Source organism: Trichosurus vulpecula, chromosome 2 (genome assembly GCF_011100635.1).
Source record: "Trichosurus vulpecula isolate mTriVul1 chromosome 2, mTriVul1.pri, whole genome shotgun sequence".
NCBI classification, from domain to species: Eukaryota; Metazoa; Chordata; class Mammalia; order Diprotodontia; family Phalangeridae; genus Trichosurus; species Trichosurus vulpecula.
In genome coordinates, this window is record NC_050574.1 from 25,357,616 (window position 1) to 25,501,794 (window position 144,179).

The following is a 144,179-nucleotide window of genomic DNA, read 5'->3' on the forward strand; positions in this document are numbered from 1 at the left end:
GAAAACCAAAAAGAATATCCCTATTTGACACTGGATTCTGGGTCCATGCTCTGTATTTGAGTCCTGGGTCCCATGTTCTTGAGTCTCCATGGAAAGGCTAGCCTCAGTGAACAGATGACTCAGACATGAATTGCAAACTGTGCTAGTTGACTGATTATAGGAGTCATGGGGATTTAAGTAAAGAAAATGTGGCTAAGGAAACCCTTGGGTTTTGATCCATCTTTGTGCTTTCTGGAACACTGCCTGGGTTTACAAGAGGCTTTGGGATTACAGCCATGGTGTAGATGCTTTATTATATATTGTTTTATTGTCTTTATTGATTCTATGACAGGAGTAAAATATTTCAGATGGTATCCAAGTATGCTTATCTATTCTTGTTGGGAGTCAACTCCATCTTATCAAGGTCATGTGATTGTGGCTTGGTGAGATATGGCTTGGTGAGGAGAAAGAATTCAGATAGGATGGGAGCTCAGAGCTGATTCTGATTGGGTAAATTCTCACTAACCACACCCATTAGACTTATATTAATGAAGACAATTCAGTGTAGTTACTCCAAAGTAAGCAGATCTGGGAGAAAGAAGGTTATCTATTATCTGAATGTTGTAGAGAGCCTAGCACCCTTAAAATACTTATATTCAGTGGATTAGAATACCATAATCACCATGGTAAGCTAGGGACTCCCAATTCCTTTTTGCTCCTGTTGCTCCTGTTTGCTCCTGTTCAGGTGAGTGGCTAACAATATCGATGTTGGTTAAAGTAGGTCATTACTCGATTAAGAGGCAAGATACGTGGTATATTTGTAAGTACTGACTGTTTAATTCAGCTTGTCTTCCCAAAACATTTTTTTTTCTTTTAGGACGTCTGCTTTTCTACGGTCTTCCTGCCCTTTGTCCTTCACTGGTATGGCAACAAACCAGGCCCAGCATGACTCCTCCTGACTCAGCAGCACCCACAAGATTATGGACTCATGCAACATCTATTAAAATAGACCTGAAGTTACAGATTCTGTCCTTTTCAAAACCGTGCTGATGGACCTGGAAACAGGGCCGGGCTCAGAGTGATGGGTTAAATTCTATCCTCCAGTAATTTCATCTAACTTTTTCAGCCTGAGTGATAGATGTCTCAGCCCAGACCAAATATAGCCAAACACTCCCTCGTAGATACAGCTGCAAAGAACATTATAAAAATCCAGGACTTTTCTTCCTTATGACAAGCAGTCAGACAAACTAGTTGACTTAAATATGGAACATTATATCAAATCAAACAATTTTAAGTTTGGCTGTGGTTAGAGAGAATATGAAACTTGGGTTTAATCTTCCATGTTGGGGGCTGAAGGCAGTCTTCCAAGGGGTAGGGAGGGGGGAGGGAGTAGAAAGGAGAGACTCTTCCACTTAATTCCAGGCTAACTCAGCAGTCAGGCTAAAAAGAATTGAGGATAATGACAGGCCTAAAACCAGTTGTGAGTTGGGTGGGTGTCTACTCCATGTATGGAAAGATTTCTGTGGCAGAATGGGTGGATGAGAACAGTTTCTTACAACAACCATGAAGGTGGCTGAAGCAGGTAATGTGGAGCATAAAAGATGCCAAGGTCATCCCCTGCATCCTGGGCCATTGCCAACTGTCTTGACTTTTGTCTCAACACTGGACTTCAATGACTCTGGAAGAGACATTTAAATCCAAGTCAAGACACCACCCCATGATGCCACTGGTTCTCTCTGAAAACAAAGGATGAGCAACAATAAGATATATGGAGACATCAAGGCATCCCTTGGGATCTAGCTTGTAGCCCCTTCAAAACCCATCAGTATTGCCCGCCTCATCCTTCTCCATGTAGAAAAGAAGATTGAGGGCTAGGGCAGGACAAAGGAAACCAGATTAAGGAAATAAGCCTGCCACTCTGTCCACTGTGTCGCCTAGCTCACCTACAGGGTAAGGAACATCTGAGTTCAAATTTGGCCTCAGATGTGTAATAGCTGAATGACCCTGCATAGGTAACTTAACCTCTATTTGCCTGGGTTCCCTCATCTGTAAAAGAGAGCTAATAATATCATCCACCTTGCAGGGTTGTTGTAAAGATCAAAGTAGATAATATTTGTAAAGCGCTTAGCATAATGACTGACATACAGTAGGTGACATGTAAGTGCTAGCCATGATGATGAAGATGATGACCACCCTAGACTAAGCTTTCAGTGTCCTAGGAAAGTCTCCAAGGCAGGGGTGGGGACCTGCAGCCTTGAGGCCACATGTGACCTTAGGACCTCAGGTTTCCCACCTCTGAATTGAAGAGAAGCTGACTTGTGCTGGTTGAGGAGTTCACTGAGATCAGTTCTTATCTGTCTCTATGTAAAGGAATATTCTGTGCTAGCCTGGGGGAATATGAAAACCGGGAAATAAAAGGTCCTGCCCTCAAGACTCTTAAGATTTACATTCCATTGGAGGAATGCAACATTTAAATAGATAGATACAGTCTTATCTGATGAAGGAGAAAGTAATTCTCAAGGGGGAACAGCAAAAACTTCTCTTAGAAGGTTACATTTGAACTGAACTTCAAGAAAGCTAAGGATGCCAACAGGTGGAGATCAGGAGAGGGTGAATTAGAGATGTGGTGGGAAGGGCCTGAGCAAAATCACAGAGGTGGGAGATGAAATGTGGAATTGAACCAATGCCAATGAGGATTGATTTGATGGAACACAGAGTACACAAAGAAGAGCCAAATTAAATATCTGGAAATACAAGCTGGGGTCAGACTGTGAAACAGCTTTCAAAAAGAAGCGGGAGAGTTTTTATTTTATCTTAGAGGTATTTGGGAGCCACTCAAGAGTCACGAGTCAGAGACGGACAAAGTATGCCGTTACTGCCTTGTACAGTTAAGACTCAAAGGTGATTGGTAACTTCCTAGTAAGTCCCAGGAAAACAAAACCAAACAAAACACGCAGAACCCATTCTTGGAATTTGTTGTGAGGTCTCAGGTACATTCACAGAAAACAAACAAAAGAGGCTTTAAAATATTATTCATGTTATGGCTTTTGGTACCTTATGATTTCTCAAATGTCTCCATTAAGTAAGCATCCGGAATGTCCTGATCGCTAAGTGTCACAGCTACACAATAGAGCACCCCATGGTTTTTTTTTTTTTTTATTTACAGGGCTGTGAACTAATATAACTCAATTGATGTGCTTGGTTGGTTGTCCTCTAAGCACCCTGAGTCAATTCCAGGTGCTTGTTTACTAAATGAACTGTTCTGCTAAGGTGGCTGAGGTCACTGGAAAAATCCCATGTGGTGGGTTGTTTCTTTCCACTCTCCTTCAGTCTCAGGCTGTTTCAGAGATTACAGCTCTCCTTGTTTTTCTCTGGCACCACTATCTCCCCTCCTCATATTTGTTAAGACAGTAAAGAGCAAAGCTAGCCCATCCCCCACCCTTTCCCTCTCTACTGCCACACACAATTCCCCATCATTCTCTGTCCCGTTCTTCCTCCCCCCTGTTTATTGGCTCTTCCGTCCAAGCTTGAGCAGATGCAATTGTCATTGTATCCATTGAAAAAGAAAAAGTGTCTCGATTTCAAACACAGCCATTTCCTAGAACTTAATGGTGTAGGCTCGTAAGCTCGGCACTTTGTAGATGAGGAGTAAGACTATTTGAAAGAAATATTTTGCCTCCACTATAAATTCCATTTTATCCCAATCATAAAAAAACAGCCCTGTTCCCAGGCAGATGCATATAAAGTCAGTTCATTTATCTGTAATATCAAGATTTCACAGACCACAAGCTGAGCAGAATATGTCTAATGTAGATGTTGGAAAGTTTAAAAAAATGGAGATGAATCTGTGGACATGATAGATAGAGTTATATGTCAGGCCCTATTCATTACTGAAATGTCGATTTCTGGAATTGTGGCATTATACCAAATAGCATGTTTTAAAAGCAACTGAATCTATTCCAGAATGTGTAACATCCTTTCCCATGAACAGAGCCCGATTTTTGGCCACTAAGGGGTGCCTGCTGCACCTTAGGCACGGAAGTGTGCTCCAGTGTTCCATCCTCATTTTGAGATTATAAACCTGATTTGCACAAATATTTATCCTCACACAGTCATTATGAGCTGTGTGTCCCAAATTGTTCCTGGGAACAAAAACCTCATCTTTTTTGTACACCTCTTCTCCCACTGATTAACAGCCATTCTCAGGATGCCACAGTCTTTGAAGAATCAATGTTGTTGGTGTCCCAAAGGCCAAAGGAGAGCTGCATTGTGGGAATAAGTAGGGTGCAGGATATTTACCATGATGAGCTACTGGACAAGAACTGACACACAGGAGAATGAATCAGGAATGATTCAAATGCTCAACAAAGCTTTTGAGGGGCACTAGTAACTTATCAGGACTGTGCCAGGCATCGGGAATACGAGACAGAAAGGAAGTAATCCCTGCTTTCAAGGACCTTATGTTCTAATGGGGAAAGTACATGGATATTGTGAAATTGGGGTATAACAGACAACCAAGAAATAAATGCAAAAAAACACAAGGATACAAGCATTTATTAAGCACCCACTACATACCAGACACTGTGATAAGCACTTTATAAATAGTATGTCATTTGATACTCACAACAACCCTTCCACTCCCAGAAATCCACTTAGCTGCCAGGGGGAAGTTTACAGGATTTTGTACAGACATTCTATTGAGGACTTAAGAGAGGAGAGAGAAAGTGGAGATAGTGAGAGACTGAGGCATCAAATCCTGTCTCTATAATTTACTACCTGAGTGACCTGAGTGGGAAGGTCACTTAAATCTCAAGGTCTCAGTTTCCTCATCGGTAAAATGAGGGTTTTAGACTTGATGGCTTCTGAGAGTTCTTTCAAATTCGATCTTAGAGTTCTGGGACATGGACAAGAATTGCAAATGATGAGAATGTGTGGAAGGGTTGTCTTCTGAACAGAGCAGATGCACTGAACTAGCATTCATTGTTCTGTCTTCTCATATCCTCTCATTTTATCTCATCTCATCTAGGTCTATTAATCATCTACCTTTGTTACTATCTGTCTGTCTTTTTATTATTCTCATTCTATCTCATTCTATCCCCTCCTCTCCTCTCCTTTCCTCCTCTTTTCTCGCCTCTTCCCTCCTCTCTCTCTCCCCTCCCCTCCCTTTCTTTCGACTCCCTTTCCTCTCCTCCCCTCTCCTTTCCCCCCATCCTCCTCTCTCCCCTCCCCTCCCCTCGTCTCGTTTCCTCTTTCCTCCCCTCCCCTCCCCTCCTCTCCTCCTTAATTTGCTTCACGAATATAAATGCACTGTTACATTGGAAAGACTGTATTATGGGCAAATTTTAAAATGTGACTTGATAAAAGAATGAACAAATAAAAATTATTGAGCACTTAGTGTGTCTACATGTGCAAAGCTCTCAGGATAGAATTAGAAAAGTAAGACAGTCTTTGTGCTCAGTGAGCTCATATCCTAGTGGTGGAGAAAGATAATACATATGGAAACTTTTCGCTACAAGTGAAATGGAAAGACCCTGGTGTCCTCAGGGTGTGTTGGCAAAGCAGATTCTAGTGCTTCCTCCATAATATTATTTTCACTGATAAAATCCTAACATTTTTTCTGACAACAAATCATGTGGTAATGCCAAAGACTTTGGTGGCAAGAACCTTTTTTCTGCGCCTTTCATAGCCATGGCTCCATCTCATTGCAGGAGCAGCACTGGCCATCTGCAACTTCTTCCCTGGGGGTTACTTACTGGGATGTTTGCCGTGGGTATTCTGGTGGAAGCACCTGTAATCCTAAGGCTCTTAGGTCCAAGGTCATCTTTGTCTTTCCCTGTCCTATCCTCCAACAAGACTCATCTGGTCACTTCAGTCCATAATCATCTCTTCCACCACTGAAGTCATAGTAATTATTGTTTGGGTGACATATGGGACAAGTACAAAACTGAACCATTTCTCTAGCCCATTGAGGTCTTGAAAGAACTTTTGCTCCCAACAATCCTGAGAGCTTATAATTATTACTACTACCCCTTTTATCACCCCCCCCCATTGAAACCTCTTACTTTATAGATGAGGAAACTGAGGCTCAGAGCAGTAAATGATTTCCTCAAAGTCATAGGTAATGAGGAAAGAAAGATGAAATTTGGATTGCAATTTCTTGGATTGCAATATTTTTGCATTGCAATATTCCAGCACTCCTTATACCACACTCTCGCATCTGCTGGGGAGAATCAAATTTCCATTTAGTCTACCATTTTTCCATTTATTCAAGTGAAAGACTTGAGAGTTATTGGTAACTTCCAGGTAAGTCAGAGAAAAACCTTCTCCCATTCCCAGAACTTCTTGTGAGGTCCTTTGCACATTTATGGGAAATCATCAAAAGAGGCTTTAATCATTATACATGTAGTGATATTTTCTTTCCTAAAATCTTTCAAAACCTTCCATCAATAAAACCTTTGTTAATTATAATCTTAATAATCAGATTAGGACAGGGGCCATATCTGTTGTTTAATTGAGGTCGAGACCTTCTAGTACTGACTTACATTATTGGAGAAATAATAAGAACCGTAGATAATAAGTATTTATTAAGCATCTGCAGTATACAAAGTGCTGGGGGTGGGGTGAGGGTACAAGTGCAAAAAATGACGCCATCCCTATAATTCTCTAGGAACTTACAGTGTAATGGAAGGGACAGAAAGGAGATGTTAGTGACACAAACAGATAGCATTTAGCCGGCATTTTCAGTTTTGCAAAGATCTTTATACATATAATCTCCTTGTATCTTCATAACAACAATTTGAGGTAGGTGGCATTATTATCCTCAACTTATGAACTTTTAAGTGACTTGCCCAGGGTCACAAACCTAATAAGTGTTTGAAGCAGTATTTAAACTCGAGATCTTTCTGACTGCAGGTCTAAATACAAGTAATTATGATGCTGATCACAATAACAACCACCAGTATTTATAAGTCATCTACTATCCGCCAGGCATCATGCTAGGTGCTTTACAAATATTGTCTCATTTGATCTCACAAACACAAGAGGTATGTGCTATTGCTTTTCCATTTTGCAATTGAGGAAACTGAGGCAAATAGAGGCTAAGTGACTTGCCCAGCTCTCTATCCACTGTACCACCTGACTGCCACTAGATGTATGTACTATATAAATATATTATTATACATAATTATAATATACATATATATGTGCACATACACATGCGTATATACACACACATAGCACTACCATTCTGCTAATTCTAGGCTTGATTGATGCCACCTCCCTCAGTCTCCTCTCCCCTGTGGTAAGAGGGCTGGAAGGCAGAGTGTCAAACTCCTCCCAAAGCCTTCCTTTATAGATGGCATAACTTGAACTCTCAGCTCCCTCTGCTTTGCATCTGCTGCTCTATCTGGTTTCAACTTCACAGAAAAAGATCCTTCCTAGCCCCACAGCCTACCCAAGGCTTTCCTGTCTCTTTTTGTGTGTTATCTCTCCCTTTCCATTTTAAGCTCCTTGAGGGCAGGTTTTTTTAAATTAATTGTATCTTTGGTGCTTTGCACAGTGCTTGGCACTGTTTATTGAATTTAGAAATACAAATAAATATAGTTATCTACCAGGTAGTCTGGAGGAAGGAAGGGCATTAGGATTTAGAAGGATCAGGAAATGTTTCATGGAGAAGGTAGTGCTTGGGCTGCTTCATGAAGGAAGAGAGTGATTTTATAAGGTACATGAAGAAGGTGGCAACATCATCATCATCATGATCCCAAGGAGGGAGGGGGAGCACTGATAATAGCAATAATATTAATATTGCACTTTAAGCTGTGAAGAGCTTTGCCTACATTAATTGGTCAGATCCCCGTGAAGCTAGGTATCACAGTGGGTAGAGCTCCGGGCCTAGAGTTAGGAAGACCTGAGTTTAAATCTGACCTCAGAGATTTCTGAGCTGTGTGACCCTGGGCAAGTCACTTCACCCTGCTGGCCTTGGCTTCCTCATCTATAAAATGAGCTGGAGAAGGACATGGCAAACCACTGCAGTATCTCTCTAAGAAAGCCCCAAAAGGGTCACGAGGAGTCAGACGTGACGGCGACAACTGAACAACGATGACAAAAGTAACTGCTATGATTGGCGTCATCCTCATCTGATAGACGAGGACACAGAGTCAAAGGTTAAGTGACTTCTCTAGAGTCACTACTTATGTGTGCTCAAGGCAGGATTAATTTAAGCCTAAGACTTCCAGACTTCAAATCCATTTCCCCAGGATCTGCTCTGGCTTACTGTCTCTCAGTAGTATCAATATTAGATCCTCATTTGACAGAAGAGGAAACTGAGGCTCAGATAGTTAAGATGATGCATGCTCAAGGAACGATAAGGACGCTCATATCCTACGGGCATAGGATATGACCCTAGCTCACCTTACTACAGAGGCCAGGATTTACTCAGGACACCACATTGTCTCTCTACTTGCAGCCATCTTTGTCTCATGCGTGATATCACTTACTTTTTGTCATGTTCTTCTATTTAACTTTTGACATGAATGCTGGCATCTTGTCTCTGTAACTAGATATGAGCCTCTTGAAGATAGAGTCAAATCTTATTCATCTCTACATCTCTGACTCCCAAAGGCCTATACAGTTATACTCATGAAAGAGGACTAAAAAAATATTACTAGCATAAATGAAAGACTGAATAAACTGAATAGAAACATGTAAGCTTCCCAGCAGAAGTTGAGCTCCTTGAGGGCAGGAATATATGTTAGATTTTATTCCTCTAGGTTTTATTATTCCAGGTATCTCCAGGTTGAGTAGAGTTCATTGCTCAAAATGGGGATTTCATAAATATTGGTTGAATTTCTTGATAAGACCAAACTTTAAAAAACGACGGATATGACTCTTTCTCATTTATTTTCATGATTCATTTTGGTTGCAAATTTCCCCAGTGCCTCGATCTTTATCCAAGAAGTAAGTTGGGTATTCAGGGAAATGAATTCATTATAGCCTGTCTGTGATTGGATAAATGGGGCTTGCCCAAGTACATTTCAAAGCTAGACCAGCAAAATTCTCAAAGCCTGAAGGTCTTATAAGGAACTTTTAATAGACTCATTTTTATTCTACTTTGTTCAAGTCAGAGGCAATTAGACATTTGTACTACTATGAACCCACTTTCAAAGTGTGTTGGGTTGAATAGTTCTGAATGCCTCTCCATCCTTATTTTTATAGACAGAGGGGGAGTTAGTGGGCATTGGGGTGTAGCCCTAAATACGTTGCTGCCACAGGACATGATACTGGTCCTCTCTTACCCTGAAAAGGAGAGTGTCTTCCTAATTTGCTACTGGAGAGGGAGCCAGATCTTTGAAAAGAACGGGACTTAAATAAACTCAAAGCTTTCTTGACATTTCCTAAAAACATTTTAAAACAAGGAAGATGCTCAGTCTGTCTTTTTCAGTAAAAGGTTGTCTGCATAGCATCAATTCAATGAATCCAAGCCAGTAAGCTTACAGCAAGCTTCCACTACATGCCAGGCACTGAGCCAGGCTTTGGGTATGCAAACACAAAAATGTAACTGTCCTTGTTTTCAACAAGCATACATTCTACTGGGGAAAATAACACATACCCAGAACTACCAATCAATTAAAACAATCAGCAAGCATTTATTCATATGCCAGATATTGTACTAAGCACTATAGATACAAACACAGAAATTAAATCATCCTTGCCCTCAAGAAGCTTATGTTTCTAATGGAGGAACTTACATGTCTCATTCGTGGAAGTATATGCATTGTCTTGAGGTATTTGCATTTGTCAGTGATGCATGTACACACACAATGTATTAACAGCCTTTTTTGTGATTGTTTCTAAGTTGACTCTATTCCCACTTTTCTTCCCTTTGAGTGAAATTAGGGCTTAAGAAGTTTTCAGTGGAAAAACATTCAAAATTCTCCAAGAACTATTCATCATCATTGTTACTATTATCACAATTTCATTAGTATAGGGACCTCTTGGCAGGGAAATTTTCTCCACTGGTGAAGACTGAGGAAACTGACAGATGAACTGAGTGCCCAGGGACCATAGTCAGTATGTGTCAGAGGCTCCCAATCCCATATGCCAAGTTGTCTTCTTTTTTCTCATCCCGATGATGTTCTTACTGCTACTATTTTAAATAAGGACTCAGAGAAATCTGAGGCTTCAGGAGGTAATGGCTACAGGGCTGATCTTGAAGTCCCACATGACCCTGAGCAAATTACTTCACCTGTCTGGGTGTTGGTTTTCTCATCTGTAAAATGAGAGGACTGGAGACGGTTACTGCTAAAGTCTCATTCAGCTCTTCATCTATGACCCTGCCATGGGGAGCACAAAGAAACTTGGGGGCAGAATGGCCTTTGCTTCTAGGCACGTAGAGACTAGAAAGCCAAGCCTCTGAAGAACTTAAATTCTACTGAAAAGATTATGTTGTTCTATCCAATTTACTCAGTTTTTCATTTATTCAATTAACACTTTCAGTCCTTCATTCATGAATATAGCTATTTAGGCCCCTTTGGAGATCAGAGACATAGAGATGAACAAGATTTGTCTGTACCCTCAAGGGGCTCATGATCTAGTTATAGAGAGGGATTGACAATGGCAAGGTCATGATCAGATTTCTGAGAGAGAAACCGTCGGAGAGCCTAGCAGAAAGTCTGGACTGACCCTTCACAGACCATACTATAATTCTATTTGACCCTATGATCAAATCATGACTCAGGACCTTGTGGTTCATGATTGCTTTCTTTTTGATTGTATTTCCATCCCTGGCTCTTAGCACCATGCCTGACATATCACTTAATAAAGGCTTATTGACTTGACCTGAATCAATTAGCTGGACAAGTCAGTTAACCTCTGAAAGTCTCAGTTTCCTTATCTTTGAAATAATTACACCTACCTCACAGATCTGGAATGAGTCATTGGATGAAAAGTGCTTTTGAAATTTTAAAGTGGGGGCAGCTAGGTGGCACAGTGAGTAGAGCACTGACCCTGGAGTCAGGAGGACCTGAGTTCAAATCTGGCCCTAAAGACTTGACACATGTAATAGCTGTGTGACCTTGGGCAAGTTACTTAACCCCAATTTGCCCTCCCTCCCTCAAAAAAAGAAATTTTAAAGTGCTATAAACAACAGTTGTTGGTGTTGGTGGTGTTGTCTGTGGTGGTGCATAGAACACCTGAATTAGTAGTCAGGAAGGCCTGGGTCAAGGTCCCACTTAAGGCGTGCAACTAGCCAGGTGATGAGGTAAATGAAGGAGTCAGCATTGATGGCTTTTGTCACCTTTTAATACATAAATCTATGATCCCAGAATCCTCTGACCCCACATTATTATTATATTATCTCATGGAAGGATATACTAATATACAATATAATACATAATAATCCAAATTTTGGGAGAGCAAAGAGCCAAGTAGCTATATTAATTATCAAGGAATCACCTCCTCCAGCATTCCTCCATCACCAGACAACCCAGCTAAAGATGAAGCTAGTGACCGATTGGCAGCCAGGAGGCACCTCTGGCTTTTATAGATTTCAGAGGAAGAATTCCATAATGTTTTTCATGGCTGCTTCCCCAATCTTCTTTTCCACGCAGGGACACTGAAGGGGAACGACCAATCAACATCCAGACCAATAGACTTGGCAAAGCAGAGAACAGCTACAGGAGAGTGAGTGCAAACATGTTTTGGTTCAGTGAGTTATCTAATGGGTGATAGATACTGGGCATCCAGTGCCCCGTTGCTTCTATATTTGTCTTTCTTTTTTTTTCTTTTTAAGTCTCAGGCTGCTGCTCACTTATGGAGCTCTCTCTCTCTCTCCCTCCCTCCTCCCCTCTCTCTTCTCCTTTTTTCTCCATTTCTGTCTCACTATCTCTGTTTCTGCAGCTGTCTCTGTCTTTGTCTGTATCATTATATCTCTGTTTCTCTTTTGCACTGTATCCTAGATTGTATATTATTAAAAAGAATTCAGCCTAAAGGTCTCCTCTCATTTTCTTAGCCTGAATACAAGGTGCTTTGGATGGAGGCATAGGGGTTCTGTGGAACTAGTGGGTGACAAAATTCCTGAGGACGTATTCCAACTCTGCCTCTTACTACCTGTGTGAATTCGGACAAATTGCTTCCCCTTTGGACTCACTACTTGTACAATCATGGGTCAGTAAAAAGCAACATGACAGAGAGGAAAGAAAATTTGTTCAGGGTTCAAATCTTACCTCCAATGTTTGTGTGACTTTAGTCAAATATAGCCCATATAAGCTCTGGGTCTCAGGTCCCAGAGTAAGGCTGCATCTGTCCCTCAGGATTCTGGGGGTGTCCTTGAGAAGTCAGAGTGAATTTCCAATGGCTCTGTTGTCTTCTCACTGTGCATCCCCTCCCAAGATCATCAACTGAGAATCAGCCAACCTTAAGTAATTTGTTAGAAATGCATACATAAATAGTACAGGAAAGGTGGGATAGTAAGAAAAGTTGGTACGAAACACTCCCCCTCCCCCAAAAAGAAAGAAGAAACACATCTGGGACACTCTCCCACAAGTATGCATATAGTCCAAGGGAAAGAGAGTTCAAGCTTAGAAAGCACATGGGACAAAGGGATAACTCAGTAATCTTGGTTATTGGAAGTGTTTTTCCAATTTGTGAAAGGAAGGAGGAAAAGAAGGAAGGAAGGGAAGAAGGAAGAAAGGATGGAAGAATGGAAGGAAGGAAAGAAAGTAAAGGCAGGACAGAAGGAAGGAAGGAAAGAAGGAAGGAAAGAAGGAAGGAAGGAAAAGAGAGGAAGGAAAGAAGGAAGAAAAAATAAGGAAAGAAAAGGAAGGAAGGAAAAAGGGGATGAAAGGAGAAAAGAGGGAAGGAGAGGAAAGGGGAAAGGAAAGGAAAGGGGAAAGGAAAGCAAAAGAAAGGGAAGGAAGGAAAGAAGGAAGAAAAAAGAAGGAAAGGGAGGGGAAGGGAAGGGAAGGAAGAAAAGGACATATTAAGCACTTATTAGGTGCAAAACATTATGCTAAGTGCTGGAGATACAAACAGGAAAGCAAGATAGTCTTTTCGTTCCAGGACCTCCAATTCTAATGGGGTTGACTGCACATATAGAAGCTATATCAGGTTCTCAAGTATCCCCTTTAAACATGGTGAGTCTGTGTCTAGTCTGTCCTTGGCTCCTCATGAAGACACTGTCTTCAGATGTTGCAGTCCCAGGGAGACAACTCTATTACACTAATGGAAAGATGGGAGTTCCAGCTGTTTCACAACCCTCAGAGCTTGCCAGACCCTCCTTTGGCCATAGTGTAGGTAAGCAGAGGGGAAGAAGGAGACCTAGGCCAAAGCTGAAATCAAAGCTTCTCCTTTATCTCCATTCCTCCTCACACATTTGCCAGAACGTTCTTTCTCCTGCTCACCACTTGCTAGAACTCCCTGATTCCATCTAACCAATGCTTTTATACTGGACCCTGGAGGATATGATGAAATCTCTCTGCTGATTTGAAGCAAGCTTTCTGTCTGCTCATGTTTGTCTTCATCAAGTGGCTTTCAAAATTATTTTTACACTTAATCCAAAACCCCACGATCGAGATGGATGGAACTGAATATCTTATCCATTCCTTTAACTGAGGTTGGGTAGAGTGGCTTGATTGAGCAATTATCAGTCACCCCTATCCCTACACAGTCTGTGGAACCTCCCTGGGCCTCAGAATGAAGGGTGTCAGACTGGATGACCTCTCAGGTTCTGGACACCTCTGGATCTACGAGTTTCTCTTTTTTGCCACCTACCTGTTCAAGCTACTTCCCATCTCTGGGCCTCAGTTTCCTCTGCTGCAAAAGGAGGGAACAGTTCAGACTGCTTGATCTCGAAGGTTCCCACTAAGTCTTGCTACGATCTGCTTTTATCAGATGCTTCTGGTTCTCATACGCCAAGGTTCACGTCTTATGAACACATTCAGGCCAACAAGGCTTTGGGAAGAGTAAAACAACAAAAAACAATCAAAACAATCTTTGACACTGAAAAGCTTACAGTCTTCTGAGTCTGTTGTAATAACGTATTTTGAAGAGGGAAAGAACACTAAGAGTGAAGAGAAATCAGGGAAGGTTCCCTGTAGGAGGTGGCCTCCAAGACAAATCTTGAAGGAAGATAGAGATTCCCAGAGATAGAGAGAAGAGAGAGTTTGTGCCATGCAGGAGGCAAAACATAGGCAAATAAATAGCTGTTGGAAATGGAAAGTCCTGAATAGGATAAAATAAGGCAGTTCATTTTGCTAGGTGGCACAGTAGATAGAGCACCAGGTCAGGTGTGTGACTCTGGACAAGACACTTAACCCTGTTTGTGTCGGTTTCCTCATTTGTCAAATGAGCTGGAGTAGGAAATGGCAAATCACTGCAGTATCTTTACCAAGAAAACCCCAAATGGGACGACAAAGAATTGGATAAGACTGAAATACCTGAACAACAACAAAGCTTGTGAAACCTCATTCTCATCACTGTGAGACGTCCAGTCCTTTGCTCACCAGGGGCAGCTTGCCTAAGTTTGGACTTTGATTCTTTGTGGACCCTCATGAGAGTTTCTGTTCCTGCCCACCCCATCAGACAGGCACATTCACCTCCGATCAGCTCCCTAGACAACGAGGATGGCTGGGCAGAGGACCTTCTACCAGTAGGAACCTCCTCCCAGTCATCCATGACACCTGTCCTGGGAGCTCAGGGAGCCTGCTCCCTCCCCTCCCCCTGAAACGGTTATCTGCATTTTAATATGGCCCACACAATGGATGCCACTTCATTGCCCAGTGTGCTCTTTCTATACAGAAAGTGGGCCTTTTATCTTTGTGACAACACAAAGCCTTTCTTTCATCTCTCAGTGTCCTGTTCTGCAGAAGCACTGTTTATCCCGTGGTAATGAGAGACAGCTTCTGCTCTTCTGCATACCAAATGCCTCGTAAACAGACAGTGAGGTTTTATCTTCTTTAGAGGGGCCAAAAACACCCTCTGGAACCTGGGAAAGAGACAAGGGCTTAGCCGAGAAACAATGGACAGCCCTGTCAGGGTTCAGCGTTTTCTAAAGGCCTCAAACCCGACCCAGTCTTTTGCAGGATAGGCAAACATTGTTTCAGGGGGGCATGGAGATGGGGGCATTTTGGAAACTGACCTCAGTAGCTGGAAGAGCCATTGGCCAATTTGTAAAGTTGTGGTTTGGAACTGAATTGGATATATTTATTAAAATATCATGCTGTGTGATATATTAATAAATAAATGTATATATTGCTATATCAGTAATGTAGAAACATAAATTATATATACACATATATTTATATATATTTAAATAGAGAATTTTTAGACTGAAACTATGTGGTACAGTAGATGGAGCTTCAGGCCTAGAGTCAGGAAGACCTGAGTTCAAATCCAGACTCAGACCCTCATTAGCTATGCGACCCTGGACAAGTCACTTAATCCCATTTGCCTTGGTTTCCTCATCTGTAAAATGATCTGGATAAGGAAATGGTAAACCACTCCAGTATCTTTGTCAAGAGAACCCCAGATAGGGTCATGAAGAGTCAGACATGACTGAAAAATAACAGACTAGTATGGTGATTTCATTAACATGGGGGACTCTCAGTGAAGGGGAGTCAGTGTGGTATATTCATTTGAGTTCTGAATTTTGTGTCAAAGGATTTGTGTTTCGATCCTGTCTCTGTCATTCACTGACTTTGTGACCTTGGGTAAATCACTTAACCTCTCAAGGTCTCAGTCTTCTTACCCGTAACATGGGAAGATTGGACTAACCTCTGAAGTCCTTTCCAACTTTAAATCTATGATCTGCTGAAATCCCTTCTCCCAATGCCAACTGGTAACTATTCTCTCATTTCTAGTCTTAGACAGCTGCTTGGGGAGAGACAGGGTAAGTGCCTTCCCATGGTCACACAGACATTATGAGTAAGAGGTAGGTCTTCCTGATTCTGAGACCACTTCTTTATCCACCATCCCAGGTTGCCTCTCTATTAGTCAGTCAGGGCACTAAGCATCCTGGCATAGATATTAATAGTGAAATGATATGATATCACCTCTTCTGCTGCTACCTCTATGTAGAACTCCATTGATCCTGGTCCTAACGAACCCTGTGTGCCTGGTGAAAGTCAGCTTCTTCCTGTTCTGCAGGCCTCTTTTGTCCCAGTTTCAGGGCCCTGCAGACTTTGCCACAGTTACCTCAACCTTTCTGACTTTGGCTGGACTATTTTTTACGCCGATACAATCTGACTCCTCATTATCAAGTAGCCAATAGGAAATTCTCCCTCTCTCCTGCTCCTGTGCAAGGGAATCATTGTTCTCCTGTTATCTTTTGGTTTACAAAATCATTCAACTCCCTCACTGGGCCCTGCATTATTTTTCTTTTCCATTGCAGATAGGAAGCAGGTTAATAAAGACACCCTCTGGCCCTCACCAAGATGGGTGGGTTTGTTTAATCTCTCGGTGGGAGACTCTAATTGGCCTGACTGAGATAGCATAAATGGCTGATGGACGGAAGGGGCATCTCTAACCTGGTGTGACAGGGAATTGGTCTTGATATGTTCACACCAGCTCCTGCACCTGCCATACTCCTGTAGTCTCCAGCTGCTCAGAGGTCAGATCTGAGCCACCACTCCAAGGGGATGGAAGTCACCTGGCTTCACCCACTGGCACAATTAATCTCAATTCAAGAAGCATCTATTAAGCATCTACTGCACAAAACAGAGTGGAGTGATATAATCAGAGGACCTGAGTTCAGAGTCTGCCTCTGATTCTTACTACTTATGTGAATGTGGGCAAGTCATCTAACCTTGATGGGCTTTAGTTATCTCATCTGTACAATCTGTACAACTGTGGATAAGTTCACTTACCTTGGTAGTGTACTTTCCAGGGATGTACACGTTGATAATGAAGCTGACATATGCATTGCCAAAGATAGCTCAGTGTTTGGGAGGCTCCGAAGGAAAGTATGGGAGAGAAGAGGTATTAGATTGATAACCAATCTGAAGGTCTACAGAGCTGTGTTGCTGACCTCATTGTTGCATGCCTGTGAAACCTGGAGAGTCTACCAGCCCCATGCCAGGAAACTGACTCACTTCCATTTGAATTGTCTTAGGAAGATTCTAAAGATCACCTGGCAAGATAAGGTACCAGACACTGGGGTCCTTACTCAAATCAAACTGCCAAGCATTCATACTCTGTTTCAGAGAGCACAGATCTGATGGGCTGGCCACGTTGTTTGAATGCAAAATGTCCATTTGCCAAAAAGAATATTTTATGGAGAACTCACACAGGGCAAGCATTCACATGGTGGTCAGAAAAAGCGACACAAGGACACTCTCAAGGTCTCTCTTGAGAACTTTGGAATTGATTGTGTAACATGGGAGACATTGGCACAGGACTGCTCAGTGTGGCGTGCCCACATCAGAGTAGGTGCTGTGCTCTATAAGCAAAGTATAATTGAAACAGCTCAAAGGAAATGCAGGATGCACAAGTTTGGAGTATCCACCCCAAATGTTCACATGGACTATTTGTGCCTGACCTGTGGTAGAGCATTCTGAGCTCATATTGGCCTAATCAGCCATAGGCAGACACATTGAATCTTGACTCAAGCATAGTGATGTCATTTTGGTCCTCTTCAAGAATGAAGGACAACAACCAACCAACCAACAGTTGGGGGAGTTGTACTAGATGATCTCTGATGGTCCTTCTAGCTCCAAAGCTCTTAACCATTTTTGTGCATCAGTCTGGTGAAGCCTATGAATCTCTTCTCAGATAACTGACTTTAAATGCATGAAATAAAATTCATGGGTTTAAAAAGGAAGCCAATTATACTGAAATATAGTTACCAACATGTTAAAAGTTTTTAGTTCACTGATCTCCTGAAATTTTTCTCCAGACCCCTTTTAAGTGGTGCATGGACACCAGATTAAGGACCCAGCATTACACCTTATGGTCACCTTCCATATCTTAAAGTTATACATAAATGATTGTCTTCTTTTCCACCTGTATTGACATTCCATCTCTTGCCCCCATGTCTTTGCAAATCCATTCCCATTGACTGGAAGACATTACCACTTTATTTTTACCTTTGAGTATTCCTAGCTTCCTACAAGATATAGTGAGGATGTCACCTCCTACGGTAGATCTGTCCCACTATCCATCATTGTTTATTCTGTCTCTATCTTTGTGTCTCTATCTCTGCAACTCTCTCTGTTTCTCCCTCTATCTTCCTCCTCTTCCTCCTCCTCCTCCTCCTCCTCCTTCTCCTTCCCCTCTTCCTCCTCCTCCTCCTCTTCCTCTTCCTCTCTCTCTCTCTCTCTCTCTCTCTCTCTCTCTCTCTCTCTCTCTCCTTATCTATGTGCATGCTCTGCCTCCCGTACACCCTGTAGAATGTAAGCTTTTTGAGGGCAGAGGAAATTTCATTTTTATTTCTTGTATTCCTAGCTCCCAGCAGTGCCTGTCACATAGTGAATACTCACACACTGCTTGTTGAGATGAATTAAATGACTGGACCATTCTCATGATTATTATTAGCATCATCTGTAAAAAAAAAAGAGGGTTGGATGAGATGAAGACAAAGGTCCTTTATATCTATAAAATTCTAGAATCCTTGGATTCCACTTACTAATAGACTTTCTGAATTAAGAAGACATGCTTATAAGCTGTCATCACATTCTTCCCTAAGCCTGCAGGAGAGATCAATGAGCTGGTAATGAGAGATGCACCAGAATGAAGCTTCATTCTTCCTGTGAATCAGATCTGCACAGGAAAAATGCCACAAAAGTAGTGGAAAGCAGTCTAGATTTCAAGGTAGGACACAGCCAATGACAGGAGCCTCCTCTGTGTTTCTCAGTAGATATTCTGTCATCCAATCAGCCTTTGTAATAAAGAAAGAGTGGACCATGTTTTTATTTTTAATGAGGCAGTTTGGCTTAGCAGAGAACATGCTGGCCTCGGAATCAGGAAACCTAGTTCAAAAACATTTGCTGGTTGTTTGACTGGGACTGGAGCAGTCAGGGACCAACAATACAGATTTTGAATAAGCAGCTAAAGAGGGAGCTAATGTTGTTTGCAAAGCCTGTCAGCTTTAATTTTGAATTTTTAGAAACTAGGAGAGGTAGCTAGGCTTTCTAAGGTTCGTTTTCATAACTTGTGTTCTACCTACCTCACAATATAGTTGAGAGGAAAGCACTAGGCAATAACAGCTACTATTATTGTTTTTCAATTGACAACTTGGTCCATTCTGCCATTTTTTCTTCTGGGTCTCAAGTTTCTTATTTTGCTTCTCTAAGGAGTAGGGAGGGGGCAGATATATTTTCCAATCCATTTTCCTGACTGCTGTCCTTGCAATCTTCCTAGCATATTTATATTACATAATAAAATATCTGGGCCTTCTTGAACAAGGGTTCTTTACCTGGGAATCAACAGGCTGTTTTTTTTGAGGCAATTGTGGTCAAGTGAATTGCCCAGGGCCACACAGCTAGTAAGTGTCTGAGGCCTGCTTTGAGCTCAGGTCTTCCTGACTCCACAACTGGCGCTCTATCCACTGCACCACCTAGTTGGTCCCCACAGATCATACATATATATGTATATACACACACATACATATATATACATATGTACATACACACATACATATTTAAAGATATTATTCCAAAAAGAGGTTCCTAGACTTCCCCAGACTTCCACAAGTTTGTGTAAAGAGTGCGCGCATGCACGTGGACGTGTGTGCACACACACACACACACATACACATACATGCACACATGTTAAGAAATCCTACTCTCAAGATATCTGACCCTCCTCTCTGAGTTAGAAGGTAGTGATGGAGACTCTGTAGGAGAAGTAGTTTAAACTCATGCTGAGAATTCTGGGACATGCATATTATTCACCTTCCTAGCCAAGAAACAATTAAGAGACTTGGACCGAAGTGTCTGCGATTGGCTAAACCTATGAAAAACTTAAATATGAAGAGAGCTGGAGGTAAGGTCAGTGTCTACTAAAGTGGCATCATGGCAGCACTAATAGGGACAGCGTTCTGAGCACCCTGGGCAAAGGCAGCTTCTGGTTTTGTCTTTAGCACCTGGAGAGCAGAACTATGGATCAGAATAATGACTTAAGAGTCAAAAAGATGCCAATGCTCTTAGGATTTGGACTAAAGGTAGACATATACTCTAGCCTTATGTTTGAGGACAAGCAACACTATTGCTGGAAGGTGTCTGGGCAGCTAGGTGGTGCCATAGTGCAGACAGCAATAGGCCCGGAGTCAAGAGGACTCCTCTTTCTGAGTTCAAATCTGGCCTCAAACACTCACTTGCTGTATGACCCTGGGCAAGTCAGTTAACCCTGTTTGCTTCAATTTTCTCATCTGTAAAATGAGTTAGAGAAGTAAATGGCAAACCACTCTGGGATATCTTTGCCAAGAAAACCCCAAATGGGGTCACAGCGAGTCATACTTGACTGAAATGACCAAACAACAAAGACCTCTCCTCTATGTGAATCATGAGGAAAATCTACAAAGGGTTATCTCTCAAATGTCCTTTCTCTTTGTGTGTTGGTTAAAATGTGCCTGTTATGATTTGTTCTTTTTAACATCTTAAGTCTTAATTTTTTAATTATTTGGATCCTGTTTTACATAAGAACAATCACTGTTAGCATTTATATAGCCCTTTGGGGTCTACAAAGTGCTTTACACATCTCATCTCACATGATCCTTAGAGCAAACCTAACCTTAATTCCTAGGCAAATGGTATTATCATTCCTATTTTACAGATGACAAAACTGAGGCATACGGTGGCTTAGTGACATCCTCAGGTTGATGTAGCTAGTAGGCTTCTGAGGTCAGATTTGAACCATGGTCTAGCTGACTCCAGGCCAGCACACTCTAACCACAACTCCACCTAGTTGCTTAAAACCAAGAAACCGAGAAAAAAAATTTTTCTGGTGGTATAGATTTTGCTCATAGTTTGAGGGTAGGAAAGAAGAGAAAACTCTTTTTGTTCTAACTATGAAGGAAACCAACTGTTCAAATTATCTTTGTAGTTTAGGGCAGAAATGCCAGCCTCTGATCAATGGTTAAAAGGAAGAAACCTCTTCTCTAACCTGGAGGTGAATGAGTCATGTCAGTATATTTTGTGCATTATGTTTAATACTCTAAGCTCCCCAAAGAGCAAAGAAAGATTTCTATGTGGATTTGGAGCCAATGCCCCTGAGAACAAATGATCAGTGATGGATATGACTGAAAATGACCAATGAAAATCTCTAATCCTCACTTACTCTCAGGAGAGAGTGGAAGGGATTGGGGAGGAGAGAAACAGGGATCCATCCTTAACTGGAGATGGGAGCTAGGAATCAGAGGAGTGAGAGCTAGCCAGAAAGGAAGGCTTCATTCAGAGTGAGTCTCTTGTGGACAGAGATAGATGTGATCTGAATGGATTCTATTTCTTCTCCTTGCCTTCACTGGGAAGAGTGAGAAGTGAGTTGCTTGCCAAGCAGCCAACCATAATCTCCCCAGGGACAAATAAAGGTTACATAATCATGCTGCTCTTCTATCTTAGAACTTTCACTGGCTTCTCATTCTTGACTCTGGCTTTAAAGTCCCTTCATAACCTGGCTCCATCCCAGTGGTGTCAAACTGAAATAGAAATAGATCCCTGAAGCCAAATATTGACTTAGATGATTACAAATTAGACTTATCTATGTTGTCTTTTTTAATATATCCTGTTAAACATTTCCCAGTTATGGAGAATCTGACACCTCAGCTCCAACCTCCTACACTAGCTTTTTCTCATGCTCTTACTTCCCATCTTATAGCCTATGCTTTCAGAAACTTGGATGGTTTTTTTGGAAGGACCATGGTTGTCCCCTGTAGAAATAGTCATGGATAATGGCTTTTGTGAAATGCCAAACTCAGTAGGTACATTCTTCTGCCGGGCTCATCCAGCCTTCGTTTGTCTTAGGAGCTTTCTCTATGTGGCTTATAAAGCAACAGAAAAGAATAAGAAACAGCCAGGAGACAAAGGAAATGAAACACCAATAGCTCAGATTTCAAAATGATAACCACCTGACAGGGACTTCCATAATGAGTCAGAAATGGGATCAATAAGTGATGGAATAACATACACAAATTTTCTCCTATTTTCCTGAGTTTCTTATATAGGTTGGTGGTGTTAATGTGATTAAAGAGCTTCCTTGTCCATTAGTCCCTTTAATAGGCCTCAGGTGGAGCTAGTTAAGGGAAGCTTGATTAGAGTAGGTTTGTTTGTAGGAAGACCCACACCCTTTTGCTAATTAGGTCAGGAGAGGTGTGAAGCCCTTGGGCCCTGAAAAAGTGTATATATACTGTTAGGGTAGCCATAAAGCTCAGAACTCCAAGGGTGCTGAGAACTGCAAGGGCTCTCAGAACTGCAAGCTCTCAGGAAGAGTGAACTCAGACAACTAGGATTTGTGAGTGAGTGTTTAAGGGAAGACACCAGCAGAGAGGAAGGTTACAGGATGGTTTGGCTCTCTGCTGCAATATTGTGTTTTAATTTCCTTGCTGATATAAGGAAGTGGACTTACTGGTTTTGGGATACAGTTGGTGCTATGTTGAACTGGAGTTATTGGTTTTGGGATTTGATCCTCTGGTGTCTGAAGAAATGTTTTACTTCTTCTGCCTTCTATATGGATAGTCTCTTATATTCTGTGATACAGAACTATATAGGCATACTCATGGTCATCATCTATATTGTAACACTTGCCTAACAGATACAAGGCTTGGTGTTGTTTCCTGGCTTCCTGGAGGTTGGTCTTTGCAGTGCCACATGCCAGGCTGCCCCATCCCCATCTATTAACTCATTGTCAGGTTGTTGCTCCTGATTGACTACGGAATTTTGATAATCCCCAGTGACTTTGGACTCATGGACAATGTGATAAGGCAAAATTCCTCATCTTTTATGTTTCTTTTCTCTGTCAGACAGAATCCTTTTTGGACTGGAAAGGGTGGGGAGGGAATTGATACTGGAAAGAAGATAGAAAACAATTAATTGCCCTTTATGAGTACAAATTACAAGACACAGATGAAATACATATGCATGTATAAAGGGATCAGTCAATGAGATTGTTGAGCCTCTTTCGGTAAGATTTGAAAGATCCTGGAGACCAAGAGAAATGTCTCAGAATTAGACAAAGAGCAAATATTATCTCAATTAAAAATAAATGGTAAAGAATAGAATCCGAAAATGATAGGTCAGCTAGTTTGATTTAATAATCATTAAAATTCAAGAACACAGCATTAAAGGGAGAGCTTGAACACCTGAAAAGGAAGCAACGATCACAGCATCAGTGTGGTCCTATGAGAACAGGACATGCCTATCTAGTCTTCTTTCCTTTTCTGACAGAGTTACTAGACGGGCACATTAGGAGGTGTTGGAGGTATAGTTTAACTAGATTTTAGAAAAGCATTTGACAGAGTCTCTGATGTTATTCTTGTGGGGAAATGGAAAGAAGTGAGATAGCTAGATCTGGAAAAAAACTGAATGAAGGTTGAAGCATACTTTTAAAACTTCATTGTAATTTAACATAATATAATATAATTATTGTTTATTTGGCTTGTTTTTTTCTTCTTCTTTTGCAACATGTCTAATAAGGAAAATACTTTAAATTACTGCAGACCTGTAATCTACATCAAATTGCTTGCCTTCTCAGGGAGGGGTAAGGAAGGGAGAGAGTTTAAAACTCAAAATTTCAAAAAAAAGTTAATTTTTTGTTTTAAATATATTTGAGGGAAAAAAAAAACTACATGTGATCATATATGCTTTGGCTTTATGCTGTTGAACACTTTTATCAGTGAGTTGGTTAAAAACATACATGGTATGTCCATCTCAAAGTTTATTATGACTCAAAGATGAGTGAGAAACTAGGAGAGTAAAGAATTTTGATGCCATACATATGGGGAAATGTTAAAAGGACTCATGGTTTAGATTGGAGAATGGATTTGTGTATGGAAGAAAGAATGGGCTACTTCTGCTCTGCACCAGAAAGTAGAACAAAGAACAAGGAGTGAAGCTGACAGAAGACAATTTTGATTTCATGGGATGGATGCCTTCATAGTGAAAAACTGTCCCTGAGTGGAATGGCCTACCTTGAGAGGTTGTGAAATTTTTCTCCTTAGAGATCTTCAAGCAAAGACTGAATGACCATTTCTCAAATGTGTGGTAGTAAGGATTCTTTTTCAAGTACAGGATGGACCAGACGGCTGCTGAGATCCTTTCCAATGCCAAAATTCTGTGATTCTGTAATTGGATGTCTTTCTGAAATGTTGAGTTTGAGAACCAGATGAAACTTCCATGTGAAACTGTCCAGAAAGCAGTTGATAACATGAGAATGGAGCAACAGCCTTCTGGTAAATGTTTAACAAACAGTTCTCCAGAGAATAATAATAAAAATTACCTGCGATTCACTTTTAGGTGTAATTTGTATTATTAACATTTCGATCATCACTTTCATAAGTCCAGGGTAGCAAGAACACAAAATTTGTAGGGTTTGTCAATTTCCCAGGTCTAAAAGCTTGCACTGAAAATTTAACAGTCAGCTCTGGCCAGCCACTTTGAGCCGCTTCCACCACACCTCTGAATTGGAGTATTGGGAGTTATCTGCAAACCAGCAGGTAGTATAATGGTTAGAGCTTAACGTCAGAAAGACTAGCATTTGAATCCTATTTTAAACACATACTAGCTATGTGACTCTAGGCAAATCATTTAGACTTTCTGAATCTTGATTTCCTCATCTGTAAAATGGGGATCATAATAAAGGGATTTTTGTGAGGAATAAATGAGATAAGATCTGTACAGTGCTTCTAAAATCTACATAAATGCCTGCTATTAATATTTGCAATAATTTGGAAAAAAAGTGATAAATGAATGGGATTAGGCAGCATCACTTAGGGGCTGAGTTTCAAGATGGAAGAAAAAAGAGATAAGGATAGATCCTTGCAGGGCACAGATGGTTAAGAAAACAGAATGCTGGACCAGCACCAGAGACTGAAGACAGACAGGGCATATAAACCTATACTATCTTGTGTTTCTTATTGCAAAATGGAATGATAGAAATGAGTGAGAAGAGAACTTAGAGATCACTCTGTCCCATGCTGTAATTTTATTTATGGGGAAACTGAGGCTCAGGGATGAGAATATTTTCTCTAGCTCACAGAGATCCTTCATAAGATCAAATCAGATAAAATATGTGAAGTGCATTGAGAAATGAAAAAAAACTTAAATTAATTGGTTATTTCTTTAGTTGCTAACCACTGTATCATAGAGTAAGAGCTAGAACAGACTTTAAAGGTCATCTTGCATTTATCAGATCAGGAGACTGAGGCTCAAAGAGGGATAGGGTCCTGGATAGTAAGAAACAGAATTGCGCTGATGACTTGGCTGAATATGTTTATGGCCTGCCTACCTTGAGTAATTGTATCAGGAGGGCAGAGTTTATAATCTCAAAGAGGATCATAAACATGTCTGAAAGGTTCGGAACCGCCGGATATAAGAAACTCTCAAAGTAGAAGGCAGAAGAATCAAAACATTTATTTAGGCTCCACAGTAACCAACCCATGAACCAGAAGCCCCATTTTGATATGTTGATCATAATCTTCCAGGCCCAATAAGTACGCCTTGAAAGAGTAACCAGGAGGCTACAGAGAAGCATGATTGCGTAAAGCAAAATCATGCTTCCCCCTCGATGGTAATAAGATTACCCACTGGCCTGAAGTCTTTGTTCAGCTTCCTCCCGTAGATCAGCTCTGCTACTGGCAGCTCCTGCCTCAGCTGTGTCTGTGTCTGTTACTGAAGCTGCAACTGAAACTGACGATGTAACTGTCGTAACTGCCTCTGTAACGGTCGTTGTAACTGTCGCTGGCTTCAACCGGAAAAGGAAAGAGAATCTTCAAGCTGTCCTCTCCCCTCTTATAGGGTTTTTGACATCATCAAGCTCCGCCCGAATGACCAGGGCCGATTGGTTCCTGAGTTGGCCCCTCCCCCTAGCATAGACATTAACACCTCCCCTCAGCCAGCCCCATGACTCATCACACAGGAAGTTGTCTGCTTCCCGGCATGCTCCCCGGGCCTCCTGCCCCGGAAGAGCAAGCCACAGTGTCCAGAGGCTCAATGAGGCAAGCTGAGCCATTCAAAGAAAACAAAAGCCATTATGGCTACAGTAATGACCCACCTTCCCCACTCCCCCTGCAAAAAAAGAGTACTTTCTCAGACTCATTCCTCCTTTCTCATCTTCTTATGCTGTTAGGGCCTAAACAATCCATACAATATGGTATACAAGTATGATTTCAGGGATGAAAGGCAGCCATCTGACCCTTTCCTTTCTAATTATCTCTCTTGGTGGTTGGCTGCTAGTATCCGAAATTCCTTTGAGTTGAGGTATTGAAGGGAATGACTAAAACAATGCAAATATTTGATATGGAAAGGGAAGGGAATAAGTATTTATATAGCATCTACTACGTGCCAGGCACTGTGCCACATGCTTTTAAAATACCTCATTTGATACTCAAAACAAGCCTGTGAGGTAGGTTCTGTTATTATCTTTACTTTTGGAGTGGAGGAAACTGAGGCAAACAGAAGTTAAGTGTCTTGCTCACAGTCACACAGCTAGTAAGTGGTTGAGATTGGACTTGACCTCAGGTCTTCCTAATTCCAGGGTCAGCACTGCATATCGATGCCATCCTTTGCGGTAGCAAAGAACTGGATATAAAGAAGGTAGATATCAATCGATTGGGGAAGGGATGAACAAATTGTACCATGGAATTATGATTAATTAATGGTAAAGGAAAATTTACAATTTATACAGTGAAATTAATACAATGGAAATTTAACATGTATAAGAAACACCAAATGAAGAGTCCAAAGAAGGATAAGAAAAACACATAGACTGATGCAGAGTGAAGGAAGCAGCAACAGGAAAATGATGCACGATGGCTACAAGAATAATAAATGGAAAGAACACCACCAACCGAGAAACTAAAAGCTGTCTAATTGTAACAATTGGACTTGGCACTAGAGAACAGGTGGGAAAATATACCTTGCTGCCATTCTTGCAGAGGTGGGGGGCATGGAGGGGAGAGATGGCAATGAATGTTAATGTAAAATCGCCAGGCTTAGGGGATGTATTGGCTAGTATTGTATTCTTTCCCATCTTTTTTCTTTTTATTCTTTGCTACAAGGAGCAGCCCACTAGGTAGGGAAGGAGAGAGGGAGATACTTTAAAAACAAAAGATATCAGATTTTTTAAAAGTACAACACTGGAGTTTAGCCATCCAAATCCCAATGCTCTGAAAGAATGGGATGAAAAACAGTTGAGTTTTGATTGAAATGGAGCCGTGGTGAAGAGAAAAGTCTGGTATTGTAGGGAGATCTATCCAAGGAGGAATGAGGAAGAGATTCTGCAAGAAAAGAGACTTGGGAAAGTCAGAGCAAAGCACAAGGCAATTGAATGCCTAGTCAGAGGTAGGGAGGACTCTGAGAAGAAGAGGGTTCCAGAACAGGCCCAGCAGAGATGCCACGGTCAGCACTTCCAATTTCTTATGGCAGAGTGAAAAGATTTAGGGCCAGAATTTTTTTGTTGTTGTTGAGTTGGTCTGACTCTTCATGACACCATTTGGGGTTTTCTTGGCTAAGGTACTAGGGTGGTATTGTTTTATTTTACAGCTTATTTTACAGATGAGGAAACTGAGGCAAACTGGGATAATTGACTTGTCCAGGATCACACAGCTAGTAAGCATCTGAGGCTGTATTTGAACCCAGGTCTTCCTAACTTCAGGCCTGGTGTTCTATTCACTGCACCACCCTAGAACCAGAGGACCTGAGTTCAAATCTACTTATTGTGAGGAATTTACTTAATTTCTCCAGGTCTCTGTTTCCTCATCGATAAATTGAGAGGGTTGGGTTAGATAGCCTCTTTTATCCCTTCCAGCTCTATACGTATGAACCCTTAGTCTTATGACCGAGGATTGAACCTCCTTAAGGCCTTCCTAGTCCTCAAGTATTTCCTGGGCCAGGTCCCAATGATGAGGATGGCAGCAGAGGCTGATTGAAATTCCAGTCACTGAGGTGTATCAGCTGCTCTGGTCATGAGTGCATAAATCTAATGTCCCCTTTTAGTATGCCTTTCATTTTCTAGCCTTTCCCTCCTATTGAACCATTCATCTCTAACATTTGTAGTCCTATTAAGAGGGAAATACAATTTCATAGCTACAGATAAGAGATTAGACAGATCAATTTCAGACTGTGAAATAGACTGAGTGGGAGGAGGGGGGGGAAGGCGGAACAATTTCCAAATTACGTTGTGGCTGACTTTGGGGCTGTTAGTTTATCGGGTTGTAGGCTGTTCACTTATTGCATCTATTACTATTTTTTTTAGCGATTGGGTGAGCAGCCCATCACTTAAATCCACTTAGGTTCACTGTGACCAAGGTGCAATTGACTAGAATCTTGGGGACTTACTTAAAGTCAGCCTGGATGTCACATTTGTTTGTCTCCTGGTTCTGTGTGGGTGAGGTTTTTTCCAGTCAGGGAGTGAATTTATGGGATGTGCCAGGGAGCTCTTAATCCAATGAAGAACGGTGGTTAATGGCACCAAATAAAATTACCTGCTCACACAATGGCTCTTCAGAGGACCCCTCTGTGTGGTGGAGAGACTTGTTAACAGCTAGCTGGCTGTGTGCTTTCTCATTCCCCAGGAAGAGGTGATATCCACTTGCTGCAAATGTGGGCTGGGATTTGGAGGAAGTCCTTCTGTATGGGAGGGGTAGGGAACAATGGGAATGGGACACCCTGACCTCTTCCCTTTCAATTTTCTCTACTAGTAGCTGGATGCTAGTATCTGAAATACCCATTACCCTGGAGATGGTGGTGGACCTGGGGAATGAGTTCTGTGAAAGCTGACTTCTGTGATGTATTCTTTAAAGCTGATTGAGGGAAATCTTGGGGTCCTTCTGTGACCTTGGACAAATGATTTAGTTTCTCTGGACGACAGTTTCTTCCTCTTTCAAATAAGGGGGCTAGATTTGAAGTTCCTTCTACCTCTAAAACTGAAAATTTAAGCCTATGAAGTAAGTGAATATTTCTTTGATTTTTCTGAAAATTCGAATTTGAAAAATCAGACCTCTTTTTTGGTTTTCTTGTTTTTCACCCTCTTATTTCAAATTAGACATTTATCTTCACCCTGTGACAATGTCTCTGCTTCCAAGTACAGGCAAGGGGGCCATATCATTTCCCTGACCTATGGCCTTCCAGGGTACCTAACATTGCAGTAAATTTTGGGCTCCCAGGTCAAAATGCCCATTTTCTTTCCTTTAAGATGACTGAATCTCTGACAAAGAATTTTTGTCTAGCCACGTGTGGCTGTCTTATACTTGTGAAGATGAAATTTGTTTTACTTTGACTTGGAGAAAGAACAACATGGGAAGGGATTAGAAACTACTGCAAAATAACCACTGGATTTTTTCTTTTCCTCCTTCCCTCCTCTCCTCCCCTCCTTCCCCTTTCCTATTCCTCATGTATATGTCCTCCTTGTAAGTACTCCACATGCAGCTGACCCAAGATGGTGGAAGCCTTCATCATTTTTCCCTGTTACTGAGGTGCTGCCAATATAAAAAAAAATACAGACGAATTTCAAGAGGCAAAGAGTACTTACCAATTGGTTGAATGACAACAGGCTTTCCTAGGAGACTTTGTCTTATTTGTGCTTTAAAGGAAGCTGGAAATTGTAAAAAGTGGCGATGAGGAAGCAAACCCTTGTAGGAATGGGCCATCACCTGGGCAAAGACACAGGGGTGGGAAGTTGCAATGGTATGTATGGGGGAGTATGTATGAGGTGTCAGTTTGACTGGAAAAGAGAATGCTTTTTTCTGTACCAGAAATCACTATATACATGTCAGCTATTGTTTGCCTTCCTCCTAGGAGGTTTATAGGAGCAGTTGGAGTGGGAAGGAGGGATAAAGTTGCAGGGGAGAAGTCAGTCTGCCTCCTTTTAGCCTTACCTGTCATCGGCATCATGGTAGCAAGCTGTTTCATTCCACCCCCACCCCCCCTCCCGCCAACTCCCACACCAAAGCTTACTAATGGAGAGCTTTCAGCACCACTCGGAACATCCTCCCGGTTCACTGAGGCCCAGTGGGTAGTACAGCTGACATTCACTGACTCACCGAGCGTCCATTAACTTTCTCTGCATAGACAAGACCAGATGTATAAACACATTCTCAGCACAAAGTTCCCAAGGTAAATACCTACAGAATTACAATTTTTCAAAGCTGACTTGAAAATAGAGCCTAATATTTCTCTAGAGGACAGAGAAATAATTGAGGGTAAAACTGAAGGTTAAAAGGCCTGGCACACAGGCACGGTGGTACAAAGTTGGCCGACAGACTTGTCTGTTTTACCTCCTGCTTCCAAATTTTCACATTTTTCTTCCTTTTAAGTGAATTTAATGAACAGCTTTAGATAGATTATCTAATTTGTTACTTAATTTTATGATGTGACTCCAATACTTATCATGAATGCACTCTCTTCTCCCCTCCTCTATTGAATCTCTAGCTTTATTCAAAGAACAGCTCTGGTGAGGCCTCCTCTAGGAGACCTTAGCACTTGAAAGAGCTTTAAATGGCATCTAGGCTAAGCCCTTCATTTTGCAAATGGCAACACTGAGTTCCAGAGTCAAATATATTAAAATGAACGAATGTGTCAGATGTTTTTCTCCGTGACTGAAGAAACAAAAGTTGGAGAAAGGATCCAGAAAAGGGAATCAGGAGATACAAAAGACAAATATCCTTGAGGGTTTGTCTTCCTGGGATGATTCATACACATTCTTCAATCAAACCCACCCTGGATGGTTCTTTTTGTTGCTTTTTATTTTTAAAATTTTGTTTATTTTATTCTGAACTGAAGAAATAATAAAAATATTTCCATAAATCTTTTCTTTTTCTGCTTTACTATATTGCTGTTTGTTTCTAAAATTCAACCTGTGCAAATTTTATTATGTTATAATGCAAGTATTCTCATGAGTCTTTCTTTGGAGATGAGGATAAAGGATGAGTTAAAGATGAACTAATATTTGATTATGAAGTTGATAGGGAGCCACTGGAGATTTTTGAGTAGGGGAGAGACATGGATTGGAAAATCACCTTGGTGGCTGTGTGGGGCATGGATTAAGACTTGAAGAAGGGTGATGAGATGCTGTTGCAATAGTCCAGTCGATAGGTGATACAGACTTTTGTTCCACTATCTCTGCCTGGGAAAATTTATTCATGTCTTTAATGTACAGATACAAAAAGGAGTTGTGATTTTATCGATTAAAGGAATCTTGGTATGGGGAGTTTCTTCCACCAATGAAAACTGGACCCTTTCAATAACTTAGTAGATCAATCCTAGCGAGTTGCCTGAAGCTCAGACAATCCAAATTACTCACCTGGGTCACACAATTTGTACATATCAGAGATGGGATTTGAACCCTGCTCATCCATACTCCAAGCCCTACATTATCTGCTAAATTATTCTGTGTCCATACAGCTAATAAGTGACAAGTAAAGAAGCATTTCTTAAACACTTATTATGTGCCAGGCAGCATGCATTTTAAACACTGGAGAAAAAAAAGGCAAAAACAGTTTTGACTTTGGAACAGTTGAAATATTCTCAGGTTATATACCACCTGGGTGTTGCCTGTTTCTATATAGTTGGAAGGTAGATGCTTTATTATGTATTGATTATTGCTTTCATTTATTTTTATTCCGTGCCAGGAGTAAAGCATTCTATATAATTTAACTTGCTATGTTCCTGAAGGGAGAAATTCCATCATGCCAGCCTTTAGTTACATGATTAATTCTCAGCAAGTTCAGATAGAAGGTATAGTTTTCTCAGTAGTATTTGGAATCAGAGCTTATTGGGATTGCAAAAATCCACCCTAATTATACTCCATGGACTAAGGAATTGGCCTGACTATGTTTTTCTTCAATTTTTAAAATATTTTTATTTAAAGTTTTGAGTTCCAAATTCTATCCCTCTCTCCTTCCCTGAGATGGCAAGCAATTGGATATAGGTTATACATGTTCAATTATGTAAAACACTTCCATATTACTCATTTTGTATAAGAAGATTCTAATAAAAGAAAAAAAAATGAAAGAAAGAAAGTGAAAAACAGCATGCTTCAGTCTATACTCAGCCAATATCTTTTTTTCCTCTGGAGGCAGATAGTATGCATCATCACTAGTCCTTTGAGATTGTCTTAGATCATTGTATTGCTGAAAATAGCTAAGTCATTCACAGTTGATCATTGTTAGCAATATCATTGTTACTGAGTACAGGGTTCTCCTGGTTCTGCACACTTCACTACGCATCAGTTCGTGTAAGGCTTTCCAGGTTTTTCTGAAATCATCCTGCTTGTCATTTCTTATAGCACAACAATATTCTGTTATAATCATATACCCCAGCTTGTTTAGCCATTCCTCAATTGATAGGCATCCTTTTGATTTCCAATTCTTAAACACCATAATAAGAGCTGCTACAAATATACATATATGTATATATATACATATATATGTATATATATATGTGTGTGTGTGTATATATATATATATATATATATATATATACATATGTATATGTATATGTGTGTGTGTGAGTGTATTTACAAATAGGCCCCCCCAATTTTTTGGATGTCTTTGGGATATCTAGCAATAGTATTGCTGAATCAAAGGGTATGCACTTTGGGCATAGTTCCAAGTTGCTCTCCTGAATGGTTGGATTAGTTCCCAACTCCAACGACAGTACAATAGTGTCCCAATTTTCCCAAATCTCCTCCAATGTTTAACATTTTCTTTTGTTTTGTCACATTAGCCCATCTGATAGGTGTGAGGTGATGATTTGCATTTCTCTAATCAATAGTGATTTAGAGCATTTTTTAATATGACTATAGATAGTTTTATTTTCTTTAGAAGCTGCCAAATCCTGTGTAATCTACAATATTTCGATCGTTTATTTTTGGCTGTTTGTGATACTTTCTCCTTTATCTGTGAGCTCTGCAATTTGGCTATGATGTTACTGGGAATCTTTATTTTGGGATATCTTTCAGGCAGTGATCAGTGGATTCTTTCAATTTCTTTTTTGCCCTCTGGTTTTAATATATCAGGGCAGTTTTCTTTAATAATTTCTTGAAAGATGTTGTCCAGGCCTTTTTTTATTGATCCTGGTTTTCAGGTAGTCCAATAATTCTTATATTATCTGTCCTGGATCTGTATTTTAGGCATTTTTTTCCAATGAAAAATTTCACATTTTCTTCTTCTTTTTTTTACTTTTCATATCTTAATATTTCATAGAGTCATTAGTGTTTCCACTTGTTCAGTTCTAAATTTTAAGGATTTTTTTCTTCAGTGAATTTTTGTACTTCCTTTTCCATTTGATTTATTTTTTTAGGCAGTCATTTTCCTCAGTAAATTTTATATATTTTTCCCATGCTATTATTGACCTTTTCCCATAATTCTCTTGCATTATTCTCATTTATTTTCCCAATTTTCTTCTACTCCTCTAATTTGCTTTTTAAAACCCTTTTTAATCTCTTCCAGGAATTCTTTTTGGTCCTGAGACCAATTTACATTTATCTTTGAGGCTTCACATGTAGCTATTTTTACACTATTGTCCTCTTCTAAATTTATGCCTTGATCCTCACTATTACCATAGTAACTTTCCATAGCCAAGTTCTTCTTTGTTTGTTTGTTTTTGCTCATTTTTCTACTTTTTTTGTGACTTGGTGTTTTTATGTGAGAGTTGGGCTCTGGTCCTATGCTGTCCCAAGCTTTTTGTTCTGGGGCCCTGGGTCTTATTGATGACTTCCACTGGGCTTCAGGGCTTAGCTTCTTGGTTGCCCTGGAGGGCATACTTCCCTTCTGGCTTGTACTGGAAGGTGAGGCCTTTCTGTTGATATCCCCTGGGTTTGGGATTTAGCTACTAGCCTACTCTAAGGTTTTGGTCTTGCTGCTAGGTTGCTATGGTAACAGAGTCTCTCTGGTGGCTGGCCTTGGAGGAAAGGCCTTGTGGCTGGTTTTCCCCACCGGTAGGGCCCTGCTGCTGGGTTGCTATGGAAACAGGGTCTGTCTGCTGGTAGGCTCCAGGGACAGGTTCTTTGTTGGCCAGTCCTGAGTCAGGGCTTCACTACTGGTCAGCAGTGGGGTCAAGGCCTTACTGGTGGTTTGTTGCTGTGCTGCACAGACTGCTCACTTGTCTAGGGGGCTGCTGGTTTGCAGGAGGGCAGGGCCTTGCTGGTGGATTACTCTAGGCTTGGAGCCTTGCCACAGGCCCCCTGCTGTGAGGCTGGCTGCTGCTGGTCTTGGGCTTTGCTTCCCTCCCACCTCAGTGAGGCAAGTCTTTCCTGCTGGGCTGGTAAGCTGCTTCACTGCTTCTGGACCATTTCTGAGGCATTTTCTATTTGTTTGGAGGGGAATTTGACAGGGCTTTAGAGGATTCCTTCCTCACTCTGCCACATTGACACTGAATTATTGGCCTGACTATTTAAAAAACAAGGCAAATCTTTAGGACAAGAACACATTTTCCCAGGTATAGTTAGTAGACCAAAAGTCTTAGGTCCTCTTTTGCAGGGGTACATGTATATACGTGTATATATGTGTATATGTGCGTGTGCATGTGCGTGTGCATGTGCGTGTGCATGTGTGTGTGCATGTGCATGTGCATGTGTATATGTATGTATGTATGTAAATATAACAGAGTGGAGATTTATCACCAAGCAAAGAATCTGTTATTGGCTAATATTTTTTGCTGGGCAAGATCAGGCTAGTGGCAAATAGTGCCACCTAATGGTTAAGTTACTATTTGTAACTTCCCCTTTACATGGGGTAAGTCCCTCTGTTATTATTGGGAAAACTTCATCATCCTGCAAGATCCCATCAACTTTGGCTCTCTACCTCATCACCATCCTCTGGCCCTGCAATTGGAAGGTGGAACCATGAAATCTAAATCTCCACTTAAGCTTAGCTCAGATATTTTCTCATTACTCACCGTGCCTCCTCATGGGGTACTTGGGAACCACCCTCTTATCTCCACTTTTCAGCCTTCTATGAGTTGTCTTCCCACATTAAATTATAAGCTCCTTGAGAGCAGCGATTGTCTTATCTTATATGTGTTGCCTGGCACACAGTAGGCACTTAACAAATCTTTATTGACTACAGACTGTCAAATGAAAGTGTTCATAGCATCATGGAATTTGAGTTGGAAGGAACCTTGTTGTTGTTGTTGTTCATTTAGTCGTGTCTTCATGACCTCATTTGGGGTTTTCTTGACAAAGATACTAGAATGGTTTGCCATTTCCTTCTCTAGTGTATTAACTCAAACAGAGATTAGGCGAATGCCCAGGGTCATATGAATAATCAGTGTCCGAGGCTGGATTTGAACCCCTGTCTTCCTGACTTTAGGTGCAGTTCTCTGTGCTCTGTGGTGCCCCCTAGCTTTTCTCGTGGCTCTATTATGTCAAAGGTCCTTTGAATCTTGTAAGATTGTTAGAATGTTTCTTGAATGTTTCTAAGCACAGGCCCTTCCTGCTCTCCGTAAGGACTAAATGCGAGAGGTTTTTGACTGTGACATTCTCCCTCCTGTTTAGTGAAAGGAAGTAGTTGTTTTTTCCAGGGACAGTTACAGATTGATCTGCATTCTGCTGAGATGGGGGAAGTGTATCATGAATTTAATGCCCTCTAATGCTGCCCTGGTTTTCATTCAATGAATAAAAGGACCAAGCTTCTCAAACTCTTCCCAGACGTGAAAGACCAAGATCAATCATCTTGAAATCAATATTATAGCCAAGTCATTTCACACCATTTTTATGGAAACTTCCATATCTTCCTGTCATTTCTGACCTAACCTCAGCTTGCAGTGATTTTGTCCTTAAAATCTTGATATTGTGAGAGTGCCTGCTCACTCAAGCCAAGAGGGAATTTGTTTAAAAACAGTAATCAAAATGGAGATGGCCTGTCCTTCAAGTCACGTAGAATTGCTGGGTCCTTTATTTAACATAGTAACCAAGGAGCAGGGGAGGCAGTAGGACTGTTTAATGGAGTTCTCTGCCTTATTCTGCTGTGGGAAAATCACATGTGAAGATCAGACTGAGGACGTAGGAGCACAGAACTGGAACTCAGATGGCATCTAGTCTGGCTATGTGGTAACGTGGATAGAGTGCTTGGACCAGTCTCAATTACTTGCTTCCTAGTTGTGTGACCCTAGTGAGTTCATTTTACTTCAGTTTCTTCAACTGTAAAATGGATGTAGGAATAGTGACACCTCCCAGGTTTGCAGTTATATCAAATGATATAACACATGTCAAGCATGCAGAGAGCCTGGCACATTGTAGGCACTTAATAAATAATGCTTTCCTTCTTTGTTTCTTCCACAGTCCCACCCCTTTATTTTATAGGTGAGGAAACTAAGGATGGGGGTGGTGTGTGTGTGTGTGTGTGTGTGTTTGTTAATTTGCTCAAGATCATACAGTCAACAAATATTAGAGATCAGATTCACACCCAGGCCTTCTGATTCTTACAGAGCCAATGTTCTCATCTAAGTTGAGACTCAGGCCAGCAGTTAGAATGTAAACTCCTTGAAGGTAAGGACTAGTTATTCATTTCCTTTTTTCTCCAGTGTTTAAAGTGCCCAGTTCCTAGTATATGGTAAGTATTTAAGAAATATTTCCTTACTTACCATTTATTAGCAGTACAGAGTAATTTAACGAATCATGTGGGGCACGGAGTAAGGATAAATGGAGTTCAAATCCCATCTCTGATATATATGAGCTGTGTGACCTGAGCAAGTAATTTGGATTCTTTGAGCCTGACTATTGATATGCTATGTTATCAAAAGGGTCCAGTTTTCATTGGTGGAAGAAGCTCCCCATCTCCCCATTCCCTACAAGGATAAAGTCATAACTCCTTTGTGTATTTGTACATTAAAGATATGAACAAAATTTCCCAGGTATAGTTAGTGGATCAAAAGTCTTGGGTCTTCTATTGTGTGTGTGTGAGTGTGTGTGTGTGTGTGTGTGTATGTAAATGTATATGTAGAAGCATGTATGTATGTATATATGTGTATATATATATATATATATATATATATATATATATATATATATATATATATATATATATATATCCTTTACTATTTAGTTTTATAGAATCCTGGGCTTATAATTGAAGGAGGCTTCTGAGTTAATGGTTAATGATTTCACCTACATATTCTCCAGAATGATATATTAGTCTTTATTTGAATAGATCTACATTTACAAAATACAGCCCTTTCCCTCAAGAACTCAAAGATATATGTTATCTCATCAATGCCGGGCTGCTTGAAACATAGCCATGCCTTCCTATCTTCAATAAATCATGTCTATTCCAACATAAATTTGACATAGATGAACCCCCAAATTCTGGGCCCATCTTTGGCCTGTAAGCTTGGGTATACTCCAACCCTATCTTCCTTAGGTCCTCTTCCTTTCTCTGTACTTTGTTTCTTGCTGTTCTAATCAGCTTTCATGAGTTCAATTATCATGTCTCTGAAAAGGGATTTCAAATCTGCATATGTAGACCTCATCTATTTCCTGTGCTCCAATTCCCATGCTTGAATGTTTCATAGGCATCTGAAACACAACATTTACAAAACAGAATTCACTACATTTCCCACAGATTCTGGCCCTCCTTGGAATTTTCCTATTTCTGTTAAAGACATTGTCATCCAGTTATCATGGTTTGAAATCTCAGAGGCATCTGTCTATCTTCATTCCTCTTTACCATCCGTATCTGAGCAGTTACCAAAGGTTGTCACTTTTTACCTCCAAAACATCTCTCATCTCCATCTTGTCTTCTTCACTCACACAATCATTACTCCAGTTCAGGTCCTAATCATCCTTTGCCTGAAGTATTGCAATGGCCTCCATGTTGGCTTCTTTGTTTCTAGTCTTTCCTCTCTCCATTCTGTCTTCCACACAGCTGCCAAAATACAATTCCTAAAGCATAGATCTGACCACATCCCTCCTTTGTTCCAGAATCAATGAAGCCTTAACTCACCCTTATTATTTCATGGATAAAATGCTCGGTCTTCTATTTGGCATATAAAGCCCTTCATAGCCTGCCACCTTTCCAAACATGCCACTTTACTCCCTCTCGAATACACTACGTTCCATTCTAATTCTTCTGGTGGATGTTCTCTGTAGGTGACAATCTTCCTCCCGCAATTGTATCTTTGCACAAGCTGTCTCTCATTCCTTGAATTCTATAACCCTAACCTCTGCTACTTGGAACTCTAGCTCCCTCTACATGAGGTCTTTCTGACCTGTCCAGTTGCTAGCACATCACAAATACAAAAGAAATACTTTACATTTGCTTCATATCTCTCTGTCTTTACTTATCTGTGCATCTAATGCTTAGCAGTTTTGGAACGCAGAAAGTGCTTGATAAACGCTTCTTGATTTGACTTATATGGATTGTATTCCTACCAGTAGAATTTAAGGTCCCTGAGGAAAAACAATGTTTACTTTTATCAACGTATTTTTGGTCACTAGCACAGTGCCTGGCATACAGTAGGTGCTTAATAGATGCTTATTGAATTGAACTGAATTAAAAATTTGCAAAGCATTTCACACACATTTAGAGGCATCTATATGATATAGTAGATAGGACTCCAGACTTGGAGTCAGGAAGACAAGTTAAATCTCATCTCAGATACTTACCAGTTGTGTGATCCTGGGCACGTCAAATAACCTCTATTTGCTTCATTTCCCTCAACTATATAATAGAAATTTGCTGTTCATTCATTTCCCTTGTGTTTTACTTTTCATGACCTTATTTAGGGTTTCTTGGCAAAGATACTGGAGTAGTTTCCTATTTCCTTTTCCAGCTGAGGAAACTGAGGCAAATGGGGTCAAGTGACTTGCTGGGGTTCACACAGCTAGTAACTATCAGAAGCTGGATTTGAACACAGCTCCTCCTTATTCCAGCACCTGTATTCTATCCACTGCACCACCTAGCTGCTCATAATGGACACAATAATAATAATGCTATTTGTAACTTCAATAGTATGAGTACCTCCCATTTAAGAAAATGAAGTCAGCAAGGTGCACTGAAATATAATTTGGAAGGCAGGGACCATTCCATTTTTGCACTTTTATTGCTAATACCTAGCATAGTGCTTGGCATGTAGTAGGTCCTTGATAAATGCTATTTCTCTTTTTATTATATCATACTGTGACATATAATCCCAAGTGGGAGGGGGAATATCTTTTTCTCTTGGGTTCTTCCATTCAGTTTAAGGATCAGGATAATTATAATACCATTTCCTGGTGGAAATGAGGGAAGTTGATTGGATAGCAAGACATCTACCTGCAATAACAAGAAAACAACTTCCACAGCCAAATTCTTCCTTAATATTTGGAAATACCAAATTAAAAAAAAACAGAAATACCGAGCCATCCATTGCAGGCATAATGCGAAGAATTAGTTAAGACGATTTTTGGTGAGAGTAGATTCTTTTGAAGGTTTGGTATGAGCTTAGAGGATTCTGGGTCGAAGTATAGAAAGAATGTTCAATGAGAGCTGTGTGTGTAATATGCTTTGCTTGTGTTGATTATTTATTTTAGTCTTGTGGATGAAAGAAAAGAAAAAAAAGAAAACAAAATCAAAGTAAAAAGAAAGTATGAGTGAGTTCCCCATGAATATCAAAATGAGATTAATTCAGCAGCTAAGGGCTCTCAATGAGAAGGGAACCAGTATTCAACCATCAGGGAATAGCAGGCCAAAAGTATTAGAAAATTGGAAAGTGGGAACAAGGAAATCAGAGCCCATAAAGCATATTTGATTACCCTAGAGGAAAGACTGTACAAAGTTTTGATGGCAACATATTTCTTCCGTTGCTAAGTGAACAAACCTAAGTAATTACATCCCCACTGAAATCAGCAACCACTGGGAAAAAGAGATGGGCAACAAGTATTGAGGCCAATTAGCCTCACTTGGCTAGTCTAAGCCTGGGTGAACATGGCGGTAGGGAGAAGTGAATTAGGGGCTGCTGAGTCACCGGGCTCATTTCATTACACATCTTCAAGCATCTCTCACTTTGTTATATGCCTATCTTGCAAAGAGATGTCTATGTGTTCTGTCTATGGATGAAATGAACTAGATAATTCACTTTACACTTGGATGTCATAGACTCAGCACTACAAGTCTGCGAGGGAAACAGGTCAAGCATATTAAAGGCTGAAAGGCATTTCCATCTTTTCAATTGTGACCAGTTGTAGACTACAGAATCCATATGCTAGTTTGAGTATACATCCAAGGCGTTAATGTATATAGTGAAAAGAGCTCTGTGATCTTGATTAAGTCTTTTAGCCAACTTAGATTTTAATTTCCTCCTCTATGAAAAGAAGGACAAGATGGCCTCTGAGATCCCTTCCATCTTTAGATACTGGACCTACTATTCTTTGACCCTGTGACCAGTGACACCTTGTAGACAATGTTTTAGAATGTCTCAGTTATTTAATAATGAAGTACAATGGCATATCTTACATTAGCAGATGCCAGGGAAATGGCACACATGTTTGTTCAGTCTTTTCAGCCATGTCTGACTCTTTGTGATATATTTGGAGTTTTCAAGGCAAAGATACTACTCCAGCTCATTTTACAGATAAGGACATTGAGGCAAACAGGGTTAAGGGATTTGTCCAAGGTCACATAACTAGAAAGAGTCTGAGGTAGAGTTGAACTGAGGAAGAAGAGTTTTGTGACTCTAGGCTTGGCACTCTATTCACTATGCCACCCATGGTGCCCATACATGATACCTTAAAGATGGAATCATATGGTGCCTATACATGATATCTCAAAGATGGAATCATGTGGTGCCTATACATAATACCTTAAAGATGGTATCATGTGGTACCTATACATGATATCTCAAAGATGAAATCATATGGTACTTATATGTGATACCTTAAAGATGCTATCTTATGGCTCATGGCTCTTCAATATCCAGTTCAATTTCAACTCCTCTATGCCTTCCCAGAGTCTTCCAATTATAAGTGGCACTGAACCCCATCTTTGAATCTCTCCTTCTTCTTGGTTTGACCTTATGCTGTCAATCATATTCCAGTCAGTATAAGAACTATGTAAATGTCTCATTCCCCATCCTTTATCATTAATTCTCCACCTAGTCTTGTCCTTGACTTTCTGCTCTTCAATATCACACCTTCTCTATGTCTGGTTTATCCTGGAATTTTCCTCAGTATCTGGGATCTCCTTGCCCTTGAAAAGTCTAACATGTATGTGTCTTAATATCACTGGAATGTCCTCTACAAGGCCAGCACTAGCTGCCTTCATTCTCCTCTCACCCCTATTCCTAACTGTCTTGACTTCAAGACCATGCTCCAAAGTCAGACACCCTCCTCCTCCCCATTCCCATGCTGATCCCTCTTCCCTTCTCTATCCTCTCTTTTCAGGTCCCTTTTATATATTTTCTTCCTCCACTAGAATATAAGGTCTTGAGAGTAGGACCTGTAAACCCAAGTGATAGGAAGATGGTGGTATCTTATGTAGTAATAGGAAAATTTAGAAGAGAGATTTTTTTTTGGGTGGAGAGGGAGATAATGATCAATGTCCAATCCTTCTGTTCTTCATTTCTTTCCTGAGCAATGACCTATGGATTGGATACACTCTCCTCTCCCTTCTCCATATTGACTCATTGGTGAACTGGTTCAACTCTTTGCTCTCCTCTTCTTTAAAATCCCTTCCTCCCCTCACTTCATTGAAGATCTTGCCCTTCTAAGACTCAGCCTTGGATTTTTGTGACCATCTGCTTCCTTCAATCTGACTTATGTGCTGTTGAACAAAGTTGGATAAAATCAGGAAACCATCCTAAATGGGTCTAGTAAAAATTTATGTTACATATTTATGTAGGTCCCTCACTACTACAACCAAATCATTTTACATCTCCCTAATAGATTCACTATCCCACTCTCCACAGCAGCTCTTCCAATTTTTTACCCCTTTTTAAAATTTCCTTGGTTCCCCCACCAACCCTCTCAATTGAGAACCTTAACTCATATTTCACTAAAACTGAGAGCATTTTCTCCTCCTCATATTCACACGACTTCAATGCCTTATACTGTTAACTTCTCTTTCACATGTCTCAAAAAAGAAATGGCTCTTCTCACCAAAACAAACCCCTCACATACATAGGTGATTGTATTCTGGCTAGTCCCTCTGCTTAAGGTCTCTCCCCAGTCCAGAACATCATTCATTCAGCTGTCAAATTGATCTTAAAATGCAGGTAGGATCATGTCATTCCCCCATTCAATATACTCCATTGGCTCCCTATTACTTACAGGATAAACTATAAAATTTCCTGCTTGGTATTTAAATTCATTTATAACCTGAGCCCTTCTTTCAAGTTTTTCTTATACCCTCTCTTCCCCCACATACATTCTCCAGTCTAGTGACACTGTACTCCTTGCTGTTCTTCCCCCAAGACACTCCATCTCCAACTCTGGGCATTTTCATTGGCTGTCCCTTATATCTGGAATATTTTTCCTCCTTATCTCCATGTCTTGGCTTCCTTGGATTCCTTTAAGTATCTCCTGATGTCTCACCTTTTACAAGAAGCCTTTTTCCATCCTCCTTAACCTTAATGCCTTCCCTTTGTTGATGACCTCCAATTTATCTTTTGTAAATCTTGTTTGTATACAATTATTTGCATGTCTCTCTCCATTTTTGCTGTGAGCTCTTGGAGAGCAAGGACTAATTTCTTTCCTACCCCTTTTTGTATCCCTAGTGTTTAGAAAAGTGCCTAGGACACAGTAGGCTCTGAATAAGTGCTTGTTAACTTGACTTGAGTTCTATTTTGATAAGTTAAATTTGAAATGTACAAGGGATATGCAGTTTGAGATGTAAAAAAAGCTTTTAGTAATTTGAGACTGAAACTCAGGAGAGATATTAGAGCTGGATATATAGCTTCGGGAAGAGTTCATAATTAAAGCCATGGGAATTGATGAGATCATAAGAAAGATATTTTAGAAGGAGTAGAGAAGAAGGCTCAGGACAGAGCCCTTGGAGAGGGCTAACAGGTACAATTAGGTGTTGTGACCTAGAAGATATAGAAAAGGGAGAGAGAGAAGGAGTGGTCAGGTGGATAGAAGAAGACCCATGAGAAAGTTATGTCACATACACACACACACACAAACATAGAGAGGAGAAAGTATCCAGGAGAATAGGGAGATCAAAGCTGTCAGAGAGATCAAGAAAGATGAAGATTAAGAAAAGGCTATTGGGTTTGGCAATCAAGAGATCATTGGTGACTTTAGATACAATAATTTCAGTTGAATGGTGAAATCATAAAAGCTGGATTAGACATGGTTTGCTTTAGACATAAGAGAAAAGAGATGAAATGGTAGTCCCAATTGCGGTGTTGTAGATAGCTTTCCTAAATGGATTAGCCAAAGAGAGGAGAGCGAAGAAGTTGCAAGAATAGTAGAATCAAGTGAGGGTTTTTTTTTAAGAAGGGGGAGACATGGACGTGTTTATAGGCAAAAGAGAAGGAGTCAGAATATAGGGAGAGACTGAAGATTAGAGAGAAAGGGAATGATAGAGGGTACAATCTGCTGCAGAAGATGGAGTCAGATGTAATTAAAGATGCCTGTAGAGGGGCTTGCCTTGGCAAGGAGGAGGATCACCTCTTCAGATGACCTCCACTATGGAGGAAGAAGTCTGAGTGCTGTTAGAGGAGGGTGAACTAGTTGAATAGCCTCATTTGTTGTCTAAGTGAATTGTGAAGAAGTTCCTCATCTAAGTAAATAAAGAGGAAGGGTACTATGGAAGGCTTGAGAAGGGATTAAAGTGTTTGAAAAAAACTACTTTATTGAGTAGTAGAGCAGATGAAATAGGGAGATGTAAAAGTACTGCCTTGCTGCAGTGAGGGTTTAGTTGAAAGCATACAAAATAGATTTGTAGTGGACTCAGTTAACACAATTATATGACTTTTTCCCAAGTCTGATCATGTAACCAGGAGTGATGGCAGCAGATGGTGGGAGTAATCCAAGTTGATATTTGGCAAGGCATGATCACCAAAAGTGCAAAGGAAATTGAGTGTAAATAAAAAAGTCTGGACTTGAATGGATTTACCAAGTGGTTGAGATGGAGAAGAGAGGAGGATGTAGCCTGTGAAAGGGAGATGAATTGGGAAAGATAAGAGTAGTAGAGGGCTTGGAGGTCAAGGTACAGACAAAAGACAGGATCATGAGTTATATGGCAGAGGAAATGATATAATGATAAAATGATCTGACTAGATCACGGAATTTCAGAGTTCATGAACTTGGAAGTTGGTAACTCAGGGTTGATTGAAAGATAATCTCTGGAAATAAGGTGTAATGAAGATAAGTTGGAAATAATGTGAAGTGCAGGCCACAGGGATTGATTGAATTGATGAACTGGGAAGTTAGGGGGTTCAAGGAAGCATCAATGGGTATGCTATAATGGAGAGAATATCGAGGGTGGAAATATGCCAACTACTGAGGAATGAATGCAGGCTAAATATCAGTGGTTGGAGAGAAGTCTTTGGAGAGAAGCAGGTGATTTGACTATTAAAATCCTTCCATTGAAGTTTCTTCCTAGTAAGTGGTGATGTTGTATCCTGTGAGGCCCTGGTAGGGCTGCCTCACAGCTAGAAGAAATAGATGGAGATAAAGACTAAAGGAGTCTAGCCAGGAAGCAAGAAGGGGCAGTAGGAGGTGGGTCTAATGTGGAGAGGTCTTCTGGAGTACTGGAAAAGGCCCCAGAGCATTAGAGAGGCCCAGAAGGTTTTTATAGGCTGTAGAGTAAGAGACCAGAAGGCAAATGGCCTGGTTATCTGACCAAAACAACAGGGCCCACAGATAATAAAACGGAAGGCACATCACTTAGCTTAGCAAGCAGTGCTTTCAGTTGTCTGGATTTCCACAATGACTGCCATTTTTTACATCTCTGTTTCTTGGCTCCAGTCCTTACCATTCTCTGGTTCTCTCTTACGGGACACTGTAGCTTGGTTCCCTGCTCCTCCTCAAGCAGGATCTATGGTGAGTATGATATGGCTTTCAATTAAAAAAAATCAAAAACACTGGATTAATGAATAAGACTCAGAGCTGTTTAAAATAAAATGAAACAAACCATTAGCCAATTTGATTTGAAAAAAGAAAGAGGAAAACAAATCACAACTGTCCAAAATAACAAAGGATTCACAAAAATGATGAATAAAAGAAATTGTTAGAGACTATTTTGCCCAACTATATGCCAATAAAATTAACTTAAATAAAATTTATGAATATTTACAAAAAAGTCATAAGTTGCCTAAATAAACAGAACATGAAACAGATAATTTAAATAAGCCAATCTCCAAAAAAGAAATGGAACAATCCATAAATAAATCTCCTAAGGAAATAAACAAGCAAACAAAGAACAAACAAGATGAAGTGAATTTACAAGTGTAATGGAGGTGTAGCAAATGTGAACAACATCTGGGAAAGCATTTCTTCATTTGAAGGATCTGGGGACTTGCTTCCAGGAGAATTGGGATGACATGTAAGGCAAGGTCTTTAGAGACACTGTCAAGCAAATATAAATATTCTATCCCTATTTCCGGATGTTTAGCCAGGAGGTGAATAGAAAGTTCTTTGATTGGCTGGGGGAAGTATTCAAAAGCTTCCCCCATGCCTCTCTTATTTCAGTACTTTCAGCTTCTCTGTTTCTGGTGGCATGGTTTTTCAACCATGGTGTCTATTTAGAAACTGTCATAAGAGAAGTCTAAAGGATCTTTTCCCCTCTGAAGTCTTGTGGCCTTAAGAAATGGGCCTCCATCCTTGGCTTCTGTATTTTTTATTTTTCTGTTCTAGTTGAAGGGAGCACTCTCTGACTATATTTCTATCTGGAGGAACAAATATTGATCCTTAAGAATGACCTTCTGTACCCAGGCCAACGGAAGCTGAGAAAGGACTCATCTGTCCATCATGCAAAATCTGGACACAAACTTGATGGGAGTAGTTTTATTTAGGGACTGAACTAAGTCAAGCCTAATCACCCTGCAAACTGAGGTTATATAGGGTAGAGTATGCCCTGAGGCACTGGGGAAAATACTTGTATGGCCATTCTCATTATACATTTGCAATACATAGATGGCACAGAGGAAAGTACATCAGGTATGTAGTCGAATATGGCCTCAGACACTCACTAACTCTGTGACTCTGGGTAAATCACTTCCCCTTATTGCCCAGTTTCCTCATCTAGAAAATCAGTTGGAGGAGAAAATGGCAAATTACTTCAGTATCTCTGCCAAGGAAACTCCACAAGGAGTTACAAAGAGTTGGAAATGACAGAGACGACTCAACAACAACAATCCTTTTGTAAGTTAATCAATGTTAAGCCATTAAACAGGACTGGAATTCTAGTCACTGGCACCTAACAATGAGGGGAACATACCTTGTGGGAGTTTGGGCCAATGGCAGTAGAGGAAAGACATCTATAAACCCTCTATAGTGCCCTAGAACCGAAGTGTCAGAATCTGGGTCAAAGCGTCAAACTTCCCAATGAGGGCCTGAAGTAGACTAAAAATGGGAATTGTTTATCAAATAAAAATACAACATAGATAATGTTGATTTGTTAATTATAAGTCAATATGTGGCCAACAGGAATTCCTTTCTAGAATCCTGAAGGGTAAATATAACATGCTGGTTCTTTGAGAGTGAGCCCGGGTAGGCTTCTTTTTCTTGTTCAGTCTTTTATTCATGTCTAAGTCTTTGTGACCCCATGGAATACAGCATCATTAGGCCCTTCTATCTTCCACTGTCTCCCCAAGTATGTTCCATGATGCTATCTATCCATCCAATCCTCCACCATTTCCTTCTCTTTTTGCCTTCAATCTTTCTCCAAATCAGGGTCTTTTCCAATGAGGTCTGCCTTCTCATTACGTGGCCAAAGTACTTAAGCTTCAGCTTCAATATTTGGCCTTCCAATGAATAGTATGAATTAATTTCCTTAAGGATTGACTGATTTGATCTCTTTACCATCCAAGGGACTCTCAAAAGTCTTCTCCAGCTCCGCAATTTAAAAACATCGATTCTGGAGCTTTCAGCCTTCTTTATAGTCCAACTCTCACAGCCGTACATTACTATCAGAAAAAAAAAAACACAGCTTTGACTATACTGACTTTGTCAGCAAGGCGATGTCTCTGCTTCCAGATTTTCTGTAGCTTTCTCTCCAAGTAGCAAGAATCTTTTAATTCCATGACCTCACGTGCTGTCTACAGTCATCTTTGAGCCCAAGAATATAAAATCTGACATTGCTTCCATTTTTTCTCCCTCTATTTGCCAGGAAGTGATGGGACCAGTTGCCAAGATCTTGTTTTTTTATGTTAAGCTTCAATCTTGATTTTACATTCTCATCTTTCACCTTCATCAGGAGGCTTCTCAAATCTTCTTCACTTTCTGCTATAAGAATGGTATTGTCTATACACCTGAGATTGTTGATATCTCTCCTGGCAATATTAATTCCAGCTTTTGTTTCATCCAGCCTGGAATTTCAAATGATGTACTTTTCATATAAGTTAAATAAATAAAGTGACAATATGTAGTCATGTTATACCCTTTTCCTAATCTTAATCCAATAAGTTTTTCCATGTTCAGTTCTAACTATTGCTTCTTGACTGTCATACAGGTTTCTCAATAAACAAGGAAGATAATCCAATACTCTCATTTCTTTGAGGACTAGTCACATTTGTTGTGATCTACACAGTCAAAGGCTTTAGTGTAGTCCATGAAGTAGAAGTAGATGCTTTTCTGGAAATCCCTTGCTTTCTCCATAATCCAGTGAATGTTGGCAATTTGGTCTCTAGTTCCTCTGTCTCTTCAAAAACCAGACTGGTTTTCTGGTAATTCTTGGTTGAAATGTTGGTGAAGCCTAGCTTGAAAAATCTGAAACATAACCTTGCTGACATGTGAAATGAGTGTAGTTTTCAGTAATTTGAGCATTCTTTGACATTGCCTTCCTTTAGGATTAGGGCACAAACACTTCTTTTCCAATCCAGTGGTCACTGTTGAATTTTCCAAATTTATTGGCATATTGAGGGCAGCACTTTAAGAGCAAATCTTTTAGGATTTTAAATAACTCAGCTGGAATTCAAACACCTCCACTAGCCTTATTGTTAGCAATGCTTCCTGAGGCCCATTTAACTTCATTCTCTGGGATATCTGGCTCTAGATCAGAAACTATCCCATCATGGTTATTGGTGATGTTAAGATCTTTCTTGTATATTCTCCGTATACAGTTCTGTATATTCTTGCCACCTCTTCTTAATCTCTTCTACTTGTGTTAATCTCCTGCCATTTTCATCTTTTATCGTGCTAATTTTTGGCATGAAGCATTCCTTTAATATCTGTAATTTTGTTGAAGAAATCCCTTGTCTTTCCTATTCTGTTGTTTTCTTCTATTTCTTTGTGTTGCTCATTTAAGAAAATGTTCATATCTCTCCTTGCTATTCTCTGGAATTCTGAATTCAGGTGGGTATATCTTCCCCTTTCTCCTTTTCCTTTCACTTTCCTTCTTTCCTCAGCTGTTTGTAAAGCTTCATCAGGCAGCCACTTTGCTTTCTTGCTCTTCAAATGTTTTCTGTTGTTGTTGTTGTGGTCTCCTGTACAATATTGTGAACCTCTGTCTATAATTTTTCAGACACTGTCTACCAGATCTATTTATCAATTTCATTTCATAGTCATAAGGGATGCTATTTAGGTCATACCTATATGATCTGGTCTTTCCCCCTACTTTCTTCAATTTAAGTCTGAATTTTGCAATAAGATGCTCATGCTCTGAGCTACAGTCAGTTCCATGTCTTTTTTTAAACTGACTGTATAAATCTTCTCTACCTTTAGCTGCAAAGTATATAATCAATCTAATTTTTATTTTGACTGTCTGGTGATGTCCATGTGTAGAGTAGCCTTTTGGGTGGTTTGCTATGACAAATGAGTTATCTTGACACAATTCTATTAGTCTCTGCTATGCTTCATTCTATACTCCAGTGCCTAAATTACCTATCATTCCAATTATCTTTTTGATTTGCTCTCTTAGTATTCAAATCCCCTACGATGAATGTGATATCTCTTTTTGGGTGCTATTTCTAGAAGATGCTGTAGGTCTTTACAGAACTGAATAACTTTGGCCTCTGACAGCACTGGTTAGAGCATAGACTTGTATTATTTTGATATTGATTGGTTTGCCTTGGATTCGAACACATATCATTCTGTCATTTTTGAGATTATATCCCAGTGTTACTTTTCTCACCCTTTTATTGACTATGAGGGCTACTCCATTTCTTCACAGGGATTATTGCACACAGTAGTATATGGAATGATTGAATTGAATTCATCCATTTCCATCCCTTTAAGTTTGCTGATACCCAAGATGTTGCTGTTGAATCTTTCCATCTCCTGTTTGACTATAACCTGTTCACTTTGGTTCATAGAGCTCACATTCTGGTTTCCTATGAAATATTGATCTTTATAGCATTTGGACTTTCCTTTTGTCACCAGACACATTCACAGATGAGTTTCCTTTCAACTTTGGTCCAATCACTTCATTCTTTCTGGAGCTATTTGTAGTTTTTCTCTCCTCTTCCCCGATAGCCTATTGAACACCTTTTGACTTGAGAGCTTCACCTTTTGGTGTCGTGTCTTTTATCATTTTAATACTGAACATGAGGTTTTCTTACTGGAGTGATTTGACATTTTATTCTCTAGTGGATCGATCACCTTTCATCAGAACTCTCCACTTTGACCTGTTTAGGGTAATCCTGCATGACACATCTCATAGTTTCATTGAACTACATATGCCCCTCTGCCATGACAAGGCAGTGATCAAATTCCATTAAATAATCAAGGAACAACAAATCCCAAAATTACTTAAATATTTATAAAAATTGTAGGGAAAAGGAATCCTCCAAATTTCTTTTATGATATAAACATGGCCTTGGTGGGTAATCTGGAAGTTTCAAAATAGAGAAAGAAAATTATAGGCCAAGAGTTCTTGATTATTTCTGCGTCATGGATGCCTTTGGTAGTCTAGTGCAGCCAACAGACCATTTTTTGGAATAATGTTTTTAAATGTCTAAAATAAGATACATGGAAGTATAGAAGAAACTAATTATATTTAAAAATATTTTCCACATACTAAAATAAAAAGGTACCCAAGTTAAGGAACCTTTACTATAGACCAATGCCCCCAATGAACATTTGATGAACAAAAGTTAAATAGAACATTACTAAACAGTCTTTTGCAATATATTAAAGAGATTCTACACTATGATAAGATTGGAGTTATACCAGAAAGGTGAGATTGCTTTGCTATCAGGAAAACTATAAATAACACCAAAAACAGACATATAATCATATCAACACATGCAGAAAACACCTTTGAAAAAATAACATCCATTTCTGTTAAAGTCACTACAGAAAAATAGGAGCAAATGAACTTTTTCCCCTTTAATATGGTAAGTTGGAACTAATTAAAACCAAGATTCATCATTGTTTGAAAGGGAATAAATTAGAGATTTTTTCAAGGATGTCGATTATTATCACTGTTTTATATAGTGATAGAAATGCTAGATGCATCAGTAAGACAAGAACAGTAATTCAAGCAAATGAGTAGAAGAAATGACCACTTTTTTAGGCAACTTCATGATATATTTTTTTAATTTAATTTAAATTTATTTAACATATTTAGTTTTCAGCATTGATTTTCACAAGAGTTTGAATTACAAATTTCTCCCCATTTCTACCCTCCCCCCACCTCCAAGATGGCATATATTCCGGTTACCCTGTTCCCCAGTCAGCCCTCCCCTCTATCACCCTCCTCCCCTCTCATCCCCTTTTCCCTTCCTTTCTTGTAGGGCAAGATAAATTTCTATGCCCCATTGCCCGTGTATCTTATTTTTTAGTAGCATGCAAAAACTTTTTTTTTTGTTTTTGAACATCTGTTTTTAAAATTGTGAGTTCCAAATTCTCTCCCCTCTTCCCTTCCCACCCACCCTCCCTAAGAAGTCAAGCAATTCAACATAGGACACATGCGTATCATTATGTATAACCCTTCCACACTACTCATGTTGTGAAAGACTAACTACATTTTGCTCCTTCCCAACCCATCCCGCTTTATTGAATTTTCTCCCTTGACCCTGTCCCCTTTCCAAAGTGTTTGTTTTGATTACCTCCACCCCCATCTGCCCTCCCCTCCATCATCCCCCCCCTTTTATTTTTTTTTTATCTTCCTCCCTCTTCTTTCCTGTGGGGTAAGATACCCAATTGAGTATGTATGGTATTCCCTCCTCAGGCCAAATCTGATGAGAGCAAGGTTCACTCATTCCCCCCTCACCTGCCCTCTCCCCTCCTCCCACAGAACTGCTTCCTCTTGCCAGCTTTATGCGAGATAATCCACCCCATTCTATCTCTCCCTATCTCCCTCTCTCAGTATGTTGCTCTCTCATCCCTTAATTTCATTTTATTTCTTTTAGATACCTTCCCTTCATCTTCAACTCACACTGTGACTGCTCTCTCTCTTTTACATATATATATATATATGTATGTATACACACACACATATATATACACACACACACATATATATACATACATACACATACATACATATACATATAGATATATACATACATACACATTCACTTATATATATATACACAAAACATATATATATATATATATACACACACACACACACACACACACATATATATATATATATATATATATATATATATATATATATATATATATATATATATATATATGCATATTCCCTTCAGCTACCCTAATACTGAGGTCTCATGAATCATACATGTCATCTTTCCATGTAGGAATGTAAACAAAACAGTTCAACTTTAGTAAGTCCCTTGTAATTTCTGTTTCTTGATTACCTTTTCATACTTCTCTTGATTCTTGTGTTTGAAAGTCAAATTTTCTACTCAGTTCTGGTCTTTTCACTGAGAAAGCTTGAAAGTCCTCTATTTTATTGAAAATCCATATTTTGCCTTGGAACATGATACTCAGTTTTGCTGGGTAGGTGATTCTAGGTTTTAATCCTAGCTCCATTGACCTCCGGAATATTGCATTCCAAGCCCTTCGATCTCTTAAGGTAGAAGCTGCCAGATCTTGGGTTATTCTGATTGGGTTTCCACAATACTCAAATTGTTTCTTTCTGGCTGCTTGCAGTATTTTCTCCTTGATCTGGGAGCTCTGGAATTTGGCGACAATATTCCTAGGAGATTTCTTTTTGGAATCTATTTGAGGAGGCGATCGATGGATTCTTCCAATTTCTATTTTGCCCTGTGGCTCTAGAATATCAGGGCAGTTCTCCTTGATAATTTCTTGAAAGATGGCATCTAGGCTCTTTTTTTGATCATGGCTTTCAGGTAGTTCAATAATTTTTACATTATCTCTCCTGGATCTATTTTCCAGGTCAGTGGTTTTTCCAAGGAGATATTTCACATTGTCTTCCATTTTTTCATTCCTCTGGTTCTGTTTTATAATATCCTGATTTCTCATAAAGTCACTAGCTTCCACTTGCTCCAATCTAATTTTTAAGGTAGTATTTTCTTCAGTGGTCTTTTGGACCTCCTTTTCCATTTGGCTAATTCTGCCTTTCAAGGCATTCTTTTCCTCATTGGCTTTTTGGAGCTATTTTGCCATTTGAGTTAATCTATTTTTTAAGGTGTTGTTTTCTTCAGTGTATTTTTCAGTATTTTTTGGGTCTCCTTTAGCAAGTCATTGACTTGTTTTTCATGGTTTTCTCGCATCCTTCTCATTTCTCTTCCCAATTTTTCCTCTACTTCTCTAACTTGCTTTTCCAAATCCTTTTTGAGCTCTTCCATGACCTGGGACCAGTTCATGTTTTTCTTGGAGGCTTTTGTTGTAGGCTCTATGACTTTGTTGTCTTCTTTAGGCTGTATGTTTTGGTCTTCTTTGTCAGCAGAGATAGAATGCAAAGTCTGAGAGTGAATCTGGGTGTGCTTTTGCTGCCTGGCCATATTCCCAACTAACTAACTTGACCCTTGAGTTTTTCAGTGGGGTATGACTGCTTGTAGACTAACGAGTTCTATGTTCCACGTTTGGGGGGGAGGTGCCAGCTCTGTCACACCAGCACTACTCCTTCCCCAAGAACCCCCAGCCTGGGCTGGGCTTAGATCTTCAGCAGGCTGTGCACTCCTGCGCTGATCCGCCACTTAATTCCTCCCACCAGGTGGGCCTGGAGCTGGAAGCAACAACAGCTGTAACTGCGCCACCTCCGCTGCCCCCGGGGCTGAAAGTCGAACCCCGAACTCCTTCCACTCCCGCAGCTTTTCCCACTAACCTTCTCTGTTGTCTTTGGTGTTTGTGGGTTGAGAAGTCTCGTAACTGCTGCAGCTCACATATTCAGAGCACTAGGGGCCCCATCCGCCCGACTCCAAGTTTGGTTATTCCACGCCGCTCAGGCTGGGCTCTGCTCCACTCCGTTCCCAGCTCCCAGCTCCCAGCTCCGTGTGGGATAGACCTCACCCAGAGACCATCCAGGATGTCCTGGGCTGGAGCCCTGCTTCCCTCTGATATTCTGTGGGTTCTGCCGTTCTAGAATTGGTTCAGAGCCATTTTTATAGGTTTTTGGAGCGACTCGGTATAGAGCTCACACTAGTCCCTGCTTACCAGCCGCCATCTTGGCTCTGCCCCCTAACTTCATGATATATTAAGAAAATGTTAGAAATTCAACTAAAAACTTCATTGAGACATTTAATAATTTCATCAAAGTTTCAAGATAAACAAATTTATAATGAAACATCAGAATATGTTATAGTACTTTGAAAACCTAGGACGAAGAAGGGGAGAGAAGATTCATTTAAAATAATTACAGAATACAGTTGTTTATCCTTTGTTTATGAAGAGGAATAATGATATCACAAGGGTTACGTATTGACTTGCAAGTGAACTGGATTTAAGTGAGGCAGGGCTGTGCAAAGTCATCAGCCTCACTCTCTTCTCAAGGGTCATCTGAGTCCAATGGCAAGACAATGATCCGGGCAATTAGAGATGACCGCAGATATAGTGGGAGACCTTGGCCTTTTTAAGCTAAGGTCTTTCATAGGTCTCCATTTGTCTGAGGCAACACCTGTTCTGTGATTTAAGGCTAGGTAAGAAATGAAGCAAAAGATGGCCTAGTTTGCTTACTCAAAAAAAAAAAATCAAACAGGGAGGGGAAGACCTTTAGTGTTTCTTGCCAGAACAGAAACAATTACTGTTTACATTCACTCTTAGCCATCAACACCCAAACAGTGACCAAGTGAGGCTTGGGCTGGGACCTATTAGATTCTAAGATTTAACACATATACACACACACAGCCCAGAGCTATAAATACAACTACAATACATTCTTTATATAATTAGAGACTGACCCAAATATTTGGAGAAATAGTCATTGTTCATAGGTGAAATCAACATTAAAAAATGACCATACTTTCTAAATTAACTTACTCTTTTCGGGCTGTACTACTCTAACCACCAAGCGATTACTTTTAGAGAGCTAGAAAAAAAATAATTAAATTGACTTGAAGGAATGAGTGACCAAAAATATCAAGGGAAATATTGAAAAAATAAATGGGAAGGAGGGAAGGAACTATCTTATCTTAAACTATACTTTAAAGGCAGTAATCATAGAAACAATTTGTTACTGCTAAAATACGTGACAGAATTAACTAGTGGAAGAGATTAGGTATATAGTATACAGAAGCAGAAGAGCCTACTCACCTAGTGTTCAATAAATTAAGAGATTCCAGCTATTGAGGTAGGGACTCAATGTGAGTCAACAAAAACTGCTAGAAAAACTGGAAAATCCATCTCACATAAATTAGGTTTAAACCAACACCTCACACCATATAACAAGATAAACTCAAAATTGATAATATGATTTAAGACACAATGGGGGACATTATAAATAAATTAGAGGAGGAAGGAAGAAATTTACTTCTATCTCTATGGATAAGGAAAAAAAAATGTGACCAAACAAGAGTCAGAGAAGATGATAGAAGATAAAATGGACAATTTTGATTACACAAAATTGAATTTTTGCACAAACAAAACCAGTAAGCTAAGATTAGAAGGGAATCGATGGCAGGGGGGAGGTGAGGGAGCTTAAATATTTATAGTAAGTTTCTCTAACAGTCTCATTTATGAGACACATAAGAAACTGAATCAAATTTACAAGAATAGGAGCCATCCCCCAATTTAATGAAGTCCCAAGACTATGAATATGTACTTTTTAAAATAGGAAATCCAAGCTATCAATAACCATATAAAATGCTTCACATCTCTAATAATTAGAGAAATAGAAATTAAAGAAACTCTGAGGTTCCTACATGCTAGATAGGAAAAAAATTGACAAAAAGGGACATGGCAAATTTTGGAGAAGCTTCAGAAAAAATGGGCACACTGATACATTGTTGATGGAACTGTGGACTGGTTCAGACATTTTGGAAAGCATTTAAACCCCACAAGTTACTAAGCTTTGCATACCCACTAATCAAGATATACCATGATAAGCCTGTACCCCCATGGAGATCAAAGAGTGAGAGAAAGGATCCCTATGTACAAAATATATTTATAGTAGATTTTTCATGGTGGTAAAGAACTGATAAAATAATGGGGTACTTATTAATTAGAGGATCAATTAACAAATTATGCCATATTAATGCAACAGAATGCTAGTGCATTATAAGAAATGAGAAAGCAAAAAAAAATTCAGAGAAATCTGGGAAGATTTGCATAAGATTGAAATGAGAAAAAAACCAGAATACCAATTTCTGTAACATCAGGAGTGTTTTTAAGGTAAACAACTTGGAACAACCCTGATAAGGGCAATGCCCAACCATGATTCAAGAGGGCTGTTAACGAAGAATGCAAAGCACCTCTTCACTGTGAGGCGATCAACTCAAGATGCAAGAAAATACACTTTTTTACATGAACAATGTGGGAATTTGTTTGGATTGGAACTGCATATTTGTTGTAAGTGGTGTTTCATTTTCAGTTCTGAGAAAAAAAAAATAAATGCTAGTTAATGGAGAGAAATCTTTTAAAATAAAAGTCAGTACTCTTTCCCTCATTTGATCTTTTGATTCTCTATACCACTCACTGGTGCAACGGGTTTGTCTCTGTGTGTATACTTATCCATAATGAATTCTTCATTTTTGAATTTCAGATTTAGAAAGAGGAAAATGGTCAATATGTTGCAGTGGAAGGAACTTTAGTTTTGCAGTTGGGTCTCCACCTTGGGCATTTGGTAGTTGCCCAAAATTCATCTTTACCTCTCAGAGACTCAGTTTTTCCCTTTGTCAAAAAGGACAGTAATACTTATGTTACTTCAATCCAAGGCAGATGTCATTCCCATATCCTTTCTGATAATAAAGCAGTCTTGAAGATTCCTTTAACAAGCCTACAGATGATCTGACATCTTAATACTTTGATTCAAAGAAGTGATTATTTTATCTATTCGTCCAATAGCTGGCATGGCACTAACTGCAAAATGCTTTATGAGGATAGCTTACTTATCCCAATGTTTTTTTTATTTGGATTCTATTGGAAAAGATGAGAAGAATGAAAGTAACAAGGATGTCAAAGATAATGGTGATGATGATGACAATTTTTAAAAATTGGATCTGTGAGACTTTATTGGTGTAAGGAACTCCTACTGTTGAAATCCTCTCTGCCAGTAAAGATTGGCACTCTATACAAAAATAGGAAAGTAGGGTAAAATACTGAAAGATTAAATAATTCCCCATGGTCATAATGCCAATATGTGTCAGAAGCAGAACTTGAACCCAGGTCCTCCTGATGCCAAGAAGAGTTTCCTGTCCATTGTGCTATAACATTCAACAGCAATTGCATACAGCAAGTTTTGAACTTTGTGAAACAAAGTTCTATCTATTTTCATCATCATCTTCATCATCACTGTCTATGTTATCATCAACACCATGACCACCACCATCATCACCATCACCACCATCATCATTATCCTGTCTAATCTCATTTGAGCCTAGAAATGACCATCAACGTGAGACAGGAAATAAGTAGTAATCCCCATTTTACAGATATGGAAAGTGAGACACAGAAAGACTATCTGTCTTATCCATGCCCATATAGCTACTGTCAAAGCTGATATTTGAACACAGAAAATCATTACCACAAGTTTCTTACTCTGTGCATCATTCCTCTAAAGGGTTTCTTTTGATTATCTTATGATGTAAATACTTATGAAATAAATAAGCAGGCAGTGAACCTTTTCCAGGAGTGTTTCTTGAATTTGCTTAAGACCTTGAGTTCTTTGACACATTCAGTTTTTTTGTTTTCTCCCAGTTCAATCAACAAATATTTACTCACTACTATGTGACAAGAACTTTACTAGTGCTGAGAATATAAATACAGTAGTGAGGTAGTTCCTGTCCTCGAGGAGCTTACATTCTAGTTGAGAGGCACATACACACATCTATGTATATATATGCATATACATACATATACATGCACACATACATGTGCATATACATATGTATACACATACACACACACATATATATATATGTGTGTGTGTGTGTGTATATATATATATATATATATATATATATATATATATATATATATTCAGGGGAAAAGTAGATAGCAAAGGGAATTTCAACCTCGGATTTTGAGGGGATGCCTTTTTGAGTAGTAATAATATTGATTTGATGATTATTCATGGAACAAAGCAGGATCTGGTATTATTATGCATATTATGGCAGGGTGGATGTCAGGATGCTTAGCCTGGGCAAGCCCTAGTGCTCTGTTTGGTGGCTTGGATGAGATGCATGGTCTGGGGTTGCCAAATATAGGCTAGGTAAGCTTTTACTTGTCCACCCACCAATCAGGATATGTCTGTCCTATGGCAGAATCAAATAGATTGATGTGGGTATGGAATGGGCGAGAGTCATTGTTCTGGTAGCGAGAATGGGTATAGTGACTGGGAATATTACAAGGTACCTACATTCCTTAAGGTTTTGTATTCCAATAAATGGCTGAATAGAATAGATAGTATTTTTATAAATTTCTAGTATGGCCCTTTGGGAGACTCTGAATAGTATATTGACTTTGATTATTTCTAAGGAAGCTACTGCCAGGAATTTCATTTTTGCCTAACAGGTTCTCATTACATTTACCAACACAAGCCAGATGGTCTCTTCCTTTGCAATGGGGCCCCACATGACACTCTCAGTGAATCCCTGTTGGGGGCTACTTCTTCTTTTAGTTTGTTCTAACATCTTTCCTCTCTCTTCACTGCCTCCTCTCCTCTCTTCACTGCCTCCTCTCCACTGTGGGTGAGCTGTGGAATTTGTTCCTAAAGAAACCATCTACCTTGTTTTCTCTTGCTTGTTTCTGGAATATGAGACAATGCTGACACTATTGCCAGCTTCATGGAAGGTCTTGATTTCAACATTTCCTTATTCTCTTCCCGCCTACAGTATCAGTGAGATCTTTTCTTGGCAGACTTCTCAGGAGTTCAATAAACCCACTCAGCTCTCCCCCAGCGACTGAACTCAATCTTTGTGTGTGTGTGTGTGTGTGTGTGTGTGTGTGTGTGTGTGTGTATATATATATATATATATATATATATATATATATATATATATATTCCTGAGTGACTTGTTTGGGGAAAAAAAACAAACAACAAAAAAACCCACTCATGCTGTTAAGGGATGTAGGCTGACTGGCATGAACACAGATTGTTCCTAAGGCTTGGTAGACAGGTAGGTACAGTACTGCATGTTCTGAGTTTAGCAAGTGCTAAAAAGGTAATTAGTTGGAAACTATGTTGACATATAAGATGTGGGAAGATATGTATTTAATGGATCAGTATCCTCTCTGACAAAGTGAAGCTTGTGATAAAGTTTCCCCATAGTTGATTTTAAACCGTTGCCACCTCTTTGCTCCCCCACCCACTCCAACTCTCTTTAGACATTCTCTCATTTTCTGGGATTTTGAAGAAAATGATTCCAGAATTTCTGAGTTGGAAAGGACATCAGAACATCAAGCCCCAAACTTACCTGAGACCATCCCCTCTACACCATCCCCAAAAAGTGATCCTAAGGCTTTTTCTTGAAGACCTCCCGTGAGGCGGAACCTACTCATTCCTGAAATTCCCAGTTCTATTTTCAGATAGCTCTAATCAGTAGGGAGGTGCTTTTTCTTTCCCCTCCCCTTTTATCATGTTTAAAACTGATTATTTTCAGCTTTAGTCATTATTTCTAGCTATGCCTCTTGACAGCAAGCAGGAAAAACAAAAACAAAACAACCTTTAATTCTTCTTTCATGAGACAGCCCTTTAAACAGTTAAAAAAACTAACGAAACTATCATATGCCTCCAAGTGTTCTCTAATCCACATGTATGCATTACTCTTCCAACCCCACTCAGGCTGGCAGGTTACAAAATGGGCCAAAGAAGGTAGCTGGCTGCTCTTCTCACTAGGTTTGTAGGGGTTAACTCTGAAAGGTTGGGAGGTTGTGTAATATTATTGCTCAAAAGCCCCCACTGGTGTATTCCTTTTTTGAATATCAGTTGATATCAATTAGTCCACCAGACTTAATTAGCTTTTAGAAATGGTAAATCCTAAAGTGGTATTGTTAAAGCAGTTGGCATAAAACATCACTGCACCTACAGAACCAGGGCTGTACCCTTTTACAACTACATAAAATTCCAGGGGAAGCTTGGATTAGATTAGAGACCACATGTGATGACGAATTAACTGTTCCTGATTGTTAGAAGTACGTTCTCTCTTTGGAGAGATCCTACCTTTCAAGCACTGTAGCTGCATGCTGGGCTCCTTGGAGCTAAATTTCCTCCGTGTATCTAATTTGTTCTCAGCTCTACATGTAGACATTGCTGTCAGTCACTATTGTTTCAAGTTCACTGTTAGGGCACCCACGCAAAGTCCAAAATCTTCTAACTTCTTGAAATTTACAAGATCGTCATCTAGTCAAATGATGTGTAGGGGAAAGGGTAAACCCTGTACCCCAACTCCCAAATAATTTCATTTCAGGTATTTGGCTTCTCTTAGAAATTGCTTCTACTACTTAATTGGCAGAGCCCTGGAATTCATGGCTCTGAACTGATTTGTTATTATATCTTCGGCCAATCCTAATGCACATCTTCTGCATTGCTCTGGCTCCTTGACACAATGGCTAGAGATGTTTTGTTCTGACCCAAGGGGTTTCTACACCTCATTTAGTGTCTTTGGTTGATAGATTCAATAGAAAAGTTCTTACTTGCTGGGGTGTAGGGTGTACTCAGGGAAGATTAGAACATCTGGTGTGAGGGCTGCTTTCTACCTTTGGTGTCCACCTGATCCACCTAACTCTCATCTGTGGCTCAAAGAAGCTATAGTATGCACAGCGAATACCCTGGTAAACTGTTTCAACACACAAGGTAAAGTAGGTTGAGGGTAACCAAGGGGTCCTAGACCCATTGGTAAGTTGAGAGGTATCTACTCCAAGAACGTGAAGATTTCCCCTAGTGAAATAGGTGGATGAGAACAATTTGTTCTAATGGCCATCAAGGCAGCTGAAGTAGAAACTGTGGAGTTCTTTGAGCTTGGTTAGATATCAAAGAAGCCAAGGTAATCCACTGAATTTTGAGACTTGGACTGTGATGACTCTGGAAGAGAGAGTGAGGCCTACAACTTCGTGCAACTCTACCTCACTTAAATTCAATTTAAGCATGAATCGAAAGACATCACCAATACCATTTCTCCATTTTTACCTATCTCAAAGTCCTGCGGTGATAAGCAAGTAATGAAACAGCAGGTGTGGATACACTGGGACCTGTAGTCACAACCCTGCACATAGGTGGCCCAGGCTATGGAGTCACATTTTCACTGGAAGCAGCAGTGGGATTGGGCAGCCCCCTGGGTATCTGAGCAGCCTGTTAAGGATTGCATTGCTTACTTTCTGGTATGAGGACAGGACTAGAAAAGGTACCCTAAAAATTTTCTTGTTACTCAACCCTATCCTGATCACTGTGGTAGACAGGGATCCCACCCTATAGTGGAAAAACAAACACAAAATATACAAAAACTTCTGCAAAGATGATTTTACTCATGATAGGTTTATGGAATATGCTCACACTTATAGACAAATAAACAAAATCTAGTAGATCTGAAAGGCAAAAAGATCTCGATGGAAGAGAACTCAACAGGGATGGCATCCAAATAGCAGCCCTGAGTGAAACAAGGCTGACAAATGAAGGCCAGCTTACCGGAGTTGAAGCTGGATAAACATTTTTCTGGAGTCACCAAAGTGAAAGGGAACACAGTGAAGATGGTATAAGTTTTGCAATCAAAATTAATCTAGTTAACAAGCTTGTATGCCTACCAAAAGGAGTGAATAACAGGCTCATGATAATATGAGTGCCATTTGCAGGAAAGTACCTATCAGTGCCTACGTTCCCACCATGATGAACCCTGATGAGATCGAAGAAAAATGTTTTGAAAACCTGGAGACCCTTATCATCAATGTACCAAAATATGACAAGCTTATAATTCTTCATGATTTTAATGCTAGAGTAGGCTCAGACTACCAGACATGGCAGGGTGTCCTTGGTAGGAATGAAATGGGAAAAAGTGACAGCAATGACCATTTGCTATTGAAGACTTGTGCATCTCATGACATCGCAAACACTTCCATTTGTCTAAATGCAATGAAACTTTGTGGATGCACTCTCACAGAAAACATTTAATAGACTATGTGATTGTAAGAGTAATGAGGGGTGTGTGTGGCACAGAGTGCTGGACCGATCATAGACTTATCCTCTCCAAGCTAAATATTCACATTTAACAAAAGTGGTGGCCCAAAGGCAAAATAAATACCAGATGAATTAATGTCAACAGATCAGAGCACTTTCTCTGAGTGGGCATAGTTTGTTACTAAGTTGGAGGGAAAATTCAGAAGCTATTAAATGAAAAATGAGAACTCCCCTGGATTTATCAGCAGGATGATTTATTCTAAGATTTATCTCTAAGAAGGCAGCATTTAATTCCATCAAAAGTAAAGTACAAGAGAAACTTAGAGAGATGCAGGATTCATGGCTCAGTAAGAAGGTGGATGAAATCCAGTTTTATGTTGATAGTAACAATACAAAGCACTTTTTATGATGCTATGAAGACTATTTATGGGCTAAAGATCTATATAGTTGATCTCAGCTACTCAGTGCTGATGGATCCACATTGAGATGAGCTGAACATTTCCAAAGAGTCCTCAATAAACCACTACGAATGGTGAAACCACTGACTTTTTACCTCAGGTTGAAGTCAATCCCTCCCTAGCTAACATTTCAATTGAAGAAGATATTTTGAATGCCATTAGACTTCTCTCCTGTGGCAAAGCACCTGATACTGATTCTATTCTATCTGAGATTTGCAAGATGAGGGGTCCATTACTTACACAAAACTGACTGAAATTTTCCTGGTTACATTGCAAGAGGAGGTTATCTCCTAGGAGTTCAAGGACACCTCTACTTTCCAAGCCCTATAAAGGTAAAGGAACCAGATTGTCCTGTGACAATCACTGGAGGTCTCTCTTTTAGTCAATGCTGGCAAGATTACATGAGAGTCCTCTTTAATAAGCTGATCCTTCACCTGGAAGATGGTCAACTACCTGAGAGCCAGTGTGGCTTCAGAAAGGGCTGAAGAATGGTTGATATTGTGTTTGCTGTCCAACAACTCCAGGAGAAATACCAGGAGCAGAACAGAGTTCCATACAGAATGTTTGTAGATCTGACCAAGGCCTTTGATACTGTCAGTTATGAGGGCTTATGGAAAATTATGTCAAAATTTGGTTGCCTGGAGATGTTCATCAGCATTTTAAATCAATTTCATGATGGCATGTTTGCCTCGGTTCTGGATAATGGATGATGCTCTCATGCTTTCCTAGTCACCAATGGAGTGAAACAAGTTTGTGTGCTTGCTCCCATGCTTTTTAGGCATGATGTTTTCAGATATGTTCTCAAATGCCTTCAATGAGAACAAACATGGCATCAAGATCAGCTATTGCTTTGATGGTAAATTCTTCAACTCGATAAGGCTAAAAAAAGTGGAGGGACTGTTAGTGCCTGATTCTTTTGTTCGTAGATGATTATACACTCAATGCAACCTCTGAAGCTCAGATACAACATAGGTATGGATCAATCCTCTGCTTCTTGTGCTAATTTTGTCCTAAAAATTAATTGCAAGAAAACATAGGTATCCATCAGTTAGCACAACACCATCCATATATGGAACCATTGGTTACAGCAAGTGCAGAAGTTTTGAATACTGTCATAAGTTCACTCATCTTGCTAGTGTACTTTCTAGGGATGCACACATTGATAATGAGGTTGATACCTGCATTGCCAGAGCTAGGTCAGTGTTTGGGAAGGAAAGTATGAGAGCGAAGAGGTATTAGATTGCCTACCAAACTGAAGGTCTATAGAGCGCTCATGTTGACTTCATTGTTGTATGCCTGTGAAACCTGAACAGTATACCAGAGCCATGCCAGGAAACTGAATCACTTCCATTTGAATTGTCTCAGGAAGATTCTGAAGATCACCTGTAGGATAAGGTACCAGCCACTGAGGTTCTTTCTAGAACAACACTGCCAAGCATTCAAACTCTACTGCAGAAAACACAACTCTGATGGGCTGGCCACATTGTTCAAATGCCAAATGTATGCTTGCCAAAAAGACAATTTTATGGAGAACTCAAGCAGGGCAAGTGCTTATATTGTCGTCAGAAAAAGCTCTCTCTCTCTACCCATTCCCTCTCTTCCTCTCTTTCTCCCTCCCCCTCTCCTCTCCTATCTCTTTCTCCTTCTCTCTCCCTTTCTCTCTCTATTCCTTCTTTCTCTCCTCTTCTCTCTTCCCTCTCTCCTTTGAAAAGTAGTTACTGTATATGTGTGTATTTATATATGTATGGTCCAGGGGAAAGGGTACTGCATTTAGAAACAAAAGACGGGTTTCTTTCTTAGCTCTTCCATTGAATAGTTATGTTACCTTAGGGAAATCACTTCACCTCTCTCAGACTCTTTTCTAAACTCAAAAGTGAAGACATTGGAGTAGGTGATCTCTGAGTAGCCTTCCAGCTCTAAATCTATGATCCTAATTTATCTTTACAATATATTCATAAAATATACTTGTTAGAATTTTTTTGCATCTCAATTTATATAGGGATAAATTGTGAGTGAAATCATTTACATGACCTACCCAGGATTACACAACTATTTGGTGATGCTATTTGATCGGACTCCTTGTCTCCAGAATCTCAGTTATCTCCAAGGACACAAGGGGAACCGTTACAAAAAGCCAGTGGCAAGTGTAGACAGTCTGTAAAGAACATAGAAGTAATGGATATGGAGAAAGAGAAAAACAACCAAAATAGGACAGCATTGGGGAGAAAATCCACAAGAAAAACAAAATTTGTCATTAGTGAGAGGGAGGAAGAAAGAATGGCTAATCGAGCAGAAAGGTAGGTAATTCCCTTTGACAGCCCCCAAACCACTACCTTCTAGCACAATATTTCTTGTATTGGTGTAATTTGTTAAACAAGCTTTCTCTTTTCCTTTTCCTCAGACATCTTTCCTCTCCTGCTGCTGTACTTTATGCTGACATTTCAGTAAGGACAATTTTTCTTCCACTGTCCATTTGGTCCAGTTTGCATTACTGCTATTTTTCACGGCTGTCCTCCCCCACACCCACAACCCTTTCTCTGATTAAGAACGGAACTGCTGTCCAATCCTATGAACCAGAAATTATGAAGATCTAGTCAAAGTTTATTAAAAAGAAATAAGCTAATGGTGAGGCCACCATGCTGAACTATGATTTCAGTTCTAACACTGAAGATACCACATCAAACAGCTTATACTCAGAAGTATAAGCAGTATCTTCAGTGATATTATCCTCCAGTGATATCCAGAGTCTTGGGTTCAAAGCTGGTGGCAATAGATCAGATAGAGACAGGGAAGGCAGTGTGGGATGGAACTTGGTTGAGTCTTAAAGACTAAAAAATATTCTGAATGACCCCCTTAGCCAGCATAGCCAGATGAGTCCTCCGTGGATCTATCCTAGTCCCTGTCACTTCATCCACGGGGTTTCCCAGTTTCCAAAATGGTCACCAACAATTCATCTACCTCAAAAAAACATACCATTTTATGTAAAAAGAAAATGTATTCATTATCTGCCTCTGAGATCTCATGAAGCATAAATCAGCATTTTTACACAACACCAAGCCCAGATGAGCTGGATAATTTCATACTAACCAGATAAAAATGTGATTATACAGTGTTTTCAAAGCATATTCCCCTTATTATTTTTTTCCTGGCAATCTTGCTTATACAGAAGATGTGCTGAAAAATCATTCTCACAGCCAGCTCGTCTCAGGCCTATTAGAAACTCTATACACCATGGAGAAATAAACCACCTCCTTTCACTCATTCCTATCCCTCCCAAGTACTCCCATAATTCATTATCTGACATAGCCAAAATAACCACAGAATCCTAACCTAATGTGAGAGGCTAAATACATTATTTTCCATGAAATTATGATTCTTAATGAATTAATAATAGGGTTACAATTCTCAACTTGAAAAGCTAGGGAATATAAAGCTTAAGATCAGGGCCACTGATAGCATGGTAATTAGTTGGCCTCTCTAGTCCTTTATTTAGGAATACATTATCTCTGATTGTAGGGATAGATGAACAAGTTGCAAGCAAAACTAGCCCTTGATTGTTGTGGAGTTGGTGTGTGGGAGAGAGGAGGATAATGGAATGCAATTAACCAAACACCAGAACAAGGATGACCCATCTTCTCCATCTGACCTGATAACCCTGAAGATTCCAAATCTTTCTAGATTTCTCTCTGTTTCGTTGTCATAATCTTTTAATCTTATCTCTTCTGTGTCTAAAAACTTACTCTGATTTAATATAATAAATTGATCCTTTTCAAATGAATTGTTTTCCTTATTTCCAAATATACATGTTTGGATTTAATTGTCACTTATCTTTTTAAAAATATTTTTAATTTATGGAATAAAATGCATATTTCCATAACAGCATAATAAAAATGATGATTGCAGATGAAACTCCAAATCTATTATGAACAATTTGTATTCTTTTAAAATACATAATACAATTATCATATAAATACCTTTTCTTCCCTTTTTCTCCCCTCCCCCCACCCTAGAGATGGCTACCATTAGACTTAAATATGTAAATATATGTAAAATCATTCTATTCATACTTCTATGTATCTGTTCTTTTTCTGGATGCAGATAGCATCTTCTTTCATATATCCTTTGTAGGTAATCTGGGTATGCAAAATAGTCAAAATGACTTAGTCACTCAAAGCTGTTCTTACAACAGTACTGCTGTTACTGTATATGACATTCTCTTGGTTTCTGCTCATTTCACTCTTCATTATTTTGTGTAGGTCTGTCCATGTTTTTCTAGGATGATCAAACTTATCACGTCTTATAACAAAATGGTATTCCATCACAATCATATAACACAGCTTGTTCAGCCATTCCCGAACTGACAGGCATCCCTGTATTTCTAGTTATTGTTACCACAAAGAGAGCTACTATAAATATCTTAGAACATATAGGTTCTTTTCCTTTTTACCTGATCATCTTTGAAACCAATCTAGTAGTGGTATTTCTGGGACAAAGGTATAGACAGTTTAATGACTCTTTGGGCCGAATTCTAGATGGCTCTCCAAAATGATTGAATCAGTTCACAATTCCACCAACTATGAATTAGTGTCCCAGTTTTTCTTAAATTGATTTGGAAAACTAGGTGGTGCTGTGGATAGAGAACTAGCCTTGGCATCAAGAAGACCCAATGGCTTGAAGTCAGAAAGACCTGAATTCAAATCCACCTTCAGACACTAGCTCTGTGACTGGGCAAATAACCCATCTGCCTCAGTTTACTCATTAGTGGAATGTGGATAATAATAGCATCTACCTCCAATGTTTGTCCTGAGGAACAAATGAAATATCTGTAAAGTGCTTAGAACAGTTCTTAGCACGTAGTATGTCCTTAAAAATGGTTGTTCCCTCCCTCACTACAAAGTTGTAGGAATCAAATGATATTATATGATAAAAATCAAACATATGTAGGGTGCTTTTCAAACTTTAAAGAACTGTTATTATTTTTCTGTCATTTTCAGGCCTGGCAGACCCTTTGCGATCCCTTTTGGGGTTTTCTGGGCAAAGATACTGGAATGGTTTACCATTTCTTTCTCTATTTCATTTTACAGATGGGGAAACTGAGGCAAACAGGGTGAAGTGACTTGCCCACGGCCACACAGCTAGTAAGTGTCTGAAGCTATATTTGAACCCAGGAAGATGAGTCTTCCTGATTTGGGAGCCTGGTGCTCTACCCCCTAAGCCACCTAGCTTCCACAAAGCACTATATTATTATTGTTGTGGTTATTATTATTATTAGGTATCAGTTTTATTATTTCCTGTTAATGGCATCATCCTTCCAGTCCCTCAAGGCTTGCTATATAGGAGTCATCCTTGATTCATCTCAACCCACTCTGTCAGTCCATATACCGAATTAATTTCTCGTTCTTATTGATTCTCCCTCTAGCACATCTTGTGTCTTTCTTTTCCTCTCAACTCTCATGGTCTGTATCTTCTTTGGGCCCTCAGTGCATCTCGAGCTATTATAATAGCTTCCTAATTCACTTCACCTTCCAAGTCTTTGCTCTGTCCAATCCACCCTATACTCAGGTGCCAAAACCTTGTTTTTAGAGCAGAAATGTGGCTATATAACTTCCAAGCTCAAAAGTTTTTTTTTTTTTTAAACAAATCCCTTTTGCCTCTAGGAGAAAATAAAAGCCTCTCATCTGGGCACTTCAAGGATTCCGCAGTTTTGCTCCCACTTCTCTTTCCAGTTGTATTTCTTTTTACCCTCCTTTGTGTTCTTCACATTTTAGCCCAAGTGATGAACTTGCAGATTCCCAAATTCCACATTCTATCTCCCACCTCCAAACCTTTGCATATGTTGTAACCAGATCTCTCTATGCCTATGCCATGTCTGTTATGTGCTCCTGCTCAGCAATGCCTCTTAGAGCCCATACCTTCCTACAAGGCTCGGTTCAGAAACCATCTCCTGCAATAAACCTGTCATATTTCCCCTAGTTTTTAGTTTCCTGAGATGGCTTCATATTTATTAATCTGTGTATACATTAAATTCACCTCTTTAGTAGAACATAAATTCTTTGGGGACAGGACCAGTTTTGGTTGTGCTTCTTATTCCACAACTTGTAGCTAAGTGACTTGCAAATAATTGCTTTGTGCTTTATTTTGAAGAGAACTGATGACATCATGGGGTGATATCTTGATTTGCCCGAGAATTAGATTTAAGTGAAGCAGAGTTGCACAAAGTCATCAGCCTCATTTTGCCTTCCAGAGTCATTAAAGTCCAATGGCAAGACAAAAGTCAGGATGTCTGAAGATTGCCCAGGATGCAGTGGACCGCCTTGGCTTCTCCAGTGTCTGACCAAGCTCTAAGCGCTCCAAGGCATCTGCATTAGCTGCCTTCATGGCCGTTGGGACAAATGGGCCGTTTCCACCCATTCCACCGGAGGAAGTCTTCATATGCTTGGGTTAGATATTCTCCTAATTCACAGTCAGACTTGAGGCCTATTGGTTAGCCTCATCATGCTTTAGCCCATATGCCAAGATGTTTTTGCCAGGGTGTGGCTACTGTGTATGCTACAGCGTCTTGGAGCTAAAGATGAGAGTTGGGTGGAGGTGGACAGCAAATGGGGATGGGCAGCCCTGAAAAGGGCTCATCAAGCCCTCCCACCAGAGGAGCTAGTGCTCCCTGAGCATTCCATTCATCCTAATGAGGCTTGCACATGAAAGGCACTTAATAAATATTTGTGTATTTAAATTGTCTATAGAAACAGAGCTTCCCTACCAACCTGACACAAGGACAGACTACAAGTATGTCCAGTGTAATAAGATTGCTTGTCATTTAAAGAATCCCTATCTAGTAGTAGACTGAAGGTCAAAAAGATGGACATTCTGAAGGTACCCCTTTGTAAAAAGCAAACACAATTTTATGGTATTTGTATCTGGTTAAGGTCATGGCTTTTATTACTGGTAGCCCAAGTAGAAGAATTAAAATGCAGTCACAGGCCAGTGCAGATTTCTTTCCAAGTTCAGAGCACAATAAACTGCCAAGACTGATCTCAATGACAAAAGTGTAATTGAAAATTTTAGTTGCAGCAAATCCGAATAGTGTTTGCTGCTAAAAGGACGATATATCCTAGAGAGAGGGGAAAAAATCACCGGCTGACCACTTCTATTATTATCATTGTATTCTGTAGGCTATGAAGTTCGGGAATTGGGTCATAAAGGAAATTCCACTTTTGTGTTATTGTCCAATGAGCTTTTTAATGAGGAAACCCCTTAGGGGAACCAACAGCAATTCAGTGATTTGAACAAAGGTAAATTCTGATTTTCCTGGCTCCTGTGGCCTCCTCTATGATTTTATGAAAAGTTTGTCTGAAATCAGTGCTTTTTTCCATTCAAAAGGAAGAGATCAATTGATCTATCAATCAGTAAGTATTTATTAACTGCTGATTATGTGCTGAGAACAATGCTCACTATGCTAGGCATGGGGAACACAAGGCCAAAGGAGGAAATAATCCTCACTGTATAGAACTCACATTCTTTTTTTTTTTTTTTTTTTGAATGCAATTTATTTATTTAACATATTTGGTTTTCAGCATTGATTTTCACAACATTTTGAATTACAAATTTTCTCCCCATTTCTACCCTCCCCCCCACTCCAAGATGGCTTATATTCTGGTTGCCCTGTTCCCCAGTCAGCCCTCCCCTCTATCACCCCCCTCCCGTCTCATCCCCTTTTCCCTTCCTTTCTTGTAGGGCAAGATAAATTTCTATGCCCCATTGCCTGTGTATCTTATTTTTTAGTTGCATACAAAAACTTTTTTTGTTTTTGAACATCTGATTTTAAAACTTTGAGTTCCAAATTCTCTTCCCTCTTCCCTTCCCACCCACCCTCCCTAAGAAGTTGAGCAATTCAACCTAGGCCACACATGTATTATTATGTATAACCCTTCCACAATACTCATGTTGTGAAAGGCTAACTACATTTTGCTCCTTCCCAACCCATCCTGCTTTATTGAATTTTATCCCTTGACCCTGTCCCCTTTCCAAAGTGTTTGTTTTGATTACCTCCACCCCCATCTGCCCTCCCCTCCATCATCCCCCCGCCTTTTATTTTTTTTTATCTTCCTCCCTCTTCTTTCCTGTGCGGTAAGATACCCAACTGAGTATGTATGGTATTCCCCCTCAGGCCAAATCTGATGAGAGCAAGGTTCACTCATTGCCCCCTCACCTGCCCTCTCCCCTCCTCCCATAGAACTGCTTCCTCTTGCCACCTTTATGCGAGATAATCCACCCCATTCTATCTCTCCCTATCTCCCTCTCTCAGTATGTTGCTCTCTCATCCCTTAATTTCATTTTATTTCTTTTAGATATCTTCCCTTCATCTTCAACTCATGCTGTGTCTGCTCTCTCTCTTTTACATATATATATATATACATACATATATATATATATATACACATACATACATATAGACATAGATATATACATACATACACATTCACTTATATATACATAAACATATATATACATATATATATGCATATATATATATATATATATATATATATATATATATATATATATATATATATATATATATATATATGTACATGCATATTCCCTTCAACTACCCTAATACTGAGGTCTCATGAATCATACTCATCATCTTTCCATTTAGGAATGTAAACAAAACAGTTCAACTTTAGTAAGTCCCTTGCAATTTCCGTTTCTTGATTACCTTTTCATGCTTCTCTTGATTCTTGTGTTTGAAAGTCAAATTTTCTATTCAGTTCTGGTCTTTTCACTGAGAAAGCTTGAAAGTCCTCTATTTTATTGAAAATCCATATTTTGCCTTGGAACATGATACTCAGTTTTGCTGGGTAGGTGATTCTAGGTTTTAATCCTAGCTCCATTGACCTCCGGAATATCGCATTCCAAGCCCTTCGATCTCTTAATGTAGAAGCTGCCAGATCTTGGGTTATTCTGATTGGGTTTCCACAATACTCAAATTGTTTCTTTCTGGCTGCTTGCAGTATTTTCTCCTTGATCTGGGAGCTCTGGAATTTAGCAACAATATTCCTAGGAGATTTCTTTTTGGGATCTATTTGAGGAGGCGATCGATGGATTCTTTCAATTTCTATTTTGCCCTGTGGCTCTAGAATATCAGGGCAGTTCTCCTTGATAATTTCCTGAAAGATGGTATCTAGGCTCTTTTTTTGATCATGGCTTTCAGGTAGTCCAATAATTTTTAAATTATCTCTCCTGGATCTATTTTCCAGGTCAGTGGTTTTTCCAAGGAGATATTTCACATTGTCTTCCATTTTTTCATTCCTCTGGTTCTGTTTTATAATATCCTGATTTCTCATAAAGTCACTAGCTTCCACTTGCTCCAATCTAATTTTTAAAGTAGTATTTTCTTCAGTGGTCTTTTGGACCTCCTTTTCCATTTGGCTAATTCTGCCTTTCAAGGCATTCTTCTCCTCATTGGCTTTTTGGAGCTCTTTTGCCATTTGAGTTAGTCTGTTTTTTAAGGTGTTGTTTTCTTCAGTGCATTTTTCAGTATTTTTTTGGGTCTCCTTTAGCAAGTCATTGACTTGTTTTTCATGGTTTTCTCGCATCCTTCTCATTTCTCTTCCCAATTTTTCCTCTACTTCTCTAACTTGCTTTTCCAAATCCTTTTTGAGTTCTTCTATGGCCTGGGGCCAGTTCATGTTTTTCTTGGAGGCTTTTGTTGTAGGCTCTATGACTTTGTTGTCTTCTTTAGGCTGTATGTTTTGGTCTTCTTTGTCACCAAAGAAAGAATCCAAAGTCTGAGACTGAATCTGGGCGCGTTTTCGCTGCCTGGCCATATTCCCAACCAACTAACTTGAGCCTTAAGTTTTTCAGTGGGGTATGACTGCTTGTAGACTAACGAGTTCTATGTTCTACGTTTGGGGGGGAGGTGCCAGCTCTGTCAGAGCCTCACTCCTCCTTCCCCAAGGACCCCCAGTCCAGACTGGGCATAGATCTTCAGCAGGCTGTTGCACTCCTGCTCTGATCCGCCACTTAATTCCTCCCACCAGGTGGGCCTGGAGCCGGAAGTAACAACAGCTGTAGCTGCCCCACCTCCGCTGCCCCCGGGGCTGGAAGCCGAACCGCGAACTCCTTCCACTCCCGCAGCTTTTCCCACTAACCTTCTCCGCAGTCTTTGGTGTTTGTGTGTCGAGGGGTCTGGTAACTGCCGCAGCTCACATATTCAGGGCGCTAGGGCCCCCTCCGCCCGGCTGCTGGTCTGGATCGTCCACCGCCGCTCAGGCTGGGCTCTGCTCCACTCCGTTCCCAGCTCCCAGCTCCCAGCTCCGTGTGGAATAGACCTCACCCAGAGACCATCCAGGCTGTCCCGGGCTGGAGCCCTGCTTCCCTCTGCTGTTCTGTGGGTTCTGCCGTTCTAGAATTGGTTCAGAGCCATTTTATAGGTTTTTGGAGGGACTCGGGTACGGAGCTCACTCTAGTCCGTGCTTACCAGCCGCCATCTTCTAGAACTCACATTCTAATGAGGGAGAGAACAAGTAGATAGGAAATATATACAACATAGCTACAAAATAAATATAGAGATAAAAGCAAATATATACAGACCCTTTCACATCATGGTTTCCATATATTGTGTGTCAGCATAAGAAATTAAACAGGAATTTTGAGGGAGTTTTGCAGAAGCCACAGATGCCATGTGAAGGCCAGCCAATGACACAGAAAAAAAATTGGAAACTCAGAAATGCAAAAAATATATGCAATAATATTGTATAATATCAACATACTTTATCTTTTGATACCAGAATAATTCAGACTTCTCTGATATGAAGGGAGGGCCAGAAAATTTACATGGCCTTTCCAGATCATGGGGGCACTGTGCCCCTACCCCCTGCAATGCAGAAAGGCTAACTGTACTAAGTAGTTAAATGCAACATAGTTTGGAGGTACTTTGGGAAGAGGGTACCAAGTGTGGGAGGGAAGCAATAGAAAAGGCTTCATGGAGATGATGCTTCATTTGATTCTTAAAGGAAGAAAGGGACTCTGAATAGGAGATAAAGAAAGAATGCCTTCCAGACATGTGGGAGGACCACTGTAAGGGCAAAAAGGTGAGAGATGGAATGTCATGTGTGAGGAGCAGAGAGAAGATCCATGTGGCTGGATTGTAGAGTGTGGGAGGGTAGTCATGTCCAATGAGGCTAGAAAGATAGTTTGGGGACTGATTGAGATAGCTTTGAGGGTATGGTGAAAAGAGAAGGGAGTATGGGGGGTATCTCTATCACTATCCATCTATCCATCTATCCATCTAGATATGTGTAATTGAGAAAATACTATCTGTTCCTCTTTCTGCCTCTTCTCAACAATGCAGAAAATCTGTAGAGTCTCAATTCCTTTGGGCTAGTCACTTCCAGACTAATTTTCTGTCAACAAAAATGAATAAGACCTTTGGACTATTTGCTGTTGTTGTTGTTGTTGTTGTGGTTGTTCCATTCACAGTCAGCCCAAATGCCCTCACAATTTATGAAGGCCCTACTGTTTGGGAAACTTGAGACTCTCTGGTGTGTAGGAGTAATCAGATTACCTTTGTGGCAGACCTAATTCAATAGTATTGTACTTCAGAAAGATAAACATGCAAATCAATTGTGGGATGTGATCTGTCCCAAGAGTCTACATGACTTTTCCTAGTACAGAAATTAAAGAGCTAATATGCCAAGCACTGGAAACTCAATTTCCAAAAGCAGCATGTTACGAGGCAAAAGCTGCTTCCCTCACCTCCTCTACCCCTAGATATTGAACCAACCATTGAGAAGTGGTCATATTTAATATGCACAGTCTGTTCGGCTATCTCCACTCTAATAAATTGGTGGGCCATCTTACCTAACTAAATCATTAAGGGAGGACTAAACACAAGAGGCCAGTTATAAATGCACAAAAATAAAGTAGTACTAGGAACATAAAAAATAAGCCAATTTCTTCATCTATTTTAATAGGCTTTAAACAGGAAATGTGATGAAAAATAAACATTAGATACAATAGAAATTAAAATAAGGTGGTATAGCTTTTCAACATATGTGAGAAAGCCAATGTACAATAAATGATTGACAGGAACAAGTCTCAAAGATAATATCTCTTTCGTGGGCACATTAAATGATGACCTCGTAACTTCTAAAGATTTTATTTAATGATGTTCTATGGTTAGGTACTCCATCGAGTCATGTTCCCAGCAAACACTAATTTCCAGCTATTTAATTGCATTAAAATCCTACTGAATTAAGTCAACCCACTCTCCGCTTTGTACAGCCCACAGAGTGAGCTATCCATGGTGTTGCCTGAACCTGAACATTCGTGACTACTGTCTGAGCCCAGTTCAGTCCAGTCGATTACTGTATTCATGTAAATGACTCATTCTTTGGACCAGCCAGGTTGTCTCTCCCTTTCTCCAATAGTTTTCCTAAATACATCTCCCACCTTTCCAACTGGTGCAAACTCAGAGAATGCAAATTCATTTAAATACTGGCCCAAATTAAACACAATTAGGAAGGTTAGTTTGTTGCTGAAAATCATATGATGCATGACGAAACCCAGTATGAAGCATTTATAAATATAATTATCTATAATTTTGTATTATCTATAACCTTTCTCTCCCACATTGGTGTGCTAGGAGTTGACTCTAATGGCATGCTGCTTTTCTTTGAGAGCTTAATGCTAATGATTTGGTTAAGAAAAGTTCTTTTTAGAGCCAGAGAAGCAGGGTGAGCTGGGACTTGATTTCTCATAATTTTCTCATCACTTGCAAGATTCATATCTATCATTTGTAGCAAGATCCTCAACAGCATTCATTTACAAAGCAACTGTGGTGGACATATGATGCAGAGACTGTGTGAGACATCTTATGAAAAAAATAGTAGAAGAATCTAGTCACTGATTCGCCATCCTGTCCATAAGACATCAGAGCCAAATGGGTGATTGAACAGAGTCTTCATATCATATCTACACATGTGGCATTGTGCGGATATAACCTGAATTAAATTCCTCAATCTAGCTTTGAAAGGCCTACACAATCTGTTAACATACTACCTTTCAATACTAGCATGGCATAGTGGAAAAATAAACATACTTACATGTGGTCCTATCCTATGTATCCCAGTGATTCTGAACCCCTGCAGGTCATTATCCAAAACCCATTCCCCATTTCTAATTGCCTGGTTCCTTATTCCCATAACATCAAATGTCCACCCCAAAGTCCTATCCAAACACTACCCATCCCTTTTACTGTGTTCTCTGAAATGCCTGTTACATAGAAAACATGCTTCCCTTCATCCTAATTTTTTTCCTCTCCCACTTTTTCCTTCTTAAGACAATCATCAAGACCTGACTTCCTCCTGATGACACAGACTTTCTGGCCACTCTTTCCAGTACTTTGTGCATTTTTACTCATTTGCCTCAGCTCACCATTCAAGGAGCAGAAGATGTAATGCTCCATGCTATCCATTGTTACATCCAGATTCTCCTCCTACCTACATTACTCAGTGACCTCTGTTCTTTTGTGATTTGTGTAGTCCACATCTACCACTAAATCAAAATCCTGGTAGCCATTGTGTGTAGTCCCCCAAGTCACTTTCCTTCCTTATTCTACAAATTCAATACTTGCCTCATAATTTTTCTCTCCTACCCAGTTTCTGCCTTTATGCTAGGGGACTTCAACATCCATATTATCCTTCCCTCAAACACTCCAAACATTGAATTCCTCAACCTATTCACTTTCCATTGCCTATTTCTATACCCTACCTCAGCCACACAAAAAGATGATCATAACTTTGATCTTTCCACAACCCACAAATGTACCACCTCTATCAAGGCCATCTCCAGTTGTCCTGATCTCTATCTTGCCATTGGACTCATGTGCCTTCAGAGGACAAAGTGAGGCTGATGACTTTGCACAGCAGTCCTTCAATTATATCCGATTTACTTTCTTCCCATGGAATCACTTCCTTGATGGCATGGTCCTCCTTGAGAATGAAGGACAAACAACAATCTCTGGGGGTAGAAATGTAGAAATAGGAGCTGGTTCACTGGGGACCCAACAGGAACTGGCCAGTTGAGCAACACACACAGCCTGCCTCTCTCTCTCTCTCTCTCTCTCTCTCTCTCTCTCTCTCTCTCTCTCCTCCTCTTCCTCCTCCTCCTTCATTCTTTTCTTTCTTTTCTTCCTTCCTTCCTGCTCTTTGTGGCTAAATTTCTTGGAAAAGCTGTCTATAACAGATGTCTCCACTTTCTTTCCTCTTAACCCCTTGTAATCTGGTTTCTGATCTAATTTTTTCCACCCAAACTGCTCTATCCAAAGTTACGATTATCTTTTAATTGACAAATCCCTTTTCTCAATCCTCATACTTCTTGATCTCTCTGTAACTTTTGACCATTCTCTCAGATACTCTGTTCTCTCTAAGTTTTCATGACACTACACTGTCTTGTTTCTACTCCTACCTATTAGATTATTCCTTTTTAGTTTCCTTTGCTGGATCCTCATCCATGTCATGCCTTTTAACCATAGGTGACCCACAGAGCTCCATTCCTGGGCGCTCTTTCCTTCTCTCTCTGTAGTACTTCGTTGGTGAACTCATCAACTCCCATCTCATCAGTTCCCATTGATTTAATCACCCCCTCTATGCTGATGATTTTTTAAATCTACCTATCCTACTCTAACTTCTAGTCTTACATCTCCAACTACTTTCAACATATCCAAAACCAAACTCACTATATTTTCCCCTAAACCTTCCCCATTCCAAGCTTCTCTATTACTATTGAGTGCACTAGCATCTGTCTACTCCCCCAAGCTTGCACCCTAGGTGTTTTTCTTGAGTCTTCGGTATGTCTCAACCTTCCCACACCATATCCAAACTGTGGCCAAGTCCTGTCAATTTATATTTGTGACATCTCTAAAATATACTCCCTTTTCTCCTCTGCTGCTTTTCTCACTCTGGTACAGGTTCCTGGACTATTGTAACAGCTTCATGTATACTCTATCTGTCCCAAGCATCTCTCCATTTCAATTCTCAGCCATCCATCTGCCAAAATGATTTTCCTAAAGCACAGATCCAACCATGTTCGCCCACCCTCACTCCATAAACTCCAGTGGTTTCCTATCACCTCCAGGATCAAATATAAACTCCTCAAAGTTTACTCCTCCTCAAAGTCATTTATAACCTAACCCCTCATACCTTTCCAGTTTTCTTACACCTTATTCCTTGTCATTTATTATTTTTTCAATTACATATTAAAACAATTTTAGCATTCATTTTTTAAAAAAAATTGAGTTCCAAATTCTCTCTTTCCCTTCTTTTTTCCCTTCTCTCCCCTCTTCCTCAGAAGGCAAATAATTTGATACAAGCTATATATGTGTAGTCATGCAAAACATATTTCCATATTAGTTATGTTGTGAAAGAAAATACATCATGTCATTTGTTCCTTGATCCAGTGACACTGGCCTCCTTGACATTCACAAATAAGAGACTCCATTTCTCAGCTCCAGGCATTTTCTCTGGCTGTCCCCCATGTCTGGAATGCTCTCCTTATCATGTTCACCTCTTGGCTTTCCTGGCTTTTTTCAAATCCTGTTTTCTATAGGAAACCTTTCACAACTTCTCTTAATTCTAGTAACATCCCGCAACCAATTATTTCCTGATCATCCTATATTTAGCTTATTTGTATATATTTATTTCCTTGTAGCCTTTCCATTATATTGTCAGCTCCTTGAAGGTAGGCACTTTCACTTCTTTTTCTATCTGCTGTGCTTAGCATAGTGTCTGGTATATAGTAGGTACTTAATAAATACTTATTGACTGACTGGCTAGATTTAGAGTCCAAGGACCTGAATTCAAATTCTGCCTCTGATATCTGACTTTGGACACCCAACCCAATAAAAACATGCACATATTTAGCGTTTACGCACACTCACTTTATTTAGAAACAAAGATTCCCAAAGCCCAATTGTCATCGTGTGTGTGATATTTTATTTCTGCTATAGCCAAGTGACTATTAATTGTGTTACATGTTCTCCCTTCAGGTGGAAAAGGCAAAGGGACAGGAAGAATATTTCTCTATCCTCCAGGTTGTTAGAGAGAATGAAGTGCTCCTAAAGGAAACAAAATACACATTTCAATGTGAAAAAGTTGACCTTAGATGGAGTAAAGGAGATGACATTTGTCCAAATGCTGGAGGTTAGAAGAGTGAAATACAAAGGAAAAAGAGTAGTAAAATAATAGAGACTGGGTCTTCCTATCTCCCCCAGGCTGGAAGTGTGAAGGTTACTCTTAAGCCTAATCCTGCTACTGATTGATGTGGGAGCTATTCTATTTCTGACCTGGGCTTGTTAATTCCTCCTCAGGCAGCCTTGTGGCCCCTTCTCCCAGAAACTCACCAGAGTTTCATAGTGGAGAGCTGATTGGCTTAGTAGACTTTAGCTCAAAACTCCCAAGAGTAAGAAGACAGGCATTAAAGGTGTATGCCATCCTGGCCAAAGAAAGCTGGCTAAAATAACTTTGAAGTTCTTCCTAAAGAAGAGAAAGCCCAGGGCTCTAATGAGGAAGAAGCTGCTTCTCCTCTAAAGAATGATATGGAAGAACCATAGTAGCTACAGGATGAAGGGTCTCTTAGTAAGTCCATCACATATCCAGAGGGAGATGAAAAGAGTGGGAAGTGGTTAGTCCTCAGAGAAGTATTTTTCTACACGATAACAACAAGATAAAGGTCTGTTGTGTTCCTGGGGCATGTATCCATGACAAGAACTCGCTGTCTGACAAAAACTTCTGGGAAAACTGGAAAACAGTATGGCAGAAACAGGGCATAGACCAACATCTGACATAATATACCAGAATAAAGTCCAAATTGGTACACAATCTAGGTAAAAAGGCTGATACTACAAACAAATTAGGGGAGCAAGGAATAGTTTATCTGTCAGATTTATGGAGAATGGAGGAATTTATGACCAAACAAGAAATACAGAACATTATTAAATGCAAAACGGATAATTATGATTACATTAAATTGAAAAGTTTTTGCACAAACAAAACCAATGCAACCAAGATAAGGAGGGAAGAAGAAAACCAGGAAAGGATTTTTGTAACCAGTGTCTCTGATAAAGGCCTCATTTCTAAAATATTTAGAGAATTGAGTTAAATTTACAAGGATATGAGTCATTCCCCAATTGATAAATGGTCAAAGAATATGAACAGGCAGTTTTCAAAAGAATAAATTAAAGCCATCTATAGTCATATGAAAAAAATGCACTAAATCACTATTGAGTAGAGAGATGCAAATCAAAAGAATTTTGAGGTACCACATCACACCTATCAGATTGGCTAACATGACAACAGGAAAATGATAAATATTGGATAAGATGTGAGAAAGTTGGAACACTAATGCATTGTTGGTGGAGCTGTGAGCTGATCCAACCATTGTGGAGAGCAATTTGGAACTATGCCCAAAGGGCTATAAAAATGTGCTTTCCCTTTGACCCACCAATATTGTTTCTAGGACTGTATCCCAAAGAGATCATAAAAATGGGAAAAGGACCCGGATGTGTAAAAACATTTATAGCAGCTGTTTTTGTGGTGGCCAAGAACTCCATGGAAATCAAGGGGATGCCCATCAATTGGGGAACAGCTGAACAAGTTGTGGTATAGGAATGTAATAGGATACTAATGTGCTATAAGAAATGATGAGCACACGAACTTTGGGAAAACCTGGAAAGACTTATATGAATTGATGCTGAGTGAAGTGATCAGAACCAGGAGAACATTCTACATAATAACAGTCACAATGTGTAAGGACTGATTTTGATAGATTTAGCCCTTCTCAGCAATGCAAGTACCTAAAACTTTTCCAAAGATTTCATGACAGAAAATACCATCCACATACAGAGAAAGAACTATGGAGTTGGAAATCAAAGTAAAGCAGACTCTTTTCTCTTTTGTTTTGTTTCTTTTCTCATGGTTTCTCCCATTTGTTATAATTCTTCTATGCAACATGACTAATGTGAAAATATATTTAATCGGAATGTATGTGTAGAGCCCGTATCAGTTTGCATGCTGTATTGGTGAGGGGTGGGGGGGAAGGAGGGTGAGAAAATTTAAAACCTATGGAAGTGAATGTTGAAAACTGAAAATAAATAAAATATTTTAAAAATTCACAAAAAAGAAAAGAATCTATGATAAAGCCCACCACCCAAAATGCCCAAAGTTTGGGCAAAACATGAGGAACCATAAGTCCTAATATAAGAAGGCAAATTTAGTCTCATAGGTATCACTGAGACTCAGTTAGAAGAAGGCTGATCCTGGTCTATAGCCTTATTCATAATAAATGAGATAAAAAGGAGTGTAGTGGGGCAGCATGACATATTAAGGAGGCATACTCATGTGAGAAATTCTATGAGCAAGAGCAGGGGAGTATGCCAGAGCTTCTGGGTAAAGAATCATTGGATGAGAGAGGATCTAGAAATAGAGGGACAATAGAAATGCTTTTGTCACTGAAACACACTTCAGACCACCTTGCTAGAAAGGGGCTATAGATGAGTCTGGGGAATAGCAAGCCTGATACAGGGGCATGACTTACTCATGACAAGGAGCTTCAATTTTCCATCTCTGTTTCTCTATGCCTCTTTCTGTGTCTATGTACTTGTCTGTCTCTCCCTTTCTCTCTCTCTCTCCCTCTCCCACCTCTCTCTTCAGCTAATCACTTCTTAACCTGCCTTGCAGATAACTTCATCCTTCAAAAAATGGAGAAATGAACAAAGGGACGTCTAATTCTGAATCTTCTTCTCATTGCCAAAGGTAGAAGTAAGGGTAATCCAGGGTAGAGAGACCTCTCTCTCCTCAAGTTTGTGATAGATAAGGAGAGGAAATACAGCCTTGACTCTTTTCTCTTGTCATGACAAGTATGCCAGTGGAGCTGTCTGGCTGCTCACTAGTCATTCCTCAGCCAGGCCAGATGTCTAGCCCATCTTCTCCTCCTCTCATACATTTTCCTGTTGCCATCTTTTACACTCATTCTTCACCTCTTCATTGGTTATATGTCTCATGTTTACACCCACTGTGGCCCTCTTCTCCATTGCCCTCTGGATGACACTCATTTTCAGCTTAGTAGAGCTCGTTGTATTCCATACCTCAGACACATAGCAACACAACAAAATGTAAATTTTTTTTAGAAAAATGAATCTTTGTTTCTGGGAGAAGTTTGGGCTCTTCAAAGGAGCTTTGTAATTTCCTGAAGTCAATCCTACCTGCTGTAGTTCTCTCGATTAATCTTGAATCCAACTACTTGGTCCATTTTTTTTGTTGTCACTTTTCAGTCATGTCCTACTCTTTGTGACCTCATTTGGGGTTTGTTTAGCACATAGAAGGCATTTAATAAATGCTTGTTGACATAGAGCCATTTTATCCCAGATTTTATACACACACATATACATATGTATATATATATATATATATATATATATATATATATATATATATATACATACACACACATATACACAAGCTTTATAGGTTGTAGAGTATGTATAAAAAATCCTTTTTCTTTGTCTTGCTCTAGACTTGTGTGTTTAATTGATGTAGGGATGTCCTGGTGAGAAAAAATCCTACAGTTACGAATTAAAAACTTAGAATCTTATAGCACTTCCTTGGACCTTGGGAGGTTAAATGCATTGCCCAGAGTTGCAGAGCCAGCATGTTTCAATGGTGGGGCTTGAATGGAGATTTTCTAGATGCTGGGGACAGCTTTCTATCCAGTATGTCCAACTGAAAGACCAGTGATACTGTCAAGGGAATATGGATACAATGGAGGCATGCATACATGTACATGGAAAATAGAGCATGCCCCACATTTGTTTTTAACCTAAGACTGCATTAAGACTTTAGGGATGTAGTTGGATACCTGAGCATCCTAGATTCTTAAAAATTAGCATCTGACAATTATATCAGCAATCCCAATCATCTCATGGTAATTCTCCCATAAGGGGTTAGTATTTTTGGTAAATTTTATTAATTTTTATTAAGGACTCTGGAATTTGTGGCACCACATATTTGATAACTTTTTTATATTGTTATTATGCTAGGATAGCAGCACTATGGAGAACTGTTTGGATTTGGACTACAAGGTTCTGGGTTCAGATTTAGTTCTTTTGTGAACTTGTCCATCTAATTTATACCATTCTCTGGGCCTCAGTTTCCTCAACTCATTGTAAAAGAGTGGGTTAGACCGGATAATCTATGAGATTCTTTATAATTTTGAATCCAGAAGTGATTTTCAGAAGTGTGGTAGAATCAATACCTGTTAATAATGGATAAGTGTATGGCCTTTCCATATGCAATCTGGTATAGAGAATTTCTCTCATTCTGTTTCTTAGATGTTTGATCTGGGGTCATGTAGGACAGTCTCCACTTCATTGGGCTTTATTTAATAATACCCTGGGCTTGCTTAAATCTTAATTATTCTCCAGATGAATCCAAGACACATTCTTCAAATGTATCTGAGGATCATTAGGAGAGTTACTAACATCTCCTAGATGGGGCTGAACATGGGGAATAAATTTTACTTGGCTGTCTATTTGGCTTCTCAGTACAGATCATTTATTTGAGAAGAAGAACCAACGACAGCCGACATCAAGGCAGACGTTTGGATTTATGGTCTAACGAGCTGATTCACAGAGAGGAATCAGAGATGTTTCAAAACAGTTTGGCAGGACTTTTATAGGCTTTTAAAGTATGACATACTTGGAAGTAAAAAAAGAAAGAAAGAAAAGGAACCTTTCCTCCTTGTTGTACTCACATGTTAACAGGTGCTTAGGGTACAGGTATGTAGATCACACAATTGTACATAAAAAGGTCCAACTGAGCAAATGGGCATTTAAAAAATCTTAAACAGGAGCCATATGTAATTAGCTTTATATTCAGAAATGTTTTCTATGTTTATGTAGTTGTCTTTTTTTTGGCTTGGATAAGTTTGGTTGGAAATAAGATGAAACAAGCAAACAGAAAACTGTTAATTATTATTCATTGCTACTAGTCCAGAGCCAGAAATTGGCCCTAATCTGTGAGGCTATGAGGAGAAAGTTATTCTCAAGGCAATTCTAAAACAAATTTTTTTATTATGTAGGTTTGTATTTTTAAGTGGGATTACCCTTGATTGGCATAAATGATGATGATTGAAGAGTACTAGCTTTAGGATATATGGGGAAATCTTATCACCAACTAAGAGACACCATGATATCTTAAATAGGCCACCAGACCTGTAGTCGGAAAGACCTGAGTTCTAACCTGACCTCAATCACTTATGAGCTGAGTGACCTTGGGAAAGTCACATCACTTCTGGTCTCCAAACTTCCTTGTAATTATTCCTCAGGATAAAAAAAAGACTTCTGGAATCAATCATTTCAAACCCTTTTAGCTCTAAATCTATGATCTTATGAAATCCTCACTGACAATATTCTCTTCATTGAACTCCATTTTTATAAAATCATGTTAATGTATACATATAAAAGGAAGCATGAACTAAACTTTTTTCAACCCTATCATACTTAAATATCTAATCATTTGTGATGTTTTAGAAATGATATTGCAACAAAAGTCATTACTAATCATTTAATCCTGAGCAAGGAAGACTTTAGGGGGACAGCTGGTGTGTTCAAAATTGCTGCCAATGGAAAACTGAACTTCTGAAGAGAAGTATAGATTGAGGATGAGAATAGCTTATTAAGATAGTGATGCCTGGGTTCCTTTGGCCTCACTTGGGGGCTCTTTTTCTCTCAGTGTTCAGTGAGAGACCATGTTGTATGAGGAAAGGCCTTGGAGCGTTCTCCACCTCTGAAGCCATGTTACTTTGAGACACAGGCCTGGGCCATTGGCATTTCTATTTCTTCTTTTTCTCTCTAGGTGAGGGGAGTGGAGTCACTGACCTTGGGAGTTTTTAAAGGTGGGGAAAACAAGGGAAAGGAATCTGGAAACTGGAGTCCAGTCAAACATTAATACCCCCAGGAGTAAAGAGCAACATTTGTGGGTGACCTTCTAGAACTCATCCTCAGAACTAGCTGAGACAAGGACTCATCTGACAGGCATTCTGCCTTCTTTGTGTGAGAACTTAGGAAGACTAATGTTATGTAGGGAATAAAGGAAAATGTTGAATTTACTCTTCTTAGAGACCAAAGCGGTATAGTAAAGAGGATGCCTCCTGAGATGTCAACGGGCAGGGAATATTTGTCTTTTGTTCTTGCTCCATATTTGGAGTACATATTCCTTTGTAATTTTTTTCTTTTTTTTAGCATAGTATTATATGAGAATGGAATTTACACTTCTGGACTTTATTAATAGACAAGAATACTATGTTATTGATCAGGTATGGAGTACATCTAGTAAGAGATGCTTAGAATACATATACATATATGTACACACATACACATAACATATGCACATATGTATACATATATACATATAACTGCATAAATATACATGTGTGTATATATGTATCTCTCTCTGTGTGTATGTATGTATATGTGCATATAGTCATTCAACTCTAACCAAAAAGATTTTAAGCCTTCAAAGAATGGGAGATTGTAGAGATTTACACATGACAACAAATGAGATACTAAAATGTTAGCTTATTTAAAAAAAAAAAGTAGAGAAAACTGGGAATTAAATAAAGTCAAAATACAAGAAAAGAACCAGCAACGATTCAATTCAGCAGTCACTAATTTCCTATCTCTATTATACCAGATACTGTGCTAAGTGCTAGAGATACAAAGACAAAAGTGAGACACTCCCAGCTCTCCAATAACTTATATTTTCCTGGGAATAAATAACATTTTGGCTGATAAATCTATGAAAGTAAATACAAAATAATTTCAGCAGTACCTGGAGGTAGTGAGAGCCCTGACTAATGAGGGTATTCCAAGAAGCAGAGGTGAGGGAAAGAACACTCCAGGCAGAGCAGATAGGGCTTTATGGTGCAAACAGAGGAGGTTGTATTACTTCTGCTTTAGGAAAAAAATTCTAGATATAGGAGACATTTAGAGGGGAAAGAATACAACCTGAAGATTTGGTGTATGAATAGGCAAACACTAATGGGGAAGTGGAGAAGTTTGAGAGGAGTATCAGCAATCTTTTAATGTGTATCTAAACACTAGGAGACCCATGGAAAGTATCTAAAGCAGCACAAATATTTGCATTAATATTTTTGCTTAACATGGACCTTTCTTTCTATCATTGGCCATCTTGGGGGCGTGAGTACAGTCACAGGGTCACTGGGTCCAAGGATAACTTTTATTTCCACAACTTCGCAGCTTGATTTCTAACTTGGTTGGGCCAATTTGTAATTCTACCAATTTCCTATTACCAGGTCTCTCTTCTCATAAGTCCTCCTGACAGGTCTCTGAAGCTTAAACTAATTGATTTTTCTTCCTTTCCTTTCTGCCTTCGCTCCCAGCTAAGGCCAAATCATTGGGTCTTGTCATTTTTCTTTTCTTTTTTTAAAAATTATTATTTATTTAATATTTTTAGTTTTCAGCATTGATTTTTACAAGAGTTTGAACTACAAATTTTCTGCCCATTTGTACCCTCCCCCCACTACAAGATGGCATATATTCTGATTGCCCCATTCCCCAGTCAGCCCTCCCTTCTGTTACCCCACTCCCCGTGCCCTTTTCCCTTACTTTCCTGTAGGGCATGGTACATTTCTATGCCCCATTGCCTGTATATCTTATTTCCTAGTTGCATGCAAAAACTTTTTTTTGAACATCTGCTTTTAAAACTTTGAGTTCCAAATTCTCTCCCCTCTTCCCTCCCCACCCACCCTCCCTAAGAAGGTAAGCAATTCAACATAGGCCACATGTGTATCATTATGCAAAACCCTTCCACAATACTCACGTTGTGAAAGACTAACTATATTTTGCTCCTTCCTGTCATATCCCCCTTTATTCAGTTTTCTCCCTTGACCCTGTCCTTTTTCAAAAGTGTTTGCCTTTGATTACCTCCTCCCCTTATCTGCAATCCCTTCTATTGTCTCCCCTTTTTTATCTCCTTTCTCTTTCTTTCCTGTGGGGTAAGATACCCAACACTGCGTATGTTCTTCCCTCCTCAGATCAAATCAGATGAGAGCAAGATATACTCGTTCCCCCTCACCTGCCCCCCTCTTCCCTTTCTACAGAAGTGCTTTTTCTTGCCACTTTTATGTGAGATAATTTACCCCATTCTATCTCTCCCTTTCTCCCTCTCTCAATATATTTCTCTCTCATCCCTTAATTTGATTTTATTTTTTTTAGATGTAATCCCTTCATATTCAACTCACTCTGTGGCCTCTGTCTATATATAGATATAGATATGTCTGTATATATATATATATATATATATATATATATATATATATATATATATATATACATATACACATATATATATTTGTATATGTATATTCCCTTCAGCTACCCTAATACTGAGGTCTCATGAATTATACACATCTTCTTTCCATGTAGGAATGTAAACAAAACATTCAACTTAATAAGTCCTTTGTGATTTCTCTTTCTTGTTTAACTTCTCATGCTTCTCTTGATTCTTGTGTTTGAAAGTAAAATTTTCTATTCAGCTCGGGTCTTTTCACTGAGAAAGCTTGAAAGTCCTCTATTTTATTGAAAATCCATATTTTGCCTTGGAGAATGATACTCAGTTTTGCTGGATAGGTGATTCTTGGTTTTAATCCTAGCTCCATTGACCTCTGGAATATCATATTCCAAGCGTTCGATCCCATAATGTAGAAGCTGCTAGATCTTGTGTTATCCTGATTGTGTTCCCACAATACTCAATTTTTTTTTTCTTTTTGGCAGCTTGCAGTATTTTCTCCTTGATCTGGGAGCTCTGAAGTTTGGTGACAATATTCCTAGGAGTTTTCTTTTTGGGATCTTTTCCAGGAGGTGATCAATGGATTATTTCTATTTTTATTTTACCCTCTGGCTCTAGAATATTAGGGCAGTTATCATTGATAATTTCTTGAAAGATGATATCTAGGCTTTTTTGATTATGGTTTTCAGCTAGTCCAATAATTTTTAAATTATCTCTCCTGGATCTATTTTCCAGGTCAGTGGTTTTTCCAATGAGATATTTCACATTGCTTCCACTTTTTCATTCCTTTGGTTCTGTTTTATAATATCTTGATTTCTCATAAAGTTACTAGCTTCCACTTGCTCTGGTCTAATTTTTAAGGTAGTATTTTTTTCAGTGGTCTTTTGGACCTCCTTTTCCATTTGGCTAATTCTACCTTTCAAGGCATTCTTCTCCTCATTGGCTTTTTGGAGCTCTTTTGCCATTTGCGTTAGTCTATTTTTTAAGGTGTTGTTTTCATTAATATTTTTTGGGTCTCCTTTAGCAAGTTATTGACTTGTTTTTCATGGGTCTTTTGCATCACTCTCATTTCTCTTCCCATTTTTTCTTCTACTTCTCTAACTTGCTTTTGAAAATCCTTTTTGAGCTCTTCCATGGCCTGAGACCAGTTCATGTTTTTCTTGGAGACTGTTGATGTAGGTTCTTTGACTTTGTTGACTTCTTCTGTCTGCATGTTTTGGTCTTCTTTGTCACCAAAGAAAGATTCCAAAGTCTGAAACTGAATATGAGTCCATTTTTGCTGCCTGACTGTGTTCCCAGACAACTACCTGACCCTTGAGTTTTTCATCCAGATATGACTGCTTGTAGAGTAGAGAGTGCTTTGTCCCAAGCTTGAGGGGCTGCGCTGTTGTTTTCAGAGCTATTTCTATACAGCAAGCTCTGCCACACCAGTGCCCCTCCTCCCCCAAGAACTGCCAACCCAGACCCAACTCAGATCTAAGCAGGTGCTGCATTCCAGCTCTGATCCGCCATTTAATTCCTCTCACCAGGTGAGTCTGAGGCTGGAAGCAACTGCAGCTGTAGTTCTGTACTCAGAGCTGCACCACCTCTGCTGCCCCCAGGTTTGCAGCCAAACAGCGAACTCCTTTCACTCTGTCCCCAAAGTTTTTCCCACTAATCTTCTCTGTTGTCTTTGGTGTTTGTGGGTTGAGAAGTTTGGTAACTGCCACAGCTTACTGATTCAGGGTGCTGAGGCCTGTTCTGCCCACCTCCTGGTCTGGTTGGTCCTGGCGCTGCCCAGTCTGGGCTCTGCTCCACTCTAGTCCCAGCTCCATGCAATAGACCTTACCCAGCAACCATCCAGGCTGGAACTCTGCTTCCCTCTGGTATTTCGTGGGTGATGCAGTTCTAGAATTTATTCAGAGCCATTTTTATAGGTGTTTGGAGGATCCTGGGGGAGAGCTTTAGGAAGTTCCTGCTTTCCAGCTGCCATCTTGGCTCTGCCCTGACTCTTTTCTTTTTTAATTAGCTATTTGTAGTGTACAGAATAACAGATTTTGAGAGTTGGAAGACATCAGAAGTAGACATCTAGTCCAGCCAATTCACAAAGGACCCTACTATAAACATACCCAACGAGCAGTTGTTCAGACTATACTTCAGGAAGGGGAAACCATTACTTCTAAGCCAGTCCATTCCACTTATGACAAGGTCTAATTGTTAGAAAATGTTTTCCTGAGATCAAAACTAAATAGGCCTGTTTGCAGTGTCTACCAAGTGTTCCCGGTTCTTCCCTCTGTGACCAAATGGAACAATCTAGTGCCTCCTCTCTGTGACAGCTTGTGAAATACTTGGCTATAGCTATGACAAAACTGCGGCTTTCTTCACTTGAAGCAATCCCCCTTCCCCATCCCACTCTCCCTTTCAAACCCTGAGTCATTCCTTCTTTGTCCTGACCCATTCAGAAGCTTACTTTCATGCTTTTCTACCACTGTCATCTTTTCCTGTTTTCTTTTGGAAACTTCCCTTGTTCATCCCAGATGAAAGTAGAGTTCATAAGATCTCATCTGCTTTCTTTGTCATCTCTATATTTGAATAGCCTTCATGTATGGTGCTCTAATTTCAAGAACTAATATTTTCTTCCCTTTATTACCCTATCCTTTCCTATGGTATCCTGTCTCCCTACCACACCCCCTTTTGTTCATTTGTTTGTTTGAATATCAAATTCCATAGTTTGACTCTCATTTTTCATCACAAAGTCTTAGAGTGGAATTCCAAAAGAAAAAAAAAAAACTCTCTTCCCTCTCCCTTTTAGAATATAAATACATGATCATCTCTAATCCTTCGTGAACTGTTCAAATTTCTTTGCTTTTTTCAAGTTGCTTTTACCTACTGTTTTTGCCTTTTGCTGACTCTGTTCCATTCTGGTTTTCTCAACACGAATTCTTGGAAGCCATTAATTTTGTTAAAGGTACATTTAGTTCTAGATTATAGAACCTGGGATCTGTGAATTTGGTGAATGCATGTGTTGATAAGTACATTTCAATATAATTGGTTTCTTTTGTAATCCTATATAATTTATGCATTTAAAAACATGATTCTGAGAAGAGGTCCATAGGCTTCACCACACTGCTGAAGTAATTCATGGCACAAAAAGATTAAGAGCCCCTGTTCTTATCATGCTTACCTTTGTGAGTTGTTTTTCTTGGATAGAAATCATTTTCCTTAGGTTTGGGGGCATATTCTATTCTTTTTTCATTTTTCTTTCCTGAACTTTGTTGATTTTCTTTTCATTTTTGATTCTGAATAGGAATTCCTTAGTATATCATCTATCTTCTCCTAGCATTTTAGAACATATTTCCTTTGATTTGGGAACTCTGAAGTTTGGTTATCTCAATTCTTACTGTTATAAATGAGATTTCTTTCTGCTAGTGACTGATGGGTTCTATCAATTTGTACTTCACTCTCCGGTTTGCTCACTTTAGTACAATTTTTCTTTATGTTTGCTTGAAATATGGTACCTAGGTTTTTGTTGTTGGTGGTACTTTCATTTTATCATGCTCATGTAGGAAACTAATAATCCTTATGGATTATCTCTTCATACCCTATATGCCCTATACCTAGCAGGACTGATGTTTTTGATCAAAGGTAGCTTGCACAATCATTTTTCCCCTTTTCTTTCCTTGTAACAGTTTTTTATGATTTTTTCAGTTCAGTTTCTTACTTTTTTTTTTCATTGTCAATGACTTTGTTCAATTTTTTGCAGTTTCCCTTCTGTCAATTGTTATACTCCTATCAAGTTTTTAATTAAGAACTCTGATTTTACTTCTCATCTCTCCCTTCAACTTTTTATTGGATTTTGGACTAATGGTAGGCTATATGGACCTCCTCAACAATAGTCTTGATCAAAAAATCTCATTCCTTTCACAAATTTAATGTAGCCTCACCAAAGTAGTGATCCAAGCAGCTGGAATTTCAGGAGTTAAACACTCACAGGGGAAAAACTAATATAATGGAGAAATACTTTGAGATAAGAACATCACAGGATAAAGCTACAAAAGAAGACAGTAATTCAGCCTTTAAGTTTAATGTCATAAAAGAGAATAGAATGGCCAAAGGAACCTCCAGAGTGGTTGAAAGTACTTTTCAATCTCTAACTACTAAATCCCCAGACACATGGATGCCAACATATGGGAGGCTAAAATAAGTAGGAAGGCAGGACCACTCAAAAGGGGAAGAGAGGTGAAAGCAATGGCAGATGCTAGAATAGCTATTGGAAATCCTTGGTGGTTGCCCACACCTCTGGATGTTAGAATAAGTCATCTTCTATGTCTATGGTAGCAATAGCCATGTGAAACCCAGATGAAGGCTTAGGGTAAGAAGATAGCAGGTAGGTAGAATCCAGAGTGGAGAGAGATATACTAGTAGTAGAGGAGTAGATGGATGAGCAGGAAGCAAAGTTGAATGGGAATTTAACATTATTGACCTCAGCTTTCTTTTTTTTGTAACCCTGACGTGTTGGGGACTAGCAGTGGTATAGTTTGGTCAAAATATATGCACAGTTTGGGTTGGTTTTTTTGTTTAGCATACTTCCATATTGTATAGCAGTTAATCTGGCAAAAAAATCTGGGGGCTTTAGTGGACTAAAAGCTCCATGTGAGTCAAGTATGTGACATTATAGTTGACTCAACATGAGTCATCTGCATGACAAAAATATTATTGTGATTTTAAACTGCTATAAAAGGAAGTAAAGTATGCCAGATAGACTTCCTGTATTTTGCCGTAATCAGACTACATCCAGAAGGTGGTATTTAGTTCTAGGTGGCACATTCGAGCAAAGACAATGGAAACCTGGAAGGCATCCAGGGGAGGGCAGTCAGCATAGTGAAAATCTTCAGATAGTACAATATGAAGATTGATTGAAAGAACTGAGAATGCCTTGCCTGAAGAAGACAAGACTTGAGTGTGAACTTGATATTCCAGTCTTTGAACGATGGTCACATGGAAGAGGGTTCAGATTTGGATTTAAATCCAGATCTCTTCTGACTTCAGGCCAATACCTGTAGAGAAAAACTGCAACATACTGCTCCTCCAAGGAAGAGGCTGGATGACTGCATGTTGGGTATGTTATGGTGGGCAGTCCTCTTTTGGTTGGGTTGGACTAGGAGGCTACTGAGATTCTTTGTAGCACTCAAAATCTACCATTCTGTTCATGTATTTGGAAACATATGTTTGTGGATTAGCCAGCATTTGAAGTTGTACCAGTGACTTCTCTTCTTCAGTGCAATGGATAATTCCCTAGAGTCTGTTTTTGTACTGTGGCAGTCTTAAAGACAGAAAGGAAAAATATCTGTGTACCCCATTGAATGGAATTACCAGTTAATACCTCTGAAGTTGCTTTAGCAAAATTAGCATGAAATCACTGAAAACAAGGTAGTTGAGGAGAAGGAAGAGTTAAATTTAGGAAATATAATTAAGAATGACAGTTTAAACATGGATTGGGGGAAGGGCATTACTCCCCAAAGAGGCAGGATGTAACTGCCTTGAATGAGTGATTCATCTAATGAAATCCAAGGGGGGCACTTCCCTCATAGGTGGCCCCTCGAAAAGATCTGGACAGTCAGTCTCCATGCAGTTAAGCAGACACACTCCTTCTGTATCTAGATCATCATATTATCATACACGTTTATACACATACACACATATTATTATACATATACACAATTATCATACTCTTGCTAGAAAAGCTTCTAAGAAGGAAAGACAATTAGGGATAATGTTTGAAGGCTTGGGTCATTTGAAAAATGGAAAGGTATGCCAGGGCCCAGAAGAGAAATTATTCCTTTGCCCCATTTTATGGCTTACCGGATTCCCAGCTTGGGGGTTCATTGGTTTCCTCTCCCCTAAATCACAGAAAAGTGGTCAAACGTGGTGCTGAATTAGTTCAGACTTCCACCCAAGCACACGGGGACCACCCCCATGCTCAGAATTATTTTGGCTTGTTGGATCTTCTGACTTTCCATTCATCATAAATAGTTATGATCCACTGTCAGTACACACTCATCCCATTATTTCCTGAAATATCTAAGAGGCTGGCAAAGATTGATTAGAATTTGGATAATTTACAACAGAACAGGAACAAATGGAATAAATGCATACTGAGCTTAGCATTAAGAGTGGACTCCAGCATTGCCCATGGTCCTTTCACTGTACCAAGCTGGTGTCTTTTTAACTTTTGATTTTTAAGCTGTGGCTTAGATGAGAAATGACAGGAATTTTGAAGGGGAATGCTTTTCATTTCTATTTCAGAACCTGAGGCATAGTCATTACACAGTGTTACCTATTCTGCTAATAAACACAGAGAACCAAAGACTCTACCGTGATCCTTTGAGATAGGTATTCCCTCCAATGACCCATATTCCAATCCTATTCCATTTATACTCTCTCATTCTGGGTGACTATTGTCCATGTTCTAGATGTGTGTGTGGTTTCCCTCTAGTTCTCTTGATGTTGAATGGAATATAAATGAAATATACAGGAATGGTCCATCAATTATCCTTTTCTTGTTATCTCATGATTGACTCATCTTCATTGGTGACCTTATATCCCTTTGGTGACATCTTGAATGCCTCTCCTCTTGTATAATTCTTGGTCATGTATTGCAATCCACTCAGGTTCAATATGTCTCTCTAACACTCTTTGGGTCAATCTAAACACTCATTCTTTAGAGAAATAATATTCCATTAATAATAAAGCATCTTTAGTAGAATAGTATTATTTTGAAAGTCCTTTATTTTATGGAGAAATGTGGGGTCGTTAAAAGCACTATAAAGTTTCTCAAAATCCCTACTCTTCCTGTTCAATTCTGAAACAAGCTCCATGATGTCTGTCCAAAATGGTAGAGTTATTTCTAAGGATTGTTTATCCAACTTCAGATCGTAGTCTGGATGAAAGACATGCTTTATCTACTCTGAAGTCTCAACATGATACAGAGATGACCCTAGGCTCTTGAAGGCTTAGAAAGAGCCCACAGACTGACAGATTCCACAGTGCTAGGAAGGCTTTGAAATATCATCCTGGAAGTAGACAATGTCTACTTTCTGAGGACTATACAAGCTAATGACAGCAGCAGCAACAATAGCTGGTATTTATAGAGCACTTTTAAGTTTACAAAGAGATCATATGGTATTTCCTTTGATTCTTGTAGCAATTTGCAAGATGCATTCTCCTATTATTCCTACTTTACAGATGACAAAAACTCAGCCCGTAGAAGTCAAATGAGTTGTCCAGGGTCACACAGCCCATAAGTGTCTGAGGCAGGATTTGAACTCAATTCTTCCTGATTCCAAGTCTAAAGCTCTAGACAGCATCTAATTTTCTTCGACAAACAAATAAGAAGAGCGACTCATTCATATAAAACTTAAAAGTGTGCAGAACACTTTTCCATCCATTAGCAGAGGGCAAAGATAATCATTACCCACAGATTGGCTACCTGGTGAGGAATTATTTGCCCCTTGCAGTCAATGAAGCAAAAGCGTAAACCTTAAAGTTCTCTTAGATCAAGTGTTGAGCTTGGATGGATAGGACTGGCTTTGGGAAATCAATTTTCAGCCATTCGCTCCTGAGATTTTACACAGCTTGCTTTACATTTATTAGAAAACACATGAGTTAAAGTATTCTCATTAATGTTCTCGCCCTTCTGACTTGCTCTTCTGTGTATTGTTTTTGAGGGGTAGGATGGGCAATGGGTTGAACCTTTGGTTTTGTAGGACAGCAAAACTCTACAAATTATGATCTCAGAGCATCACCTGAGGCACTGAGTAGTTAAATGACCTGTCCAGGATCACAGAGTTAGTTCTGTACATTTCAGATCAGGGATTAAACTGCCTCAGAGGCAAGGTGTCTAAACATTATGCCATGTTGTTTTCTTTCTGGGACATTACTTTTTTGGTTTCGGTATGCCGAATCAACTCTAAATAGGTGTCTATTTCCTTCTAGGTACTTGGTCTACGGTTAGTTACCTGGGCTCAGGTGGACAATGGTGCTTTCCTTATTGTCTTATAGGCAATTCTCAAAGTTATTCCCAAGTTCTCTGTGGTCCCTGAGACCTTTTCAGGGGTTTTTGAGGTCGAGTGGTTTCATAATAATACTAACATTATTTATATAACAATATAATATCAATAATATAATACATAGTAACAAATAATATAAATAAATAATATAAGCAAAAGTGCTTTGGGATCCTCAATAATATTTAAGGGTATAAATGGATCCTGAGACCAAAGAGTTTGAGAACAACTCTACTGGTCTATACAGTGTTTCTTTAACTGTGGATCGTGGCCCCATACCGTGACCTACAGTTTAAGCAGCCCAGAAGGGTTGCGAGTGGAAAAAGTTTAAGAAGCCTTGCTTAGGTGTGGTTAGCTGAAAGGAACATCAGCTCACTTCTCTACTTAATTTGGCTTAAAAAATAAGTACTAACTCAAGCTGACTTTTTAAAACAACTTAATATAGAAATTAGCCAGTATCTTTGAATATTATTTCCAAAGGAAAAGGTACAACATCAGTGTATAGTGTAAGTACAAATACTAGAAACAACTTTGATAGGAATGGAGACTCAACCTATCATTAGTATGAGGAACTCTCAGTTGAGGAAATTCACTTTACCAATACAAGTTGGTACTTCCTCTTCAACTTACAGTCCAAGAAAGCTGCCTAGAGCCCTGAGAAGCTACATGATTGTCTATGGCCACATAAGCAGTATGTGTCAGAGGCCAAATTGGAACATAGGTTCTCTTGGCTCAGAGATCAGCTATCTTATCCACCATACCTCATAAAGCTAATACCTATATATAATTATTATTAGTAACTGTTTCATATAATTCTGGCTTTCCTCCAGGCTTTCATGAGATGATTCTTCCTGACTCTACACACTCGAAAACCCTTTCCGGACAGTAGAGAGATCGATCTGGTGTTTCTTCAGCTCTCCTGTAGCCGTGGTCCTTCTTTCCACTAATAGATGTCTAACCACCTTTTTGCACTTAAAGGGCCTCAGTTTACCTCTTCTTCTGCAAGCAGTTATTTCATCTTTCCTATTACTCCCTTTACTTTCTTAACTTCCCTATTTATGAACCAATACATTAAGAAAAAGGCCACACAAATCTCTCAGCATTAGCCCACATCTGTACTTCTCAATAACAATGGAACATTTTTCTCTTACCCATCTTATCTCTTTGTTTCTTGAAGCTAGAGCTGCTATTAATTCCTAATACATAGGCAATTGTTTCCATAATGAGCCTGAAGGTTTTATTAGCAATTAATTTCAGTTTTTTATAAAATCTTTTGAAACTCAGCTCAGGTATAGAATTAAATTATCAAAGAGTTTAGGGTGACAAAACTTCAACTTTTCCACAATGAGACTTGTTTTTAAACACACATTTAAACAGGCAGGAAAATCTTAAAGAAAGACTTAACGATTTAACAATTTAAAGGTTTAAAAATGTAACGATTGACTACAATGTTCCTCATGCCGTTTCCCTTAAGAATGGGCACAGATATGTACAATTTTGTTACCATTCTCCCATTTCCCCATTATGGGGGGGAGGGGAAACTGCTTCTGATATTTTTTTTATCTAATAGTTGTGTAAGATATTTCTATGTGAAATCTCTAAAGGATCAACAAAAAAAATGTCGCTTCCCTCACTGCCCCTCCCCATGGACATTATTGTGATTTGCATTGAATGCTATTATTTCATTGAGTTTTGCTTAGAGTCAACATTCAGTCCTGATGTATGATGAACTTTGCTCTGGAAGACATGGGTTCAAATTCCAGACTGAAAATACATTACCTAAGTGACTTCCTCTCTCTGGACTGTATGTTTCGGTGGTTTATTTGTTTATTTGTTTGTTTTAATTATTCTATAACAGGAGGAAGCCAGAATAGATGCCTTCTAAATTCCTTCCTAATGTAAATTTCAGTGTCCCATAAAAGTGGGTCAGCACATCAGCCCTTTGTAAGGATGTTGGTCTATGGTCCTGGCAGAAAGAGAGGGGACTCAGTTCAGTTCAGACAGCATTTACAAAGCAAGTACTTTGTGCCAGCCATTGTACTGAGCACTGGGGACTCAAAGGCACAAATGAAACTGGACACATACAATACGTACTTGGATATTGAAATATCAAAGATCATGGGGAGAACACTAAGAATTGGTGTAGTGATGGAGAGAGGTTTAAATAGAGTATGTCAACTGAACTGAGTGGAAAGGAATCAAAGGATTCTAAGAGGCTGAGGTGACTTCTCCTGAAGGAGGTAGGAAGGGAGGAAACAAACATTTATTAAGCACCTACTACATGCTTTACACATTACATACACTTTAATATTAGCTTGTTTGAACCTCACAACAATTCTCGGAGGTAGGTGCTAATATCATCCGCATTTTATAGTTGAAGAAACTGACTCAGGCAGAGGTTAAGGACTTGTACAGGTCATATGGCGAGTAAGTATTTGAGGCCTTATTAAATTGAGATCTTCCTCAATCCAGGGCCAGTGGTCTCTTCACTGCACCATCTAGCTGCTATGTTGATTGTAGGAATGACGGACAACCTTACAAAGATAAAGATGACAGATAGAGTATGGGGAATAGCAAATAGGACAACGTAGTTGTAACAAGGTGTGTGAGATGATTTATAGTACCAATGTACTGGAAACAAAGGAAATGCCCTAATATTAGAAAATACTTAAGCAAGTTCTGGTACATAATGGTAAATGAATATTACTATTCTCTAAGAAATTATCATTGTGATGAATATAAAGAAAACTCGGAAGATTTACATGAACTGATTCAAAGTAGAAGCAGAACCATGAAAATAATATACACAATCACTTCCACAGTGAAAATGGGAAGGGCAATAACAAAAGTTTGAAACTAAAAGCAGTGAAATTGTCATGACTGACCTCAGTTCACAGAAGAGAGAGAAGGTACCATTCTTCCTTCTTTGCAGAGATGGGGGGACCATTGGTGTGCGGCATTGTGAACGACAGAGCTTTAAAAAATGGTGGTTAGTTTTGCCAAACGATTCTTTTCTTCCCTCCTCCACCACCTCACTCCTCTTTTAAAATATTTTTTATTAAGGATAGCTCTCTGAGGGGCATTCATTGGGAGATATAGGTAATGTAAAAAAAGAAATGATATCAATAATATTTTATTTTAGAGCCATACTGTGCATGATGTGAAGAAATCTGAAATAAATCAGACAAGATAAAAGGAAGCAAGATCATAGAGGGCTTTAAATGTCAGGCTTGGGAGTATGCATTTCCCAGAGCCAACAAAGAGCCACTTAACAGATGAATGCTGGGGTCAGATTAGATATAAAGATAGAAAAGAAAAATAGAACAAAACAAAAGTAATGTTGTACCCGTCACGGAGGCAGCAAGGTGTAAGGAAAAGAACATTGTGCTTGGAGTTAGGAGACTTGAACTGGAATACCATATCTGTCCCCTTACTAACTAGGTGGCCTTGGGAAAGTCATTTAACTTTTCTGCATTTGGTTTTCCTGTCTGTCAAATGGCAGGGGGCAGGACTAATTGGTTTCCAAGGTTATTCCCAGCTTTGTTATCCTAGAATGAGTGTAACTTAGGGCATCTCCATGCTTTTATGGACTCTATTTCCTTGTGTACAGCATATAAAAAGCTAAGAAACAATATGCCATTATAGATAGAGAATTGTCTTTAGAGTCAGGAAGACCTGGGCTCAAGTACCACCTGTGACCCAGACTTATAGTATAATCTATCACAGATCAATCAATCTCTCAGCACTCCAGACAGCTCTCCAAGATTCCAAATTTCAGAATAACAGTTGATTGTCGTTGGCAGAAAGAGTTTGCTTATCATGAACTCCTTATACCAATAGTCACAGGTCTGAAAAAAATGAAGCAGGGGGTCAACTTGATGACCTTTAAGATCAAGCCTCTTCTAGCTCTAAATCTGAGTTTATAATCTTGGTACTGATAATTGGAGCTATTAGGCTCCTGTTCTGCTCTTCCTGGTGTCTGTTCATATCTGGGAACCACTAAAGCCCTTTCGCATAGTCTTTATCCATGGAATTCAGCTGCTTTCTTCCTCCCATCCCACTTCAAACACTCTCCCCCATTCACCATCAGAGCACTGAACTGTCTGTCCTGCATCTCATTGGCAAACTAGATTTAGACCTGAGACAAAGGACATAAACTGGTTATGAAACAAACCACTCAGCACAATATTGCACCAGGCACTTAATCCAATCAAAGAGCTCTCGAAGACTCCCTGAGTTTAGATTCCTTTTCTCTCCCTGTTAACTCACTGCCTTTATTGGTAGATATTAGATTTGCTGCTCTTCTCACATTAAAATGATACCTCTTGGAATAAAGAATCATGAAGTAGGAAGAAAACATCTTTTTTGTTCCAAGCCACTTTTTCCTTCCCCCTCAAACATCTGTCTGCTCCTCTTATCAGTAGTTTGAGGTTCCATTTCCTTGTATTAACTCTGCCAATACAAGTCAGTGGTTTAATTTCTGCACTGTGGTAGCCCCTCCATAGGATCATGGGTATAGATAAAGGGACTTCAGAGGCCATCTAACCCAGTCTCCTTATTTACAGACAGGCTAAGTAACTTGAAGGTCACACATGTCGAAAAAAGAAAAGTCAGGATTTTAACTCAAGAAATCTAACTGTGAAACCAGAATTCTTTCTACTGAAACACAATACTCTCATCAGAGTCCTGATTCTTGTCATTTTAATCGAGAAAAGTCTTAGTGGTCAAACATTCATGCTCAGTCATGCTTCAGTTACTCTCATTAGATTGTCCCCATTGGGAATAAACAAGAAATCAAACGTATAAAGGCATCACTCACAGTGATCCCCTAATTGTGGGTCTTCTATCCATCTATCAACCTAGTAAGTAAATTATTATTAAGCCCTAGGCACTTGGGACTCACAAAAATCCATGGAATGTACATTCTATCAGTAGACGATAATATAATGAACAATGCATATTACAATTCTTCCATGCCCTCTTATATTGTAGAACTTTTGCTCATCTCTCCCCACCAGGTTCATCACAGGGGATCCATATAGAATATTCGTGGCCTTCCTCACTTACTCTTGACCTTAGAAAGAGACCAATGGAGCAACTGGTATCTATATGTTATACCATATTCCTGCCTTCCTTGTGATTAGCATATTTCTTCCTTCTTCTGTCCTTCCTTTCCTCCTCCCTCCCTCCCTCCCTTTTTCCCTTCCTTTTTTCCTTCTTTCCTCCCTTCTTTTCTTTCTTTCTTTCTTTCTTTCTTCTTTGGCTTAAACATTTACAGAAAAGAGTAAAGCAGGTTGCATATTAATTAAGAGGTAAACATCTCAGAGCTTTGGGATTAACCATCAGTTACATTTTCTGCCATGCAGTAGAACGGAGGCACTGGCTGGGCTTGGAATAAGAGGTCCTGTGTTCCCATCCCTGCTATGCCACTTTCTATCCGAGTGACCCTAGTGAACCTCTTTAAGTCTCAGTTTCCTCACATGTAAGATTGGAGCGTTGCTGGACTGGGGGGCTTCAAAGGTCCACTGAATCTTTAAATCTGCACTCTTTTGTAAGGTGTCTCTGTAGATTAGCTTCTCCCTGACTTCTTTACACAAACCTGCATTTCCTCCTTCTGTCATTGGCTACTGGGAAATGAAACTGAGCAACCCAGCTGAAGAAACCATCGGGTATGTTACAAAGTCAGACAAAATAGATTTGCTCTTCCATAATAAGTGTGTAACTCCTCTCTTCCATTACTTTGGGTGACTAAGAATTAGTTCAGCTGTTAACATCTATTTGTTTTTGAAAACTGAGGAAATATTTTGTCTCATTTTAGCTTCTGGATGAATTAACATTAATTTAGGAAAAATAAAGTCATCTATTCCATTAATTTGTACGTGTTCCATGCTCTCCTGCATATGCCTTGGTCAATAAATGAAAAACAAACAAACAAGGAACTTGGAGTCACCGGATGTGAGTGTGGATCCTGACTCTTCTATTTACTACCAGGGCAACCTTTTTTCCTCATCTGTATAAGTAGGGAGTGGATCTACATGGCATCTAAGTTATCTTCTATCTCTTAATATGTAACCAAAGAATCCTAAGAATGCTTTAACTTATGAGGATGTGTGTTTTCAGTTCTCACTTCCACCCTTGATAAATTTTGTCACTTATACAGGGCTTCTTAAACTTTTTCCACTCATGACCAGTCGGTACTTCTTAAACTGGGCATATGGGATTGTGACAACAGGTTTTAGAACATGTCTCATTCCCTAGTGGAAAGAGTACTACTTATGGAGTATGAATACCTGGTTCTGCATCCTGAATCTGCAACTTAGTACTTGTGAAGCCTTGACCCAGTAATGGGCCCCTTGGTCAGAGATACAGCAGGGTATGATGGATGGAGTGGAGCCCTGGATTTGGAGATCCAAATCCCATCTCTGCCTCTTAGTAGCTATTTGACCATGGGCAAGCCATTTAATTTCTCTGTCTTAGTTTCTTCTGAAAAAAAAAAAAAGGATTGTAGACTAAATGGATTTTGCTGTCCATCACAGCTTCCTTGGACTTTCTGAATGGATGCTGATGGCCACATATTGGGTGTATTATGGTGGGGATTATTTAGAAGTATTAAGGGTTGAATAAGATGGCCATCAAGGTTCATTACAATTTGGAAATTCTGAAAACATTTTATTATAATGTGTAACACAAATACAAATTGTAATAATAATACCTACTCCCCACCAACACCCCAAATAATTAGCAACAAAGAATGAGAAGCATTCAAATTATAGAGACTCAGCAGAGGAGAACAAAGTTCCTCTGGGGGTATGATTTTGTGCATGGCATCCCTATCATTTATAGAAAATAAATGAGAAATTCCATATAATAATAAAATCAGTAATAATAATCATAATTATCATAGCAAAGGTAAAAAAGATAATAAATGATATTTATATTTTTAAGGTTTGCAAATATTACTTTATTTGGTCCTTACCACAACTCTATTGTTATCATGTCCATTTTACTGATGAGGAAACTTGAGAACTGAAGGGGTTGTGACACAGAATCTGAAATCAGGTATTGCTGATTCCAAGACCTGTGCTCTTTTCAGAGTCAAAGGAAGTTATTGCCTCATCTTGCCAAGTGTTCTACCACCTCCTACATATTCTGAAGTTGGGGTGCTCATTGTAAAATCTCAATCAGAATCGTAGCATCTGAAAGTTAGTAGGGGATAGAAGACTGAACTTGGAACTAGGAAGATATGAGTCCAAATACTTCCTGAGTCAATGACTAGTTGTGTGACCCTGGCCAAGTCACTTAATATCCTTGTACCTAAGTTTCCTTATTGGTTAAATGGAGGGGTTGGACTCAGTGGGTGCTAAGGTCCTTTCTTGCTCTGATCCTATCATATGATCCCATGACCTCAGCAGTCATCTTATCCAACATCACACTGAAGGAGGTCCCACTATAAGGTACACAGTGGTTGTCCTTGCTGAATCTAGAAAAAAAATCATTCTTGGTATTCTTGCAGTCTTAGGTGATGCTGGGCTTTGTGTCTGGAGGACTGGCTTCTGGATTACGTTTATAGACTTTTTTCCTGCTGTTCCATTTCACTAGGACCAGGCTTGATCTGGAAAAGTTCAGACTGACACCCAGAACAAAATTCATCTCTTTGTGTTGTATTTGTGCTGTCCCCCAAGGAGGGTGGTGACATCATTTTGGAGGCCACGTCAAGTGCTTATCTAAATCCCTCTAACAGATGTTTGGCAAAAGGTGAAATGGAGTCCTAAGCCTCTTAGAAGTATTGTTGCAAATATCATAATCTCTTTCAACATATTTAATCAATACATGCTATCATTGCAAGAGTCCCACTCCCCACCCCCAACCATATTATCGTGAGTTACCAGATACAGCCTCTGAACTGCTGCTGATGCACAGGTGACTTTGAGATAAAAAAGAGAGGACATAGGCACAATCTCCTACAGGAAAGACAATAACAGTGTATAAACATTACAGGGGAAAAAGTATGTGTGTATGTATATATGCATACATATATGCACACGGATATAGGTATTTCTATACATGGATATAGGTGTGCATACATATATGTATTTACATGTAAACATAAGCATGTGTAATCGAGTTAACCAAATCAAAGTTGCTTTTTTTGGATGGATTTTAAATGAAAACTGGGGTGGGGAGAGTGCCCTCAAATAGTCTTGAACGAGCAACTGGTTCATGTTCTTGCCCCTCAGCTGGACCATATTTTGACTGATCAATGATGGTATTGATGGTGATGATAGCTGGCAGCTGGGTGCCACAGCGGGTAGAGCTCTGGACTTAAAATTAGGAAGAGCCGAGTTTAAATTTGACTTTGGACATATTGCTTGCATGACCCTGGGCAAGTCATTTAATCTCAGTTTTTTTTTCAGTTTTCTCATCTGTAAAATGGTGTTAATAATAGCACCTACCTTCCAGGATTGTTGTGAGGAGCACCTGAGATAATGTGTGTAAAGTGTTTTGGAAACTTTAAAGTGCTATATAAAAGCTAGTTATCATTATGGGGATGATGGTGGTGGCATCTAACATTTATAAAATATTTTAAATGCTCTATACAATTTTGAAAATGACCCAAAGCTGAGAGGAACAGCTGACATCAGATGGCAGAGTCAGGGTCCATGATCTTGACAGTCAAAAATATTGGGATGAATCCCATAAGATGAAATCGATTAGACATTCATGTTTCATCTTTCAGTTGGGTTCCAAAAATCAGCTCCACATGTAGAAATATAGAAAGAGTGATGGCAAAATGTTGTGGTTGGAGGAAGTTGGTGAATTATAAACTCAATATAAGGCAGTTTGAAGAAGCAAAAAATAATACTGTATAATCATGAACTTAAGGAAGATGAATAATCCATAAAAAGGCAGTAGTCCTACTACCTGTACTATTGTTCATTGTCATGCAGTAATTTCAGGGATATTCAACTCTTTGTGACTCTATTTAGGTGAGTTTTTTGGTGTGGGGGGGTGAGGATACTGGAGTACTTTGGCATTTCCTTTTCCAGCTCATTTTATAGATGAGGAAACTGAGACAAAGAGGGTTAAGTGACTTGCCCAGGGTCGCACTGTTAGTGTCTGAGGCCAGATTTAAACTCCGGTTTCCTTGACACCAGGGCTACTCTATCCAGTGTACCACCTAGCTGCCCCTATGCTGCAATTATCATCCCCACCTTACAGCTGAGGGAATTGAGGCAAAAAGAAGTTCGGTTAAGTGACTTACCCAAGGTCACATTACTAGCGAATATCTGAGGCTAGATTTGAACTCAGGTCTTCCTTAATCCACAATCAACACTTATCCACTGCAGCACCTTGCTGTCCTTTTTCCCTTACACACTACTGAATGGTGCTGGAGGAAGTCACACAGCACTTCTGACTGGGTACATGGGAAATTTATTTTATTTCTTCTGAACGGATCCTCACCTCTTCCTCTCATCCTAGGTGGCTGTGACTGGCCATCTAGTAGAAGCCAGGAGGACTATGTGTATGAGGAATCATGGTGGTGGGAATTCTTTTTCCTCAATCTACCAAGAGCTATCCTCAGCACCATCCCAAACATTCAAAGTCCATCATACTGTATTAGAAGGTTAGGAGGTATGAGCTATCAATGTGATATCATTTTTCCAGGTCCATTCTTACTAAGTGGCTACTGTTGCTATTAGCACCTTGAACCTACTACTACCTTGAGAAGCAAACTTTGTTGGGGAGGATGTGTGTCTCACAAATAGATTCATCTCTCCTGTCCTTGGTCATGTGCCATTTAACATTTTTATTAATGACTTGGAGAAGCCTCAGGAGACATTTTATTTATGTATTTTCTAAGTTTGCAGGCGACAAGGAGGGATACACAGTATGATGGGTGACAGATGTTTTAAAAGGGACTCCTGGTGAGATATATTAGCTTAGTCTCTTGGCCTTTTGAGGGCCCTTTAACCCTAAGATTCTGAGATTTTAAATTTAATTCATCACCTACCATACACCAAATACCATGCTAGGTTCTAGGGATTCAGAGACAAAAACGAGAAAGCCTCTTTCCTCAAGGAGCCTACAGTCCACAGGTAAGAAACATACACAATTATGCAAATACAACATGTATAAATACAAGCATGCATGTACACATCTATACATATTTGCATACATAACGTATACATACATATGCAGAAAATAATTTTGGGGTGAGGGAGCACTAAAGACTGAGGGAATCAAGAATGTCTTCCTATGTGAGGTGGTATTGCAGCTGAACTTTGAAAGGGATAAGAGATTTTAAGACGCAGAAATGATGTGAGGAGACCATTCCAGGCACAGAGAACAGCCTTTGCAAAGGGAAGAGGTGGGAGATGTCCTGTCAACCTTGGAAGAAGTAGAAAATTGTAGCTGGAGTGTAAGGGTGGGAGGTGGATTGACGTGTAACCAGTCTTCCAGAGGAGCTGGAGCCAGATTCTGGTCTCTACTCTCCTCTGCACTTGTACCTTCCTTTCCCTCTAGTCCAAGCCCTCATTTCCTCTGGCCTTGATTACTGTATGGTCCTTCTTTCTTTGATAATTCTACACTTTCGGTCTCTTCCCCATAGAATCCATCTTATATACCATTATCTAAGTCTTCTTAAAACCATGGCCCCTCTGATGTAAAATCTTTGTTATTCCCACAAGCCATCCCATAAATTCCAAGCCCAAGAATCCGACATTCAAGGCTCTTCATTGCAGACTGTATGAATCCTATTGGGATAGTTTTAAGGCTTTTAGACTTACACAGTTCCATTTATTTCATTTCGGCTTCAGTGATCCCCTTTCAGCTAACATTGTTTCTGCAGCTTCAAAGAGAATACTGTTGAAATCTCAGGGGGCAGTTTCTGTGGTAGTCTGTCTCTCTGTCTCTGTCTCCCCATCTGTCTCTGACTGTTTGCCTATCTTCTCTCTCCCTCTCCCTTTTCCTCTCTTTCTTCCTCCATCTCCCTCTGTCTATATCTTTTTGTCTCTGTCTCTCTCTCTGCCTCCCTCATTTCCCTGTCTTCCCTCACCTTCTCTCTGTCTCTCTGTTTTTCTCTTTCCTTTCCTCTCTCTCTTCCTCCCCCTTCTCTCTGTCTCCTCCTCCCCTCCCCCTCTCCCTTTCCCTCTTTTATTCTGTCTCTCTCTTTCCTGCTCCTCTGTGTCTCCTTCCCTCCTTCTTGCCTCTGAATGTGTGCTCCTAAGCACATGTGTGTGTATGTGCATGACAGCATGCTTCATAACTTTACTCTTTTGTTTTTCTCCTGGCTATTCAGCAGTCACATACATCCTATTCCTGTGCTCAAAAAATGGCAGGTGGAGAGATTTATGTGTGACAATCTCTGAACCAAAGCCCATGTAAAGATTCCTGCCTTCCTTGGTTTTGCTTGAGTGTTTCTCAACATTGGGGGTCGTCAAACAAGTGGTCTGTTGTTGAGGAGAATGCAGTAGTAGGGATGCATTTTCAGGTACAACTTAGATGACAGATTGGGTTCCTTGCAAATATTAGATTCTGGGATTCTTTGATCAGTCCCAATCTTTGAAGAATAAATACAATTCACAAGCACTTCAATCTTGTCACTCATGTTTAAAACATAAGTTTTACAAACTACAGATCACAGCTTAATGGGTTTTTAGACTTAGAAGCAACGTCAACGACTATATGGTTCAATGCATATCTACACAATAATCTCCTTCCCAAGAAATTATCATCCAGCCTTTGATGGATAATCTTCAGTGATGGGCAACTTACCATTCTCAAGGCCAACCATACTTTGGGATCAGTGTAATTATTATGAAGTTTTCTTTTGTATTAAGATTAAATTTGTCTTCTACAATTTCCATCCATTACTCTTCATTTCTTGGTTTTGCTCTCTGGCCCCAAGAAAAAGTCTAATCTTCTGTATGATGAATGTTTATAGACTTTAATAATAATGATGATGATAACAATGCTAAGGAATACAACTAGAATTTATATTTCACTTTAAAGTTTACAAAGTATTTTGTATGTTATCTATCTCTTTGGTGCTCAGAGTGATCCTGTGAGGAAGGTTCTATTTTTGCTAACATTTTACAGATGAGAAAACTGAGGCAAACAGAAGTCATGACTAGTGCCTCAGGTAAGTCTACAACACATCTTCCTGATTCCAAATGAAGTGCTCTATCTACTACATATTTTAGCTGCCCTGAATACAGCTATCATTTTCTCTCTAAGTTTTCTCCTTTCCAGGTTCTTTGTTCCTGTAATAGATTGCAATAGCCACTCTGGGTGGGTCTAGATTTATACTTTTGAATACCTCATGCACCTTATAATGGCCTGGGAGCATGATAGGGCATCAGTCTTTGTTGAATTACTAATTAAATGAATTCACGGCAGAGTGAGTGGAAGATTGAAGATCGCCTGGAAGACTTGATCTACTCCATTTTGGTTGGTTGTCAGAATGTAAGGTGAAAGAACTGAGTTCAGAACAAATCTCCATTTGCCTCATAATCAGCTTTTTCCATGTAAGCCCTAAGCAGTGGCCTTGACATCCCCATATTTTGAATCACTTTCCTATTGCTCATCAAAGTACTTTTATCTCAATTCTATGTCTGGGGAAACAGTCCAAACAGTGAGAAAACTATGCAGATGATAAAAATGATGGGGGAAAGTCAAGTAGTAATTAAAATGAGCCAATTATATAGTTGTTGAACCTTTAATTAAGAATTGTTCTCATGAAGACATTTTTTAGAAAAAGTAATCATTTTAAGGAATTGATGCAAATTCAAACATTAAATGTTTTATGAAAATGCATCATTGCGAAAGGAAATTTGTTTAATTCTCCATTGAATGACTGTTCATCAGGATGAGTATTGTAGGAATAGTTAATTGTAATGATAGACCTAGAAAAAGGGATATGTGCTCGATTTACAGATGAAAGGGCGTTATCTCATCAGCATCACCGCTAACACTATCTTTGGGTCCTCGAAAAACTTTTTTTTTTAATTTAATGCAACAGTCATTTGTTAAACAGGTCCTATGCTAGATGACAGTGATACAAAAACAAAGAAAAAATTATCTCTGATCTCAAAAAAAAATTACATTCTACTGGGAGAAAAACAGGAACACAGATAATGAAATTCAAAGTAATTTCAAGGAGAGAATGTTAACAATTGGGGACAGGAAAGATTTTACAGAGGAAGTCGCATTCCTTGAAGGAAATTCTAAGTCTAGTTATTGGATCAAGGAAGATATTGGGATGGTGAGCAAGGCTAGCGACTACTTCTCTGGCTTATCCCTTTCGTAGGGGCAAGATGTCTCTCTTTCAGCTCCACCACTAGCTTATGAATTTTACTTTGGTCAGATTCCTTAACTGAAGTTGGAAAGAAAGCTTTTTCTTTCAAACCTATCCACAAAGAAAAAAAAAAGCAAGAGGAATTGCCTGAGGCAACTGTGTAAGTCACATTAACTCCATTTTGCTCACAAATTGTATATATGTCTAGGACTTGTCTGGATCCATGTTGCCAACTATTTTGTTATAAAAACAAAAAAATCATTAAAGTCTCATTCCTCCCCAACCCGAGGAAAGGTCCCTGCAATAACAAAGCAGTGGGTAATGGGTGTGACCATCTTGGAGCTTCCCCTCAGATGAATTCTGTAACACTTGGATTTGGCCTGGGCATATCTTAGGCATTTAGAGTCCTGTCCTAATGATCTCACAAACTGCTTCCACTTCCCTGGTTATTGCTTTCCATGGCTTCTGATATCCCAATTGCTCACTCCTCACTCCTGGTCTCCAAAGAGGCTTTTTCCAGGATTCCAGTGTTCACTCTCACATAGCGCTACTTTCACTCATACTAGAGGATTCTGGAGTTCTCCAATTTTCCCCCAGTACCACAGAACTCTGGCTCCACACTCTCAGGTCTCTCTCTTTTCATAAGGCTCCTTCCCTCTCTTCTGCCTTAGGATGAGTTAGAGGCTAACCTTTTAGTCTCAATCCAAATCTTGCCTCAAAGGACTGAATAGAGGAATATTGGGAAATCTCCTACTTGTCAGCAGATGTTGAGCTCCAATGTCCTGTTACACAAGGATTATGAGCAGCAAAAATGAGAGGGAAGTCTGTTTCAGGTATGGTGGGTAACTTATGCAAATGCATGAAGGTAGGAGATGGGTGATGAGTTCAGAAATAACCTACTATGTGGGACTAAGCATGATCATAAGTCCTGGGGATACAAGAACAAAACTGAAACTGGTCATGTCCTCAAAGAACTCACTCTCTAATGGGTTGGTTGGTTGTCATCTTTTGTTCTCGAAGAGTACAAAAGGTTATTGCTATATTGTGGTCAAGGTACACTGAGTCCAACTATGTCTGATCCAACCAATATAAACTCAGAAAAGTTCTACCACAGGTCAGGCAAAAATAGGTCACATGAAGATTTGAATTAGAGCTGTCTCTAAATTTGCACATCTCCCCTTTTCTTTGTGTTACCGCTGCTCTGCTTTTCTCATCGAGCACAACACCCTTTTTGATGCAGGCATGCCATGCTGGATGGTCCTATGTCAGCATCCCTCGTGTCTCACAATTGATACTAAAGTTTTTCAGAAAGACCTTGAAAGTGCCCTTGTATTATTTCTTCTGACCTTTGTGTGAGCACTTGCCTTGTGTAAGTTTTCCATAAAATGATCTTTGAGGTAAATGTACATTTGGCATTCAAACAATGTGGCTGGCCCATCAGAGTTGCAGTCCCTGATGTTGCGTTTGAATGCTTGGCAGTTTAGCTTGAGAGAGGACCTCAGTGTCCAGTGTTATATCTTGCCAAGTGATCTTTAGGACCTTCCTAAGACAATTCAAATGGAATTCTAGTGGAAGAGAAATAATGTAAGATGAGGCCAGAAAGATATATTTAAATCATGGCATGGATTTTACAATTTTTTTCCTAGAGATGTAAGGGGAATATGGCATGATTTTGAACAGTGCAGTGGCCTGGTCAGAATCATCCCTTAGAAATACATTTTGGCAGCTTGTGCGTGGGATGTATTACAGAAAGCAGAGGTTGGAGACCTAAGAAGTTATTCCAGAAGGCCAGAAAAGAAGCTTTGTCTTTATACCCTTAGTACACACAATGGGAACTTAATAAATGCTTATTTGATTATATCGTATCATCCTGAACTAAGGTTGTGGCTGTGTGCAAAGATAAAAGAGAACAGATGTGAGGCAAGTGATGATAGAATCAACAAGACTTGTCAATTTTTCAGATTCCTGGAGTAAGGGAGGGGAAAAGTGTCAAGGAAGGATATGAAGTTCTGACTTGGCTGACTATCAGGACAGCAACGTCCTCCACAGAAATAGCTGTGTTGGGGAGGGGAAGAGGGAGATGGTGAATAATGTGTTTCATTTGAGGCATATTGGATTTGGGTTGCCAATGGGACTTCAAAGGAGAGACATCCAGCAAACAGTCAGTGATGTGTAAATGGAATTTAGAAGATAGGCCAGTGCCAGAGAGTGACTCTTTTAGCTTTGTTCTACTTGGCCTCAGAAGGCAGAACTAGGAACAATGGCCAGAAATGGCAAAGAGACTGCTTTAGGGTGGGCGTCAGGAAGGAAGCTGCCTAATACTTAGAGTCACTAGGAAATGGAATGGGCTAATTTAGGGGCAGTGAAGCAACGGAAGTAGAAGTTGGCTAACCGCTGGTTAGTTTTGTTGGAATGCTTTTTCAGGCATGGGTTGGTCTAGAGGGTCATAATGAGATTTCCCATAATTAAAAAAAAATTGTGATTCAGCATTCCTCCAATGAAAATAATGCCATATTTTGGATTTAATTCATCTGATCAACATTTGATTACAATAGCAATAATTATCATTATATTTTAGTAAATGGAGAAAGTGAGTATCTGAGAGGTTAAATATCCTGCCCAGCACCACACAGATGAGTGGGATTGGGTTCTAGATTTCTTGATAACTCCAAATCTCTTCACCATAGTACTAACTCAGCCTTCAATGCTCCTACTTCTTCCCACTTCCCCTAGCCTTCTCCCCACTCCCATTGGAGGACTTGAGGGTGAAGCTCTAAACTCCTTCCAAAGTCTTCCTGTACTAACGGTAGCATCTGGACTTTCCAATACACTCCACTTTAAAGCTGCCACTCTGCTTGGTTTCAGCTCCACAGAACAAGATCCCACCTCTCCCCAGCCCCTGGTGTACTTTTGTCCAGGCCCTTTTCAAGCTTCCTTTTGGGTGCTTTCTTTCTTCATTAGATTATAAGCTCCTTGAGGGCAGGACTATCTTTCTTTTTCTAATTTGTATCCTCAGTGCTTAGCACAGGGTCTGGCATATTGTTCATTAATAAATGTTGCTAAATAAACATAGCTGCTTAAGCAGTGTTTGTTAAGTCCAATTCTCAATTTAAACATGTAGTTTCAAAAACGTTCTGATTAACTATTTGTTAACTGAGCCTCCAAATAATTAATGATTTTTAGTCATATATGTTTGCACAGGGTCTTTATATAACGTAAGCTCGTGGTGCATTCAAGATTTTTTTTAAAATATTGAATTGTTATTCTATGAATCAAAGTTATAGATGATCCAAAGGGTAATGGAAAGAGGTATAGCTGAAATAGCTTACCACCTGTTACCAAGGATAAAAATGGCATCAAATGCGTCTTCATCAAGGAGAAAGGGCATGAGAAAAGAAGATGGGCTATTCACGTAGTGAATGTGACAGATCACAAGCTGACACATTTAGTGCTGAAAGAGACTTTAGAGGCCACACAGTACGACCTCATCATTTTTCAAATGTAGACACTGAGATATAAAGTGACTTGCCCAGAATTACACAACAAGTGAGTATCTAAAGTGGGATTTAGAACCCAGGTCTTCCATACTCCAGGTTTAGTGACCTAGCTACTCCACTGCACATGTTAAACACACTCCTAGTGTGTTCCACAGCATTCCTAAGTGCAGTAGGAACCAGTTTAAAATATAATTATGAAATCATTAGCAAAATAAATAAAATTACCACGGAACTTAGATAATGCTAATTTGTAGTTTTCTAAGTTAATATGTGGCAGCAGAGATTCTTATTATAATTTAGTTTTCCCATTTCTAGTTGAGTTTGACACCACCATACTATACCACTCTTTCTCTCAGATATACAACCTGAGCATTACACTGGTATCCGTGAAATATTAAAAGAACCAGAGGGATGTCTTTTGCATGTTATGGTAGATATCTATGAATGATTTATGGAAATAAGTGGGAAAATTACATATACTGAGTTAGTGTCTTTGGCCTGCAATCTCGACTTTAGTATTATTGAAATCCTTAAGTATGAATGCAGTAGATAGTATAGAATTGGGCATATACTTGATGTCCTTTGTGATCCTATATATTTTATTTTCTGCTTTTAAAACATGATTCCAAGAAGGGTTCACCACACTATCAAAGGGGTTAATGATACAAAGAAGGTTAAGAATCCCTGGTAGAAGGAATTAGGGGAGTTAGCATCTCATTCTGTTTTCACAACCTTTGACAAATAGCTTTTCCTCATTGGAACTCAGTTTCGTCAACTGGAAATGGATAGGGTTAGACCACAAGCACTCCTAGGCCCATCCCAGCTCAAAATCCTATCTATAAGCCTAATGCATGCTACCTGTATACAGGTACCAGAGCCACGTCCTGCCATATTTCTGAAGGAATTCTGTTCATCTCAGCAGCCTCAGCAAAGCATGGTATTTTCCAATAAGTCAAGCAAACACATCGGGTAGCCTCAACATACCAGTGCAGAAATGGATGAGGATTTAGTTGAAGAAAGTTGAAGCAACCTTAATTAACAGAAAGCTGTAAGCCATGCTTCCCACTCATTAATCAGACAAAGACAAGACATCTCGCTCAGTTATCCAAAACCGAGACATAGTAGAAGGCAGCAAGAGTCTGATAACCAGACAGTCCTTTGAGGTTCCTGAGCATCTGAAAAGAGACTCCTTTGACCCCTGAGTGCACCACCATGGGAAGAAAGAGGGAGGTGGGAAAATGAGAACTTATTTTGTCTCTCATGATTAGATGATCTTCTGTGTGCTTGCATACTGCCAGAAACTTGAGACCTGCCTACAACCCTCACACCCAATCAATCACCTATCCATACACTTCAGAGATTATAGCTTCTAATTTGCTGCTTCCAGGCTAACTTGTCATCTCAAAACTCCAGGGAGACATTTACATAGCTTTAGAGAAGTGATTTTGCTCTTTCTCCATGGCAACAAACTGGGGTGCCTAGAAACCCCAAAAGCCACCCATTGGTGTACCCTATCCAAACTTTTACCCAATCCTTCCTGACTAGATAATGACAGCAAGCAAGGGGGAAAAAAGAAAAAAAAAATAAACAGATCTTCATTAGAGGCCTACTGCCTTCTAGCATAAACCCGTAATAACTTTTGATGAATGGCGAGCCATTTGTCATTGATAAGGCAGATTGGCGGGGCTGTCATCTCTCAACAAGCCAACTTACCCTCCAAAGATAAGATGCTTATCTAGCAACAGCTTATTAGAAGTCAGTTATACTCAACCTTGGGATCTGCTTGCCATTTTGTATTAATCAGGATTGCTTTCTCTGGCTGATTCTGGCCTCCTGAACAAGATGAATTGCATCTGAAAAGTCTCCTCCCCCAAAATATTTGCTTCAATTTATCTCTTTCCTAGTGAATGTCTGCACAAGTAGTTGATATTTTATGGGCAAGAAAGCACATCTGAGAATCAAGTTTATTTCTTTAGTGTTACCGTGTTTCATCCATCCATTCATTTACAGAATCACAGAATCTCCAAGTTGGAAGTATCCTTAGATTACTTCTAGTGCAACCAGCAAATGAATCTACTCTACCACAGCCCCAGTGAGTGGTCCTCCAGATATTTCTTGAATACCACCAGTGAGAAGGAAATCAGTCTCTCAAACCATGAAGCAGCTTCCTGTTTTGGATGGTGCTGATGGTGAAGTCAAGCTTGAATCTACGTATCTTTATGTATTTAGGCTGGTCTTCAGAGAGCAGGAACACTATTGCTAGGGTCATGTTCAAAGCTTCATTTTTGCTATTTACAACCATTTCTTCTGATTTTGCCCTCTGAGATTCTGAGTTGCCTTCCAAATTCGATATTCTGTGATTCTATGAATGAATGAATGAATGAATGAATGAATGAATGCATGAATGCATGAATGGGTGGATGGATGGATGAGTGAATGATTAGATGGATGAAACAAAGTGCCATTAAAGTTTAGAAAAAACAACATGCCTTTATAGCTAGAAAGCTAGATAAAGGGCCACAAACCCCAAGTTCAGAAGAAATTTAATCCTTCTTTCAAAGGGAAACCCCTTCAAGTTCTTGAAGGTAGCTAACACTTCTATCCCTAGGTCTTTTTATGGCCATTTCATAAATTCCCAGTTCCTTTAATGGATTTTTGTACTGCTTAGACTTGACACCTTCACCACACTTATTACCCTTTTCTGGAATACTTCAGCTATCACTTATCATTGTGTGACCTTGGCAAGTCACTTAGCCTCTCTGGACTCAGTTTCTTTTTTCTGTCAAGTGAAGGGTTTGGACTAATAGGCTTCTGAGTTTCCTTTCCACATTAAACCTGTAATTTTGTGTATTCCCTTACTACTACTAATGAACTCATGATCTCTCACAGTATAAAGGTAATCCTGCAGGTAATAAAGGCATAAGGTAACCTTGAAGACTATGTCAGCAGAATACAAGAACTGGCCAACTCTTCCATCTTGGATGGCTTTGAGCATGACCCTAGCAATAGTCTTCTTGATCTCTGAAGACCAGGCTAAATATATAAAGATAGGCTAATCTCCAACAGATTGGCTATGAAGTAATGGATTCTTTGGTTGTAGTCACCCTCAAAATTAAAATAGAAAACCCAATCATTTATTAAATGGAGATTTTTTTCCCAGGTATGTCTGTTATATAAGGCAGCTCTAATTATTGGCTGTTTATCAAGAACCATTTCAGTGCCAGCGTACATAACTAGGGAGAGGGAGTTTCCTAAGGGCTAGGGATAAGGAAACATCAAGTCTTCAGAACCAGCATGCTACTATTGTTTTTCCATGTGCTGTTGATGGCTCATCTCTTGACTTGTCTGACACAAAACCAGATGTCTCTGCTTGGGCAGAGATAGCTCTGATTTTCATATCTTGCCCTGTTGTGCATGACCCTGTAATTCTAGTTTTTGTTTCTGCGAGACAATCCAATTCATACTGCTTTTTTCCCCACAAGTGACTCTTCCCAACATAACAAGCACTCTGAAAATTCACTTATGAGATGTTACAAGTTGGGGAATTCCAATATTTTTGTCATTTCTCTTTTCTGGAATAGAGTTAATACCTTGCCGGACCATAAAGGTTCACTGACACCACAGAAATTGGATGGCACCAGCAGTTGCAAATGCTAAATATAAGTGTTCTTTTTTTAAATACAGTCCTAGGATTCTGAGTTGCCTTCCAAATTTGAGACTGTGATTCTATGAATGAATGAATGGATGAATGGATGGATGGATGAGTGAATGATTGGATGGATGGATGAAACATGGTGCCATTAATGTTTCGAAAAGTAGCACGGCTTTGTAGCTAGAGAGGTAGATAAATGACCACAAATCCCAGGTTCAAATCATGCTCTCTAAATGAATCGAATAATTATTTATTAACTTCTATGTACAAAGCAATGGGGATATAAAGATAAAATTAAAAACCATCTTTGTTCTCAAGTGCTTATGTTATCTTGGAAGTGATCCTTCAAATAGGTAAACAGATGTTGTTATGAGGAAATTTGAAGAGACAGCACTAATAACTGGTGCAATCAGGAAAGGCTCCCTGTAAGAGGTGGCCTATGAGGTGAGTCTAATAGAATCTCAGGTCTCTAAGAGGAGGAGGATAGGGAAAGAAAGCGGGCATTCTAGGTACTGTGAGTTGGAACATCAGATTTGGTCATGGCAAGTAGACCAGTTTGACTGGGGTGTGTATATGTATGCACGCTCATACATACATATGAGTGTGTGTGTGTGCACACATGCATGCATGTGTATATATGTGTGCATGCATATGTATGCATGTATAGACATGCAGGTGTCTATATGCACATATACACACATACATATACACGTGTATGTGTGTGGATATACTTATGTTTTCTATATTTGGTAATATCATTACACTGCAAAAAGTATACGGGATTTGTAATCTGAGGATGTGGGATGAAATCCCACTCTCATAGTTATTACATAAGTGAACCTGGACAAATCCCTCTAATTTGATTCCCTTGGTCTTTTAGGCTTATAGATCCAGAGCCTCAGAGACCATCTTGATCAAGTCCCTCATTTCCCAAACTGAAGCCCCCAAAGTTCAGGGGATTTTCCCATGGTCACACAGGTGCTAAGCTTCAGAGGTAGGTTTTGAAATGTAGGCCTTTGATTCCAGAGTGGGGCTCTCTCCCCTGCACTTAACTGCCTCCCACTGTTTTCCTGTCTAGAAAACATGAAGATCGGACTACATGACCTCTATGGTCCTCTCCAACTCTAAGCGTATGATCCTCTGAACAAAAGCAATATGAAATAAATCTAGATGAGTGGGCCAGAGCCAGAATTGGAAGGGCTTTGATTGCCAAGCTGAGGAATATGCATTTAATTCTAGAAATAAAGTGCTGAGCTTATGGATGAAGAGGTCAGAGACAAACACCATTACTGGCTTTGTGGTCATATCACCCACATCAGCCTCAGTTTCTTCCCCTGTCAAATGAGGCTAATGATTCTTATACTGCCTCCTTCTCCAGGCTATTGTGAAGAAAGACCTTGGAAAGCCTCAGGTCACCCCACAAATGCAGTGTCGATGTTGTGAATTTTGTCCGAATTGTCTGCTGTGCATCTGGATTGGAAGGGAAGGCCTTTTGTTTGGTTGGTTCATTCTATTGAGACAACTTCACTGTTTTTAACAAAAGATTATAGGGAATCCTGAAGTCAATGTTTTATCCTGCCTCAACCTGCTGTCGAAATTGCCAAAGAGGCAGGCTTCTGGCTTCTGCTGTGTCCGATCCATTATTAATCATTGTAAATCTGGAATAATCTCTGCTAACATATTTTGTGCACTACAAATATATTTGTGCCAACCCTCTCTAATAAATCTTATGTCAAGCCAGCTATTGTCTCTCTCTTCAAACGGCATTTCCCAGCTGAAATATTTAAACAATATATGAGCAATAATAAAAAGTGCTTGCTGCAGTCACTTTTGTTTTAGAAAAGCAGGCCACGCTAGGTAGCAGATTTACTGCTTACAAAAGGCTCCATTTGGGGCAGTATTTTTATTCCAGTGGGTTTTTTTAAGTCCCTAGTAGTCATTAGGGAATTTAGTATTCGTTTCTAACTTTATGCATAAAGAGAGAGAGGCATCATTTTTACCAAAACTCCAGGATATATAATTACCTAGAGAATGTATCTGGGAGGGAAATGAGGTTTTCCTACTGAGATCTTGATATCTCACTTCTGCCAGTTTAACTGCCTGTGTGACCTTGAGCAAGTGCTCTTTGTGCCTCAATCAACAAATCATTAGTAAGCACTTGCCATGTGTCAACCAATGTGCTCACTACTAAAGATGAAAAGAAAGACAAAAACCAGGCCTGGTTCTCAAGGAGGTCACGTTCTAATGGGGGAAACAACATGTAACCTGCCACATACAGTATAAATGGGAAGTAATCTCAGAGGAAAGATGGGAAAGGAGAGCACTCCTGGAAAGTGGACATCGAATATCCATTTGAAGACTACAAGCAACAGGAAACTCATTCCTTTCTATGAAACTGATCCAGGTCTAAATCTAGAATTCTAGAAATCAGGAGCATCTCCTTTTTCTATTGTCGCATGTATTTTTTCCCTTATTTCTTATACTTTGTAACATATCCATCGCCTCTTCTGAGTGAGTGAGCCATCTCTTGTAGTAATAGCAAGATAAAATAAAATAAGTCAGAGAAGAAAATAAATAAGTAAAAAGATATCTATCGATATATCTATCTAAAAGAAGTCATTTCATCAATACTAGTCAATGTATCATTTGAGCCTGACAGTACATGCAATAGTTCTCATCCACAGCCCTTGAAGGGAAGGAGATTTAACTTATGGTCCTTTAGGGATCACCATAATGACAAATCATTGAGTTACTGCTCTTTCCATTCCCATTGTTGTAACCATTATTTTTGTGTTTTCCTGATTGGTTCTGCTACCTTTGTTCTTCCTCAGGTCTTATGAATCTTCCCATGTCTCTCTGAATTTGTTATATCCATTACATATTACAGCACAATACTGATCCTTTATATCAGCTGTGTCAAACTTAGCCTACAAAACTCCCTAGCCACAGACTCATCCGGATTAGAACATAATTGGAAAATGTTAAACAAATAAATAGAAAATATAATATTGATAATGCTGATTTGTGGTTTTCTAAGTTAATGTGCAGCCCTCAGGGATCTATTCTGATTGAGTTTGACATCACTATTTTACATCCACATGTTACATTTTTTAGCCATTTATAATTTAAAGTACACTTAATCAGTTAACAAGTGTCTATTAAGTGCCTACTATGAGTCTCATACTATAGTAGGTTTGGGGGATAATAGTACAAAGAATGAAACTCCCTACTCATAAGAAGCTTCCTTCAATTTACAGGAAGCTTTAACTGTGAGACAATTCTTCCTTATCCTGAGTTGAAATTACCTCACTACCCTTCCCCTCTACAGCATACAACTGCCTCTTAGAAGTATCCCAAGTTTTATTCAAGTTTTAATCCACCTGCTATTTCTTGAATTCCTTCATTGATAATACTTTCTTCATATACTTTTCCAGTAGTAAATCTCTCAAGGGCAGGGGTTATTTTGCTTTCCTTTTTGAATCTCCAGTGACTAGCATAGTGACTGGTCCATAACAAAGTCCTTAGGAAATGTTTAATGGATTGGATTGTCCTTTCAAAAGGGAGATTCAGGAACTTTGGCCAACCACCTCCAATAGTGTGATCAACCATCATGGAACCAAAACATTAAACTGTTTTGAATCGATGTACCTTCTTCCATGCTCTTCTAACTCTTTGCCTAAATAATGAAGCAGTAGAGAATAACAGGATCACTGTCTGTGGAATGATAGGGGCTAGGTTCAAATCCCACCTCTGATGCCTACTGCATGCATGATCTTGGGAAAGTCACTTGAACTCTTGGGGCTTCAGCTTCTCCACCTGAAAGCTTAGTGGAGTTACACTGGATGACCCTCAAGTGCCTTCTGGTTTTCAATCTTTAATGATGCCAAACCAATGTATTCCACTGTATTCTTATGGAATGACATCAACATTGTCTTCAAAATAAGAATGTTTGTTACCCACAAGAAGCGCTGGGTTAATTCTGTTTGTCCCCGGATGGCAGAACTAGGAATAATAGAAATTTGCAAAGAAAGCAAATTTAAGATTGACATCAGAAACAATTTCTAGCTTAATAGAGCGATATATGGAAGGGGCTGCTGCGTTGAAAAGTAGTAGGTTCACTGTCATAAGAACTGTTCTTGAAGAGGTTGCCTGGCCACTAACCGGGAATATTTTTTTTTCTTTTTTTTATTAATATTTATTTTTATTTTTAGTTTACAACAGACGGTTCTACATAATTTTGAGTTCCAGATTTTCTCCCCTCCCTCCCCTCTTCCTCCCCAAGACGGCATGGAATCTCATATAACTACCACGGATAACTTCACATTGAATTAATTTATACACTAGTGAAGTTGCGGAGAAGAATTATGACCAGTGGAATGAGTCATGAGAAAGAAGAAGCAGAACCAAAACAAGAACAAAAAAAACAACCCAAAAACAAAAACAAAAGAGAAGAGAAAAAGGCGAGCATGAAGTGTGCCTCAATCTGCATTCAAACTTCATAGTTCTTTCTCTGGATGTAGATAGCATTCTCCATCATGAGTCCTTTGGAGTTGTGTCTGCACCTTGTGTTGCTGAGAAGAGCGAAGTCAGTCAGGGTTGGTCCTCACGGAATCCATATATCTGTCATCATGTACAGTGTTCTCCTGGCTCTGCTCTGCTCACTCAGCATTATGTCGTGTGGGTTTTTCCAGGTTGTTATGAAGTCCGTATCATCCCCATTTCTAATGGCACAATAGTATTCCATTACCTTCATATACCACAGCTTGTTCAGCCATTCCGCAATTGATGGGCATCTCTTTGATTTTCAATTCTTGCCTACCACAAAAAGAGCCGCTATAAATATCCTTGTACATATGGGTCCTTTTCCGGCTTGTGTGATTTCATTGGGATACAACCCTAGAAGTGGTATTGCTGGGTCAAAGGGTATGAACATTCCTGTGGCCCTTTGGGCATAGTTCCAAATTACTCTCCAAAATGGCTGGATCATCTTACAACTCCACCAGCAGTGCAACAATGTTCCAATTTTCCCACATCCTCTCCCGCGTTTATCATTTTCCTGTTTTGTTATTTTAGCCAATCTGACAGGAGAGATGTGGTATCTAAGAGTTGTTTTGATTTGCATTTCTCTAATCAGTAGTGATTTAGAGCATTTTTTCATATTCCTATAGATATCTTTAATTTCTTCCTCTGAAAACTGCCTGTTCATATCCTTTGACCATTTCTCAATTGGGGAATGGCTTGTATTCCTATATATTTGGCTCAGTTCCCTGTATATTTTAGAAATGAGGCCTTTATCAGAGATACTAGTTGTAAAGATTTTCTCCCAATTTTCTGCTTCCCTTCTAATTTTTGTTGCATTGGCTTTTTTTTTGGTACAAAAACATTTCAATTTAACATAATCAAAATTATCCATTTGGCATTTTGTAATGCTATCTCTTCTTGGGTCATGAATTCTTTTCCATAAATCTGATAAGTAATCTATTCCTTGCTCTCCCAAATTACTTATAGTATCAGCCTTTACTCCTATATCATGAACCCATTTTGACTTTATTTTGGTATATGATGTAAGATATTGGTCTATGCCCAGTTTCTGTCCTACCATTTTCCAATTTTCCCAACAGTTTTTGTGAAATAGTGAATTATTAGCCCAGAAGCTGGCCTCTTTGGGTTTCTCAAAGAGTAGATTGCTATAGTTGTTGACATCTCCATCTTGCATTCCTATCCTATTCCACTGTTCCACACTTCTGTTTCTTAGCCAGTACCAGGTAGTTTTGATGACTGCTGCTCTGTAGTACAGTTTAATATCTGGTATGGCTAGACTACCTTCTCTAGCATTTCTTTTCATTAATACGCTAGATATTCTAGACCCCTTGTTTTTCCAGATGAATTTTGTTATAATTTTGTCCAGCTCCGTAAAATAATTTTTTGGTAGTTCGATTGGTATGGCACTGAATAGATAGATTAATTTAGGTAAAATTGTTATTTTTATTATATTAGCTTGGCCTAATCATGAGCAACTGGTATTTTTCCATTTATTCAGATCTGACTTTATTCATGTGAAAAGTGTTTCATAGTTATGTTCATATAGGCCCTGGGTTTATCTCGGCAAATAGACTCCCAAATATTTTATAGTGTCTGCAGTAACTTTGAATGGAATTTCTCTTTCTATCTCTTCCTGTTGGGCTTTGTCAGTAATGTATAGAAATGCTGAGGATTTATGTGGGTTTATTTTATATCCTGCAACTTTGCTAAAGTTGTTTATTATTTCAAGTAGTTTTTTACTTGATTCTCTAGGATTCTCTAAATAAATCATAATATCATCTGCAAAAAGTGATAATTTAGTTTCTTCTTTTCCTATTCTAATTCCTTCAATTTATTTTTTCTTTTCTTATTGCTACAGTTAATGTTTCTAGTACCAAATTGAATAGTAGGGGTGATAATGGACATCCTTGTTTCACCCCTGTTCTTATTGGGAATGTATCTAGCTTATCCCCATTACAAATAATGCTTGTTGATGGTTTTAGGTAGATGCTATTTATACTTTTAAGGAAGGTTCCATTTATTCCTATGCTTTCTAGAGTTTTTAATAGGAATGGGTGTTGTATTTTGTCAGAGGCTTTTCTGCATCTATTGAGATGATCATATGGTTTCTGCTAGTTTTGTTGTTGATGTGCTCAATTATGTTAATAGTTTTCCTAATATTGAACCGACCTTGCATTCCTGGAATAAATCCTACCTGGTCATAGCGTACTATTCTTGTGATGAGTTGCTGCAATCTTTTTGCTAATATTTTATTTAAAAATTTTGCATCAATATTCATTAGAGAAATTGGTCTACAATTTTCTTTCTCTGTTTTGACTCTCCCTGGTTTGGGTATTAGTACCATATTTGTGTCATAAAAAGAATTTGGTAGGACTCCTTCTTCACCTATTTTCCCAAATAGTCTACAAAGTATTAGAATTAGTTGTTCTTTAAATGTTTGATGAAATTCACATGTAAAACCATCTGGCCCTGGAGATTTTTTCCTAGGGAGTTCATTGATGGCATGCTCAATTTCTTTTTCTGAGATGGGGTTATTTAGAAATTTTACTTCTTTTTCTGTTAACCTGTGCAGTTTATGTTTTTGTAGATATTCATCCATATCTCTAAGGTTGTCAAATTTATGGGCATACAATTGGGCAAAATAATTCCTAATCATTTTTTTGATTTCCTCTGCATTAGAGGTGAACTCACTCTTTTCATTTTTGATACTGGTAATTTGATTTTCTTCTTTTTTTTTGATTAAGTTGACCAAAGGTTTATCAATTTTATTGTTTTTTTCATAAAACCAGCTCTTTGTTTGATTTATTAATTCAATAGTTTTCTTGGTTTCAATTTTATTAATCTCTCCTTTGATTTTCAGAATTTCTAATTTGGTATTTAATTGGGGATTTTCAATTTGCTCTTTTTCTAGCTTTTTCAGCTGTATGCCCAAGTCATTTATCTCCTTTTTCCCTATTTTTTTCATGGAAGCATTTAGTGATATGAAACTTCCCCTAAGAACTGCTTTTGCTGCATCCCATAAGTTTTGGTATGTTGTTTCATTATTGTCATTCTCTGGAATGAAGTTATTAATTGTTTCTCTGATTTGTTCTTTGGCCCACTCATTCTTTAGAATTAGATTATTTAGTTTCCAATTAGTTTTTAGCTTATTTTTCCATGGTTCTTTATTAAAAATAATTCTTATTGCATCATGATCTGAAAAATATGCTTCGACTACTTCTGCCTTTCTGCACTGCATTGTGAGGTTTTTATGCCCTAGTACATGGTCAATTTTTGAGTATGTGCCATGTACTGCTGAGAAGAAAGTATATTCCTTTTTATCACCATTCAGTTTTCTCCAGAGGTCTATCATATCTGCCTTTTCTAAAATTCTATTTACCTCTTTAACTTTTTTTTTTTATTTATTTTGAGGTTAGGTTTATGAAGTTCAGAAAGGGGGAGGTTGAGGTCTCCCAATATTATAGTTTTGCTGTGTATTTCTTCCTGTAACTCCCTTAACCTCTCCTCTAAGAATTTGTATGCCTTACCACTTGGTGCATATGTGAAACAATGATATTGCTTCATTATTTATGGTGCCTTTTAGCATATCTCTTTTAATTAAATCTATCTTTACTTTTGCTTTGTCTGAGATTAGGATTGCTACACTTGCTTTTTTTTACTTTAGCTGAGGCACAATATATTTTACTCCAGCCTTTTACCTTTACCCTGTGTGTATCCCCCTGTTTCAAATGTGTTTCTTGTAAACAGCATATTGTAGGATTATGGTTTTTAATCCATTCTGCTGCCTGCTTCTGTTTTATGAGAGAGTTCATCCCCTTCACGTTCAGAGTTATGATTTCTATCTGTGTCTTTTTCTCCATCCTATTTTCCCCTATTTATGCTTTTATTTCTCCCTTTCCCCTTCTCCTCCTCAACAAAGTTTTGCTTTTGACTGCCGCCTTCCTCAGTTTACCCTCCCTCTTTATTCCTCTCCCTTATCTTACCGTTTCCCACTTGCTATTTTTCCCCTCCCTTCTGACCACCTCCCTCCCTTTCCCCTCCCCTTCCCCTCCTACTTTCCATAGGTCAAGTTAGATTTCTAAACTTATCAGGGTATGTTATTCCCTTCTTGAACCAGATCAGATGACAGTGACGCTCAGATACTGCTCTTCTCCCTCCCTTCTTTCCCTCTACTATAATATGTTTTTGTGCCTCTTCATTTGGTGTAATTTACCCTTTTCTACTACCTCCTTACCTCTTCTCTCATAGCCCTCCCTTTACATCTCTTACTTATGTTTTTTATCTTTACATCAGTTAATTTATACAGGCATTCACAATCTATGTGTATCCCTTTCAATTGTCATAATAGCTGTACCATTCTCAAGACTAACATACATACATATATGTATAAAACATACATATGATGATATACTCCCACATAAAGATGCAGACAACCTGCCCTTTGTGGGAGTTTTCCCCCAGTTACCTTTTTATGTCTCTCTTGAGTTTTGTATTTGGAGATCAAATTTTCCATTGAGTTCTGGCCTTTTCATCAGGAAGGTCTGGAATTCCCTTATTTCATTGAATGTCCATCGCCTTGCCTGAAAAATTATGCTTAGTTTTTCTGGGTAGTTGATCCTTGGTTGTAGTCCCAGCTCTTTTGCCCTTTGGAATATTATATTCCAATTTCTCCTGTCTTTTAAAGTGGAAGCTGAGAGATCCTGAGTGATCCTTACTGTAGTTCCACAATATTTGAATTGCTTCTTTTTGGCTGCTTGCAGTATTTTCTCCTTTAGTTTATAGTTCTGAAATTTGGCTATAATATTTCTTGGTGTTTTCAGTTTGGGATCTCTTTCAGGGGGTGATCAGTGAATTCTTTCAATGACTATTTTGCCCTCTGGTTCTAGGACACTGTCAAGACACTGTCAAGGCTCTTTTTTTCATCGTGGATTTCAGGTAGACCAATAACTCTTAAATTGTCTCTCCTGGATGTATTTTCCAGGTCAGTTGTTTTCCCAATCAGATATTTCACATTTTTTCTATTTTTTCATTCTTTACATTTTGTTTTACTACTTCTTGGTGCCTCATAGATTAATTAGCTTCCACTTGCTCAACTCTAATTTTTAATGAGTTAGCGTTTTCATTTTGCTTTTGAGTCTCCTTTTCCAATTGGTTGATTTTGCCTCTCAAGGTGTCATTTTCTCTCTCTAGATTCTGAATCTCCGTAACCATTTCACCAATCTTTTTTCCATATTTTCTTTTAGCTCCATAATTTGGCTTTTAAAATCCTCCTTTAGCTCTTCCAGCAGTGCTTTTTGGGATGGAGACCAGTTCACATTACCTTTTGAGGTATCCGATGTATCTGCAGTGTCATTGCTGTCCTATTCCATATTGGTATTTTGATCCTGCCTGTCTCCATAAAAAGAATCTATTGTCCTCGGTTTTTTTGTTGTGTTCTTCTTCATGTTTGTTGGTTTGCCTTTTCCTGGCTTTACAACAAATTTCTACCTTTGGGGCTCAGGGCTCTCTGTCCCAGCTTTCCTATTCTAGGGATTGTGAATCTAGAAGTATAGCCTTCAGTTTCCTGAGGTGTGGGGGAGGGGTCTGGCTCCCTGACGTCTCACTCCCTATGGGTGTTCTCCAGCACCGTTGCTCTTCAGCAATGGTCTCAGCTGTTTGTTGTTTGAGCTGATCTGTGGCACTTCCCCTGGGGGAGCAAGATTACTTCTGGGATCCTGGTGTTGACCCCTGCTGACTCTGCCCCTCTGGGACTAATGAACTTCTACTATTTGACCACTTAAGTCCCACTTCTTCCTCCTCTTTCTCCTCTGTTCCAGCTTTCTTTCCTCCACGCCCCAGGAATTCTCTGGGTGAGGGGGGGAGGGATTAGAGCCGTTTACCTGGCCATTATGTCTCCCGGAAGCTGCGTTTCATTCCTTCGGGCTGCAAGCCTCAGGAGTAGGTATTTTCCTGGCTGGTGGTGTTGCGCTGCCTCTCCTCGCTTCCACAGACTGCCACCCTGTGTTGGGTGGCCTGGGGATCTCTGCCGGTTTCGGGCGCCCGGCTTTCTCTCAGCCTGCCTGCCATGTGGATTTCCCGGCCAGCCACTTCCGCTTTGGTCTGGAGCAGCTCCCCACGCCAAGCCCTCTCTGAGCCTACAGATTCGTGCCTTCGGCCTTTCAGACTCTCCCAGTTCGGAGATTTGCCCCATGCAGCCTGCTTGCGGTTTCTGACTCTCTCAAATCTGCTCAAATCCACTTTTTTATAGGAATCTGACAGACCTTGTGAGAGAGCTCCAGTAAGACACTGTCTTCATGCGGCCATCGAATATTTTTAAGAATGTTATTTTTAAGGATATATTATTTAGGGACAGTTTCTAAAGGTTGGGTAGCTAAGGTCCTTTCTAATAATTAATAATAATACAATAGCTAACATTCATAAAACATTTGAAAATTTACAAAGAATTATATAAATATCTCATTTGATCCTTACAACAACCTTGGGAATTAACATCCCTGTTTTATTATCCCCATTTTACAGATGAACATTACAATACTGAGGTTCTGTGATTCCAGAACTGGATTCTTTGATCATTCATTTTTGGAAGCTAAGTGGCATAGCAGATAGAGTGTTAGGCTTGGATTCAAGAAGGCCCGAGTTCAATACAGTCTCAGATATGTCCTAGCTATGTGACCCTGGGAAAGTCACTTAACCTCTGCCTTACTTTCCTCCACTGTAAAATGGGGATAGAAATAGCATTTACCTCACAAAAGTACTGTAAGGATCAAATGAAATAATATTAGTACAGTGCTCAACCTAGGGCCTGGCATCCTGGTAGATGGTATATAAATGTTTATTCCTGTCCCTGCCCTTAAGAATTGATGCTCTGTAGCCACTGAGGCCCCAGACCTTTCCTCCCTCTAGAAATCAAACCCTCCAAAGGAGTTCTCTAGGCACTAGAACGTCCAATGTCTCCACCAAGCAGACTTTCCAAGAATTTCTGTCCAGGAGACAGATGCTGAAAGAAATCACATCTTTTTGGTTAGCAAAGGAAGTGGATCTCATTGAGTATAGGAGGTAGGAGAAGGGCGTGGGCAAATAAGAAGGCTAAAATTTACAGCTAATGCCACACCAGGTAATTTTGTTGCTGTTTCTGTGAAATAATTATCAGTCATTAATGATCATTAACACTGGTAATCAACAGGAGAAAGTTTAGTGGGAGGTGCAGGAAGCACCAGTTGTTTTATTGCCTAGCGTGAGAAACCTATAGCAGGCGCCTGTAGAAGTGTTTGGATGCAATCGACATATCCATATGTTCATCTGTAGATATAGATATAGACAAATATACTGTGTATATGTATGTATACGCGTACATTGATATATGTGTATATGTATTAATTTTATATATACCTATATGCACATAAGTACCTAATAGATTTTCTGTACATATACACACAGAACACGTATGTGTGCATGTAAATTCCTTTGCTCTGAACCATCCCAATGAGTGCAACCAAATCAGAGGACCTCCCCGTGCTTTCCTCATTGATCTTGTAAGCATTTAATGTGTAGTGCAAGAAGGAGAGACATCAACCACCAGCTAGTTGTGCCTAAATAGAGACTTCCATTCTAAACTTATCACTATATTTATTGGATGGTTGCCGAATTCATGGGAGGTTGTTAGCACATCAATTCCATTGACACTTTAGTATATTATCCTTTGTGAAGGTGTGGATACACACCGTTTGTAATTTTTTTTTTGAAAGATCGAAGTAGGCAGTGGATGGAGGGACTTCGGAGAATACTTAGTCCAAACTTCTCTTTTGACAGACAGGAATAATAATAAAAACTAACATCTATATAGTACTTACCATGTGCCAGGCGCTGTGCTAAGGACTCTACAACTATTATCTCATTTAATTTTCACAATTGCTCTGCAAGGGAGAACAGATGAGAAAATTGTGGAAGGTTAAGAGATTTACCCCGTGTCAAATAGCCGGCAAGTATCCGAGGCTAGATTTGAACTCAGCTCCTACTGATTTCAGGGGCAACTAGGTGCCGTAGTGGATAGAGTGCCAGGCCTGGAGTCAGAAAGACCTAAATTCAAATCCAGCCTTGGATACTTCCTAGCTGTGTGACCATGGGCAAGTTGCCTCACCCTGTTTGCCTCAGTTTTCTCATCTGTCAAATGAGCTGGAGAAGGAAATATCAAACCACTCTAGCGTTTTTGCCAAGGAAACCCCAAATGGGCTCACAGACAGTGGGGCATGACTAAAGAACAACAGCATCCCAGTTCTGGGGTTAATGTTAAATAGAAAAGCTGGGATTCAGATTCAAGGCCTTTGACACAAAATGAATGACCCTTGGATACTGCCGACTGTGCCATTCCACAAGTGCACACAATAGGTTTGTACCTGAAGATTAAACTGTGCTCAAAGACAACTTCAAAGGAATCCTGTGGTGAGTCATTAAAAATGCTTTTTTGATACATTTATTTCTTGATATTTCCCTCCTGCTTTCTTGACCCAGAAAACCAGCTCCAATATCAAAGAACTGGAAAAAAAAAACCACAACTCTAATGAGGACAAGAAGATTGGTTCGGCAAACACACAATATAAGGTGGCATTTATATACTTTGTTGTTAAGTCGTGCCTGCCTCTTCATGACCCCATTTGGGGTTTTCTTGGCAAATATGCTAGAGCGGTTTACCTTTTCCTTCCTATTTTACAGATGGGGAAACTGAGGAAAACAGAGTTGAATGACTTGCCCAGGATCACACAGTTAGTAAGGGTGTGAGGTTGGATTGGAACCCAGGAAGATGAGTGTTCCTACCTTCAAGCTTGGTGCTCTACCCACTGGGCCACATAGCTGCCCCAGTATTTATATACCTCTTTACAAATACTATTTTATTCTATTTTTATAACAACCTTGTGAGGAAGGTGCTATTATAATTCCCATTTTATATGTGAGGAAACCAAGGCAGACACAGAGGAAGTGACTTTCCCAACATGACTCAGCTAGTTAACTCTCTGAGGCTAGATTCAAACTCAGGCCCTTCTAACTCTAACACCAACACTCTCTCCATTGTGTCACCTAGTTGTACATTAACCCAATGTAACAGCATACATGGTGTTCCACACTCATCGTCTCTGCAAAGAAGGGTTATAGGCTACATCATCATATAATTTCCTTGATGCTAAATCTGACCATTAATATTATGCTTATAATTTTAATTAGTTTTGTTTTTATTGTTGTCACCTTGGGAGAATCATGTTGTAAAATGAATTTTTACCTCCAAATTAATTTTTGAGGAAGCCAGATTTTGATAGACTTTTATTGACTATTTAAAATTGGGAGTTAGGGGGCTATACACATTCACATTCACTTACTTAAGAATTTGGAAGATGAAGCTGATATAAAAGAGATGAATTCCCCTGCCCCCAATGACATTTATGCCATGGCACAACAATTCTGTTGCTTATCCAAAAAACAAAACAAAACAAAACACATTAGGTGACTCAGAGATTGAATAGTAACAAAAATACAAGGCTAAGGCCAGATGACCCACAGGATTCCTAGAAGGGATTGGGTGTGGGGAACCAGCAGCCTCTCCCTCTAGGTCCTCAAGTGCTGCCTTTGACTGAATCCAAACTTCATAGAACAAATCATTTTATTAAAGGGTATTATTAATATTTTTATTATTTATTAAGAGGTTACTAATCTCTTTATTTTAGAGACAATTAAGACCCTAAGGATGACTTTGTCCAAGGTCACACAGAGAGAAAGAGAAATGGTATGATGAAGTAGAAAGAAAAAAACAAACAAACAAAATACTCTATGTAGAGTCAAAGGAATCCTGATCCTGGTACTTGCTACCTGTATCACCTAGGGTATGTCATTCCCCAGCCCTGGGACACTGTTTTCTCATCTGTAAGAAGAAGGAGTTGGACCAGCTGGCCTCTGGGGTCCTGTCCAGCCCCAAATCTATGATCTTATGATCTCAAGTAACTTCATGTTTCTCCATCTCAATTCCCTCATTCGTAAAATGAAGACATTGAACTAGAGAAACTCCAAGACTGCTTCCATTTCTAAATCTTTGATCACAAGTTTTCTTGAAATCCAAATTTTTTCCAAAATACCCTCAAAGTTATATAAATACAACAAAAACCAAAACAAACCAACAACAATAATAATGACATAGAACTCAAATAAAAACCAATCAGAAAGGGTCACTCATCCTTTGGCAAATACAAAGTAAACATATCTGCCTCCCCAGAGGGACAGGACCACAGTTTTCTATTTCTTCAGATCAGAACCTGGATAAATAAATAAGAAACATTGTAAGACAAAATTTTTTATTGTCCTCCTTATGGCCAACAAAGAAGTCCCAATTGCTTCCTGGACTCCTAATGAAGATCTGCTTATATAAATTGTAAATGAAAGAAATTCCTCTGGAATTCTCAATCTTGCTTCACTAAACCTCATCGTTTTCATTCACATCTGTAGTCTTTGTTGCATCTGTCCCTATCACTAAGGATGAGTTATTTAGATTGAGTGCTTAGCGCATGTTGGGTTGTGACCCTCATTTCTCTCAGATGTAAAATTAAGATTTGTTAGCTCTCTTCCACCTCTCAAATCAGTGATTCTATGAACAATTCTGCCAACAAAGAAGCCATGTGATTTTGGGGAATGTATCATTAAGGCAATAAATGCAACATCTATGAGGATTGTGATTATGCCAGTATAGTTCAGAATTGCAAAGTATAGGAGGCAGAAGAAGCAAAACATTTATTCAGACATCAGAGGATCCAATCCCAGAACCAATAACCCCAATCTAACATAGCAGTAATTGTATTCCAAAACCAGTAAGTCCACCTCATCATAACAGCAAAGAACTTAAAGCACAATATCACAGCAGGGACCCAATTCATCCTGTAACCTTCCCCACTGCTGAGGCCTCTCCATAAACACCCACAAATCCTGACTGTCTGCTCACCTGCATTCTCTCCCCTCCCTCGTAGTTCTCGGGGTCCTTGCAGTCTTTTGGATTCTCTACTTTGTGTATTCTCCATTCTCCAGTCTATCAATTCTGTAGATTCTCAGTTCTCTGGTCTCCAAAGATCCCTGGTCTCCACTCTTCACTCTGTCTGCAGCTCTCTTGTCTCTCCAAAAGTCTCTGAGTTCTGTAGCTTGCTAGCCTCTGAGCTCTCCACAGATTCTGAGTTCTATGGGTACCTTCTTGGCATTTATACTCTTTTTCAGCACCTGAGGGCTTTATGCCCAATCAGCAAAAGGGTGTAGGCCTGGGGCTTAGTACTTAATAAGTAAAGATACTGTAGTCCTGCGGCTTAGTACCTAGTAAGTAAAGGGTGTAGGACTGGGGTTTAGCATCTAATAAGTAAAGAGCTTAGGACGGCCTCTAATCAAACTTCCTTTAACTAGCCCCATCTGAGGCCCATTGAATGGATGGGAAAGATCTTTAATTACTGATTGGCATCACAGGGAAGTCACCTCCTCTTCTTTTGGTTTCAGTATATTCACCTGTTGCAGGAGGAGTTTGAATTAGATGGTGTCTCAGATCCTTCCTCTTTGTCATTCTATATTTTTAAATCACTTCATGATAGGAATTGATGAAGTGATTCAAGAAAAACAAAAATTGTTTTTCCATGGTATTACCACCATCTGCCTCCATGTTTTGTAATGAGAAATCGTCCTCCTTTTTTGAAAAAGAGTTGGGATATCTCTCCCACATGGAATGAAGTCTCTCCTCACCTCTGCCTCCTAGAATCCCTAATTTCCTTCAAACCAGAAACACAAGAGGACTTGCCTTATACTCTCTCTCGGTCTGGGTCTCCCTGTCTCTGTCTTGCTCTCTCTCTCTGTCTGTCTCTTTCTGTCTCTGTCTCTCTGTCTCTATCTCGCTTTCTTTCTTTATATCTCTATCTCTCTCTGTCTTTGTTTCTCTCTGTCTCTTTCTGTCTCTCTCCTTCTGTCTCTGTCTCTCTCTGTCTCTCTCTCTGTTTCTGACTCTCTCTATCTCTATTTCTCTCTGTCTCCGTGTCTCTGTCTATTTCTCTCTCTGTCTCTGGCTCTCTCTCTCTGTTTCTCTCTGTCTCTCTACCTCTCTGTCTGTCTATCTCTTTCTCTATCTGTCTCTGTCTCTCTGTCTGTCTTTTTAGATCTGTCTCTGTTTCTGTCTCTGTCTCTTTCTCTCTCTGTCCCTGTCTCTCTCTCTGTATTAATTCATACAGACTTTATATTTCTTTGTGTACATTCAGTACCATTCTGCTAAGTAGATTGTAATCTCCTTCAGGACAGGGCCACTTTTATCTTTTATTTTTTGCATCTTCAGCAGTTAGCACAATGCCTTACACAGAATAGGGCTGAATTGAATTGAATTTGGAAAATGGACCATTGCAAGGATATCTGAGACTGTGAAAATGAATGAGAATAACAGGAGTTTTTGATGCTACCAGTACTTCTTTTCCTGTACAGAGAAGAGCCCACAATGCTCCTTTCTAGCTGTTTCAATCTCTGATTGTGCCCTTGGTCTCAAATGTTCCCCAGGTCCCTCCTGCCCTCTTCTGAGGTCCATTTAATGACTATAAAAACAACTTTCTGTCCCTCTGGGCTCAGTCCACTCATCAGACAGTGTGTGGTAGGTTCAAAGGCAGATTAATGGCCCACAGTTACCTGCATGATTATTTCTAATGGGCTGATTTGAGAAATAAGATATTAATTGCTGTCACACACTGGGCTAACATCATTTCAAGGCAGCAGGGAAGCCAGCATCTGCTGCTCACGTTCTCTTGGATATACTTGCTTTAAAAAAGGCTCACGTTCATTCTGATTGGAAATTATTCTCTTTTTTAGCTGAAATAATGGAGGTAAATTTGGGGTGACCAACTGAAGTTTGGGTTGAAATTTCCTTCTTTTTGTTCCTTCCACTTTTCATCCTCCCCCTTGTAAATCCTTTTCCCCGATTCATACACAACTCCTTATATGCATTCATGTGCGCATATATGTATTTTATGTGTATTTATACTGGCATGTATAAGACAATCAGGGCTATAAATTACTGTAGATAAACATAATATATGTAATATACAAATATGCAATAAATATGCAATATAATCATATAAATATATAATTAACATTCTATGTGATATGTATATATAAACAAAATAACCATATTATTAGATAGCAAGATAGCTAGATTGATAGCTAGCTAGCTAGCTAGATAAATATATAGATAGATGGATAGATGGATGGATGGATGGATAGATAGATAGATAGATAGATAGATAGATATACAGATAGTGATCCAACCCATTCTTCGTTCAGCTATTAAAATGATTTTCTCAAAGTACGAATCTGATCACTCCTCCTCTCAGTAAATTTCTGTGTTTCCCTGTCACCTCCATGACATTCAAAATCCTTCATAACTTAGCCCTCTCTGCCTTACCTTTCCATTTTTTATGACGCCTTCCTCCCTGCCACATAGTTTTTGATCCAAAAACACTGACCTCCTTGCTGTTTCATGAAGAAGACACTTCATCTCTCAACTCTGGGAATTTTCTCCGTGTGTCCCCCAATCCTAGAATATTCTTCCTCTGCATATCTGCCTACAGCCTTTCCCTGCTTCCTGTAACTCCTAACTAAAATCCCATATTCTCTAGGAAGCCTTTCTCAGTGCCTCTTACTTCTAATGCCTTCCATCTTTTAATTATTTCCTATTTATCCTTCATAGAGCTTACTTGTACATATTTCTTTGATTGTTGGCTCCCCTGTATTAGATTGTGAGCTCCTTGAGGGAGGAATTGTCTTTTGACTTTTTGTATGCTCAATGCTAAGTGCTTCACAAATAGTAGGCACTTAATAAAACTTTACTGGGGGGCTGAGCCAAGATGGCACTGAAAAGCAGGGATGTGCACGAGCTCCCCACCAGGTCCTTCCAAAAACCTATAAAAATGGCTCTGAAAAAATTCTAGAGATGCAGAACCCACAAAATAGCAGAGGGAAGCAGAGTTCCAGCCCAGGACAGCCTGGATGGTCACTGGGTAATGTCTATCGCGGAGCTGGGAGCAGATCGTTGCAGAGCCCAGCATGGGCTGTGCCTGGACCAACCAGATTGGGCCCTAACAACCTGAATCAGACAGCTGTGGCAGTTACCAGACTTCTCCACCCACAAACACCAAAGACAACAGAGAAGGTTAGTGGGAAAAGCTGCAGGGACAGAGTGAAAGGAGTTCCTGGTTCAGCCACCAACCTGGAGGCAGCAGAGGTGGTGTAGCTATAGAACTACAGTCTCACTTGCTTCTGGCCCGAGGCCCACATGGAGGGAGGAATTAAGTGGTGGATCAGAGCATGAGTGCAGAGCCTGCTTAAGATCTGAGTCACAGTCCATGCTGGTGGTTCTTGGGGGAGGAGGAGCACAGGTGTGGCAGAGATTGCTGTGTAGAAATAGCTCTGAAAACAACAGCACAACCCCCCAAGCTTGGGACAAAGTACTCTCTACAAGCAGTCATACCCAGACAAAAATCTCAAGGGTCAAGTAGTTGGCTGGGAACATGGCCAGGCAGCGAAAACTGACTCAGATTCAGACTCAGACTTCGGAATCTTTCTTTGGTGACAAAGAAGACCAAAACATACAGCCAGAAGAAGTCAAGGAAGTCAAAGAGCCTACATCAAAATCCTCTAAGAAAAACATGAACTGGTCTCAGGCCATGGAAGAGCTCAAAAAGAATTTGGAAAAGCAAGTAAGAGAAGTAGAGGAAAAATTGGAAAGAAAAATGAGAGTGATGCAAGAAAACCATGAAAAACAAATCAATGACTGGCTAAAGGAGACCCAAAAAAATACTGATTAAAATAACACCTTGGAAAATAGACTAACTCAAATGGTAAAAGAGCTCCAAAAAGCCAATGAGAAGAATGCCTTGAAAGGCAGAATTAGCCACATGGAAAAGGAGGTCCAAAAGACCACTGAAGAAAATACTACCTTAAAAATTAGACTGGAGCAAGTGGAAGCTAGTGACTTGATGAGAAATCAACATACTATAAAATGGAACCAAAGGAATGACAAAATGGAAGACAATGTGAAATATTTCATTGGAAAAACCACTGACCTGGAAAATAGATCCAGGAGAGAGAATTTAAAAATTATTGGACCACCTGAAAAGCATGATCCAAAAAAAAAGCCTAGATATCATCTTTCAAGAGATTATCAAGGAGACGTGCCCTGATGTTCTAGAGCCAGAGGGTAAAATAGAAATTGAAAGAATCCACTGATCGCCTCCTGCAGAAGATCCCCAAAAGAAAACTCCTAGGAATATTGTTGCCAAATTCCAGAGCTGCCAGAGCAAGGAGAAAATGCTGCAAGCAGCCAGAAAGAAACAATTTGAGTATTGTGGAAACACAATCAGGATAACACAAGACCTAGCAGCTTCTACATTAAGGGATTGAAGGGCTTGGAATATGATATTCCGGAGGTCAATGGAGCTAGGATTAAAACCAAGAATCACCTACCCAGGAAAACTGAGTATCATGCTCCAAGGCAAAATATGGATTTTCAAAAAAATAGAGGACTTTCAAGCTTTCTCAGTGAAAAGAGAAGAGCTGAATACAAAATTTGACTTTCAAACACCAGAATCAAGAGAAGCGTGAAAAGGTAAACAAGAAAGAGAAATCATAAGCACCTTACTAAAGTTGAACTGTTTTGTTTACATTCCTACATGGAAAGATGATGTGTATAATTCATGAGACCTCAGTATTAGGGTAGCTGAAGGCAATATACATATACATACATACATACATACATACATACATACACACAAACACACACACATACACATATACACAGAGGGCACAGGGTGAGTTGAATATGAAGGGATGGTATCTGAAAATATAATCAAATTAAGGGATGAGAGAGGAATATACTGAGAGATGGAGAAAGGGAGAGATAGAAGGGGGTAAATTATCTCGCATGAAAGAGGCAAGAAAAAGCAGTTCTGTTGGGAGTGAAGAGGGGGCAAGTGAGGGGGAATGAGTGAATCTTGTTCTCATCTGATTTGACCTGAGGAGGGAATACCATACACACTTAATTGGGTATCTTACCCCACAGGAAAGAAGGAGGAAGGAGATAAAAAGGGGGGACGATAGAAGGAAGGGCAGATGGGGGAGGAGGTAATCAAAAGCAAACACTTTTGAAAAGGGACAGGGTCAAGGGAGAAAATTGGATGAAGGGGGATAGGTTAGGAAGGAACAAAATATAGTTAGTCTTTCACAATATGAATATTGTGGAAGGGTTTTGCATAATGATACATATGTGGCCTATGTTGAATTGCTTGCCTTCTTAGGGAGGGTGGGTAGGGAGGGAAGAGGGGAGAACTCAAAGTTTTAAAAGCAGATGTTCAAAAAAAGTTTTTGTATCAACTAGGAAATATGATACACAGGCAATGCAGCATAGAAATTTATCTTGCCCTACAAGAAAGGAAGGGAAAAGGGGATGAGAGGGGAGGGGGGTGACAGAAGGGAGGGTTGACTGCGGAATGGGGCAATCAGAATATATGCCATCTTGGAGTGGGGGGGGAAGGGAAGAAATGGGGAGAAAATTTGTAATTCAAACTCTTGTGAAAAATAATGCTGAAAACTAAAAATATTAAATAAATAAATAACAATTTAAAAAAATAAAACTTTATTGACTTCAAAAGTTTATTGAACTCCATATCTATCTCTATATTACATACACTAATACAATTTCATCATACGTATATATCCCATCTCTATCTCCCATCTATCTTCCTTCTGTTCCTTCTTTCCTTCCTTCCTTCTTCCTTATTTCCCTCCCTCCCTCTCTCCCTTCCTTCCTTTCTTTTCTTCCTTCTTTCCTTCCTTCCTTTCTTCCTTCCTTTCTTCCTTCCTTCCTTCCTTCCTTCCTTCCTTCCTTCCTTCCTTCTCTCTCTCTCTCTCTCTCTCTCTCTCTCTCTCTCTCTGTCCCTCTCTTTCTTTCATTATATATGGAACAAGCAAAAGGATTTGGAAGAGATATAGAGGAATGTATATGTCCAGGTGAAGGAGCATTATTTCTCTCTTTGTCCTAGTATCCCCCAATGTTTTCAGCAGTGTCTGGCAGGGTGTGCTTAATAAACACCTATCAATACGCTGATGCATTGAAAAACAATTGCTACATCAGGTACTTGTGATTTCCTTGCTGTGGAAACTGCTGTTGGGTCTTCTGACTCCTCCAGATTTTGAGAGATGCTTTGAACCATGAGAAAGCAAATGACTTGCCCAGGGTCATATAGCCAATATATGTCAGAGGCTGAACTTGAAACTGAGTCTTCTTGACCTAGGAAGCTTAACTTTCTTGACCAAGGAAGCTAATTATTATGCCATCCTTTCTTTTCGTGAAATTATTGAATCTTAGACATTGAGAAGTCATATTGTCTATCCCTTAATCCAATTCAATGTTTAATATAAGATTTCTGAGGCATTTTCAACTTGATTTGACATGCTCCACCAACCCTTTGTCCCATTGAGAGACAGTATGGTGCTAAGAAAAGAGAGCTGGGCTTTGAAGCAGGTGAGACCTGGGTTTGAATCCCAGCTCTAGTATTTCCTGGCTATGTTACCATGGGGAAAGTTAGCTCACTTTCTGGAGTCTGTTTAGTTTTCTGCAAAATGTGCTTATAATTCTTTGTGCCATTGAGAGGAAAGCTCTTGATAAACTTCAAAGAGCCATTCAAGTGGGAACAGCTGCCATCACTCTTAGTCATTATCATTGTCTTTTTGAAAGACAGTAAAGCCAAGTTCTAATTAGTTTGGGCCATAGTAGGAAAAAGGATGGAATAGAAAAATGGAGCCTCTGAGTTAGAAAGAATAGGAGCCAATTTATACAGTCACCTAATTCGGTCCATTGGGCAGGGCTTAAACACCTGCTCTCTGTTAAGCATTGTGCTAAAGGCTGGAGACTCAAATACAGAGTCAAAGAGTAGTCCCAGCCCAAAAGGGTCTTAAATTCTATAGTGAGTGGAAGAGCTTATGGATCTAGGCAAGTCAATGTGCAATATGTACAAAGTAAATGTGGCTAATCTGGCAGAGAAGGAGAACACTGACAACGCGGGGAATTAGGAAAGGCCCTTTGTAGGACATAGGATTTGATTGTCTTGAAGGAAGACAGTGATTCCAAGTAGTAAAAGGGAGGAGGCAGAACTCATCTAAGCAAACTTTGTTCAACCATTCTCCATTTGATGGGAACCCCGTCAGGTTCCAGTTCTTTGCCACCACAAGGAGAGCAGCTATAATAATTTCTTGTATATATCAATCAATCAACCCAAACATTTATCAAATGCCTGCTATGTGCCAGTCACTGTACTAAGGCATGGGAATGCAAAATTTAGTCTCTGCCCTCTGGGAGTTTACAATCCACTAGAAGAGACAGCATGCTAACACATATGTATAAAGCAAGTTACATACAGGATAAAGGAGAAATAATTAACAGAGGAAAGGCATTAGAATTAAGAGTGGTTGGGGAAGGCTTTCTGCAGAAGGTAGAATTTTAGTTGAGACTTAAGGGAAACCTAAAAGGGGTATTTTGGTACAAAGGGTATGTATTTCTGGGGCATAGATCCATGTTAATCTCCAAAAATGGCTGTACTTATTCAAAGCTCTACCAAGGAGACTTAGATGTTCCAGGTTCCTCACAGCCCTCCACCATTTGCCATTTTCCTTTATTGCCAGCTTTGTCAATCTTATACATTTGAGACAGAACCTCAGAGTTTTAATTTCACTTCTCAAGTTATTAAGGATTTAGATCTCTCCTCCCCTCACTCCTCTCCCCTCCCCCTTCTCCTCTCTCCTCCCCTCCCCTCCCCTCCCCTCTCCTCTCCTCTCTCCTCTCCTCTCCTCTCCTCTCCTCTCCTCTCCTCTCCTCTCCTCTCCTCTCCTCTCCTCTCCTCTCCTCTCCTCTCTTTAACAGGAGTACAATAATTCATATGCAGTACTCTATTTTGTTTCTTATAGATTGAAACACAAGTTTTTCATGTTCAAATTCTTATTTTGTAAAGAAATGTATAAGGGCTCTGAACTAAGAAACACCTTAAAATGACTTAATTATTTTATTAAATGGCTACCACTGTAGTTCAGACCTTCATAAGCTTTCTTCTTGACTATTATAATGCCAGCTTACTCACACTCCTGTTTGTAAGTTTCTCCCCTTCTACTAGCTATCCTTCTCACAGCTGCAAAACAATCTTTCTAAAGAACAATTCCTTCTCATTTTTCCCTTGCTCAAGAACCTTCAGTGGTTCCCCAGTAATGCTAATATAAAATAGAGTGACTTCATTTGGGACCTTTAAGCAAAAAAAATGCTTAATACTTATTAATAAATTTTGTTTTATATTGCCTTTAATTTTGAGTGTATCATTACCCTTCCCCTATGTGGTTATCTATCATTTACAATAATGAGTTTTTTAAAAAGAGAAGGAAAAAGGGTAGCTCAGCAAACTGATCAATATATCAGCTGAATTTGGCAGTATGTGGAACATTCCACATCCATAATCCTCTAGCTCAAGACAGCAGGATGGCTCAGTGGATGCGGCACAGATGTAGAGTCAAAAAGTTGTTTGTTGTTCAATCATATTTCAGTTGTGTCCAAATGTTTGTGATCCCATTTGGGGTTTTCTTGGCAAAGATGTTGGAGTGTTCTGCCATTTCTTTCTCCAGCTCATTTTACAGATGAAGAAACTGAGTCAAACAGGGTAAAGTGACTTGCCCAGGATCACACAGCTAGTAAGTGGAGTTAGAAAGACCTGAGTTCAAATCTAAACTCAGATACTTACTAGCTGCATGTCCCTAGCCAAATCATCTTGACTCTGTGTGCCTCAGTTTTTTATCTGTAAAATGGAGATAATCACAGCGCTTACATCACAGGATTGTTGGGAGGAACAAATTAGATAATATTTATAGAAGAGATTAGCATAGTGCCTGGTGTGTAGTAGTTGATTAATAAATGCTCATCCTTTCCCCTTCATCTCTACAAAACAGAGAGGGAGAAACATTTTCTCACCCTTAATCAGGGATGTATTTTTCTATCAAATTACCTAATCCTCTTTTTCTTCTATTTACTTCGGTCTTCTTTCTAATTACATCAATCATTCTGGTCATTATTCCTATTGTTTCCGTTTCCACTTCTTTCACTTCGAATCAATTCATCTAAGTTTTCCCATTCAACTTTGCATTTAAAGTCCTTCTCAGACTTGTACCCCTCTCCTTCCAAGTGCATTTACTTCAGATATCATTTATTTATCTATTTGTTTGCTTGTTTATTTGTTTATATATTTATTTATCCATTTATCTATTCATCCAATTATTTATTTATCCACTTATCTATTTATTTATTTATTTATTTATCTACTTATCCATTTATCTATTCATTTATCTATTTATCTATTCATTTATTTGTTTATTCATTTATCTATTTACTTACCTTTTATTTATCTATTTATCTATTTTATCTATTTATTTATCTACTTATCCATTTATGTATTCATTTATTTATCTATTTATTTATTTTTTATTTCATTTAAAGCTTTCATTTATACCCTCTATGAACACAGCTAGCCTACCTTCTATTGCCTAAACTCAAGCACTCCATCTCTTGCTTACCTGACTTTGCACAGGCTGTTCTCCATATCTGGACTGTATTCCCTTGTAGAATTACAAATTTAGATCCAGAAGGGGTGTCAGAGGTAATTAAGTCCAACCTCCTAATTCTACCCATGAGGAACTGAGGTACATAAAGGGTAAATGACTTTCCCAAGGTCACACATCTAATAAATGCCCAAATGAACTCACAATATTATCACCTTCATTTTCCAGTCAAGGCAACTGAGATGATCAGAGGTCTCACAGGGTCACACAGCTAGTACAGGCTAGATTAAGGCTAGATTTGAACTCACATGTACCTGACAGTGTTCTACCAACAGTGCCACTATTTTATTGAACCTTCTCATTTTACAGGTGACAAAATTGAGATGTATGGATGCTAAATGATGGTACCCAAGGTTACATAGGTAGCATCAGAGGAGGGGTTTGAACCAGAATTCCATGATGCTATAGCTGACCCTCTCGCCCCTCTGCTATGCTATTTTTGCAGTGATGTTTAATAAATACATGTTGGATTGGATTGGATTAATCACAATATTATTAACATGCATTTTAAAAAGGTTCTATTGATATGTATGAGATATACTATACTGGGTCTACATAAAGCATGTTTGCTAATTTATGGCTTGACTCGTGGATGTGAGGACCCCTCAAAATAATTCCTCTTCATTTGCCCATCTATCCACCCCTGTTTTATGGCCCATAATGGCTGCCAATCACCAGGATGCCTTTCATTACCTGAAATTAAAGCCCATGCCTCTCCCAACCCAAAAAAGCAAATTAAGCTTAAATGGACTTGCTGCTTCATAGCAGATTTTCTGGCTTATCAGAGAAACTGGGTAACAGAAGGAAAAATTAGGAGACAGCCATGATGGTGTGCTTCTCTCTGGCTGAGCCCCAACCATCCTTTCCACTTGGGCTTCAGATGGCTGGGTGAGAGCAGCTGTTCCACAGAGCTATTCTCTGGGCCCACAGTGGAGCAGCAAGTATTTATTATTGATCTTTTCTATCTGTTATCAGAAAACAGAGGTATTAGCATTTGGCAAGAAATACACTGTGTATTTGCTGTGTTCCCTGCAAAGAGAAACACCCCTGGCCAGGAAGGACATTAGACAACATTTTTGGTTGGTTGTTTGGTTGGTTTCTTTTCCCTCCTCCTTGACAAAGAAGTTGGTTATAAAAAAAAGAAAGAATTTTTAAAAAAAAACCTCATTATTCCTAGATACAGTGGCCAAGATTTAGTCAGAAATGAGAAATGAGAGCTTAGCCAAGTAAAAATAGCTTATATATAGAGTGGATAGAGAGCTAGCTTCAGAAATCAGGAAGAGCTGGGTTGAAATCTCTTACTGACTGTATTACCTTGGACAAGTCATTTAACCTTATAGTATTCTAGACAACTATCTAAGACTATAAAGGGCAGGGGCAGGAATTTGAACCATGGTCTTCATACTCCATATCCATTGTTATTTCTAATGTAGCATATTAGAAGAGTTGGGATTTGAACCTAGATCTGTTAAGTTTTGACTCCTAGTCTGGTGCCCATCACAGGAAACAGTAAGCAAAAAGTCCAAGGGATCCTTTCCTGATTTTGCAAATAATGAGTTCATAAATTCTTCCACCTGCCTGTCCACCATCCATTCATCCATCCACCCATCCATCCATCCAACCATCCAACCATCTATCTATCCATCCATCCATCCATCCATCCATCCATCCATCCTTCTATCCATCTATCCATCTATCCATCCAACGATCCATCCATCCAACCATCTATCCATCCTTCCATCCATCCATCTATCTATCCATTCATCCATCTACTGTGGAATATTGAGTGCAAAGAGTACAGTAACTCAATATGAGTTCAAATTTGACCAGGGAGGCTTGCTACCTATGTGACCTTGGGTAAATAACTCGATCTTCTTAACCTCAGTTTCCAAATCTGTAAAATGGGGAAGTTGGACTATATTGCTTCTGAGTTCCCTTCATACTCTAGCTCTATGATCCTTTGATACCTTGGTGTTGGTACTGGGTTGCATGGGCAAGTCGCACAATTATCAAGATAAGAGAGAAGGTAAAGGTTCTGATACTCCTCTACAAACTTCATCAGAAGGATGAACATTTAAGATCTGTCTTTAACTCCTGAACAGATTTTTGGGGAGAAAAAAATGAGGCTATTTGTTTCATGTATGTATCTTTCTTGGTCAGAATTAAATCTCTTTGTGTAGTTAATTTTGTCAATGCTATGCACACTTTTTTCCCCAGCTAAGACACCTTGTATTCAAATACACTTTTCTGAATGAGGAAATTTGATGAGGCATGACTAGTCTGGGGCAATGGGCACAGTAGACAGATTTGATCTCAGATTCTGGGGGTGGCTGGGTGGGGATTTGGACCAGTGTACCAGGAGAGCGACCTCCGTGGTGCAATGTAAGGGAAGCTGGATTTGGAAATGAGAGATTCTCTATTTGATTCTTGGCTCCTTCCACTTTCTACCTGTGTCACCTTGGGCAAATCTTATAACTTCTCTGAGTTCCAGTTTCTTTGTCTGCAAAATGGGGGGATTAGACTCAAGGTTCCCTCCACTCTAAAGCTGCTACTACTTCTACTCTTACTCCTACTAATACTGCTCCTCCTCCTCTTTCTCCTCCTCCTCCTTTGTCTCCTCCTCCTCCTTCTCCTGTTACTACTGCTGTTGCTTTTGCTACTACAATTACCACTACTGCTACTACTACTACTACTACTACTACTACTACCACTACTACTACCATATGACTTATATGTCTTTGATTAAGTCACATCTCCAAATGAGGAAGTTAAGCAAGATTATTTCCAAGGTTCAATCTAGCCCCAAATCTCCAATCCTGTAACTAGGGCGAGAGAGTCCAAGATGACACAGCTGGAGTTGGGTGCAAGCCATGTTGGTAAATAAGTTAAATAATTCTTGTTGTATGCAGGCACACACATGAATCTTGCTCCAAATTAAAACAAAAAATTCTGTGGGGCTGCTTTCTAATCTCCATTTATTGTTCCATGACCAATTCCCCAGTTGGCCAAGCTTTCGGTTCTCTCTGGATTTCACAATGAAAACTTACCACAAATTGCCTAGGGCCCTTTGAGGCCCAATGTCATGAATTCATCAGAGCTGCTCCAGGAACCTGTCACACTGAGTATTTTACTTTATTTTTTAGCCATGAAAGCTGGGTCTAGCAAGAAAAATATTTCTAGGGGTACAGTGGCAATTCTGGGAATGCAGATAGAGGGCACTCAGAATCTTCAATGCCAGGAAATGAGATTCAGACCATTTTTTTTCCATGATCATAAGTGGCCATATATTTAAAACTACGGGAGATATTAGAAATCACCTCATCCAGCTCCTGAATCTTTCAAACAAGTAAACTGAGGCCCCAAAAGGAGAAATTACTTAGAATAGGAGGATCAAAAATCTATCCACAATATACGCATTATATATATATATATATATATATATATATATATACATATATATACATATATAAAACATATATTTAAAAGGAATAGCATGTTGTCTATAATAGATTTGCAGTTTCATGTACAATCATCTTTTTATTGTACCATGTTATGGAAGTACTTGTTTTATTCCATCAATTAAAATAATTAATCAATTAAAAATTCTACATCTGTAAGGACTTCAGAGGCTATTGAGGCCAACTTCCATATAAGTAAGCTGAGGCCCAATGAGGGTAAATAAGCACCTGAGCTCCTTCAACTAATGCTTCTATTGAAGAGACTACAGGCTAATTCTGGTCCCTATCCTCAAGACCCTTGGGGATATAAATATTCTTCCTTTAAAATATGGCATCT